The following is a 144179-nucleotide window of genomic DNA, read 5'->3' on the forward strand; positions in this document are numbered from 1 at the left end:
TTTGACACCAGCAAATTCTTATTGTTTTCTAAGAGTAGTTGTTAATTGTTTTGTTCATTGTCCCAGTAAGAAAACCCCAACATTTAATTATCTTAGTGCTTTTCATCAGAGAAATCCCCACCCCACACATCCAAGAAAGAAGGTGACATCTACAACCCATTTTCATTGATGAGGACAAGGATTCAGAAGTGAGGGAAAGTAAAAGTATCTAGGGTCAAAACCACAGGTCACTATCAGAGCTGGAACCAGATCTCCGGACTCAATATAGTGTTCTGTCAAAAAATGAGCTGGGGCAGATTGTTACTGCTTTATAGTGAGTGGTGTGTATTAGATGTGGTTGGTAAGGTTCAGTTATAGGTCATTTATCCCTTTGCCCAAGATTAATGCTGAGACCAAACTGATATTGTCAAAATCTTAACAGTTTTCCTCTACTCATTTTATGCATTTAGGGTCCACTCCTGTTCTTGCATGCAACCCACAAAGGTCTGCGTATTCTTACCTCTTGAATGTTTGAGTCAAGTCTTTTAGGATTCACTCCACAAATTAAAAGACAAAATTTATAATCAGTTTAAAAGACGTTGAAGGAAAAGGGAAGAACCAGAATGGAAATCCTGGGTTATGTTGGTGGTTGTATGGTTGTCTTGGAACATGATTTTGGACAATTACTTGGGACTTAAATTCCAGAAGAGGCTATTTCATTTGGGAAATCCAAACTGAGACAAAGGATATAGTATCAGTTCTTCTGGAGAGATGACTAGATATTCTCTAGATCAAAAATGAGCATACTTAAGGAAAGGTCACTTGAAAATTTGACCTCCCTGAGCACATCTCTGCTCTAGTGTCAGGGTCATTCAGTGGCTGCCCTCAGGAGTAAGCCTACTGTAGTACATTGCATTGTGTGAACCTCAACATGGTGTTTTACACACTCACAGGCATACCAGCTTGTTGTGCATATCCAGACAGCCTTTCCAGATAGTCTATTCACAAGACAACCATGTATCTGGAGGCAGACAATCTGTCACACAATCCAATCATATATCCGCTCTTGTCCCCTCCATCAGCTGCAAAATAAATATAGTACCTGTGATCTGAGTTATACCGATTTCTTATGGATTAAGGTATCCCTTCCACTCCCTAATGCTATGGAGCTTAATTAGTTACTATCTGGTAGCCCTGGACTACAGACACTGTGAACCTAACAGTTATTTTTCCAATGTTTAAACTGACGTCATCACAAAACCCCCAAAGCAATCAAATATTAGATCATGCAATAAAGTTCCATGATACCTTCCACCCCATGGTCCCCCTTACTAACCTTCACAAAAAATGCTGGGGAAGTGATCATGGGCCATAACAGTAATAGTCAAGCTCTTTTAGACAAATACAGAAATAAAAGCAAATGAGTATCAGGACACAGCAATGTTTAAAAGAAATGGTAACTAAACAGTGTAACAATCTACCTGAAAGTATAGTAAATTTTCAAGATTAGTAGAATGTCTGTACGTTCAGAATTGGTGCTTATTTTCAAAGATATGCTTTAGCTGGAGCAGAAATTATTGCCATCGGTACAGGAATTACAGGTTAAATTTTTCTATTTGACAGGTTGATTAGACTAACTAATTAGAACAACTTCTTCTGGGCTTGAAACCTGTGTTCTGTAGGAAAAACAAACCCCAAGATCAGGAATCCTCAGCTGAGATCTCTCAGTCACTAGCTCCAAGTTATTTAACATTAGACACTGCTCTGAAGGTGTAGGCTGATTTCGAAACATGAAAAAAAAGTCATCTCCCAAAGACACTAGATCCTAGACCGTTTAGGATGCTACAGCTGACTCCAGCACCATCTATCATACCTATAAGCAGGGTGTCATCAGACCTCATGAAGCACCAGAAGCATTGTGTTTTGTGTCTTAACAGGGAGCTATTTATATGACAGATCATACTGTTTCACTCATGAGAAAGCTGTAAAATAATCTAGTCTCATTTTGCTGTCATCAATAATGCTAGTGAGTAACATACGTGGTGTGCGTTATTACGACTAAAGTTAGTGTTAAATGCTACAGTATTGCAGAAGATAAGAGCAAGAGAGCTGCCATTGGGGCTTTATACTGTTATCTTCAACACCACAAATAAAGCTATCTATTCAGCTTCATTCTGATTGTCACAGCCTTAGAGATAAAGTAAAGCAGCAGAAATGTGAAGGGTCCTCAAGACTTGTTTAGTGCAGAGTTAAGTAGCAGCGTGTATTAAGTAGCTTTGCCTCTGCCAGGCACCAGGAATGACAATTACTCAGAAGCAGCTACTGCTAAAGCCTTGCAGTTGAAATGATGACTGTACTTATAAATGTGGCAAAGTCATCTTATTCAGGCATAGATATCCAAGAGAAGAGATTGCATAATTCCTCATCAATCACTGACAATACTAATTAAAAAAACCCAAAACACCAAACCAAAAAACTCCACACCATCCCCCCTTAAAAAAAAAAAACCACCCCAAACCCAAACAAACTAACAAACCCAGCAACCAAGACAGGACCATGCATGCTATCTGTGAAATGCTAAAGGGATAACAAGCCCCTGTCTTTGGTGAGACTGAGATCAGGCTGCTGTAGAAAGTAGTGCCTGTACCAGAGTGTAAAATATGGAGCAAATTCTGCCGTGGTACTCAGATGGACCAAATATATTCACCTTTTCGGTACTTCCATTCATTCATATCTGGTTGTTCAAGGAGTAAAGGAGAAGGCAGTAGCAATGAATATAACAGAATACAACATGGACTCGTGATAAAATGTAAAACAGACAGGCCTAAATATACCTTTTATACTGAACTCATGAAAAATACAGAGAAAATTTTCATATGATTTTTGTATGTAGAGTAAGTTCATTTTTCTTTTGCCCTTTACTTTTTTTCCTGATAAATCATAGTTTTGGCAATTGATAATTCTCCTTTCATTCAACCTAAAGGGCCCCTTATGTCAGCCTACAGTTCAGGGGAATATAAATCAAAAGGAATGCAAAGTCAGATGAAAAAGGAACATTATGTGATTGGAAATGTGGAAAGAAGAGGTAAAGTCATAACTTTTAAAAATATTTGTTTTAAATTAGAATGACACCATACAGGGGAGCTTACATAATGTTTTACTACTCTGGTGCTGCAGTAAGTTATAAACTGTGTATTGGTCAATGGCTTTAAAAAAATTGATGGACCTTTTCATCAGTACCAGGTATTTAGCAACTTCATAGCTGACAAAAATATTCTGCAGTGTTTCACTAAGCCCAACATAATCTCTTACACATAGTCTATATACCCAGTACAAAAATATTAAAATAACAAACACAACCCACAACACTTTGTTAAAAGGGTACCTTTCTTGCTATGCCTCATACGCCACTCCTTGGCTACAGTCAATGCCTTTTACACTGACAGTGCTGTAATTTTGTAATCACACACTTAGTAGATCACACCACAATACTTAGTAGATCACATGGGCTACTTTTTCTGTAAGCATTGTACGTACACAGTAATATACTCTTCATAGAGTTCCAGGATATGTTCTCAAGATAAGGTAAAAATACTTTTTGACGAGTGTACACTTAGTATTAGACCCTCTTCCATGGAAGTAGATAGCAATATTTTACAGTTTATCTTTAAGTCACTGCAACAAGGACACCAGAAAAAGGTTAGTAATCACGCAGAGTGTGAGCGCATGTCATGCGACACAAACGTATTTGGGAAGACAAGTCTAGGAAATTTTATTAACTCACAGGGAGGCAATTCACTGGAAAACAGTCTAGAAGGCTGCAGAGCTGGATACCATTATGAAAGAGTCAGGTAATAAAGTTCACAAAAGGAAGTGGAATTTTAAAAAAGGATCTGAAGAAAAAGGAGGAGATCCAAACATATGAAAGCAGCATGAAGCTGAGAGAAGGAGGGGCAGAAGAATAAAAGATAAAACTATGTAGAAGATAGAGGATGACATCAGTACAGAGATCAATGAGAAAAGGATTCTACAGAGACTTGAAGATCAGGATATTTTTCCTAGTGCAAGAACTGAACAAATCTTAGAGGCAACGAATTTAAAACAATTGCAAGGAAGTACATTTTTATGTAATACATGAAACTCGTTGCCTCTGGATACTCTTGAAATCAAAAGCTTAATGGGAACCAGAAATGGATAAATTACAGTTACATTACACAGGATTCATTCAGAAGGAAAAAAAAAATTTTTTTGTGTTTCCTAGCAAAAGTTAGGTACTAAGTGATGAAAGGAATTAGAGAGAGATTTACCTAATCTGACATAATGAAATACTCATCCATTATGGGGCAGCTGTAGCTTCTGCTAAAACAAGACTATCCAATCGTAATGTAAAAAGCTCCAACAATTTTGGAATACATACAAAACCTCAGAGTGCCAGCTTACTCTTACCAATAACGTACTCAGAAGAAACTCTTCCTGAAAGCAAGCTCTTGATTCCTTTTTTTTTTTTACAAGGTAATTCCTTTGAAGCAATTGCTATTAGCCATTGATGGAGAGGGATATTAGATTAACTGTGTTTATAGGGTGACTCAACGTGCCATGTTGCTATGTTTTGACGGATGGAAGGGCAGAGTGAAAGTTGCAAAACCCAAGACAGAGATGACTAATCCAGTCCTGGCTTAGCAGCAATGAGGGGATGGATTGTCCTGTGCAACATAACTGTTGTCTCGAGTATGGCAAAATATGAAAATTGTGACTGTGTTTAAGGCAAAAGTAATTCATCAGTTTGCTGAGCAATGTAATGACAGGACAAAAATTAGAACACTCCAAACTATTGGCTTTCTTTCCTATTAACACAAGCAGTATTTGAAGTTGGGTGGAGATCAGGACTGAGAATAAGTTCCATCATTACTTAGATTTGCTTTGCCCAGCACTAATGTTCTGTTTAAATTTATATGCTCCTTTTTGGAAAAGGTTATCACCAGTAGCAACAAGCAAAATATTTACTACTGAATAGTCTGCATACTTGTCCTCTTGATCCAAACCTTTGGATATGGAAAATAATTTGGGGAAAAGAGAGATCAGCTCCTGTATCTGCTATGGTTCCAGACACATCCTGATTTTAGTCAGGCAGAAGAGAAGAACTGTCATAAAAAATAAATTCAATGGCTCCTTTATTTCCTTTTCCCACCTCCAATAGATACTAACTCCAGACGTCAGAAAAGTTACTCCACTTTATGGTAACTAGGACCCTATCCCTCGGCAGAAGTATCACTCTACCTGTGAATGGTGCCATTTGACTTTTATTCTGAAGCAAGAGTTGCTGCCCCTTCTGCATGCTATTCCCTTTAACTGCAGGTATTATTCTCATCAACTCACCTCTTGGGGTGAAATCTCTGTCCCACTGAAATCAAATGCAAAACAGCTAACTTCAAAGTGCTCATAATTTCTGCTATCTTCTTGTTCCACACATTAATTATGCTTTAGGTTTCAAGTATTTCCTTTTATTTGTTTGAACTCTCTTCATTTTACTGCATTCTTCTTTTCCTGTCCCTCGCATGAGAAGGCAGTAAAGAAACCCAGCTGATTTTCCTTATAGTACCTATTATTTCATAAACCTTTATCAATGCAGCTCCTTTCTGCAAAGGAGAGTCCACATAATTTCAATCTTTTAATACAAAATTCCAGCCTCTGATCAGTGTGTTCATTGCCCTTTTCCTGGTACAATACTTTTGAGCTAAGTAATGAAGATTGACCACAGTATTCAATATCAAAGCATACCATTAGTGCAACATGGCAGGCGCAGCAGAGGTTCTCTCTCCTTTTTCTTATGGCTTCTGAAAAACTGCTTTTCTGTGCACCAGTGGGCACTGAACAATTACTGTACAGAGAAGATGGAAAAAACTGCAAAAGGTTAGAGTAAAACAACACGAAAAAACAGCCCCTCCTTGTGATATTTATGTTTCTGCTGCTGGCCCTGGCAGAAGTCCAGATTCTGAATGAACAAAACTCCCAGTGGCTTAGGGACTACGGTATTCAGCCCATAGTCAGGAAATGCAATAGCATGTGACAATGGGAAGAAATAAAAAAACCTTTTCAATGCTTTTGAGCTTCCAGCTCAATCAGTTTGGATCAAAACTCAGGGGCTGTTGAGATTTGTGTGAATGAGTTCTCTATTGCTAAACAAAAACCTGTGTGTGTTACAGTGTAAGACAGTTAAGTGGTAAACAGTATGTGGCTTTGCTTCCTCATTAATATTTCATTTTTACAGTACTAGCCCTGTAAAACCCCATTTTATGTACAAGGCCACTGTCCTCTTTATTCAAGTACAGTGAGGAACTCTTTCCCAAAACACAAAGTCAGCTTCCTATTTCTCCTCCTTTCCAGAAAAGCTACTTGATAACTGTTGTTCACTACTCAGTGTCAAATCTCAGTTCTTCTACAAGATTAGAATTTAAAAGAGTTGGGTAGTGTTCCATGTTTATTGGCATCCAGTGATTCAGGTTAAAACTGTGTCCTTTACAACAGATTTCCTTTGGGGAACTAACATCCTGAAAACTTAATTGTTGGGAAAATGATGTCAAATTCTCTTCTTTTTGTAAACATTTAAAATATAAACTAGCCACAACTGTGTTTTCAGGGACAGAAATTTTCAGGGCTCCTGTAGACACTATATAGAGCAGAGATTTCATCTTCACTTTTTCTCCTAGTAAGTACATCATTCTCATGGGGCAGATACTTGCCTTCACAGTTTATAATTTCTCTCTCTCTCTTTTGCAAGTTTAGTGACAGACCAATAAAACCAGGACCTTCAAGCCACAGAATGCAGAGGGCAGCAGGTGTCTAAGCACTCTCTTGTTGACCATTTCCATGACCAGACAGGGCCAGGTGTAAAATTCAGGTTTCTGTTTACATTTTCCTGAAAAGTATAGGATTTATAGTTTGTGAGAACATTCCAAAGAGGCCTCACTATTTCAACAAACTAACATTAACTATTTCAGAGACAATTCTTTCTTTTATGGAACTTTTTTTTTAATTTTACAAACTCCCTACATATCTTATCACACAAATTCACTGAAGAAAGTAGGTTTCTGCAGCAAGATTGTTATTTGTCAGTGTGAGCAGAACTGAGGATTGACAGATGGGGCTGACAGATTGATCTGCGTGATCAGCTGCGTGAAAAACAGCTAAGCGTGCCTAGGGTTGTGGCAGAAAGGTGGCTGCCTGCTCCCACAACTGATGGTGGACACAACTCAAGCAGTGTTTCATGGGGTGAGTCGCCACAGTATTAGAATAGACCATGAACCGTTTACTTTGCAGCAAATGAAGGGTGTAATTGAGGCAATTAGGAATCCATGGCATAGTTCTCATGTCCCAGATGCTCTACAGGAAAAGCAACAATTTTCTGAGTCCTTGATCAGGTTGGATCACAAAGTTCCAGTCTAGCCCATAAAGGGGAGAGTATTTAAGAACTGGTAGGTTAAAGGGACCATGCCACTTCATGGTGAACAATATAAAGGCTTGGCATTCAAAAGTGGCTCCTATTATGTTTTGCTCCTGGAGCAGAAGGGGTCTATGAAATTCTTACTAGCTTAATGTTTAAAATATCTGCTAAAAATTATGAGAAACATGCTTGCCATCTCAGCCTCCAGCAGGAAATCCTGCACTTGATTAGCACGGATTCTGTCTGCTCCCCCCCACCTCCTCCCAAGTAGGTTTAACATGCCTGAACCCCATCAATCCTAGGACCAGAGCGCGATGGGTAAAAACAAATGACACAAACTCCTTAAATGGTCTTGCCTTCTCTGGGTAGCTGGGAGCCTGCTGGAAACAGTTTCCCCCATACTGCATCCCATTGCTTTTGTTTATCTATCCTTGCTGACATTTTCTTCAATTAGGAAACAATAGCTCCGTTCCAATGTACTGAGCAGAATTACTGAAACCAAGTCACGTGACACCATGAGAGTGTGTTTTCAATTATTCACTCTATCTTTTTTTGCCAGGCCTATGAAGAGGACCAGCCTTCTGCAGGAGTCAGGTTTGTCTGCCTCGCTGTTGTAAGTTCCTCCTTTTGAATTTTTATTTTACAATTAGGTATTTAATTTTTTTTTTAATTTTTAACAGTAAATTCAACTCTCCTGGAGTTTCTTAATCTTTATTAGAAAACTTCCAAATCTCTAGCTCTTCCTACTGCCTGGAAATCCTAGACAGCTGCAATAGTTCAGTGCTAATAGTACTGCTCAGTAATGAATCTGACAAAGATCACAAGATATAGATTAAAATGGGATGCAAGATATCATGTTGTTAGCACTTGGTAATGTAAAAGTCATCTTGTCCTTGCTAGTAAAGAAAAGTTTTATCTTTCCTACTGTCTGGTTAACAGCAGAGCATTCGCATTCAATCTGGGAGCTACACCAAATTATTTGCATCTTGTAAATGCTCGGTTTAATATCCAACCAAAAATTTGAACCAAATGGGCACAGCTCAAATCATGTATTTTGTTTGCAGAAGACAGACTGAGTTAGGGCTTTTTAGACTTAAAGCTGGAAAAATAAAGCTTGGGAAAAAAAAAGAAACAGAGAAGGAACATTTGGTTTGCATTACAAACCACAGACAACTTCCATCAGGCGTGCTGAGGTATAAGAATGGCAAGAGAAAATGACAAGCAGTGAGTGCACTGGAGGAAAAGACGAATGGTTTGGAGAATCGTCTTTGAAGTAATTGTCCATGCCACCAATACCTTGAATTAAATTTGGTGGAAGATGGCAATGAATCATAAAGCTTCTCTGGCACTTGTGATATTGTTTTCTGTGTAAAATAACATTTCTGGATATTTTTATTGGAAAACTTATAGACTATGTTTTTGGTACCTCCTATATTTCTGTCACTTATGCAACCCTGAATCAGCAGCTCTGGAAAGGATGATGCCTTAGTTAAGACTTGGGCTGTGATCTAATACTTAGAGCAAGAGCAAGTATTTAACTGGAACTCTTCAGGTCTGCTGGGTTTGTTTTCACCTCAGCCACTGGCTTGCTTTGAGATATTAGGTAAGTCATTCAGGGTTAAACTTGGTCTTTGAGCCAATGGAGCTCTGATGGGAGTGGGGGAGGAGGAAATAGCTGATGCAGCAGGGCAAAAGAGATGTTCTCTCTGCATAAGGTAAAATTCCTCAGGAGCATTGCAGGGGGGAGGGATGGCAGAATGCACTTAGAGCAATGTTTCCTTCACTGTTTCAACAGGTGCTTCTAAGTGTTCCCTGCATCCCAGATGCTTAGCATAGTCAGAGAGGTACCTCTTGGAGCATTTAGTACTGATGGCAGTGCTCCCTTCTTAAGCTCAGCAGCTTCAGGCAGAGTGAGAAAGGGCTTCTGCATCTCTCCATCCTTCATTCTAGCATGCCAGTCTCCAGAGATCTGTATTTTGACCATTAAGCTATCGAGTCCTCTGCTTACCCATGTGCTTAACAGCTCTTTTTAAATTCTTTCACTTTGGAGAAGTACAAGTGCAGTTAATGTTTGTACAACATTGAAATCCTTGAATGTAAAGTGCTATTTCTTCTAATTTTCCCCCATAGGCATGATTGTTTAGGTCTGAATGTGCAACCCAGGCTTATTTCTGACATTCTTATTGCTAGTGTCTAATAGCAATTGCCCGAATCACAGAAGGAGCACCAATCCCTGTTGCAGACTTTCAAGTGATGCGCATTCCACAGACCTTCAGCAAGTAGCTCTGTTGCTTCCTACCCAGGTGCTGAGGGGAGGTACTTGCAGAAGTTCCCCTCATCCTAGCCATCCTATTGCTTTTTCAACTCCACATTCTGGTCTAATGGGCCAGATTGCATTTTTACCTACCTTCAGACATACTGGAAAAGCAACATTAAGCTTTGCAAGATTAATTTCCTAATACACTGGGGATGCTAACAGGGATTTCCCAACTCAAAAATTGCAATTAGGTACATACATATTATGGTAGACTAAAGCTTTAGCCTTACCAAAACACTAAACCATGTCTTTTTTAAAAGAAACAAACAAAGAAAATCTCCAAACCTTGAAAGTCTTTACATATTAGTAGGGATAAGCATCAGTCAGCTTTTAACTAAAGTAATCAACAAAAAAGCACACAAAAAAATTGCAAACTTGTGATGCTGAATTACACCACCAACAACTACTTATTTCAGTTCTCAAAATTATTGTTCTGATATAATTCATGGCACTCTTCATCTCTGTACTTCAAAATAAATTACCACATAGAGACTCTGAAAAGTATGTTCTCTCAATAGCGCAGGAGGGGAGATTAATCCTAGAGAAATAAGACCCCATGTCAACTACAAAGCCCACGTGTTGAAGCTGAGCTCCATCTATGTCATACCTTTCCCCATCCCCTCTGGCCTCTGTGTCCTTACACATAGGCTTAGATGTCCTTTTATTCAGCGTGTGCTCTGTGTCACAGGAAGGAAGCATGGCTGTGCTGTTGGGCAGTCCTCCATCTACACCATGGCTGCATTCAGCCATGGTTGCAAATCTTGTTATTCATAAGAAGAGAGGCTACCCCGAAAAAGAAAAAAGTAGAACATTCTGTGTACTGAGGGGAATGGAGATTATGCTAGTTCAGTTTGACCCTGAAAACTTCCCTTATGCCAGTGTGGGGGAGGCTGGAAGCCTTCAGTTCCATTGTTCCTATCCAGGGGGGTCAGCCTGTCCCACAGGAGAAGAGAGGATCCCAAAGACACACAGAAGAGGGGCAGAAAACACACCAGCTTTATGGAACTTGACATGTTCTCTGCATACTTTCAGACTTAAACTTTGTCCTGGAATAGTGTCCTGCTAGGAAATTTGATGAGTTCCAATACTCAGGGCATGAGTTTCTGAAGTGTGGGAGATTTTATTTTGGAAAAGAGACATCAGGGAGCAGAGCAATATTAGGACTGGTATGACGGAAAATAAATTACGATGGAAGGCTGTAGGAGAGTTACCTATCATAAATGCCAGAAGGGACTGCACAAATAAATATCCTTCTCCCTCAGAGATGAAGGGATCCCTTTGCTGCTCCTGAAAAAGCTACATGCAAATTTTTTTTCTTTTACAAATCCAAACAAATTCAGATTCACGCTGAATTGTGTATTTCTCCAGCAATGCCATATAGCTCCTTTAGACAGGTATCCAAGGTCATAGTGTTTATCATCTGTTTTTGTTCTTCCTAGTTATTTGTATCAGATAGGGAAAAAAAAATATCCTGCAGATTTATTATAAGGCTGGCTTGGATTTATTATATGAATCTGTCTTGGTCAGAACTTGCAGGCCTGTGTTTATTGTTGTGGCTGTAAGGAGCCTTTAGAAAACCTGCTTTATTCTATTTCTATAGCACCAGTGGCATTTCAGGTACAAAGTGCATACATACCTACCTAATTCTGCATAGAAGCTGGGAAAAAAATACTTCAGACAAACACAACAACCCAGTTTAGAGCACAAGGTACAAACCTTTTCTCTCAATAGTATACTTAAAAAGTGCTTTTCAAATTACATTGATTTTCAATTTTGTGTATAACATCTACAGCATCTTTGATTTATGCAAATCCTTTACCTTTAATAGGTATTTTCTCTAGAACAGCAGCATACAGTATCAATTAAGTACTGTGAAGAGAATAGAAAAAAATGTGTAATAAAACTGATAATAAAAATCAAGTAAGAAAGTCAAAGTGATTAATTTAGACTTCCTCGTGTTGAATTTTCAGCACTGACACATACCTACCAAAATATTTCTAGAAAACTTTTTCTGAGAGAAAAAGGAAACAGTTTAACAAAGCTTCCCTTTTTTATCTTAACATGCTCATTACTCATTTTACAAAAGCTCCAACTTTTACCACATTTTGATTGTATAGCATTTCTTCCATTTTCTCTTAATTTTGTATGCTGAATCATACGCTGAAACAAACCATTTCTGTAATGGGACGCTTTTTGATTGATGTATTGGAGCTGTATTCCTTTATAGAGTTCAATCCCTAATCAGATATTCACATCTTAAGTGCTTCACTGGATCTCTCTGTTATTGTTAAATGCACGGTCTTAAGTGAGTTCTGGTCTGCAAAGGTAGGAGTTTTATAGCAGCCTGACATTCCTTACTCTCTCATGGCTAAGATCAACTCTTGCTAAACCACTTACAAATCAGATGTGCCAGGTGGAGAACTTAACCTCGACAATTTGATTAATCTTCTTTGAATTATAGTGGTTTCATGAATCAAACTTCAGAAGGAGCTTCCTCTTTCCAAATAACGTTAGGAGGACAGAATAATGCTTTTAAAGTATCTTCCTTTTCAATTTGGGATTTCAACATGCAAATTCAGCAGAAGCCCAAAGGAAGCAGCACAATGGAAACATCAAAAACATTTATTAAAAGCACTCCGTTGTGCTTGGGGAGCATGGGAAGAGAATGAAAAGGTGAAGGAGAATTTAGTAGAGCACTGCACAGAAACAGAATTAGCAAGTCATGAGATACCACGTGGCTGTTAGCAGACTGAAAGGCTCTGTTGATTCGATTTATTCATTAGGGCTTTTCAGTAGTGTAGGTTATTAAGTGGGAGAAAGTGGGGTATATTACAACTTACTTTTTATATTTCCTTTCCTGGAGAATATTTCACACCAGAGGAGCAGAGAAAGTTACTGAAAGTATCATGCCACATAAATGGGAGAATGATAGGAAAAAGAGCAGCACCACCAGCTCTCTGAAGATGGATCGAAAGAGCAATGCTGGGAACAGGAAGTCAAGAAAATTTCGTTCCATTTCGAGATCACTTATACTTTGCAATGCCAAGAACAGTGATGATGGGTCAAGTCCTGATGAGAGATGCCCTGATCCCTTTGAGATCTCTACCAGTTGGGGTCAAGAGGATTTTGACTGCTGTCCTAGAACACAACTGCCATGCTCATCAGAGACAGAAGACAGCCCATCTGATCCTCCCCGTGTAATTACCAGCATGGTCCAGTCCAAAGCTGCAGCAAATGAGAATTGCAACAATATGAGAAGACAGTTACTCACCAAGGTAGGCAACTCTGTGCAGTACATTGTAATCTTTCCCATTGCAGTAGTTCCTAAATGGATTAATTCATATTTCTCAGGAACACAGAATTCTACTTGACTTTTTCAGAGCCTATGAGCCTGCAGTGTTCCTGCTCTGTATAAACAGCATGAAAATGTATTAGCTTCCCTGCTGTGCTGTTGCACTCTGCTGATTGATGTTCTGCTGAAATCAGTGACTGCTAGGCCACTCTCAGTGTATTCAGACTAGCACAGCTGGTGCTTTCTACCTGTAATATAGTATTCAGCTCAAAATAGAAAACTGTCACAATAGTAAAGTGCATTTGTAAAGTGTGATACCATGAGATCTCACAAGCTGTGCAATTATGAATTATATTAATACTATGAAAGACACAGCAGGCAGATGTTCTTTCTCTCTGATTCAGGAAGGAGGTTGTGATGGCTCTAAAACCACCAGAGATGTAAAAAAATCTTAACAGCCTCATATTACAACATTATTCTTTAATCAAGAAGTAACTATGTTAACCATAATGATCTGAACAAGTTTTCAGTCTGAGCAATATATTTTAGATGCCTTTAGAAAGTTCCTTTTCAGTGACATATCCCAATTTTTCCACTTTCTCTCTACCTATTGGTGTGATGTGTGAAAGGGACCTCACTGCAAGTATGACATGTCTTTTAATACAGTTTGTGTCCTCCTGGCACCTCCCTTATTATATGCCTTTTACCTGTCCAAATAGTGGCTTATATGAAAGAACTGATTCTTTCACCTAAAATATTTCTTTCATATATATTCTATTTTATTTTACATACCTTCAATAGAAATTGGTGAAAACTAGACCTCTACATCTAAACACACAGTGGCACAGTGGTACTGAAAATCAGAATGTCCCCTTACTCCTTGAGTTTCTTGCTAATGATCAGAGCATGCAGCCCAATATTGCAAAGACTGCAGCAGGACAGTTCTGGATGTGAGGTGTTTCAGCCCCTGGCAAAGTCCCAGCATGAGGACAAAAACAAGCCAACTTTCTGTTACATTCTGACAGAAAACATAAATAGGTAACACTGACCCAGGTCCCAAAATACACTCAGTTACCTGCAAAACCATACCGTCTCCTCCCTTTTGGAAACAGTCCATATGCACTCTGCTGATTTCCTTCTGTGACTGAAGAAGGAGCAGGCCTCTGTGGAGTCTCCCTCTTCTCTTTTAACAAAGCTGAAGCACTTTCTTAGGTGTGTGTCAGCTGCCAGTCTACTTGCTTGCATACCTCAAAAATATGCAGGGCTCCAATAACTGTTGTGAGCCATACCCGTATGAAACGACTCAGTATCTTCTTGCAGACTGTAAGTTTAGATCATTTGCTTTTATAGCTAGCAAGCAGCTCAAATAGGGATCTGGGGAACAGAGTAAGTCTCATAACTAATGCCATCGCACAGATAAAATATAACTGCTAAGGGTATAAATCCACTCTTAGGCTGGAGTGCTCGTGTCACTGAACAGGATGGGTCAGGAGCCTGGATGGAGACATAAATTAGTCAGCAACCCAGTCCCTTACAGCAGTGTTTGGGTTGCTTAGTGCCATTGTAGACAATAGGTATGTTAAATTCCCTCTCCAAAGCTCTCATAGCAATATAAACCTTTTCAGATGCTGCTTGCTAATTTTCCAAACCTTTCAGAGTCATGGATCGATGAGTGATTCTAAAAAGTCTTATCTCAGCATGCTAAATAGGATGAACTTTGGTCACAGCTACACTGACTTTATCCTGTACTACTGTTGCTGAGGCTTTGCTCTATATTATGAAAGCAGTGATCTCTATCTTCCATATGGCACAAAAGCCTGTCAGAACAATCTTCCTGTACCACATGTCTTAGAAAGCTTAAAAGCTCTTTCTTTAAGAAAGGAGTCAACAAGCATTTTTCAGGTCCCAGCGTAATGCTCACTCTCTCCATCTCCATGTGACACTTCAGAAATCCATGATGTGTGACTCAGAGCTGAAGGATCCTTCTCTTTGTTCAAGAAAATTGATTCCATTCTTTCTGTGGTGTTGCTGAGGATATCCCACTATTCTGCTTTCCAGCGCCTGCAGCCCTAAGCATGACTCTGAAGGTGCTAATAACTCCCACAGAACTGAACAACTTAATTTTTCCTGTCACATTGGAAGGAGAGAAGAATGTTTAAAAGTGCTGCATGATTTAATGCTCCCTGTACATTTCTCCTCCAGAGCTAAGGGGGAACCTGGAACATCAGTATTCCAAATACTAGTTCCTCTCTTCAGTTCAAAAACTTAAGTATCTCTCTGAGCCATACTCTGCCGATTGCATGGGATTCACCATAAGCAATAAACCATGAGCAAATCAAACAGTGTTTTAGGACTTCTGCATATGTATTAGAGGCATGTTTTCCTGATTTCAAAGTCTTTAGGATCCCACAGAATAGTCCTATGTCCCATTACTAACAGTCTGAGAAACTAGGTGCTCCTTACAATAAGGAAATGAGAGGTAAGAGGAGGATTTTTGAAGAGAGGGCATCTATGCACCATGACATCAATTCCTTTCACTTCAGTCTTCAATAGAAAACGTTGCTGTAGCCGTTGAGGGAAGCACTGCAGCATGAGCACAACCTATACTAGACTACAGAGAATCCCCACAGAAACACAGTTCTTATTGCACTACCTGTAGAAAAGACTTTGAGCTGGAACTCAGGTCTTATACAATAGAGAATTTCAGAAGGCTGAAATTCTGATGATACGAGGTTTTGTTTCTTCTTCTTTCCAATAAAATATGCACAGGTTTTGGTGCCAATAGTACTATGCTGATTGCAGTGGGACTGCAAGTTATGTCACTGCTCCTCTATCATCTGACTCAGCACAGCGCTAGCATGTGTGTTTGAAGGGACCACAACCTCCTATCTTGAGTAAATTTGGCTCTTGTGAGGAGTGCTGCAAAGGCTGGACCCAGATGCAAAAAACTGACTTGTACCTGTGCAGGTATTTTTGGTTTTAACCAAAGCATCCAGAGTCTGCATTTACACCACTAGTGTGCACCAAAAGGGCAGAGGATGGACATTATTTAACCATGATGATGCCTACCACTTTTACTGTGATGATATGTGGGCGGCACCAGATGATAGGGGTTTCAGTTCATAACTGCATCTTCTAGGCAACTTCTTTAACCAACAGTATGTGGCATGGTGGCACACTCAGCTGCAGGGATTGACCTTTCATCTGTATAGAAGTTATAACAGGTGGAAGAAAATAAGGTTGAGACAAGGCTTAAATAGGAGCCCATCAACAACTCTTCAGTGGTTCATTACATTCAGGGCAAATAACCTCAGTCAGTGCTACATCCATGTGAACTATGCAGTTACCTCAGACATTTGGATGACCAGATGGTCATTCACATCCTGCCAAGACATGGCCACTATATGTCACATAGGGCCCTGTGTAACAGTCCTTAGTGGTTATGTCCTTCTTTGACCTCAGCCTACCCTACTGCCACAGATATCTCACTTTACTGCTGGAGTCCTATTTCCAGTCATTTTTTGTCACAGAAAAGCTGCTGCCATGACATACAGAGAATGGAATAAACCAGGAGATAATCTGGGAAAACAGAGAGGGAAGAGAGAGTGTGGAATTACAAAGACAGGAAAAGAGGAAACAGTTGACTATGGAATACTTTAAAGCAAGTGAACTGAGAGGAGGAGAAGCAACAGTCAGGAGCAGTGAAGGAATCGTATCTGCAGCAAAGTGCATCACCTGACTACTCTCCACTTCCTACCAAATGCCACTTTCTTTTCTCCTCTGTGTCCTCAGCACATTTTGTGCATTACAAGAGCAGCTTCATTCACCTACATGCTGCTCAGCAGAAAGGCAGGTAGAGATGTTCCCACTAAGGACTATCATTTCATAAACTTCCCAGCCATCTCCTTCTGCCTGGGTGATTGTACAGGAAAGAAGTAGAAGCAAATAATAAATCACCATGCACACCCAGGCAAAGAAAAGCTGTATCAAAATCTTATAGCACATAATAACTTATGTTTTGTGAGATAGTACCTGGGAAAGAATGTCTCAGTCTGATCCATTAATGTCTACATCCTCTTCAAAGTATCTCCCTTCATTATATATTCTAAATAGGAAAGATTTTTTTTTTCCCTTCTCTAATGTACTGTCAGGAACAGATAAAGAGTGTTTTAATTCATTTGGTTTCTGTGTTCCAATATTCACTCTTATTGACTGTTGATCATTGTGTCTAGAGCACCCAGGATTACCTGGGTGTCTGTCATCTGTTCAGCCAGCTCCCAGACCACTTAGGTTCCAAGATGAGGTGCACTTAGTCTGGTATGGACAGAGCTGGAAAGCCAGCTTGTCAGTACATAAACAAGCAGATATCCTTTACAATTTGCTTCTCACAAAATCAGCAATTTTCAGGTGGCCTGAAAGGAAAAGAAAACAAAAAAATTGTAAGCAGTATCTGATACGTTGTGCGCTGACACAGCAAACACTGTGGAAGATGGCCTTGCCTGCTCGTGTCATTACAAAGTCTGAAACTATGCCAGCTGTAGGGAGAACGGACAGGACTAGATAGTATCAACTCCTATTTTTCAGAGAACATCAGTCTCTGCTGAGTTTGAGACATGCTTCAAGAAGCATTCCATTACCTCCCTCCCTGTACCACCAACACCCTGGGAAGCACCAAGATTTACCAGCCAGAGGGGCTGGTAGCAGGGTTGAAATAGTATCTAGAATAAAACATAACAGGGAAGGGCTGACACTTTATGCAAACTTTATACAGATCCAAGATGATGTGACTGGCATGGCTCCACTTAGTTCTAGGAACTTCTCTGTCCTTGCTTCCTTTGGTCCCTGACCCTCTGCTTGAAGGAGGAAAAAAGCAAAAGGTCATTTTTCTCCCTTGGTCATCACCAGAATATATTTTTAACTCACCTTTATGCAAACACCAGTTAGCTGGCCCTTTGGTACCGGGACAAGTGTTATGACAACAGACTGTAATGTTTCAAACATTAGCCTATGGGCAGGATGGAAAAACAAAGCCAAGAGAGGAGACTGCATTTATTTAGACATTTATTTGTTCTCCTCCCTTTTCCTACTTGTTCTGTCTTTCTGTCTTTCTGGCCTTCTTGCATTTGTGACATCAGGGCCATGTCGTCTCCAGAGCAAGTTGGGAAAGAGGCTGTTATATTAAGACAGTGTGTGCTGCAAAAAGCAGGCCAGGGCAAAGGCTCCCAGAAAAACATACTGAAGGCCAGATGATGGGTGGAAATGTCCATCTGTAACATCTGATGTGCTGAATCGTCTATCTAGGGCAGAACCTTAATCCCATGCCCTGCTTCTTGCATCATCCAAAGGCTTTCTAGCTTCTGCCATTTTATTAATTGCAAAGGGAATATGCTGCTGGGAAAATGAATTACATCTAGTATAAATATTTTGAAAAGACCAAGGCATCGGCTAGGGTACGTCAGAATCAGTGGAGTCGTGTCAGTTTATGCCAGAGAGACTCTGGCCCTTTCTCTGTTAGAACTGATGCAGAAAAAAATGCTTCTTGAAGAAAATCCCCAAAGACTATATTCTCTTAATCTTCCACTTGGAAATCCCAGCCATTTCATAGTCAGGAGACCAGAAAAGCAAAATATTTAAATTCATTGTTGTCCTGTTGTTAGATTTTTTTTTAAATTATTTTTTTGCTTTTTTTGAAACAGCAGTCAATCAGCTCATTGTCATATACTTGGTTAACTGAGTCAAAGACCTTACTTGAACTACCCTTGTATAACATTTCATTTCAGACAATCTAACTACTGTGTCTTACTTAAGAGTGCACAAAAGTTTTTCAGTTTTCCACAGATGCCATGGTTACCCTTATTTCTAAACAACATCTGGAATTAGATGTTTTGAGATGGGACTCTGAGCTAGAAACATCTAATGAGAGCATGAAGGAAAAAGAAATCTTTTAAATAGCAGATAGAAAAGCATCCTCAGAAGCTTTGCATTTCGCATGACAAAAAAAGGGGAGCAGGAAGAGAGAGGTGACCTAGACGTGCAAGTTACTTCTCCAGAACTAAACACATGAAAAATTAATCTACTCTCACCTGTGACAAAAATGCATTCAAGAAGGCTCTTGAACTCCACCTTTGATTTTTATCTTTCAGCCAAGCAGATTCAGCTTAAAGACAAATTTTGCTTATAATGCACTCCCACAGACTTCATTTTGTTTTCACAGCAATGAGTGGATATTATAATGCAGATACAAGTTCTCCCAGAGTCTTGAAGTGCTCGGTGGCAAAGCCCCTTATGAGAAGAGAGACTTTATTCACTAGCAGCAAATATGCATTTAAACATATGTTCTAATAATGAGTAGGCAAGGTTGACCTAGAATCCACCTGCCCACACACCAAACCTGCCAACCTTATTTTAGCAAATTTTCAGCATTCACTACATTCAGAGCTATAAATCACCTTTCAAAATGAGCAGCACACTTTAAAAAGGAGGAGGATGCAAAATAAATACTGTCTTTACTCTTGGAAACATCAGCAGTATTTCTATGCATAAAATAATAAGTGAGACAGGAAATAAAAGATATTAAAGAACAAAACCCAAAGCAAATTAACTGCTGGCACATGAATTGGTCAAATGTTTATTTTTCTAAAGAACAGCTTTTATTAATTTTCTGTCATGTTGCAATAACTTGGATGTGAATATAGCGATCTATATCCAGAACCCAAAAAAGTGCAGATGCTGACAACATACAGATATTTGCCACATGTCCCTACAGCCCAACAGAAACTTTTTTTAAAAGTAATTCACATAAATGAATCGCAGAAACGATTGACACACAGAGCTTATTTGAAATGTAGCCCAACTTGGATTTAAACAAAAATTGTTCCCAAGATTTTTCTGTGGTGTACAATGGATTTAACCTCTACTTTCCTTCTGACTAAGTGCATGCACCTTACTGCTCTTGGAAAGAATATTCATATCAGTTTTTATTTGGTGTCATTTCACATATATGTCTCAATACAACCCAGAATTTCCAGCCTGGCATGTGTCCCATTGTACAAAATACAATGTCTTCCCCAAAGGATTTACATGGTGCTGCAATGAAAAACCTCAGAGCCAAACCCACTGCACTCTGTGATGTCCTGTGAAACTGATGAGAGCCAAATAACTTTTGGACAATTAATTGTGAGGATTTTTATAAACACCATGAAGGCAGCAGCTACACACTGTGAACAAGTTATAGGAAAGGCATAAGCATGACTGTGCTCTTAACAGAGATGAGTTTGGGACAGTCTGAAAAGGCCCACTATCAAGTTAAAATCAAGAACAAAATGAAGTGTGGAGAACAGCTATGCAAAGTTCCGTGTGTGTGTGTCCTGGTTAAACTACGACAGTGTGCCTGACCAGTATCTGTGAGAGGATACATAGATATTTCAAGGGAGCAGTACACAAGAGTAAGGAATCCTAAGAAGAGAAGTTGGCAAGTCCAAACATGAATTCTGACTACAGAAAAAAAGGGAAACAACTTTTTTTAAACACTGACTCTGTAATACAATTCTTTCACAACAGCCCCAGTCCATGATCAGCTGAGATGTCAAAATACTGAGCCAACTGTCAGAATAATTTCCTACCTTTAATATCTATCTTACATTTCTCATGTTTTAGAACAAGCACACTACCCTGTTGAAAACCCTGTGAGTTTAATGGATGCTTCGTGTATATAGAATCTGGCCTGTAATTTCCTACTGATAACTGACAATGTCCTGCACAACATCCTTGTCTCTAAATTGGAGAGACATGGATTTGACCGATGGACCACGGTGTGGATAAGGAATTGGCTGGATGGCCGCACTCCAAGAGTTGCAGTCAACAGCTGGATGTCCAAGTGGAGAGCAGTGATGAGTGGCATTCCTCAGGGGTCGGTACTGGGACTGGTGCTGTTTAACATCTTTGTCGGCAATACAGACAGTGGGACTGAGTGCACCCTCAGGAATTTTGCCTACGACACCAAGCTGTGTGGTGCAATCGACACGCTGGAGGGAAGGGATGTCATCCAGAGGGACCTTGACAGGCTTGAGAGGTGGGCCCACGCGAACCTCATGAAGTTCAACAAGGCCAAGTGCAAGGTCCTGCACATTGGTCGGGGCAATCCCAAGCACAAATACAGGCTAGGTGATGAGTGGATTGAGAGCAGCCCTGAGGAGAGGGACTTGGGGGTATTAGTGGATGAAAAACTGAAAGAGGGTAGATTTAGATTAGGTAATAGGAAAAAATTCTTTACTATGAGGGTGGTGACACACTGGAACAGGTTGCCCAGAAAGGCTGTGGATGCCCCATCCCTGGAAGAGTTCAAGGCCAGGTTGGATGGGGCTTTGAGCAACACAGTCTAGTGAAAGGTGTCCCTGCCCATTGTGGGGGGGTGGAACTAGATGATCTTTAAGGTCCCTTCCAACCCAAACTATTCTATGATTCTAAAACAAAGGACCAATGCAAACAAACTGAAAAGGTACCTCACATTTTTGGCTACTCAAGATCTGAAATTTTAAGGCATCAGAATTCTAATCTTTATTTTGTTTCCGTGCTGAAGACTTCAAAGCACTGCTATAAGATAAAAAAGAACACAATGTAGTCCCAATTTCAAGTATGTATTTCCCAAGATATTTACCTTGGGTGAAAAGTAATTATAGAAGCTCCAAAACAAATATTAGAGTTCAAAAAAACTGGTTTAAAATAGAATTCTGTCTATGCTTATACGCTTACCTGTTACTCACTAGAAGCACTATTCATGAACAAAAGAGGCTTCGTAAAATTCAGACGCTCCTCGTTAATAGCAGACAATCTGGAATGCAAGCAAACCCACAGAGTTAACTAGGCAGTCAATACAAATATAGCCCTTACCCTTTACTTACTGAATTCAGCCTGCAGTGAGCCTAGGGCTCCAAGTTAAATACTTCATTCACAGACTTAGATTTACTCTGGCAGGTTTCAAAATGGGAGCTAGGCTTCAACAGTCAGCCTGGAAGATTATGACCTTTGTTGACATTACTGTAAATTTGAAGTTTGTGTTTGCTGTCAGTCAGGTATGATGTGATCCCTATTGATTTGTGGTGAAAGGGCGTAATGATTCTAACCCTCAGGGCTGGATGAACTCTGCTTAGGGCAGAAATTAAGCCCTACTGATGGTGAAGAAGATGGTTACACAGCTTTCCTTGTGCTGTCAGGCTACAGATGACTAGAAATAGTTCATGCCACTCTCACCAGGGGACCCAGGAACAATACAGACAGTTGACCACTGCTATATTTTGTGGCCTGTCCTAACATATGAAATTTGCCTCCCCTTCAGAAATCTATACCTCAGTCATACAAATCTTTTGGGAACAAGCCTGGATCCAGGATAGCTCTGATCCACTGAGAGCTCTCTTCACTTTATGGAGTATGGAGAGGCTGGCAAGGGCAGAGGAGGTGGGTTCAGCTGGGAGTAGAACGAGTGGATACTTAAAGTAGAGGATTTACTAAGCAAATGGAAAAGAAATTGTGTGCTAACTTTCCAGCTTTCCTTGTCTCTTTAGAATTTTTACGTGTTCATGCATTTGTGCTGCAGGAGTATATTTCCTAGACAAATGTGTTGTCCTTCATGTGCTTAGTCAATCCATTGTTTGCTTTACTTACTCATACGACTTAAGACACTATTTCTCTTTCTGTATGGCCATATGTTAATGATTCATAACAGTGTTAAAAATGTGCTTACAATTAGTCCTCCAGATGCAACACATAGACTACAGCAACCTCAAACAGTCTGGAGTGGACAAAGAATCTTCCGCTGTTGCAGTCCTCGCCGCTCCCCTGCCCCCACTTAACAAGTCAGCAGCAGGGGTGGAGCTTCTAGTGTTTTGTATACACTTATTTTCCATTCAGATTCTGTTTTCCAGAGTATTTCCTTTTCTGGCATATGTTTATTTTCCTCCCTGTCTTTTCTTATAATAGTTAGCATAGGCAAAATTTATCCAGTTACTATGAAAAGCCTATTACCTGTTGTCTTCCACTCTATGCAAAGGGGCCATCTATTCTAATACTTCTTGTAGCCAAAAGCCACTGAAGTCCTAAGGAAAACAACTTTTTTGTAAACACTGACTCTATAATACAATTATTCTTTCACAACTGCAGTGTTAAAGGCCTGTTCCTGTTCTACTTGGAGGCAATCTAGTTTTAAGAACAAGAACATTTTCTGTATTTCTTAAAAAGGCTCAGGATAACTGTAAATAACCTTTAACATCCTTGGTACGTTTTATTTCATGCAACCTTTCATCTTCTGAATCAGGACAGCTGCATCTGCAGGCTGTGTACAACCACAGGGAACAGCAGCTCAGGAATCAAGCTCTCTAGGAATCCAAAATGTGCATCTCTCTGGAAAGGGTTCACAGGCAGCCACGTGCCTGCTGGAGACGCAGCAAACAGGTACAGTACATGTGGAGTCAACAAGCTTATTAGGGAGCCATTTGTCTGCATGGATTTTGCATGACCTGCTTTCTGTGACAAGCTATGCCTTGAAGCTCAGTTTCAGAGAAAGGCAGTGATGTTTGGGAATCATTTCTTACAACACTTCCAGTTGGAGAGACAGGTCAAGACTAGAAAAATAAAACTGTGACCATTCAGTGATCTAATGCTTCTCAATTACACTAAGAAATAAAACCTGGAAGAATGAAAGATTGTACATAACATCAAGTTTTCAAATGGTGTTTTCCTAGTTGCCCTATTAAAGGGCAATGTAGGATGTCACCAGCCTAGCAAGGCCACTGGAAAGCAATGTGAGCCAAAGTTCCTCAAAGGGAGTAAAGCGTATAGTCTGATCAATTTGCATATCCAAGATGGTGAGAGAGGAGAAATATTTTGCCTGGATGTAAGCTATATGTGGAAAGGCAGCCTTTGATCACCAGGACTGAGCAGAAGAGAGCAGTAACAGGAGAAAAATCTAGCAGGGGATGGGGTGCATCACACATCAAGACATCTCATGGCAGCTCTTTTCAAGGCAAAGGGAGGATTGCAGCCAATTCCTCAGTTAGTGAAACACTTAGCACAATAGTGCCGTATTGTTCTTTGTAAAATGATATACAAGCACGTTCCGTTTTTCTTTTTTTTAAGGGATGGTCATCTGAGCCCAAGGGATGAACTGTTAACACTAAATGATCTGTCCACCAAGGAGGCCGAATCTCTCATTCACCCAGCAACACAGCTGATGAACATCATGATGGCTTGTAAAGTAAGCATGAAAGTTGTGGTCCCCTCCCACAACGGTGGGGTGATTTGACAACATTTACTTGAGAGAAAAGGGGAATTTATGCATCAGACATTTGAAGAATGTGGTTTTGCTCTTCCTGACAAAACCCCAAACCTCTTGTGGTCAGACTCTGGTGACTTTCAGCATAGCTTTTCCCCAGATAAACAGAGGCTATGGGGAGGCCAAGGCCCTGGGAAATTCTAGCATGGACTGTACAACCCCTCCTTTTAGAAACACATAGCTTGCCAATGTTAATTTTTCATTTGGAAGTTGAGCAAAGACAGAGGTGGATTTAAGGGACGATCCATGAATCGAGAAGCCAGAGAGCAGGCCCTGTACTGAAGTAGTTCTGTGGACCTAGGATCTACAGCTAGGAAATTCCCATGGTGAATCTTGCTGGAGCCTGCTACAGAGAGAGGGGAACAGGAGGCAGTATTAACAGGTCAGCAACCCAGGATTATCACCAAATCTTTCAGTGGAAAATCCTTTTGAACTTTCTTTCAGAGTCCATTTCATTGGATTAGACACATTTCATTTCAGGCTTCTTGTCCTCTTAACCCCACCCCAAACTAGATGGCACCAAAGGCTTTTCACTTGCAAATTCTGGAGGAAACCCAAGGATGATGAATGGACTGAGTTAGTCCCCTACCATACATTTACCACTTTGAAGACAATAGAGCTCAGCCAGAGATTTGTTGCAGGCTTCAGATCTTGATACTCAAGGAAAAAAGGCACTTTCTGCTTGTTACCTGCAATAAGGTCACACAGAAAGCTCTGATATGATCCTAGACTGAGAAAACACCCCTGACTGGAGGCTGCTATCAGTTCTGAGTGTGCTTCTTTCTAGGACAGCAGTGAACTGTCTCACCCAGATGTCTGCTGGATTCTGCCAAGATTTTTGTTTATTTTCTCTCCTTTAAATGCCTAAGTGGCCAGAGATGAACTATATTAAACTTTTGTAGCATAGTACCACTCAAGAGGCAGCCAGGTGAACTGTGCGTTTCAAGACAAGCCTCCACCAAATTAATTAAGGGTTAATAGCAAAGGCTTTTCAAGCTAGCTAGCTTGGTAAGAGAAACACTGCAGAATCATTTTCAAAATGCCTCTTTGAGTATCTTCTCTGCGTTTCTTATTCTGAAGATTTCCCTAGGGGAATGGGACTAGAAAGCCCTAGCAGGATTTTGCTACTTGGCAATGCCTCCACCTGCTGTCGAAACGGAAAATTATCATTCATTAGTTCTTGTATCTCCAAACAGCACTACTAAAATCAGGCTTCTGGAAGAAAGCGTTTGTCTTAGCTGGCTCCAGACAGATTAGAACATATAGATCCTGCTGTAATGCTGCTCTTGTGGCCTGCAGCCGCTGCAGAATATCACAGAACAAAACCCTTTTATATTTGGAGGTTTGCTATATTTCAATCAATTTCCATATGCTGTCTATATTTAGTAATGTTCTTCCTTTAACTATGATTCCCTCAGGATTAATAGCATTCCCCATGTCATAACAGGAGGAGGACTTTCAGGAACCATACACATCCAGAAATGATGCATAACATCAACTGTTCTTCAGATGTGATCACTTATTTATTTTCAAACTGTTCTAATAACATGCCTGTTTTATCTACCAGTTTTTAAATGCTAGAATTAGTGGCCATATTTTCAAAAGCAACTAAAAGTTTCCAAGTAGAAGGGGCTGAATTTTTGGAAAACACTAAAGCCTAGTCCTCAAAGGTTTTTAAACACCTGGATCATATTTTGACTAAAACCCATCCCTCTGAAATCAGCAGAAGACACCTATCCACCACTGCAAAGCTGGGCCTAAGAATTTTCCTTTTGAAAATAAGGCCTTTCTAAGGTGATGGAAACCGAGTACCCAACACCACCAGTTATCTCCAGAAATTAGAAAAGCACGGCTACAATTTACCCATACATCAAAATATTAGTCTGTCTGAACCAACTGGGGGTGTCCAATTAATTTTCTGTCCATTTTGACTAAAGACCAGAATCTATTTCTATCTTATTACTTTGGCAAGTTATAATCATGTTTATAGCAAAGTTTTGAGCTGTATTCTCCTTTATCATCCTAGTCATTTTAAATAATTCATTTTTCTCCATGTATTTTGATTCAGGCTGAAATTTGTGCAAGCCAAATTAGGAAAAATTCTATTTTTAAGTTTAGATCACTTTCAAGAATTTCTTGCATAGCAATAGATTTTTTTTTTTTTTTTTTTTTTTTAGGAGACACCAACCTGTAAGGAAAGGCCTTTGGAAATACAAAATGGTTTTCTGCACAGTAAAGCTGCATGTCAACGGACTCGCAGTAACTCAACCAGTAAGCTGCTAAGAAGTAATCTTTTCTCTTGTAATATTCAGGGAGCACACAGTACAGCACTTCATCATGTGACGGTACTGCAGTGTTGAAAGAAATTGCAGCTGTTGTCCAAATTTAGTCTGGGATCCTCAGCTAAGAATTGCTGATGCATAAAAGCATCAGCTTTTATATTCACAATATCCTACAGTCATGAGTTTTGTGCATAAGCATTCCATTTTATGTTTTTTAAGGTGTATTCTAAATAGGCCAATGCTTTTTTGGCAGGGAATGTTTGCTTTTTACTATGTTTAACATTAATGGCTACACCCACAGGGAGGATTGAAAAGATCACTCCCTTCACAGAGAGATTTACAAGAGGAAAAACATTTCTAAGTAACATTTACCTGATAAAATGAATGTGCAGAAGTGTCCAGTGCTCAAGAAATAACCCAGCCTCTCTCTCCACATCTGACAGGTGTAAACCCATACTGGATTGGGGAGATGGACTGCACAGTGCCCCAGAAAGCTGTGCCCTTCAGAGACCGGCAGCCCCACGCTCTCCACACCAGCCGCAAATCTCTTTCCCAACAGCTGGACTGCTCTGGAGGGAGAACCCCAGTAAGTGCTACAGGAAATCACCTGAAAAACAGACGAAACCGTCTCCAGTAAGAATCTCTCAATGACCTTGGCAGTCGTGTTTCCTGCCAAAACCTACCTTCCTTGCAGGCCCTGTCAGGGAAGATGGCACACGCCTGCTTCCTCCACTTTTTAACCCCATCCCTCCTCTGCGAGGACTAGGAGAGCAGGAAAGGCTCTGTGCCAGCAAACTCCCATTTCTTCAGCAGCTTCTCCCTCCCGTTGCCCCAGCAGGTTTTACAGTGTGTGTAAATCCCCCTGTGTGGTTCGCACCACCTTGGTAGCCACCCGAAGCCGCCTCAGAGCTCACCGCTGAAGAGGCCCTTCCCAGGCGTCTCCCCGCCGCTGGCCGTGGAGATGCTCTGTGCACATGGCTGATAAAACCTCGGCCTGAGCTTTGGGCCCCGCCGCCGCGAGCCTCCCGAGTCACCTCCGTTGGCCCAGCCATGGCCACAAGCAGGTATGGACTCGCCTCATGGCTGGTAATTGCTGCCCTCAGCTGCGCTGGCTGCGCGAGGCATCCCCCTTTCTGCCCCACAGTGAATCAGACATATTTGAACAACCTTGTTAATGAAGGCTAGAGACGGACAGTCTCTTGCTCTCCAGATGGATGCCAAGTGATTCACCACAGGCTAGGAGAGCGGAGGCTGGGCAAGGTGGAAAGGGTGGGGGTATTTATGGCCAAAGGTCCCCAGGCTCAAGCCTGGAGTGGGAAGATGGAGGTGAAGCTCCTCACACACAGCTGCCAGCTCCCACCCTGCCTGAGGCCTGGCTGGGGGACTTGCTCCTCCTCCCCTGTCTTTTCCTGGCCAGTCCCTCTCCCTGGAGGCACCACAGCCTGATCTAGGGCTTCAATGGGGGTGAGGAGGTGGCAAAGCGGAGCACAAACCCCAACCAAACACCACCTCTGCAGAGTGACAGACCGACCCTCAGGGATATGCCCTGCAGTCCTGCATGGGCAGACGCTGCTCGTTGGCAAGGGCTCTTCGGTGGCATCCCTGTTTTGGGTATCGTTACCCACCACACACAGAAATACAAAAGATACCCCCTCACACAGAAGCAAAAGAAATTTGAAAACTTCTGATTTCAGATTCAGAAGACCCACAACAGACTAAGCAATCACCCTGATCTGGTAGAGGTATACTTCCTGGAGAGCACATTTTTGGTATTGCACAGACATTTCCTGCTTAGTCGTGTTCCCAATCCCATGTTGAATAAATAATCTTGTTTTCATGTCAAAATTGAGACATATTTTCTCATATATGCAGAAGCTCAAATCTTGGCTGATGTTCCACACACTTCAACACCTGTTAGTTTCACTTTGCTGTATTAAAAAAAAGTGTTGAACTCTCTTGTACTTGTAATGAGTGCAATTAACTCTGGCCCTGCTGAACTTCATGCAGAGTTAGCTTTAGGTAATGACTTTTGCCAGTGCTTAAATTAGTTTGTGATACCCAATTCCATGTTCAAATAGAAGGTTTTCATTAAGTATTTCATTAAAGGTTCATTAAAATGGGTCAAATCTCAGGGGCTGGAGTTAAGAAATCCACCATCTGTGGAATGGAGGGAGGAAAAGCACTGAGAAATTGCTTAGCTTGGTTATCAAGCAGTAGAAAGAAGCCTATGTGGTGGCTTAACAGAGGCAGCACAGGGTAGTTCACAGTCTGAAGAACTTTTGTGAGCACTAATTCATATCTTGGGGGAAATGCTGAAAACAGGTTCTATTTGTCCCAAGATAAAGTTATTTAGTTGCAAGATGAGGGAAGGAGTTAGAATTTCTTGTTTCTTAGTTCAGTTCATAGAGGCAAATATGATAATACTTGTTTAGGACCCCTAATGGCCACAAATGGGATTTTGGCATGGAGAACCAAGTAAGAGCACAAATATATCTTTCTACACCATCACACCACTTTAAGGGCCAACATTCTAGTTTAGTCACTGTGGGACAATTTCAGTGAGTAGTGATTGTCTGAGCAACAAGTGGCTTCTGAAAATTAGAGAGAATTGATTTTTTTTTTAAATCTTTAGTACCAACAGTTGTAAGGAGGAAAATTTGAAATAAACGAGTTGTCCTAATGTATGTCCAAGAATTTCTGGTTCTGCATTAAAATGGTTTTTTGTGTGTGTGTGTGTGTTCACAGGCAATTTCAAGGCCATCTAGATCACTAAGTACAGCACAGCTAGTGCACACATCCTGTGGCTCACAGGCTTCAGTAATCTCAAACATCGTACTGATGAAAGGACAAGGGAAGGTAAGACTGGCTCTGTTGATTTACCATAGAGTTTTACTTCATTTCAGAAACGTAATCTGCGAAGTGCAGGGAAGTGACTTCAGGTATTAAGGTTGCTACTTCTGGGTTGCCAATTCATATCCAGGCTTTGCCAGGAGTGATTAGTTGCTTCTTAACCTTCTGAAGTATCTCTTTGCTGAGGCACAGTTTTCAGGTTCTAGTAACACATCCACATCAAGCTCTGACATTCACTCTTACCTTTATGGGAGAGGAAATTAAGGAGAAGAACAGATAAATACATCTCTCAAGACTGCTTATTGGTTTAAGGACAAAAAAAAAAAAAAAAAATTTAGACACCTTCCTGTGTGTTTATAACAGTGAATTAATTGCTTGCAACAGACAAAAAGTAAATCATGAGGGTATTCCACTGAAATTTTAATTTGCTCTTACTACTAGCACGTAGTTGACTATTTTTTCATGGATTATACCACTCCATTGACTAGTACTGCCCATGTAGGTAACGCAGAAGAAACTGCAAATGAACTATTATGAGAACTGAACATGGGCTCTCACACACTGGTTTTCTTCCATAAATTAGGGTTTGGGCTTCAGTATTGTTGGAGGGAAAGACAGCATTTATGGACCAATAGGCATCTATGTCAAAACCATCTTTCCTGGTGGAGCTGCTGCTGCTGATGGAAGGCTACAAGAAGGTGGGAAATCCCTCTTCTCTCCCTTTTCCCACTCCAGATTCCCAAATAATAATACCTAAAGGCAGATTAAAGTGAAGCTGAAATGAGCCGTGACTCTTACATCTGCAACCATTACTGCATTTGCAAGACTCCTTTTGAGTACATGTATCTATCATGTAACTTATTGCACCATCAGTAATAGTAACATAGTACAATTTTTCTCTTTAAAAACAGGTGATGAAATCCTGGAACTGAATGGAGAATCCATGCATGGATTAACACATTATGATGCTTTACAAAAATTCAAGGTTATGTACTCTCCTTCCAGAATAATTTCTGTCTTTACACACAACGTGCATGTGAACTCAACCCATTCATTCATTAACTTTTCTTTCTAGCAGGCCAAAAAGGGTCTTCTGACACTTACAGTCAGGACAAGCTTCAGCACGCCTCATTCTGCTTCCAGCTGTCTGTCACCCCACTTGTGTCAGTCACTGAGCTCTAGTACATGCATAACCAAAGAAAACAGCTCTTTCAGTTCGGAAAGTGCAGCATTTTCATTAAATGCTGCAAAGCCCAACGACAGGGTCATAATGGAAGTCACCCTAAACAAAGGTAAGTGCTAAAATTAACTGAGCACTGGCAAACAAGGCACTGATTGACAAAACACTGGTCATTTGCTCTCTGAATGTCTTTCCTCACTAACTGATTCTTTTCCCGAACTAAGTTTTTTTAATATACTACATTAGATCTTGGTTTCTGTCAGTGCTAACAACTATCTATCAACAGCAGGATTTTGAACACCATCTGTCCTCAAGTGCCAATCATTCATTTTTTTTCATTCAAGCATTAGAGTCACATTCATATCCTTAATGTGAAAAAGTAAGCCCCTTGGCAACAACTACCAATTATTAAGCAGATTATGCAACTCTTACCCATAATTATGGAAGCAGTTCATTTAATTCTTGAAAAGGCTTAAAAACAAATAAAATATATATCTATATCTTCTTGTAGTTCTTTCACCTCCCTTCCAACTGTCATCATCTTCTATTTATAAACAACCACTTGCAAAATGAAATAAACTTTTAAATATGGGAACATGAAAGAAATGAAAAAAGCAAAGTCTCTATGAGGTAACAGTATGACTCACCAAACACACGGTATGGGATCTGACATCAGAGTGACTGTCCAGAGCAGAGGGTAAATTCACAAAAATCTTAAACTGTATTATATAAAACAGAAAGGGGATTGAGATGATACAGCCAACAATAGCCACATATCTTTAATTTTTGTTCTTTTTTTTTTTCTATTCAGTCTCCTTGTAAAATCATTTGAATTCTTCTGTAATGACAGATATTTTGCAAAATAAACCTGCATTGTATTGTGTCTGTGACACCGATAATAAATTGCAAACCAGATCTTGGAACCCCAGAAGAAATATTGGTCTGCACTCACTTTAATCATGGCGGGGGGGGGGGGGGGGGGAGAACAGAAAGGGGAAAAAAAAAAAGAAAAAAGCATTAGGAGCAGCAGCTAATATTGAATGTGAAACATTTGTGAACACAAGACTGGTTCTGGTTTGTATAGAAAAAAATAATTAAATTGAAGACAGCTTTAAAAAAGATAATTCCAATGGTTTGTTTTGACTGCTTATGTCTTTTAAAATTATTATTAATTCTTTCAGAGCCAGGTGTTGGCCTTGGAATCGGGTTATGTAGCATCCCTTACTTCCAGTGTATTTCAGGGATTTTTATTCACACCCTCTCACCAGGCTCAGTGGCACATATGGATGGGAGACTCAGGTAGGATGAGAAAGACTGTCTGTCTTATGCCACAAGTTTTTCATTGCTCTGTTTTATGGGTTTATTTTTGAGTTGTTTGGGCAGGAATTCTTAGTGCTTTCTCGGAGTTTTGGGTTTAAAGCATATGTGCTATTTTGAGGGTCTGAGCATGTGTATTTAGGATATGTGGGATTTACAGATATATAGCAACCAAGTGAAATTACTGTCTCCTGTCCAGGCTGGGCTAGCTTTAAGGTCTTAGACAAGCATATAGCATTCCTCCTGGAGGAGATTTCCAAATGAGGAAGTATCTGGAAAAACCCAAACATACAGCATAATCTGGCTTGTTTGACCACTAGTTTTTCCTGATACAAGCCCCTCAATTTCTATCCCTTCTTGCCCAATAGAAATACAGATTTGCTGAAATGAGCTTTGGTGGGAGTGTAGAAATTCACTTTGTAAGATTTATGACCAATTAGTAGTGTTGAACATATTTAGAATTGAACAGAACACAGCATTACCAGTGAAGGCTTTTTGTTTAACTTTAGCTGCTGTGTAACACTCCTCTCTACATGGCTAAGACTTTAGCTGAAAGAACCATGGTCTTAGACTTTGAAAGTTTGTGTAATAATGAATCAGTGCCTTCAGTCAGCCTCTTAACATATGTGGGTATTTGCAGTAGAGCAGAGAAAGGCAGTCTCAGTTTCCACATGGACCAAATTTGGATTTCACCTAGAAAGATTCAGTCTAGCAGTCAGCAGGATTACAATAGTTTGTCATTAGAATTTTTCTATTAACGAGTTATTCATACGTAGCAGAAACACAACATCCTTTCTGACCTTAAATAACACTAGCAGACCATAAAGATGTGAAAAGTGTTAACCTGAAGAAAGGAAGATGTAGGTGGAAGCAGCAGCTGAGCTGCATTCAGCAGAAAGATCACAGACACAAAGTGTGCATAGCTGAACACGAAGAAAGCTCAAAGGTCGCATGCAACAAGGGAGTTAGATCAAAAAAACCCTTAATGTCCAACTCATTCCCATTCCGTTTTCTGTAACAGGAACGGAGAGACATAATGATTTAATCTGTGATTAAATTAGAGGTCAACCACATGAATTTGCTTTTTGTATACTTTCACGTGGGTGAGACAAGTTTGGGAGAAAATCTGTTTTGTTTACATCCTCACTCTTTTTTTAATACCTCTGTAGGTGTGGAGACGAAATCATTGAAATCAATGAAGCTTCAGTACAAAATACAACTCTTAATGAAGTTTATGCTGTGCTAAGCCATTGTGATCCTGGTGCAGTGCAGATTATTATTAGCAGACACCCTGAACCACAGGTAGCATGCTGTATTCTTTCTGACTTTCAATAAAGGACATGCTGATAACTAAGTGAGGGAGCAGGTGCTAACCTAAAACAGGTGGAAAAAAGTTGATAACAAAGATGTTCATCTCTTTATAAGCATCACTGCACACAAACAAACCTGAGATATCCACTATCTTAAATATAATCATGTAAGATTTAAAGATCACCGGAGACAGTCTTGCATGAGTTTCTGTGCTGTGAACAAGGAAACTACAAAAATAACACTTAAGGAATAAACCAAAATGTATTTCTTATGCAAGAAAGAATTCCCAGTAATAAGAAAATAATTTGAAAGAGGGAACATACCCTCAAAATAAAGAAATGTTTATACACCTGTCTTTCAATAATTAAAATTCAGGTCTTGCCCAGCCAATATTTATAATTAAATTAATATTAAAGTAAAATATTTTATTCTTGCAAGGTTTTTCTACAGAATCATTCCTAACACCAAATACTGTATAAATGATTATCAGGTTTAAATTGTTGCATTAATTATCATAAACCCATGGTATTAAATTATCTTATACTAGTAAACCCAGAACTCCACTTCTAGTGAAATATGCAAAAGAACATTTATCTTTGAAAGATCCCATTTTATCTAAACAACCAATATAAACAGGACATACATAGATATACTTCACCTATACTGGAATATATACAAATATAATAGTGTGCCCTTACTTAGCTTTAAAATTAACTGATGTGTGATATAACTAGGTCTATTCATTTCCATTAGAGGACTTGCAGGACTTGGAAATCTTTGTGAAAGGAATAAATGTTTAAATGTTACTCATCACCCCACAGCAATCTCATGAGAGTATAATGGCATGATATTTCCTAGGTGTCTGAGCAACAGCTGAAAGAAGCTGTTGCACAAGCTGTGGAAAGCAACAGACTTGGAAAGGAGAGACACCAATGGAGTACTGAAGGTAAGGGAGTAAGTGCATTCACTGAGACATGGTAATTTTGACTTAAAAGATACATAGGATGGGTATACACTGTATTAGAATCCTTGGTAACAGTCAAGTAACCCAGAGCAAAAAGGAAGAGGAGGAAACCTCACAGGACAGTGCTCCTAACATACCTCCTAAGATATGTTACCAGAGTGATGAGAAAAGACCACATCTGTCTGATTGCCAGCAAAAATTTTTGTGCAAACTTCCTCCCGCTGTTGCTCATCCTTTCCAATTCATAACCTCTGCTCAAAGCTTTTCAAACACCTGTCAGTAGCAGACAGGACTATGATAGCAAGGAACTGCACAATGCAGGTGATGTCCTGCGGACAAATAGCTTGTAAATCCCCCTTGGAAAGGCATATGCAATCACGGTTAGAGCTATTTGCCCAGTTCAGGTAACATATTGCAATGATACTCCTTTTAGTGTCCTCATTTCTCCTAAAGGGCCAAAGGTAACAGAATCATCATCAGAAAAACTATACTGCTGAGATATATATATATATAGGGAAAACGTAATGTTATTTTACTGTCCAAGAATGTTAACTGTTGACTCGTCAATCTACAAGCCTTTAATGCATAAGTCATACCTTTGCATCAACCAACGATGGTATTTAGCTGCAAATTCAATTGGCTGAATCTTAGAAATGAGCACTTTGCATGTAACTGAAAAGACATTTTGAACATGTTCCTGATACAGGTGTTAAAAAACTAGAAACAAGCTGGCACGGAAGACACCCATGTGAAAAGCATATTGAAAGGAATGCTGCTCATTGCAGCCGCAGGACACAGAAGCTAATGACCCGCTCCAGCAGTGACAGCAGCTACAACCCTAGGTCCTCATGTAGTAATGGTGCTGCATACCAACTGGCTGACTTGAAAGCAAGAGTACATAGCATCGATGTACCAATTACCAGACAACCTGGCCTGCTGTACTCATTGTCTGGTAATAACTCAGAGAGAAGTTCCCCTCCTACTTGTAGTGAGGGAGGTCGACCCTTGCAAAACACTAAGAAATCCTCAGAGATCCTCGTTAGAAAACCTAAATCATCAAAGCCCAAACCTCCACCAAGGAAATATTTTAAGCAGGACTGTACATGTAATGACCAGTGTAATGCAGACAGAAGAGAAAAGCTTGTATCAGAAGTGGCTGTATCACCTCCTGCAAGCATTCAGGTAAAGCAAAATTTGCAAAGTTTTTCTTGTGTTTGCATATTTGTGAGGCAGGGGAAGGAGAAAGGCAAAGTGACTTTGTATGATGGCAGGAAGAAGGGCAGGGAAGAATGAGAAAGTGTGAATACATATGTGAGGACGGGGGAAGGGGATGAGGCTCTTCTGTTTTCAAAATAATGTATGTATCTTAGTGAAGCCAGTTTTGTTCAAAATGTGATGTTCAAACTACGGTCAGAAGGCAGAGAAGTGTCTAAAGGAAATTTTCTTCCATATCAAGGAAACTGAGTTAAAATCCCAGTGAGAGCAGCAGTGAGAATAAATTTGAGTCCCTCACTGTCATTCCTTGTGAACCTGTGCCACTGGTGGTATCGAGCACTCTCTGGTTCCGGTACAACTGGAACAGCAATGTGCTCTGGGCTGGGACTACAGGAGTTTTCACAGCCTCTGATCTCAGCTTGGTACGGTTGACCCTAACCTCAACACTCAGAGTCAAATCATTTATGAAGTCAAGAAGTCGTGAAACAATTTCCTTGTTTCAGTAGTGGATTTTTAGTGGAAGAGAGCACTAACATTATGTACAGCAGGTAATCTTGGGCTCATATACATTTCTTGAGACCGGGAGGTACTAGAATCATTTAGATTGCGAGGCACATATATATTTGTTGATGAGCTACAGTATTTGAAAACTGACTATATATTTGTACATTACTACATTTCAGTTCCCTCTCTCATCTAAGATAGAACAGAAAGACAGTATTTTACGTCTGCATGAGTGTGAGAGATTGAGAGAGCTCCATGTTGAAACAAAGTTGTGGTTTGTTTAAAAATGAAACCTCTTTCCCCTGGGTTTAGTAATATGCCAGTAGAAACAAACAGATCTCAATGCAATGCAAAAAAAAACCCACCAAAAAACCCAAACCAGTTCCCAAGCTGCAGAGATCGAAATAGAATGATACAGCTCAGACTGAAGTCCAACTATAATGTTAATATCCAAGACAGTTTCAATTCAGCACCTCGTGTAAGATCGCTCTTACCATCCCCTAAGAAGAGAGCGGTAGAAACATATTCATCAACAGCTACTAGAAAATCACCTTTCAGAATTAAAATTCAGGGAAGTAAGTACTTGTTGAACTTATCACTCTATGCAACTTACTATTCTTCAGTACTCAGTTATTCTAAATGATAAGGAGAAAAAAAAAAATCAAGATCAATAAAGTCCATGAAAAGTCAAGCTGTGTTAATGAAGATAACTTCCTCTAGTAACACAGTCTATATATCTCAGGGCAATAGCTCCTTTAAGTCCCCAGGAGAGAGGGTTTCTTGTCAGCATGTGTTTCAGATCATTAAGAGAAGGCTTTATTATTGCTTTTTAAAATTATTTGTGTTTAACCTGTACTCCCCAAACATTTTGTATTAGTCAGTTTGAGGCCTGTGTACCACAGTTTTATATGGGGATTCTGTAGACTGTAAGGTTGCTTTTTCATAACCAAGAATGCTTAACTGATATTTTCAACTGTGCTTTAAGCTGCATCAGTCAAAACGTAGGTGTAACTGGATCAGTAAAGAGTCAGATCAAACTGTGTGTTCCTAGTGCTTCCAGATTGGCTACTTCACTTACCTAACATCTGATGCCCACGTCTAACAGCAACAGAACGCAAGTGCAACTTTCAAGAAGGACCTTAGTTAGCAGGGGATGGAGAAAGGCTTTCCTAGAATAAGAAAGTTGCATAACAAACACGAGCCCATTACAGAAAAGCTAAGAAATTGTTCAATTACTGATTTTGTCAGGACAATCTCATTTGTTTCTAGACCTTCACTTTTTGTCCTGCTTGGTTTTGGTTCCTATTAGTAAACCTAAAGCTTAACTACATAGCAGAGAGCACTTCTGGTGTCACAGCAGAGCAGAGGGTAACTTGGTATCATTGGCTACAAAGGAATCAAGTAATTCCAGAGCATGTGTTAATGATGTTGAGTGTGCCATTTACCACAACCTCAAACTAATACTCTCACCCTATGTTTCCAGCCAAAACCAAAAAAGGGAGAGCTCTGAAACTGCAAAGACGATTTAGCTTGTCTAGCTTGTGCTTAAGGGCAAAAGGCTTCAACAGGAAAGAGACTTTAATATGAAGTTAGAGGAAATTTGCTTGACTGGTTTGCAAAAGTCTACTGAAAGGCTGATTTTACAAAAAGTTAAAATTATAGTAGGCAGTCTTTTAGTTTATTATAAAGTTTATTAGTAAATTTTTGAGATGTTAATTGCAGATTTTCACAGTCTGTTTACAAGCGTAACCATAAAATATCATGCCAGCACTCTTGAAATATAGAATAAATTAAGTCCTATGAAGATTATATCCCAAGCAGAAGTGAAAGCTTGATTTCTATTCAATATTTCTTTTCAGATTAAAAACAAATGAAAATATGGTGGGAGGTTTTTTCAGATTCATATATAGTGTGGTTTGTATACTTACATTCTGACACATTTCTATTTCCTGTTTGTTCAGCAGGAAGTTGGAGAACCAATGCTAGAGGGACATCAAACTGATGTAACCCACAGTGTCTTTACCACTTCTCCTACAGCATATGATACTGAACACATAACTGCTGTTCCAGTGGGCAGAGATCAAGAAAGAAAAGCAAACTTAGGTATGTTTAATTCCATGGACTTTTTTTTGCAGCTAAACCTAGCATTTAGTTTGGATTCCAAAATAGGTATCAAGCTGACTTCACCTTTCTCTTTAAATGTAGACTTCAACTCATATCTGTAAATTTTGGGGTGACAGGTGAAATTTCAAATTATTGATTAATCTTTGAAAAAAAGGGAAACTATATCAAAAGAAGCATAATAGATGATTTATTGTGAAAAAAGTGTTAATGGACAGGTACGCACTACTGCTGTATTTCTTCAGATGAAACTGTTTATTTGTATTGAAGATTTGATATTAAAGGTTAGTTTTAGCATTTCTAAAGGACATTTTTATGCATCTTTTCAAGGCTCAAGTGTTGCAATGGTACAAACTACTGATAATAAGTTAGTATTTTGTTGTGCTAGTTAGAATTAAGGAAACTTAGTGTTAAGGGAACTAGACAATCTCAAGAGGTCTCTTACAACCTAAACAGTTACATAATTCTGTAACTTCTGGCTCAGATCAATAAAAAAATAATGATGCCTAAAAAAAAAAAATTATTTACACCGAAGCTGATAACAGTAACTGTGCAACTGCACAAACAAAAGTTTGCTGCCATTCAGCTCTATGTCTAACATTAAAATGCTTAATCAGTCTGTGATGTAAAAAATATTCCTATATTAGAATTAAGTTTTATTTACTAGAAAAATACAACTGGAAATGCCTACACAAATTTAAGGAAGCATAAATATTAATCAAAAATCTTCATGGGAGAGTCTTTTTACAGTGGGATATACTTATAAATGTAGGAAAGAAAAATGATTTTTTTTTTAAAGAATTTACTGTAACATCAGTTTTTTCACAAGTCTGCAAACAACATTGCAGTTTTGGCCTTCTATTTTAGCTGTTATAGCCTATATTATTACTTCAGCACCCCAGAATTTCAGGTTACCTTTAGAAGTTGCATGCCCTTTAGACAAGGGATATTGTACATAAGCATGGAAGAGCCTTGTTTTTCAGTTAATTTCAGTGTCAGGAGTCGGAACTTGTAGATCAAGAGTTGTGCATTTTTAAAAAGTTTAAACTTTTTAGAAACTTAAAAAAATACCTATTGGAGGCTTGAATGAAATTCAAATGTAATTAATTGAGAATAATGCTTAGATAAGGGATGGAGAAGTAGAAGGAGGCTTGTTTATAATCAATGTTTCTCTAATACAGGGAATCCACTTTCATCAACACAAAGACCTATACTTAAAAGACAAGCACGGGTAGATTATAGTCTTGATACAACAACAGAAGACCCTTGGGTTAAAATTTCCGACTGCATAAAAAGCTTATTTAATCCTACCATGACAGAAGACAGCGTCCACTTAGACTTGCAACCTGACATCAGTACAGACAAAGAGAATCAAAATCGAAGCAGCTCAGAGACAGTTCTGAAGAAATCAGAATCGGAAATAGGTGGTTCAAAAGTGCTAAAATCAGATGGAAATGACAGTGTGAAAAAGGGTCCTCCCGTTGCACCTAAGCCAGCCTGGTTTCGCCAAAGTCTGAAAGGATTGAGGAAAGCAAATTCAGATCTAAAAACGCAGGCAGATCGAAGCCCTCCTGACCTTGAGAGTATTTCCAGGAAAGAACTGCAATCCAGCTTATCCCGTGTCTCTCCTAGGGGATCATCAATAAAACAAAGAATAAGCTCATTTGAATCCTTCAGTGCTCCGCAGTCACCTGAAAAAATATGCCGAAGATTTAGCCTGAAACCATCAGTCCAGAAAGAACACTCTGCCACTGCAACAGGGTCAGAAGCGGCTCCAGCCCATTTAAACCAAGCCTTTCTCCAACTCTGTGAAACTAGCCAACAACAGTCACCTGTGGTCATGGGTACAAAGAGCCTAGATAGATCTTCCTCTCCCAGGGAGGTCCTTGTGGCTAGCTCAGAGAAAAGCAACATCACCAACACTGAAAATTCCTCGGGTCTCTTAACTACAGAAGACATTGCAACTTCCCATCTTGTATCAGTAGCAAAAGCACACAGCCTAAGATCACGAAGCTTCCCACTTACTGCCACCCAGTCTTGTGAGATGATGAAACCATATGATGAAAAGTGTAGCAAAATCTATTCCATCAGTAGCCAGGTGTCATCTGCTTTAATGAAATCTTTGCTTTGCCTTCCTCAGTCTCCAGCCTCTTCTGGAAACAGTGCATGGGAAACTCTAGACACATTGTCTCAGTCCTCTGTGGAGGAGGATGGGACTTCTCTTTCACCTGCAAGTGAGAATCATCACCTGGACACTGGGTTTTCACTAAAGTAAGATACCATATTTAAAAACCAGATTTACAGATCAGCATTGGTGAGCACCTGTGCTGATCCACTGACAGATTAACATTCTAAGGTAGTAGCACACAATAGTAAAGTACACACCAAGTTAAGAACTTTTTAGAGCAAAGGTCAAATGACTCACATGCCTGTTACACTTGTTTTTAATTTGTACTATATAAGCTTATGTACATTTCAAACTCCTTCTTGCTTAAGGAGGAATATTTCTAGCACCTCCATGATAAAGGAGATTTAAATCTGTTTTTGCCTGGGGCCAAGAGATTATTCCTATTCTTTTATGTAATGGCTCCTACTTCTGTTAGGCTAACATGATTAATTTACATTTGTATGTATTTATAATACTTATTATTATAGGAGGTACCACCCCAATTAAATGCTAATAAGATCAGAAGATGACTGCTCAAAAATTGTCTGTGCTATGCTTTTGTGGGTATGTTCTTTCATAACTCGATGTTTCTTTTTTATTCTTGTCACAATGGGACAGCCTCTCAGAGTTGAGAGAATATACTGTGGGCCTAGCAGACAATGAGAAAGAGGAAGAGAAACAGGAACACGGCTCACCTCAAGCATCTGGTGTGTCAGGGCAGTCTGTCATCTCTCTGCTTTCCCCTGAAGAGTTAGCAAAGCTTATAGAGGAAGTAAAATCGCTAGACGAAGCGACCTTAAAGGTAAATTGGCTTTTTCTTTTTGTGCATGATTTTCAGAAAGCTGTAGAGTGAATTCATCTGGTTAAATCCTTTCAACTTGATATTATAACAAATAAAACAGTCATCTTGATATTTAACAGTAGCAATGTTTAGCTCTTTTGATCAAAAATCTTGAAGAAGTCTTCAAAGATAACTAAGCAAGAGTAATACCCATTTAACTAATGGGATAACAGTTATTCAGCAGGTAAGGTTAGTGTATTTAGAAGTATGCACTGAAATTTTGGAGGCCTTTCTTTTTATTTGGGTTGCCAGTCTGAGACACCCAATGCCTCATTTTTGGGATATTGAGCAACCTTTAGTGTTGCTGGATTAATCTAGAATTGCAATAAAGCTCAGAATAAGTCAAAATCAAGGTTAAACGTGTGCAATTCAGACCTATAAAGACTTTTGAAGACTGCTCACACTCGGAAAAAGCAGATAACATCCAGAGCTCTGCATTGAAAATAGTTCAGCTTCTGCTGGCAGCTACGTGCTTGCTGTGTTAAAGACACTCCAAGCTGTGCAAAAGCAGCATAACTGCATTAACACATCAGAGAGGCTAAGCTAATACAGTTTTTGCCTCTTAGCTAACTGCAGTGGCATGTCTCCCAGGTTAGTCCTGGTTTGTGTCTGTACTGCATAGAGCATAGGTAGTGAATTCATGTCTGCCTATCAGAATACTAGGTAGACATATCCTCATGTCAGAGACAAATTCTTACTGACTACATCAAACTTTGCTAGTGTGTTGCAAACAAAAAGCAGTTTGACAGGCAGAATTTATGAAAGCCAAATTTTGTATAAATTTATGTTTCTCGTCAACATCCCATGTTGATATTTTTGGTCTGATTAGCAGTAAAAGCTATGTTGCACCGTTGCCCTCAATGGGACATTAGCCTCTCACATCAAGTTGTCTATTTTCATGGAATTTTCAGGACAACCTCTGAGGAGCACATACCCTCTGCCTGGTTGCAGCTGGCTGGTGGATTCAATTGTGGAAGGAAACAAGACACAGTATCAAAAGATGCAACTACAATTGCTCACATACTGAACGTAATTGTGAAATTGTGGTCAAGAAAGCTGTGTTTCCTAGGAAACTAAGTTAAACAGGAGTTGTTGCCCTATACAAACTCATCTTTGGGATAACACAGTCAGAGACAGCTTACTCTACCTGTTAGTAGAACATTGTTAAAAAATAAAAATAGAATGAGAAGCAATTTTTAAGCTGTGACACTTGTATCCATGCAAGTTGCATGCCAAATTATTGTTCCACTTTTTCAATGAAAAGGTCCTCTAACACGATTCAGCAATATTTTCTTTTTCTACAGTAATCTATACTCTTAAATATAATTCAATTTATGGTCCAGATCCAACTGATAACCTGTTTACCAAAACAGAACAACTTTAGACACAGAATAGCATTTTATAAAATAGGTAATTGATAGGTAAATTTGATCAAAACCAAATACTAAACACATCTCTGTATTATGCTTATGCCACTAAGTCTCATTATAAAATGCACAATGGACAAAAAGAAAACATGCTGATTTTCCAATCATCTTGACATATCTATTGGGAAGTTCTTGACTTCATTTCTTTCTCTGCCTAGGAATTTGATGATATTCATGTTACAATTTTGCATAAAGAAGAAGATACTGGGCTTGGATTCAGCCTGGCAGGGGGCATTGATCTAGAAAACAAAGTGATAACAGTAAGTAGCATTTTTCTTAAAAACTACTCCAAAAACAACTACTCTTTCTAAAAATATATAACTTACTGGTTTTCTACTACAGAGGTTGGCTTTTGGCATATTCAAAGTAGGCAGCTGTACTGATAGAGTCAGAAGAATCATGGTCTTAATGGGTGAAAACAGGATCCTTCTGCATAGAGATGCCCTCTCCAGGTGGTGGGCAGTCCTCTTTCCTTGGGCACCGTACTCCCCAGCAGCTCTGAAAGCCAAGGCAGAACAACACACAGCCCTCAGCAGGAAGTAACCAATACTTATTCACGTGCTTAGAGAAGACCATACAGGGTGGTCAGGAGGAATGAGGTGAGCATGTAGACACGTAAGGGGTCTGGAAGCTAGAGACTGGCCTCACGCCTTCTTCCTCCCACTAGCAGACCAGTGAGAGGGTCAGGAAGTAGCACAGGCAAGGTATGTACCATGGGTAGCAAGGCTTTGGCCATCTGATACTGGCGCTAAACAGATTGCCTAGCTGCTTGAGGGGGGCTGTGCACAGGAGAACTTCTCTGTACAAATTTATTCAGCCCTCAGTCCTGAAACATGCTAGAAGCAAGTTGTTCCTGGCAAAGAATGGAAAACGCACATAGTGAAAAGTATTAACTGAGTGATATAGTGATTTGTCATTTTTTTCCTCTTTCCTTGTGTGTGTGGTGACTGGGCTCTTCAATAGGTTCACAAAGTGTTTCCCAATGGACTAGCATCTCAGGAAGGAACTATTCAGAAAGGAGATGAAGTACTATCCATTAATGGAAAGTCTCTTAAAGGTGCAACTCACAACGATGCCTCAGCAATCATGCGACAGGCTCGACAACCCAGACAAGCTGTCGTTGTCACTAGAAAAGCTAAAGATGCAGAAAAAAACCTCAATGTTTCAACTGGCTCTAGTACATCTTCAGTAGCAAGTGATGTCTCACAAGAGTCTGGTGAGTAAATTCAGTGACATTACCTTGCAGCCCCCACCTGCTAAGTCTTTACTCATCACCTGAAATCCATGTGTTCATAAAGCAGCTCAGCATTGGCTGTGTAAATCTGAGAACCATGATTAAAGAGAGCATGGTTAATAAAATATTCCTGAAACATACATTTGGAATAACTTTGTTGGAAAGAGAAAGAATTAATGGATTTCTAAAATAAAGGAACCCTCTGAAAAAAATGAATGTGATCATCTGTATGAATTTCTGTGGACATACAAAGATTATTATTGTAATAACACATCTAATTGAAGGTATAAATAATGACAACTCAGTGAACAGTGATTCTTTATTCTAATATTATTAGATTCTAGTTTACAAGACTTTTCCTCTGTGAAAGAGAATTTCAGTTTGAACAAACAATGTGCTATTGTTTGATATAGCAGGTGGCTACATCTGAAACATAGCAATGTCAGATTTTTGCAGAACCTTAAGATATTTTCGTGGTTTTTTTTTCTAAAGCATGATCTGGAGATATGTAGCTTTATTTATATACTGCAAATAAACATTAGCAGCTTTGTAGATGATAATTTCATAACTAACATAAAGTCAAATATGTTTACCTTAAATTTTGTTCATTGAACAGATTTTTCTAATTCTAGTAAATGTCACCAGCTTTCATCCTTATATTTCCATTCTGCCATGAACTCAAACACAACTTTCTCTCCCCGGCTTCCCAGAGGGCCTTACAATGACAAAAAGAGGAATTAGAAGTCATAGTTTTCTCTTTCATTTGGCAGTTTATGGTGCCTTTGCAAACAAAACAGAAGTTCATTTTTTGTAACAGATGTTTTAGCTTTTCAGACTATGTGGTGCCCATCTGCTAACTTTCTGTTTGTTTCCAGCAACTGAAGATACAATCTGCACTGTAACTCTAGAAAAAACACCTGCCGGTTTAGGATTCAGTTTGGAAGGAGGGAAGGGCTCTATTCATGGAGATAAACCCATCATCATCAACAGGATATTTAAAGGTAAACACAATTAAATGCATACACAGTGGGTCCTTAGCTGATGCAAACTTGTGCAGTTCATAACTGGCTGCTGATTTATACCCATGAAAATGGTATTTTTTGTAAATGCAGCATTCTCCTTTGCAGTGCCAGTAATTTGTTGTTTGCTGTAACCAGGTGGTTTATACCAAACATGCTAGTGATCCTCAATAAGTGAAAGATATGTTAAAGTCTCCTCCACACAAAGAATTAAAGGAAATTAATTTTCTTTCTTTCTCCAGGGACTGCATTAGAACAAAGCAGCCCTGTTCAGCCTGGTGATGAGCTATTACAAGTGCACACAACTGCCATGCAAGGACTGACTCGTTTTGAAGCATGGAATATAATCAAGGCATTACCTGAGGGGCCCATCAAAGCTATCATCAAGAGAAAGAATCCGAGCTCTGTTACCACCAAGTCATCTGAAACTTTGTAAGAGGAGGAATTAGACTACTGTCAATATTACAAACAAAAAAGGATTTTATTACTTGCAGCCATTTGGCTAGCACAGCAAGATACTCAGAAAGTGCATATGAAAAGTACATACACATGATCTTACTGCCACTTACAGAGCAAGCTGTCTATGATAAAATAAGATGTGCATAAAATGTGCATGACTTATTTCAACATTCAGAAACAGATGTTACAAAGTGTAGAATTATAAAATGACTTTATTAATAATATACTGGTTGTAATAAAATACGTCACAGCTATAGTACTCTCCTATTTTAAGCCATTAACTTAACAAGTATCAGAAGCACATTCTGTGCTAAGTTTTCAGTCCTACTCTTCAAGTCTTGCTCCCTACCTTACCTTCCCAGGAAGAAATGTGTCTACAAGCCTACAGCTAAACACTGCCTTAAAGAATGTGTAAAGCCTTAGAGAATGTGTAAGGAGCAGAGAAAGGGGGATGCAACTTTGCGTGTCAAAACAACAACGTGCCCTGGAAAACTCCAGCTTTTCTGTTCAAACCACACAGCATCCAGAACAGCCCAAACCTTTCAATGTAACTTTCTACTAGCAGTTGACAGAGCCATCTCAACTCCAGCAGGCAAACACAGGGTGCGGCAGCAAGGAGTGTCTCATGGTATTGCAAGGGTGAGGCAGGAAGCTGAGGGTAAGACAGCAGAGGTTTCACTAACCTTCCTCTGGCCAGAGGTCTCAAGAGGACTACAGCAGGAGAGTAACAAGGGCATTCAGAACCAGGTCACCACATGTATTTTTTGAAATGTCTTTGTGTTAATTTTGTAAGGGAAAGTACCAGTGAGAGTATTTGGGAATGAGAAGTTCTGAATCCAAATGTTTATTCTGGAAACACTAAATAACTTGGAGACAAACCTATGCTTCAAATGCTGCTATCAGCATTCTGGCAGTGCTCTCTAAGCATTGTATGGAATTCTACCAGCAGCAGCATGTGTATCTATGGTAAGATGGTCTTGTGCACCCATTTGGTCTTCTCTGACCTACTTTGCTAAAGGGAGAGAGGCAACATCAGGATGGAAGTAGCGACTCACCAGTTGAAAGCCAGATGGCTGCACTGATTACTGTCCTTAGCTGCTCACCTTCCCATAGGTGGGACTTTGCTGCACCCTTCTTTGGTCACTTAATGTCACCAAACCATAAACTGCAGGAGTTCAGAAGTTATTTTCCATGCACTTAATGCATTGTCACAGAAATAGCAATTGAGAGAAAGTGAAGTAGGACAGACAGCAGAAGGTATTAGTTGCATACAGGCACATAGCTTGCTTTAGCCTTTCCTCACAAGTCAACTCTATGTTAATCCTTGAAAGAACGTTCTTGACAAGCCATCTGCCCCCATGCTTCCAAACCCCTTCCCAACTGAGTTGCCTTTTCCAAAAACAAACCAAACAATCCTCAAAACAAAGTTTCTACGAATCGGGTAGGAACCAAAATAGGAGAAAAATGTGAGAGGGAATCTTTTTGTACATTTTTTTAACTGGTACCTACATGAAACACTCTGAATATTTCAGCGTTTTTTTGTAGAATTTCCTGTATTTAACTTAATCCGCATTATTGGCTTAGGCTTAACAAATCTCAGTAGAGGCCTGGTGCATATAAAAGATTCTAAGATTTTTCAACCACTTGCCCATACCACCAATATAGGAAAAATATTAATGATTTCTGTACAGAAAAGCAGGCCTGAACTCTTTAGTACTGTTAAAGCTATTTCCTGTAAAAGACAGATCACACTTTTTGGTCAGCTGTGTAACAACAGAGACTGGACTAGCTACAGCCATGGCACAGAATGCCTTAATTACTTCAATGCCATCTGCTGAAGGTGTCCTCACCTGAAACAGCTATTTAATTTCATCAACTTAAGAACTGATATAGAACCACCAAGACAGGTTTGATCTCGTTCTTTTCCACAGGTGCTCTTCTCACTTCAACTCCAAAGTTTCTCAGTTTTTGTATGCCTCTGCATTTCCTGGCATTTGCCAAGATCAAAAGTAGTCAAAACATGCTGTGTGACAGGCAGCACATCTCACTGGGGAGTCCTCCAAGACCTTACACGATGATCTTTGCCAAGACATTTCCATCTCCAATTTGGCAGCGCATAAAGCTGAATGTTAAGGGCTTTTAATTCCTGCTGCATAGAATGTGTTGAGCACTCAGAAAAAGGATCCTTCAATTATTTCAAAGAAGACCTTTCTTGCTCAGAGCAATTAAAAAAAATTAAATATATAATAAATAGCTAATAAAAAGCCCCATTGTCTGCAAAAGTTTTACCTGCAGGAATAATGAGTGGTGACTTGAGCTCTGCTCCTTGACCTTTCTGCTAATTAAATTAATCATAATCCTGCAAAGTCTTGCCAAGATATTTAACTTCACGCCTAACAACTTTAGTACATTTAGATAAGTTATGTATGAGCCTCTGTAATTATCAGGGCCCAAATCTCTCCTCAGTGAATTTGCTACTCTTCTTATGTACAGAAAGCAGCAATCTAAATTGAAAATAAGGACCAGCCAAGGGCAAAGAAGTTGGGAGAGTGAGTGCTCTCACCAAAACACGCTTATCCTGTTAGTAGGGAGTGTAAATGGGAGAGAAGGCTTTTCCCTGCCTTGTTGCTTGGAATTCAGAGAGATGCTGGAGATCCAAGTGGCTCTTACATTTCCTTGCTGGCAAAGCAGGTGCATGAGGAACTATTTTAAAGGATGATCCAGGAAAACCAGCAAGATGTAGCACAAATATATTTATTACATCACACTCATACAAGTTTTTACATCTTTGTAGACACAGGAGACTAGATTAAAAACTGATTCCTTGAAAGTTCTGTTCCATAGGGTAAGATTTACAGTAGGAAACTTTGTGTTCAAGTCCATGCCCTATACTAAATATAAAACAAATACAGCAACAGAAAGCAGAGCATATTAACCTTGTTAAATAATTGAGCTACAGCATTAAAATCACAACCTGCATTTAAATTCCTAATTCAGCAATTAGTTTTCCTTCTGTAATTATATGTAATCCATAGTAATGTCTGACATTCCTGCAGTAACCAGCACCATTAAGTATTTTCTAAACCTGGACGCATCATTGCACACAAGATCAGAAGCTGGTTTCCCAAGATAGTGCTGTGAGGCAAACCAGTCTTAGAGAAAAAACCAATGTCCTTATGGACCGTCAAGTCAAGATTAAGCTACAGAAAAGATTATTTACCCGTTAAAACCTCTCACCACAGGAGACCAAAAAACATACAAGTGCAGTTAAAAATGGTCATTTCAAGTGCAGTTTAAAAAATGGCAAGTAAAGTGCTTAATCCTCTTTATTGCCACTATGACAGTGCAGTTTGTTTCACAACATTGTGGAAATCACTGGTTTTGGTACAGAGGGGAGAAAGGAAGAGTGCCTGTTTGCCAACCCACAGACCTACGAATTGATTTGCACTGCTAGACCTTGATTTAGAAAAAAAGCACGTAAGGCATATTTACCATCAGTACTGAAGTCTGCTGGAACAAACAAGTGGGATCCTCCACACATCCCAATTTGTTCTGTCTTTTACCATTTGCTGGTTTGGACCCACTGAAGCATCTCAGCAGCTCTACAAGTGCTGGCAGCACAACAGCTACCTCTTCTTTTGGGGAAGCAATGCCTGTTCCACAGGCGTCTACAGGGAGCTTCATAGACAAACCAGGGCTGGCCTGCACCTGGCTAATGCTGTAGAGCTAAGCAGATTTTACCAATGCTCCTCCTCACAGACACTGACACAGTGTGGCTGAGAACAGATCCAGTACGTGCGCCTTCTCCCCACAGACAGCCACCAGTGCTGCCTTCAGGATTCTTCCAGCCTCTGGTGTGGTATTTTTCGAATTATGAAAATGTAGGATATCGTATTAGAAAAGAATGCATTGCTTTGCATAGAGACAGGTAGAAAGTGCTGTTTTAAACATTTGCTTTACTCAATTCATTGTTCCCCTTTCACCTTTCCTGAGTATCTTTGCTGGTAGAAAAGTCCTGTAGGCCAACTTCCTACTTCTACCCTCAAGCTGCCAGGTTTTTTCCTACCCTCAGCTGGTGATGTCAGCAATTGGTCTTGTCACGCTTTTAGTGCCTTAACAGCTTTGGTCAGGTTACTGTAAAATCCAGCTATACTAGCTGGAAAGAAGGAATCCACCACCGTCTGGGGAAGATAGCCACCAAGATCAGTCTGAAAGAAACTGAGGAGTTGAGTCCTGTCTGGCTCCCTGCAAAGACAATGCAAGTGATTTTATAGCCAGGGGTTTAAAAGCATTAAGAACTTTACAATGACTCTTATATGTATTGTCCGATGATAGATATTTCCAAGTACTTTTTTTTTCTTTAAACAAACAACAGACACTAATTCCAAATGTCAATGAATGTAGCTATCCCCACAGGTCAAATTACAGTTAAACTAGGCCCTAATTAGGTACACGACTCTGTTCATGAATTATGGCAACGTAATAAACAACCGGATACTCATTTACCAAAAATTAAGACCATACTTGTATGTTCTGCTAAATCTCTGCTTAAGAGGTCAGCGAGATTCCTACCATGATGATGGTTCCTGTAACATTAAAGACTTCCCTCAAGGAAATGAAGGGAGACTAATTCGTTGCTCAAAAAAGAGAACAAAAGGGGCACTCAGTCATAATGATGACCAGTCAAAGGAAGACAGAAACATGCCATTGCCAAGAGGCTACAGATCACATGTGGTCATATACACATAAACACCCACACAGTGGATGCAAAGGCCTTTAGAACACATAACATTCAAACAGATTGCTTCTTACCCTGGAAGAGGTATACAGAAACAGCCACAGGGGTAATTAAAACCTCTCACAAAATTTGGTTGAGGAGGACACAGCGGGTGTTCCACATTGGTGGCTAGAAGAAAAAGCATTCAAGAAAAGCGTCATTTTCACAGAAGATGGGAAAGAGTCCTTGGTAGTCAAAGCACCATCTGGGAAGCAAACTCATTGTATGAGAATATATTTAAGAAGAATGGCAGTATAACTTTTTCAATGTGGGGCTGTGCCATACAAGTGGTCAGAAAAGACCATTAAAAGGAACCACTCTGGCCATGGAATGGGGAAATCAAAGAAGTGTTGAATTTAGAAGCAACTGTTACTTCAAGCAAGACACTTTGAGGGAGTTGTGTGAGGGCATTGCTTTTCTGGAGAGATCATTCAAGTTACTTCCTTACTTCCAACAAATCCATGCCCCAGAGGTACACGCCACTTGACCACTGAGAAGCTGCACTCTAGCAACTATATAATTTCCTGGCAAGGCACTCCTGAACAGGATGTGAAAATGGGACAGCTGAACAGTGGGGCAATAAAAGCACTGACTTGTAACAGGTAAACAACAGGATGAGTGAAAAAACAAAGAAACATCCTTCCACATGGCGGCAGCACCTTAAAAATCAGCACTATTTGGTTTCATAAGAACAATTATTTCCACATACAGGAGTAGTACATTTATTCAGTGGCTTCATCAAAATCTAGAGGCAGTCCAAAAAACCGTTAAAACAGGATTTACCCTAAATAGGACTCATTTTAGAAAGTTCTGTAAATTCTTAAAAAAACCAACAACAAAACCCCCAGAACTTAATAGTAAATTAAATAGTTATTTGATCTCAGAAGTATAGCAAGGGAAGAAACCACAGGCCAACAATAACATCATTACCTGAATGTTAAGATGACACGCATACTCCGAGAACAACAATGTAGAGAGACCACTAATATTTTATCTTCTGATCAAGATCAGATCAACAACTACTGAATAGCATGTTACCTATTTTTTATTTTATATTTATTTCCAGTAGCTGCTGGTTATCTCCTAACATAACGTGAACACACTGAGAACACAAGCATCTTACCAGCAGACAGCATCGTCCCATCTTCAAATTGCTTCATTAGTACCACATCCACAAATTCTCTTGGTGAAATAATCCTCATGAAAGCTGAAGGAGTTGTGGTTCTGCATACAGAGACAGTCTGGAAATCACAAAACAGAGTTATGTCAGTTGATGCTTTCAAAAGTACAGCAGAAAAATCCCTGTACTTTCTGATACTCTTTCAGTTACACTTTCTAAACTATATCAAGGAGTTCTATTACACCCTTTGTTGAACTAAATGCAAATCAGCACTGTCAAAAGGCACTATAGTGTGTTGATGAAGGACAATTTAATGGAGAAAACCAGAGTGCTAATGCATTGCTTCCAGGCTGTTTAAGGACAGATACCACAAGGGATGCTGAAAAGCATATCTGGCACATCTGTGCTCATAGGACAGTTAAAATGCTTCTCCTTTCCAGGAAGCTAAAGATAAAGATAACTTCTTTATATCGTATCACATGGGATACAACTTGATAACCAGATTTGTTACACTGCAGAAACCTTAACACTACCATCCCCTCTGTGGAGGCTCTTGTGGTGATAGGCTCCCCAAAACAGAGTTTTCTACCACACTGGTAAGTGCTGGCAAGTTTGATAAAGTCTATGAATTTCAAGTGGCAGGTTGCAGCATTCCTAAAGTTGAAGTTTATAATTAATACTAAACACCTGTAAAGTTCCCCCAAGAAAAAGAATCTTCCCAGGACTTCCACGAACATTCCTGGGACTGGCTGTGTTTGCACCCTGGCTGTCTCTGAGCACCTACATCCACTTCAGATTTGGGGATCTAAATCCAATGCCTTTTTAAGGTTCTGACACACTTAAAAATAAAAGGAAATTGGACCGTATAACCACAGCAGCAGAAACTACTGCTCACATGTAACCCTTTTCATCTGTAATGCTCCAAGTTGCAGCACCTCTATTTTAACGACAGAGACAGCGGGGCAAAGCGCTGGGTCCCAAGGTCGGTCAGCCAGTTAAAGGCAGTGTGTGACACGCACAGTGCAGTGTCTTGAGCTGCCACGGTGAAAGATGGGGCCTGAATTAACGGCTGATGATAGGAAAGCTTCACTGCTTAGCTAAGTCTATGTATTCTCTAAACCTCCTCTTCCCTCACAAATAGCTTGTTAAAAATAACCATGCTTAGCTCGATTCGCAGCATTAACAACAATATAGTGCAGGAATCTTTAACGTTATACGTTTACATGTTTTAAGTACGCAGTATTTAGCCAAGAATGTATTAGTAGGTCCTTTCAGAAAGATAAGCTATTATTAAGAGAACATAAGCAATTTACGGAAAAGAAAAGAAAAAAAAAAAAAGATTCCTAATCCCAGCGTTGTCAGACTGATCCAGGCAGAGAGGCTGTCCCTGCCCATAACATAGCCCGTCTCATGAGGCACTACAACTTTGTGGGGCCCAAAGCTTCTAAAACACAACACTGCGTTAATCACACCAGAACGGTTTTTAAGGAACTTACATCGCTGACGGCTTCGACGACCTCGAAGTCCTTCACGTTTTGGTCCCACTTGGTCCTGGGCCCGCCGGCCACCGGCTTTATGAATTCCCAGACATCGTGGGGGCTGGCAGGCAGGATCCCCTCTCCCCTGTACCTGCGGCCGGACGAAACGAAACCAAAACCCGGTGCTATATCCTGCCCGGCCCCAAGCACCCCGCGGCAGCACCGCGGGGTGGGGCGATCCCTCACCCCGGCACCTCGGGAAACGAACGCGGGGCGCCGGGGGTACTCACACGTTGCCAGCAAACTCCGCGGAGGGTCTCCAAGAAACCGAAACCTCGCTCTGCGGGGAGGGGAAGCTTTCAGCCGCCACGCCGGGCCAGCCCTCCGCCCCTCCTCAGCCGCTCCTGCCGCAGCCCCTGCACCGCCCCCGCTCCCCCCAACCCCCGCTCACCGTGCGCCGGCAGCCCCGCCAGCCGCCGGGGTCCCGCCGGTAAAGCCCCATCTTCTCGGCCGCCGCCTCGGCGAGCCCCGCGTAGTCCATGGCCGGGCAGGGCAGAGCCACCGCTCGGCCGCCGCCTAGGAGGGCGCCGCTCGGCCCCGCCCCCATGGGCCGATGGCGGCGCCGCCCCCTCACCTGAGGGGCCGCGGCCTCCCGCCCGGCAGGGCGGCCGCCACCGCGGAGGAGGCGGCTCGCCTCGCTTCTCCTCACGGCGGGGAGGGAGAGAGGGCGGCGGGGCTGGGCTCGGCCACCGAGGCCAGCCCGGGGCCGCGGGCGGCCGTGGCGTGGCTGGTAACAGCGGGCCTCCCCGCCGCGGCAGCCTCCGGGCAGCAGCCCGAGGGGAAAAGAGCCACCAGGCGACTGGCAGCTGTGAGGAGTCGCCTCGGCGGGGAGCCGAGGGCAGAGGCTTTGCTGTTCTCTCACCTAAAGATGGGGCCACCCCGCTCACCCGCTTGCAGTCCGGCTGCGGTGCAGCCATGCCGGCTGACGGCCGGTCAGAGGCACCCCCGCAAGGCCTGGGGCTGCGGGGCGGCCGGCGGCAGGGAGGCGGCGTCCTCCGTCCGGCCTTGGGCGGCACAGCATGGCTTGGCCGAACTGACTGGAAGGGGACGGCGCGGTTCTGGCTAAAGGCCAACGTTCTTTATGCCGCTGTAATCCAAATGACATGAAAATAATTAAAAAAAGCAATCTTCGGCATCTAAAGAAGGTGTAAAATTGCAATGGTGTGTGAAAAACAGGATAGAATTAAAGTGGGAATAATGAAGCAAGTTTTTTAAAGGCCACGGATAGAAAGTTTTCCACAGTGAAGCTTATCGGGCTGGGCCGAGGAGTCTCGCCAGAAAATTTCTAGTGGTTTCATCTCGAAGGCTGGCATGCGTTGCTATGATCAAGGAACTCCGCTGCCCATGCAAGTGCGCTCTAAAGAAACTCACTATTCTCTGTAATTAACCTATTGCTGATTTGCTTGAGCTACACGATATTCAAACTAGGCACATCAAGAGGTCGTAAATTATACTGCAAATAGCGACTCTATTTGTAGGAAGCTGATTACCTGCTGAATTTATTCAGTGGAAGCATCTTTAGCTGTGACTGCGTCAAAGAGAGCCTCATCTGACATATTTTTGTACCGGTTTAATTAAAGTGCCCCAAGTACATTGCTTTTGATTTACCAGTAGGTGGGGTTTTTGGTTTTTAACAGCCTGACAGTAAGTAATAAGCAAGAATAATTTTCTCTTCCAAATTTTGCAGTGTATCAGTTTTGATATTAAAGCAAGGTACAGTTAACAGCAAAACACAAGGCTAACTATGCTTTTCCCACCTTGAGTGGCTGCATACACTGTTGTCGCAAAGACTATGTCGTAGTTATTCTGATAGACCTCAAACAGCAAGTACAACAAATGCACGTACACCAGTTGAAAACACAAAAAGGTTGGGGTGCTTTCTCAGACATTTGAGCATACCAGTTCATTAGACTCAGACATATTTAGATCAACACTGTTTTTTGATTTCTTTTTGGTGAGTTTTGTCCCAGGTTTTGGATACTTTTCCTTGCTATGAATGACCTGGATATACTGGTCATTGCTGCTGTTCTGTGGATCACTGCTGGATTCAACGGAAATAGAATCGGATTCTGTTAGAGATTGCTCCAGCTTTTGCTTTGATTTTGGTTTCACACGTGGCTCAGGATAGTTCAGGTGCACTTTCTTGTAAGCATATGGAGGCCTGTCCATGTCTAGCTCAAAACCATCGTCCCAGGATTTGTAATGCACTCTGGCTAGATCCTTGCTCATAAGAATGTGGCCATCAGCACGTTCCCCAATGTAAAATCGTGGTGCTGGGCGAAGATCAGACAGTGAGCGAGGGCGATGGGATCTGGTAATGAATTCTCTCCCAAGTTCCTCGTCATCCTCCTCATCTTCACTGGGATGAGGGGAATACATCTGGTGTGGTGTTCGAACCACGTATCTTCTGACATTGCGTGGGTACAACTCAATAATGTCTCCCGATTCGCCTTTTCTGAAGTGCCTTTGCAGTCGGGAGGTAGAATGGATTGATTTTTTGCGGGACTCATTTTCATTAACAAGAAAATACCTGGTAGCATATGGTCTACGTCCCACAAAAACAGGAGCCCCTGCCCCAAGGGCATCCGGATTTACCTGTCGAATCCCTTTTCTGAAGAGAGGCTCAGAATGAACATCTTCAGTGTGCTTTTTGAAAGTCACTTGCATGTAGGGCTTTGTTTTACAGAGCTCACTTGCACTCCCATGCACAACACTTGGGTACCTTTAGGAAGGAAAAAAAGTAAGGAAATATTGACATACACACTTATCTATTAATGTAGTTAAAACGTATAAAAGATTCATTGCTCTGGAAAGTCAAAGACTAGATTGTAAGGGTGGAGATTACAGAATCTCCATTGATCCAAGTATTTAGGAACAGTTTGAGAAACATACCCTAGAAATTAGGAGATATATTTGTTCTTCCCTGGGAAAAGGCAGCAGACAATTGACCTCTCAAGTTACGTTCCCGTTCTGTTTTCTTATTATTCTGAGAACTGTTTAAAAATGCTCTTTATCTGATCACTCGGAAAAAAACCAACAGGTAGCTTAAAGCATCAGTCTGCTGATGTCCAAAACTGGTTGTCCTACAAGGCATTCTGCATAGAGTTCCTTCACTCTTACTGTGTTTGTCTTGTTCATGTAAACAGTATCCTGCACAAACTATTTTAGTTATATGCTTGAGGGAAAGCTTAGTGTTTACCGTTGCTTGAGGTGTGTGTAAACTCCATCAGCTACATGATTTCAAAAGTTTTATAAACTCAATTAAGGGAAAGTTAAGGAGGTGGTGTCACCAGCAATCTGAATAGTACCCATAATTGAATCTGCTTTTAAAAAATTCCTCAGCTGTTCTACTGCTCTAGGCAGTCTGAATACACATCTATTTTGTAAATAAACACAGGTATGTCATGGAGCTGCTAGAAGAAATGCCATTTCAAAACCAAAGCAGTCTTACCTGTTTGTGATATTATCATTTCTTGGTTTCTGTACACTTGATACTGAGGGAGCTGGCGTTAAAGAGGCTGAAGTCGTGGGAGTTGCATTGACAGGTCTTGCAACATCAATTGAGGGCACGGTTTGGGGCACAGACTGGGAAATGGTTTGTATTCTGGTGCCTTTGCTCACAGGAGATTCAAAGTTCAAGACACTGCCATTCTTTCGGGGAGTTGAGGACCGAACAGAAGACTCCTGGCTGATAATATCACTTTCTTGCTCTGGTCTCTTGTCATTCCCATCCGGATTTTGGATTCGGGCTAGAAAACAGAAATTATTACAGGAACTGTCCAGGTTTCTAAATTTAGAAGCTGCTGTGTAAATGCAGTGGCTCAAATTCACCCTTCAGTCAGGACATCCAATGCCAACAGAACCCCACTGTGTTCAGAAAAGAGAAACGGGTGTCACACAGGGAGACATGGTGATAAAGGGGTGGATCGGCATACTATGGTACATGGCAGGTGTGGTGTTGGGGAACATAGCAAAAACACTAGACATTGCACTGTAGGATTCCAAAATGAACAACAAGCCAATGCCTCTTCAAGAGTCCCGTTTCAGTTCACAATGTACACCACTTCCAATATGAAGGTGGCCCCATTCAGCAAACTGGCTCCAGTGACTGTGCTGGTCCAACTAGGACACATACCTTATTACCCTTATTAGTCAATCCTGATCACTATATTGCTATATATCAGGTATTTCACCATTTACATGTCCACTGGAGAGCTCTAAGGGGGTCACAGTAGCATTAAGATCTAGCCATAAGGCTACTGAATCCTGTCTTCCCTTTGGCTTGGCAAATTTTTACTTGTTCCTTTCACTGGGAGGTATTAGAAGGATGGCATCCTTTCTATGGTTTCTCGTTGCTAAAATCTGAGAAGTGGAAGGTGCAGGTTCAAAATCCCTCAGGCACAGTAGACAAGTCTGAAATCTTTTCATTGCTGATTAAATATTCAACCATCGCAGGTCAAAGAATAGGGACCATTCCCTTCCTCCTTTCTGCCTACTAGCCTCTGAATTTTATGCAAGGTCTGACATGATTTGAATCATCAGAGATGCCTCCCAGGTTCTGCCCTGTTAGTGGTAAAAGCAGGAACATACCCAGTCCAAAGATCCCAGCAGAAATTAGGTATAAACTACACACCTTGTCTTTCAGTGCTGCCAAGATTAAGTCAGGCTGAGCTTAAAAACAGGAAATACAGGTTTTTTAAATGTAGTTGAACTTCCCTATGTGTATGAGAAATCAAAATGGCTTTGCATCCAAATGCTTTATGAATAGTGGCATTTCTAAAGCTCACCAACTTACCTACTGCCATCTGAACTACCTTTTTCTTATCTTCAGTTCTTTCCTAAAATACATTCAGAAGAATGAGAAGCAGTAAATTACTATGGATTAGAGAGTAAATATACTGCTGTGTAAGGATGAAAAATACAGGATTGGTTTTAAACTGTGAAACACTGAAAGTGACTTCAGAGATTTAATTGGGCTAGTACTTTACTGAAGACCCACCAAATTGCATGTAAAAGCGCTTTGTGCTGTACTTACTGTTTGGATCTTCATTCTCAGTTGATTGTTGGTGAATTTTAATGATCTTGCAATACTTTGTAGGTAATAGATTAACATGCTAGAAGTGAAACAGGTGATTACAAGTCATTTCAAACATTCTTGACAGTTTTTTCTTTGAGGGTTTATAGGTCATCAAAATGATGTACAGGTTCAGTTGCTGCTTTGTAGCATTTCCTTTATAACTGATAATGGAACACAGCCTTCTTTCAAGCAAACATACATGAAAGAAAGAAATGACACTGAAACCAGAATTAACAGCAGTTCCAATTGTGCCTGTGCTTTTTGCAGGTCTTTCCATTGTGCATGTAACCCTGGGTGCATTTCTAGCTTTTTTTTGTTTACATTCTGGACATGCTTATAACGAAAATTTTGATAAATATTTTCTTGTCTTTTTTTTTTCCCAGTCCAAGGTTATGGCAGAGAGACACCAGAACTACAGCTGAGTTTGCACACTCATACCAATGTAATTTTGTTGACTGACTGGATAAGGCCTTGTTTACACTGGCACAGCTGAGATCAGATCTGGCTTGACATAATGGATTACACTAGCTTTCAGATGAAGTAAAGTCTTATAGCTAGGCTTCATACCACAAACATCTGCACATGTGCTTAGCCATCAGTTTGAAGCAGTCAATAGATCTACTTATATTTGTAAATATAGAATCATAGAATCATAGAACCATTTCGGTTGGAAAAGACCTTCAAGATATGTTCATATTTACATGGCTGGGACCTTTGAGGAAAAAGTTACAAATAGGAAGCATTGCTTCGGACTTTTTGATTTGCCTGAAAAGCCCACTGCTGGGCCAAACTGCATTCATCTGTAGTTTATATGGAAAAAAATGATGCAAAGGTACATGCAAGACAAATGATACTTCATAGAAGTAAAGTGAATTTCAAACAGCTCAAAATAAATATTAATTCCCAGCTGTGAACAATTATTTAGAAACCAGAGTAAGAAAGGACTTCCACTGGAAAGTCTGCAGCAAATTATATTACATTAACACTTAAGAGCAGACCTTCATAATTGATTTATCTTGTCAGAAATCAGGATGACTGAGTAGCTTCTTTAAATGATAGACTGAGCCCTGTTCACAATCATAAACTGAATGAATGACCCTGAGGAAATGGAAAATTAATTTCTGAGGAGCTCTTGAGAGGGAAGAAGGATCTTAAAACTTCCTGGAACCAGAAGCGCTGCAAGCCTTGACACAATATAGTGAACTTGCTCTAACACAGTATCCCAGAACAAGAAATTCCTTTTGAAAACGTGATGACAGTCTGTTTAACATACTCTCATTCCTGTCTGATCCATATACCGCATATTCAATAAGGTGGGTTTTTTTCAGATATGCTTAATAAAATTACAATAATGCAGTGTTTGTTCCTCAGCATCAACATTTGACTCTCCAGAGATAAGGCCAGTATTAATACAATCAATTTAACCTGCCTGTGAAAACCAAAGTACTTACAATAAAAGTAGTAGTGCAGGGAGGACAACCACAGGACTGCTGATGTAAGTAATCACTGTGTTGAACCATGTGGGAAAATCATTTTGAATCGTTTCAGAAACAATATCATATATTTTTTCTTGTCCACTGCAAGAGGAAAAAAAAAAAAAAAGGTAAAATTAAGTCATAAGAAATCCTAGGTACATCAATTTGTTAAGCAGTGTTGCACTGAATAAACAAGGACTTTCATCCAAAAGTGCTTTGGAACAGTATAGTGAAAGGGAAAAAAAAAAAAATATAAAAGCAACTCATTCATTATTTGCTTTTTGACAATTTTTCCAAAGCACAAAAGCATTGGCCAGGCTTGGAGGGTGCTTAAGTTGAGACACAAGACGATGATGTGTGCCAGATTGCTCAGTGGCATATTACAGTATGTAAACATAAAATAACAGAGCCATGTATATAAAGCAAAATGTCAAGCCTCACTCAGAACATTGACATATTTGCCTAATTAAATCTTAACTGAAAAATATTGGCAGCAGAAAAACATTGTCCTGTCTATCAATTATTTTTTTTAATTGATAATTTGGGTATTATTGACCCTGATGAATTTATCACGAGAGGGTGAAATAAAATCTTTGCAATTTTCATTAGTCCGTTGTAACTTACCTGAAGGGACCACAGCTTAAAGATGGCTTATATCGGGCAATAGCAAAAATTGTTGGTAACATGCATAAGAACAACATGAACAGCAACATGGCCAAGTAGAAATTATTGGATCTGCAAGAAGGCATAACATGTTTCAGATTATACTAATCAGAGAGAAAAACAGAGGCAACATAAAAGGTGCAAGTTCTCTGTCTACCTAACAAGTTCAAGATCTAAATTTCTGAAAGATCAAAATCATTCTGCCATGATTAGAAAGTATGAACAGAGCCAGTTTAAACAGACTTAATTATCAAAATCTTATTTGCACTGCTTTCCAGATACCACTGCTGCAGCGAGGGAACTGTTTATAGCACCCTTCTGTAAAAACTGACCTTACTGCCCGGTTGTGTTGGCAGAGGAAAAGAACAGTGGCAGAAGCTGATTCATCTTCAAAACATGTTAGAAATAACTGACTCTTAAGAATTAATGATGCCCTAAATTATTTCCATTTTGAGTAAACAAGATATTCATCATGATAGAAGAAAAATGGGGAAATCTGTTGTGCAACGCAACAGACAAAAGCAGGTACTTCATAGCTTTCAAAAAAAGAAACATCAAGAAATAGAACTTGCAACAGTTAACACCTGTAGGTTATTGTGCTCAATCAGATTTGTAGGGAAATAAAGCATTTATGTTAGGCCACATATTCCCTGACATATTTTTCAGTTCTTGCATATCTTTACAAACCCTCCAGTTTCTCAGTAATTATGGTTTTTTCACAGACCTTTGCTATCAGTATTACTCTCAAATTTGACTGTTAACTTTCAGAGCTAATATCTCCTGTCATTGTGTTCCTATACACAGAAGACATTTCCATTGTCTGCATTTGATTTATTCTTTTTCTTTTGTTCTTATTTTGACTAACCGAGATGCTCTGAAAACCTGCTGATGTGGTACATTACACGTTAGCACAGCCCAGCTCCTCAGGTACATGAGTCCAATCAACTTGAGAACATTGAATGCTGGTAAGCAAGGTGAAAAGAAAGCTCCCATCCTGGAAGAATAATATCATGTCAGTGCTCAGTGTTGCCAGAAGCAAAAGAACATATGAAGAAAAAACCAGGTAAAAACCAACTCACTATCAGCAGACAATCTCTTATTATAATAAAGTATAAAAGACTGCATTACCAGTATCCTACCTGAATAAGTTTAATTGGAAATCATTAGATTGCCTTAGTAATCAGCCAACAAAGGACAAGAAAAATCTCTTATGGACTACATACCAGATCATTCCTTGGTTGTAGACCAAATGCAATACATTCTCTGCAATTTTGAATTCTCCATATTCTGGCTACAAGAAACACAGTGTAGGATGAATACTTTGTCTTAATCTTTTTTTCAGATCATTTATTAGAAGCATTTGACTGAATCAGTTTGCAGACAGCACACAGCCTGAAACATCCAGATCAAATACCAGCTTTTGGCAGGCAGTGGGAACACAGTAAAACCTACTCTGCAGCAGGGGATTAAATAAACTAATTCCTCTCTAGTTCACTTCACTTCTTTAGTTAAGGACAAAGAACAGTCCTCAGCCTTTCATGCCAACAGCTTCTTCCTAACCAAATATTACTCACCGTAATTTTCTTAAAGGGCTATATGCTTTTGATTGTTGTTTCTTGGACCACTGTCTACATTATGGATAGATGTTACAGCTACAGAAAAGAGGATGTGGGGAGAAACTCCATGCCCTCTGTCTCATCTTCGACTCTGGGATTGCTCCATGATCTCATTTTGGGAAAGACAAAGATTGTTGCACCCCAGCCATGGGAGTAGGCTTGAGAAAAACATCCAATCTCAGCATTTACCCTGTGCCCTCCAATTTAAACTCAGTTTGAGCTGTGCCTTTATAGATGTGTGCTACCAAGAAATTATTTATCTGTTGAAAGGCTTTAAGGACATTCAGTACTAAGGGAAGGAGCCTACCCATCTTCAGCATCTTAGTTTGATAAAATAAAGACTATACTTACAAACTTGCTTTCTAGATCCCAGCACCAGCAATCACTTAAATATCGAACACACAGTCCACGGAAAAAATCAATTAACAGGATGCTTGCGACTGTGAAAATCATGTCGATAATTGAAAGCTTTAGCATCTCCTGAAATACATATTGTTCACACATACTGAGTAATTCTGGAAGCAAATAGACTGCATTTGGCTCTTTTGCATTTGTGCTTGTATTTTGGTTCAAGCTTAGTATCCTTATAAAATATGATTTGCATATATAAATTATTTCCTTTTTCCTGTTTGACTTTTCCCTTACTTGTCTTTATTCTAGCAAAGAGAACAAATATAATCAAGCTTCCAGTGTGCCTTCTGTTGCTTGCAGCAATAAAACTCTGGTCATGATGGCTTCAAGCTTTCTTTTTAATGACTGTTTTGAAAATTTATCTAGATAAACTTAAATGGGTTGGTTTTTCTATTGTATCCAATCCTTTATTATACTGACTGTTGTAATACATACTTGCTAAGTGCTTCACAATGAGAAATGCTTATTATTCATACAAAACCAAACCCCAATGGCAGTAGGATCATCAAGCCATAAAAGAAACTTGTTTAGTGCTTACAAATGAATGGGGTTATCCTATATTTAATTGCGCTTTAAAAATGTACAATTAATAGAAAAGATTCAATTCTAAACATTTCTAGCCCCTTTTGGGGAAAAAATAAAACAATCAAAAAACCCCATGAACACCGAGTCTAAAAATTTCCTGATGACTGTGCAATAGGGTGAAGGGCATACAAGAATGGAAGTCAGGCTAATAAACCTAGGAGGGGTCTTTTGCTCCAGATGATCAAACAAGACCTTTCATATTGCTCACTCTGGAACAAGGAGCTCAGCAAGTCCGGAGCACGCTAGCATCATTCTCAATCTAGCGGCCTAGACAAAAAGTGCAACACTGACAGAGACCAAAGTACGTTGGGATCAAATGGCATCTTTTGAATTTTGCGTGATTAAAATTTCTCTCTGTGTGTGTTAGTGCCACTGCTAGTCACTCAAAGTAAAGACCACAAATGATGTATGCTTCCCACGTAGGGAAACAAAAAGTGTCATGTTAAGTCTGCAGATTTTCTGCAACCTAGCTGTGGGAACATGCAGACATGGTGCTACCACCCAAGTGGCTTTGTTCTTACGAGCTGACAGTATTTTGAAACCTTTTGTTGTTGTCCTCTTTCTCTCTGAAGAAGTGGAGAATACTTGATTCTCTAGTGATATACTGAGGCAGAATGAATAGAGACTTCAGAGATATTATACAGATGACCATGCACACAGTCCCATGCTTGGCTCGGGTCTGCATCCCCATCTATCCAGGCAGCAATCTGAATCTGCAGAGGGTGCATGTTACTGCTTATATATTTTTATAGTCTTGTTTCTCTGTATGAGTTTAATAGGATGTATCCTATTAAAACAGGATCTGTATCACACATCTGTAGAGATCTGCCTGTGCAGAGCTGAAGACAGAGACCGAAGCCTGGCAAAAGAACATTTGTACAACACTGAACACATTGTAGATACTGAACAAAAAACAAAGCTTGTATCTGTGGCCATATCACTTCGTGTAGTCTTTACTTTTTCTACACAATCCTTAGCTAAATTCTGGAATTTATACAAAGAAAAGCTCTAAAATTGAATACAGTGCAATATTATTTTAATTTTTTGTCAAATAAACATAAGAACAATTACAAGAACAACATAAGAACAATTACGTACTTGACCAACATATGTCTCCCAGCACTGATCCTGTGGGTTCCGGGCGTTAAAGGGAGCTGTTTTGTTAACCAGTGAGTCAGAGACTGTCAAGCCTTGAGTGCGACTCCCTTCCAATGTGACAATGCTGTTTCTCTTAATTTGTACATTAGGAATAGTTGTAGATAAATTGTCTTCTTTAGAAAGAGTTTTGGTTGCTAAGGCAGCGGTAGAATTACTTGCATTGGTATTAACATCAGAGTCCTGAAATAATAAATGTCCCGAAAGCTACTTTTTCAACTGTACATACATGCAGATGTTTGTGCCTTCTACAGTGTACAAACAGAGAGACATATCTTCATGTATTTTCCAGCAGCAGTTAGGTGACTTAAGTAGGTGTCAATGTACGGAGTCAGATGGAATTTGTAAGGACAGTAATGAAAGCTGATTTTAGGTACTTGGAAATATTTGGCCTAAAGTGATGGCTTTTTTTTTTTTTTTTAAATAGTTTAGCAATGCACAGAAATCTATTCATCGTATTGCATCAGCAGTCAAATAGATCCAGTTACCCTAAAAAACTACACATAGTTGTAAATCAGCATTACAAACTAAACTTAACTTTACAATCCTATCAAACTGTAATGTGTTTTAATCAATTTCAAACAAATTTTCATCTGACTTCATATATGATCACAATAAATGGAATCCTATCTATAAAGTCTACTAGCTTTACACATCAGAAAACATCAAGTTAAACTTACAGTGACGCTCATACTGTCCACTTTATCCAGGAGAGCAATGATTAAACTGTAGAGGTTTCCCAGGTATAGAACAAGAACCCTGAAAACAAGAAGAATAAGGTACAGGTAATTGGCATTGTTATCCCATCAGCTTCTCATACATTCTCTGGTTTGGCTCGACTAAAACACATGACCAGAACACATCTCTTCCTCCCTTTCTTCCCACATATTTTCTACACTGCATAATGCCCATACCTGGCAAGCTGGAAGCGAAGAGTAGTCCTTGGGTGATACATCTCCAGAGCTGCCACAAGTTCAAAAGCAGAGGGTGCAATCATTGTAATCAGTGACACAACTACGCTTACCTACAGAACAGAAAGACACAGCATTTGTGTGGCTTTTCACATAGACCTTCTGTGGTACCTTGAGTGCTGATTGAAATACTGCTGATGCACATGCTTTGGTGATTGCTTTTCTTGGAGGAGATGCTTTAAAAAGTTATTATTGACATTAGTAATAACAGTAGTTATGATCCAAAATTACAGATCTGGAAGACCACTCAGGAATCTTAGTCTGGACATTATAGCTTTAAAGTTACTACTGTATTAATTAAAATAAAAACTCAACATGTGGGAAATATGAAGCCAGCATCTTCCCCTGAAATGGATGAGTAGCTTCTCCGTACCTATTCACTTCCTACCTTCAGTATCCACTCATTCCTGTGAATGCAAATATTCACAGAACATTCAGTATCCCCCAGCTGAAATCAATAGCTATTGTCAAAGCTGATTCCTTTCTAGTCCATTGGCCCAGTGTTCACTCAGCTCAATCATGGGTGCAAAAGTATATTTGTAAGTGACAGGAGACTTTATGCTTTGTCCTCACAAAATAGGGGCCAGCTAGAACTGCAGTCTGTGAAATGAGGACCTGCAACATCCCCCTGCCCACTTCAGCTGTGCTAACACCTTGTTGTAGAGCAGAGGGAGCAAGTGTGAGAAGACAGATCCAGGTAACCACCGCTCTGCCCTCTCATTCCTCCTGGCTAATCTCTTCTAATTTACGCCTCAGTGCACACCGTTGCTACAGAGAGCCCTGAGACAATAATCCTGCTTCTAGCACAGAGGTGGCATAAAGACAGTGTACCTCATTTTTTTCCCAAAGAGTCAATTCCTTTTTGGTGCGCTCTAACCTTTGGGATCGATCCACAACAAAGTATATGATGTAAATACTTCCAGCAAGCGAGAGAAGCACAAGGATGTTTGCAATAATTCTTAAGCTTATAGTCACTGCTCTGGGGGAAAAAGAAAAAAAAAAGACACAGCCAATACAGTAGGTTGTCTTATGACACCAGGGGTCTTTTCTAACGTGGTTTTTAGAAGTATGAGACAAGCAGATTAGTACTGCTATCTGCATTGAAACAATGCTTTGAAAAGTGTATCTGATCTTATATACATACAAGTTTTTGCTTTTCTTCTTTTCCTGCTCTTCCAGTATAGCTTCCTTGAAAGAAACACAGCATTATCATTTTAATAGTGTTCAGCAAAAATAATAATAATGCACATATCTTTCACAGAAGGTATCAAGTGTACTAATAAAAAACTTCACATCCTGGAAGTGCAAGTAGATAAATACCTCTCTGCTATGCACAGAGATTTAGGAGTGATAAGTGAGCTTAAATAGTGAAGGACATTTCTGAGAAACAAATGCACAGTAATCAAATACTTGTTCACTTTCAGTCATGCATGTTTAATGGGATGCAACCAGAGGTTTACACTAACAGATGTTTTTGCAGGATGTGCCTATAGAACCTATGTGTCAGTAATATAATACAGAACTGTCAAAAGTTATCTTCATAATAACTAAATATCATAGCTTATTAATTTATCCTTGATACAATTTGAAGTAATTTTATTCAATAACTTAATGAGTATACACCAAATTGGGGAAAGAAATTACTTCTGATGAAAATCACATCTGTTCTTAAATTCTAAATGGAAAACATCTGTATTTAAAGCAATTTTCTAATATTGAGAGCGCTGTAGGATGTCCCTGGACCATTTGTTATGGAGAGTTGAAATAAATGAGTGTTTTCACACCGTTAACATGAATTTGATTCTATTACTCAATGAAATTGCATCACAAGCAAATTTGTTTCTAGTTATCTAACTTCTTGTCACATATACAGTGGCATTAAATAAAACACTTCTGAAGAAGAACACAATAGCCTTGCTGGGACAGAATGACAGTGTCAGCAAGTATGATGTGGCTGCAATACCACACAGAGATATGATACCAGCCCTCCCCTAGGCAAACAGATCTGTAAATGAATACCAAAACCCAATAGGAAATGCAAGGGAATGAGAACAAAGACTTACAGAATAACAAACAAATCAACTCCAAATAATTTGAAGGTCAGTTGCTCACCCTAATGCTATTAACAATGGCAGCAGCTTTGCTCTCTGCAGCCTCGGGGTTTCCTATTAAATAGTCCCAAGCACAGAACAGTCTCCAACAGAAAGTGTAATTTTCATCAGAGGCACTTGCTAAACTCATTCTTGAGTTCTTTGCCATTCTGTAAAAAAGTAACAAATATTCAACTGTTGTTAATGTGTGAAGATGAATATGAAGGAAATCACTGGTTTGCTTCATAGTTTTTAGATGTCTACGCCTTTAGAACTACCAAAAGTTTGCAGCAGTTAGTGTCATTGTTGGCAGCTTTCTGAAGAAAATAAAACAGGGTGAGGTTCAGAGCATGAACTTCACTTCTGTTCTAGTGCAGAAGTGACTCACTGCGGAAGGGCATTTTAATATTTACATTCTTTATAGCTGACGAATACAGCAAATAAATGTCACTAGAGCTGTGGACTTAAATGTATTTCAGTTTTACAATCTCCAGGTAGGATCCAGCTGGAAGATACCATCACTAAGATCACTATTACTGTGATTACAAGCTAGTTTGGCAAAACTAGTGATCATGCACAAGATCTGTTTGTTTTCTGTATGTTTTCACCCTCAAAATATACATTATTGTCAAATAGAAACCCAGTGCCATTTTACAGACCTTGGAAAAAGAAAGAAAACCCCACCTACTCATCTCAGATAGGCAAGACGGCAAATATTGCAAAGTGTAAGAAATGAAAAGAAGATTAATAGCTTATGAAAGAAAGGGTATCCAAAAGGACAATGTTAAAAGGGGAACTGTAAGCAACTAAGCAAAGAGTCAGTGAGCTAAATCAGGAGAAGAGCTAATCGTATCCAGAAACTGCAGATGCGTAGATCAGTGTCAAACATATCAGTGACCCTTGGCACAAACCAGCAGGTAGAATAAAAATAAATGAAAAGGGAAGGTTCGGCTTCAAAACAGAGTTATTATAGGCAGTGGTAAAAATGTCCCTGGACTGTACTGTGCTGGATAAATAGGTATCCAGAAGGGAAGGGAAAGCAAATCAGGAGAGGACAGAGTGACCTTGTCCCTCTCCAAGCATTGCATGTTCCTGGATTTATGGTCAGCGCTAGCAGTCTTGCTCTCTCTGCTGAGTAACTCCTACTCCTGGCCCTTGAACAGCAAAGAAATTAAGCTTACATTCAAACGGGATGCCACATACTGGCTGAAACAATGCAAATGATATTACATCTAGGATGGTATTTTAATATCTGTATTTCAATAGATGGGAAAAATAATGCTGAAAGCATTACACTTAAAATATAAATTTCTGTCATAGCAATATTTATACCAGAAAAGAGGAAAACAGAAAGGATTTCCATGAGTGTCGGCCCTTACACTACACAAACACAATGCACACAGATCATCTTCTCTGCTGCCCTCCTTTTATAGACTGGGAAACTGAAGAAAGAGAGAAGATAAATGATAGCAAGATAAAGAGCAAGCTAGAATTAAACTCAGTCTGCCTCCCTGATATTAGCAGACTTGAACAAATTAATAGAACTATTGTCATGGTTTAACCCCAGCCAGCAATTAAGCACAACGCAGCTGCTCGCTCACTCCCCCCTTGCCCAGTGTGATGGGGAAGAGAATTGGGAAAAAAAGTAAAACTCGTGGGTTGAGATAAAGACAGTTTAATAGGACAGAAAGAAAGAAAATCATAATAATATGACAATAATAAAAGAATTGGAATATACAAAACAAGTGATACACAATGCAGTTGCTCACCACTCGCCGACTGATGCCCAGTTAGTTCCTGAGGAGCAATCCACCCCCCAGGCCAACTGCCCCCAGTTTATGTGCTGGGCATGACATCATATGGTATGGAATACCCCTTTGGCCAGTTTGGGTCAGCCGTCCTGGCTGTGTCCCCTCCCAACTTCTTGTGCCCCTCCAGCCTCCTCGCTGGCTGAGCATGAGAAGCTGAAAAATCCTTGACTTAGTGTAAACACTGCTTAGCAACAACTGCAAACATCAGTGTGTTATCAATGTTCTTCTCAGACTAAATCTAAAACATAACACTATACCAGCTATCAGAAAGAAAATTTACTCTACCCGAGCTGAAACCAGGACAACTATGCAAAATAAATACAGAGGAAATGCGATAAATACACCATTAACGATTGCCTGAACACACAAGCTTATGAACAGCAATAAATGGGTAGTCTTACTTTTTTAAGAGAATGATGAAGCTGTAAGCAAACACTGCCATTCCAACAAGGAAGTAGGCAAGAGGCAGCCGATATCCAGCTTTCCCAATCTTCCTGTCATGACCGTAGTAGCCATAAAACAAAACAGAGTACTGGAGGTAGCCCTGCAAAGACCAGAGCCCGTAAGTAAGAACAGTAACTAATGATTACAACAGAACAGCAATAGGGAAAACAATAAAGAGTGGTTTTAGTCTTGCCCCTAGTGACCAGATGGTGTCCAGGTCTTGAGCAGATGCAATATGCTCCTTGGGAATGGTCTTGCTGACCGTGCTGCCGAAAGGTGCTCCGGCCAGTAGCTGGGAAAGAGAGAAAAGGTCTCAGAAGCTGTGTGAGCCCATCTGACCTGGGGCTGCACAGCAGAACCCACCAAGAGCTGCCCGCACGGATGATACTATCAGGATAGCAAGCATTAGGTCATTCCTCGTCCTAAACTAGAAACTCCATGAGAAATCCTGCATTCGTTTTCCACTAAACATCTTCAAAATGACTGAGAAATGAAAAGAGAGATCAACTGAAACCATTAACAAAATAGCTTTAAAAGTTATGTTTGTTTTAATTTAAGAATTTTTAAATTACATATGACAGTGTTTGATCTCAAAATGGTATTTCAAGACTAAATCTACTTTTCCTTAAAAAAGTAAAAAATGAAAGTGAATACCTTTTTTATTTCATGGTTTACTTTTTTGTTTGTTTGGGGTGTATTTACTTTTTCTTTTTTAGTTTAGCCAATGAGAAGAAAAAATCAGATATTCCCATGTTTTCTGATAATGTTATTAAAGCACAGGTTAGATGAGGCAAAATAATATTTATGAATAATTTAACAAAGTTAACAAAAAGCCTTACTTGCATGCAAGAACTAAACATAGTTGTGGCTGTTCAGAACTTCTAGAAAATATTTTCTAATGGACAATAATCCAGAGTCTGGAGAGGGATGTTATGTTTTTCTGCCTGTAAACGACACTAACAGGACTTGAGCATACTCAACACCAACTACAGCTTTTAGGATTTGGTTCTCCATTTTAGTAATTGGATACAAACACATTCTATAAAAGCATTAGTACCATGTTGACAAAATATCATCTCTAACACTAATAGCAAAAATCTCTTATCCTTTGGCAGTAAAAAAACTCTTAATAGGGGAATTTATTTTAAATAATTCATTTTAAATTGTGCATTTCAAATTGATGTATGCCTTTAAGCATGGCATTTGTTTAATTCAGAAAGGAAAGTGCAACAGTAAGCGTTTTTCTGTAAATATTAACAACATGTTCTTACCTCTGGTAAGACTACAAATGCTCCTGTCATTATGGTAAGTACAATATTGATTCCAAATAGCCATCTCAGGAAGATGAAGTAAGAGGCAACTCCGGACCCAAAATGACCTTAAACCACAGAAAATAGTTATCTGAGCTACACAGTCTATAAAAGCTCACATCATTTATTCATGAAGTATTATTTGAATAATAAAACAAAAGAAAAGCCTTTCTTATTCATGCAGGGTATAGAGCAAAATAGAGAAAATGTTAACATGTCATTGAGAAAGATGTAATTCCAACACAAACTCCGTTGGGGAAGTCTCATGATTACCAGCAGCATTTACTCCAGAAGCTGCTAAGCTGGGTGGCATCACGCATCCCTTTTCCTTTACCACTGAAGCACAGAGGCATGACCTGACTGCTGAGGTAATGTTAAGGGCTGCTTTAATTCAATTCAAAGACTCAAGGGCTGGTGACATAGGTTACAACCACGCTTAACCCTGGGCAGATCTGGGGATGTTGGCCTGAGGCTGCTGCCCTACGGACTGTGATAAACTGTAACCAAATCTTGCTGCGTTTTCAGAACCACAATGGGACAAATTTGACTTTTTAAAAGTTACCCCCCACTAAGACCATAAATCAGAACTGCACAGTGTCTAAGGCACCAGGAAAAGAAGAAAAAGCAAAATTTTAAATGATAATGCCACTGCTGAAAGTTTGCATTTAAGTCTCCCCCAAATATTATTTAATTCAGTAAATTCAAAAATAAACCCTAAGACTCAGCATTTTAGCAAGTGCTTTACTGTTCAATACCATTAAATCTTTATACTTACTCTCAATTTTCTTTATTCTCATTTCCCAAGGAATAAAGATTACCACAAAATTATATGCAAGTCGAATAAACTTCCTCCATAGCTGAGAAAAAAGCAGAGACATGAGAAATACGACACTTCTGCATGTAAAAAAATAAAAATAGAAATGCAGAGTATTTTGCTCATGTTTCTTTCATCTTGTGATACAAGAAATATTACAAACATTAACTACTAAGATCTTAGAGCATGTCTGTGGGTAAAGCAAACCACGGTGGGTTTTAGAAACACACAAAACGTGGGGGGCACTGGAGTCCTTGACTCTGCTTACCAGCCAAAAGGCAACAAAGACGAGACAGAGAGCCCTTTATACACCTCTGAGGGTACAGTCAGGAGCCACCAATCTACATCTTTTACACAGAAAGACCCTGAAGAACCAACAGAAGGAAGCCAACGGGCACCGTTCCTGGTCGCCTTCTCCATGGCTGGGGGTTGCGGAGGGGAGGAACTGCAGCGAAGGGCCAGGCAGCAGCTCCGGGCAGCAGAAGTCATCCAAGTTGGGTACTGCTGGGACGCCTAGCCTCTGTGTAATTTATGAGGCAATCCCGCTGCACTACACGTAATAAATTTGATTTCAAGGACAAACAAATGAACAGACAACTAACTTCAAATTTAAGAGAAGCATAATGCCTTAGAAGAAATTTTCTTAGAGGAAAAATAAGCTTTTGTATTCAACAGCAGAAAATTCAACTACTATATTCTCAGCTCTGTGTGTTACAGCTGACACCTGGAGAAAACCTGTGGTTATATTTTGTAGAGTCTTTATTCAACCTCCATTTTTTACCTGGCCAGAGGAAAGCATCTTGCTGCACACAGTGGGGTGTGCATACGCATGTGGGAGAAGAAAAAAAGTCTGCATGTGCAAAACTGAGTGCAGTTTTTGATTTGTTGAATTAGACCTATAACTTTACAGTATCGACAGAAAAATAATATTTGTATATCATGCACTATAAAGTATTTTTAGTACAACTAGATATTAAAAAACCCCTATATTTTAGGCAGTAGCAGGGTCAATATTGTATCACGTAATCTAATCTTCCAAAACCGAAGAGGAGTAAATAACATTTTAATTACTGAATATATCATCAATGTCTTTGGCCAAAGTTAATTAATTTTTATGGTGGTATTGGTATTTTATTGCATGAATGGGAAATATTTTAATTAAACAAAGAAATTGTAGATGCTGGGAATTGGATGGGAATTGCTGGGGCTGCTACTTTCATTTCAAAACAGGGTTCACAAGGCTGAGAAAGGAAGCAAGCAGCTTGTGCCAGTTGTTCTGCAGATTTATAAAGTATACAAAGCTGTCCATGTGGGAGCAGTATTTGTTAAAATTATAATTAGACAGCTATCGCCTCTTTTCCTGCCTACTGCATACCTGAACAGATAATTTATACTCTTAGAATCCAGGGTATGGGCATCTGGCATTAACTACAAATGTAAAAAATACAATGCAAATCTAAAATAATTGAACTGAAAAGGAAAAATGCTTTCAGTGTCAAAACAATAAAAGGTATTTTAACTTCAATTTTCATAAATAATAACATGAACGGATTGCCCAGTTATGAACAGTGGGTATTTTGCCAATTTTAAAAACTTATTTAAAAATGTATACACTTACAGCTGCATTTTGTTCTTAGCACATTTCAACCATTGAGTTCTTCATTTTGATGATGTAGTGCTTGTTTTGCTGTGCTACAATTTTTGTCTCCTTGGTTGCCATGCTATTTTCTGAGAAAATATGTGAAAATGAAGCCGTTCCAATTAAAAAAAAAAGCAGCTCATTCTGTTGCATTTGCTGAATTTAGCCCTGATGTAAAGGCTATATTCCCTAATTTGTGGTAGGAAAAAAGACAACGGTTCCCCTACACATAATGAGTGGTGCTAATTGACTGCCGAATTATATCCCTGTGAATATCTTCAGGCAAATACACACAATAAAGGCAATTAGATTAGATACAAACTTTTATTCGTTGTGAACTCTAAGATGAAAGCCTCCCTCTTTTTTATAGGAAGGGGAATATGAACAAGTAATGAACCCAATCTCTGATTTACTGACACGTATTGCAGACCCTTAGCACTTCTCTTTCTAGGCAACGTCCTAGTTCCACTCAAGTCAAAGGCAAAACCCAGTATTTTAACAGCATTTGTTACTTTCACTGCATTTGCCACACACACAAAGCAGAACAAGGAAAAATTACTCTTTCCTACCTTGGAAAGTAGTAGTTTTAACCTTTGCTGTGGGCCAACATAACAGAAGGAGAGATACGCGTATGCAGTCTTTAATTTGTTCACATAAATAAAATGCATAGCGTTCTATTTTAGTGTTACAACCCTGCCTTTTTGAATTAAGATAAGTTACTCATTAAAACTCTACTCATTATGACAAAAATATTCTTGACTGCTTAGATGACTGAAGATCTCTTCTCTGTTGTTTGCATATTAGGGACAATTTCCTATATGTTATTATTTTCCAGAAATTAGGGCCAGGGTCTATTTTCAGTGGTGTAAGTAGATTTGCTAAGATTAGATTCAAATTCTTTGAGTATTATGCAAGCAAAACCTTTCTTTAACAATGTATTTACCATAAGCTATTGTAGGATTGTATTCCAAACTAAAAGCTAGACGCATTTTTCATACTAAACTATTGAACTGTGGCCCCAGAGTCTGGTGAAATAGCTCTTCAGAGAATACTGGCATCGTGTTGTTGGTATCCCATTCCCATCATCCCCTGTAGCAGGCAACAGTATTTGTAGACTATTTGAGAAGGAAGCTTATACTGCGTTAATAGAAGAACATCCATCCCTCAACACATCAAATTAGTCTGCAAAATTGTAATAACTAAATTCACAATAGAAAAGGAAAAAAAAAAAAAAAGCAGCTCTTAACTGCTTTTACCTCCCTCTACAGAGTTCCTGAGTTGGAGATCAGGACTGCATAGCAAACACGCTCTTCTGTGAATGAAAACTGCAGAAGACTATTGGTATAGAAAAAGCTGTAATTTAAGAAAAAGCAGCCCTACCTCTGCACCAGCAGCTTGGTAACCTCTTGTTCTAGTGAGCCTCCCTTCATACTTCAGCACAATCTCCTTCGCCTGTCTGCACAAGAAGGTGGAAGTTCATTCTACATTGATCCTGTTACTCAGAACCCCTTATTCTACACAAGCAGCAACTAGCAAGGTTGTCAAATGCTCTGAAATACAATTGTGGACTGTCTCACCATAAAATCCTTATCTGGGCAAAGCTGCCTCTTTTCCTATTGAGGTTTTTACTGACACTTTAAAACCACTGAGAATTTTGCCTGAGAAAACTCAGCATTCAAAACTTTGACTGCAGGGAGAGTTTTCTATTCCACTATTTTTTTTCTCTGTCCTTTTGATTCAAAGTCTTTCTTTTAAAATGGCGCAACCCAAATGACTAAGATAAAAAGATCCACGTTACAGTCTGGCTAATCTCATGTGGATACTAACACGTCTTCTGCAAATATGGCGTAGCGCTCCTGTAATATGCAAAGAAGTGCATATTCATCTGGTCATGTGCAGAGGTCTTTGACCTCAGCAGAAGGTGGATGGGGACCACCAAAATCTCATCAACAGGAACAGGAAGGCAGCAAGTCACAAACTCTGCCTAAGAGAGAAAAATATCTCTTTGCTTCCAAGATTACACAAGGGGTCTACTACTGGTAGGGATTCCTCGTGACTAAAATGCCATCCTAGCATCATACAGGGTTTTAAGAGAAAGTTGCCAGGTGAAAAGGTAAAATAAAGGAACCCCCAAACAGATCATGCTGTGAAAGACCTGACACAATTTAGAGAGGTAGCCCAAAGGGTTAGGCACCCACTCTTTCATTGTAAATTTGGAATTCTTAATATAATAATTGCAGTCTTGAGATGTGAAATGCTATTACTACACTGAACGTACCTTTTAAACCTACAAGCATCCAGTATTTACTGCCATTTACAATATATTACACGAAGATTATGACCAGCTTCTGTTCTCATACCATGCAATCGTCACATACAATTACCTTGAAAATGGCAAACCGTTTTTCCTTTTTGGGACAGAGTGAAACAATTTAGCTTAAAAATGTATTACTGAGCATTACCAAGAGCCTTTCCTTAGATGACTGAACAGCTGACACACTGTTTTAATAGTTAATAGCCAAAGCGTGATTTCTTGCTCTCTTCTGTACAGTGACTGTCTAAAGGGAGCCACAGGCATACACAGGAGACGACTTCACCTACAGACTTTCCACCCCGAGGCTGCTGCCTTCAGCTGGCTCTCCGATCTCATCAGAGCATCCTCATGACATGCTTTCTTAGCAGCTCTTAATCATTTCCGTGCATAATCCCTTCCAGCTTACACTGAGAAACTTCTGAGGCTGGAAGCACTGTCACAGTCAGTAAGCCCGAAAGCTTTCATGCAAACACCCTTACCTGAGCGCCCTCAGCTTCTGCCTCATAGGCCACGGCCGGCAGCGGATGTTGGACATAATCTCCTTCTGGTACTGGATGTTCTGAAAGATCTGCTCTGGGTCATGGCTCTCAGCCTTTTCTTCACCGATGTCATCGTCCGAGTTGCTGGCAGCCCAGCACACACCCCACAAGAGGAAAAACAAGACAAATTATTCCCATTCCAATCATAGAATCATAGAATCATAGAATCATTTTGGTTGGAAAAGACCTTCAAGATCATCAAGTCCAACCATTAACCACGCCCCCTAAACCATGCCCTGGAGTACCCTATCCACTCGCTTTTTGAATACCTCCAGGGATGGTGACTCAACCGCTTCCCTGGGCAGCCCATTCCAATGTTTGACAACCCTCTCAGTAAAAAAATTTTTCCTAATATCTAACCTAAATCTCCCTTGCCTCAACTTGAGGCCATTTCCTCTTGTCCTATCTCCAGACACCTGACAGAAGAGACCAACACCCTCCTCACTACAACTCCCTTTCAGGTAGTTGTAGAGAGCGATAAGGTCTCCCCTCAGCCTCCTCTTTTCTAGACTGAACAACCCCAGATCCCTCAGCCGCTCCTCATAAGACTTGTGCTCAAGGCCCCTCACCAACTTGGTTGCCCTTCTCTGGACACGCTCCAGCACCTCAGTGTCTTTCCTGTAGTGAGGGGCCCAAAACTGAACACAGTACTCGAGGTGCGGCCTCACCAGTGCCGAGTACAGGGGAACAGCCACCTCCCTGTTCCTGCTGGCCACACTGTTCCTGATGCAGGCCAGGATGCGATTGGCCTTCTTGGCCACCTGGGCACACTGCTGGCTCATATTCAGCCGGCTGTCAACCAGCACGCCCAGGTCTTTCTCTGCCGGGCAGCTTTCCAGCCACTCTTCCCCAAGCCTGTAGCGCTGCATGGGGTTGCCGTGACCGAAGTGCAGGACCCGGCACTTGGCCGTGTTAAACTTCATACAATTGGCCTCAGCCCATCGATCCAGCCTGTCCAGATCTCTTTGTAGAGCCTCCCTACCCTCAAGCAGATCGACCCTGCCTCCCAACTTGGTGTCGTCTGCAAACTTGCTGAGGGTGCACTCAATCCCCTCATCCAAATCATCGGTAAAGATATTAAACAGAACAGGGCCCAACACTGAGCCCTGGGGAACACCGCTCGTGACCCGCCGCCAACTGGATTTCACCCCATTCACCACGACCCTCTGGGCTCGGCCATCCAGCCAGTTTTTCACCCAGTGAATAGTGCACTTATCCAGGCCACAAGACACCAGCTTCTCCAGGAGTATGCCATGAGAGACAGTATCAAAGGCCTTGCTGAAGTCTAGGAAAATAACATCGACAGCCTTTCCCTCATCCACTAGGCGGGTCACCCAGTCATAGAAGGAGATCAGGTTGGTCAAGCAGGACCTGCCTTTCGTAAACCCATGCTGACTGGGCCTGATCCCCCTCTTATCCTGGAGCTGCCGTGTGAGTGCTCTCAAGACAAACCGTTCCATAATCTTTCCCGGTACCGAGGTCAGGCTGACAGGCCTGTAGTTCCCCGGATCCTCCCTCTGACCCTTCTTATAAATGGGAGTCACATTGGCAAGCCTCCAGTCCTCTGGGACCTCCCCTGTTGACCAGGAACGCTGATAGATGATAGAGAGTGGCTTGGCAAGGACCTCAGCCAGTTCCCTCAGTACTCTTAGATGGATCCCATCAGGTCCCATAGATTTGTGAGTGTCCAGATGGCGTAACAGGTCCCTAACTAATTCCTCCTGGATTAAGGGGGGTATGTTATGCTCTTCATCCTTACCTTCCAGCTCATGAGGTGGAGTACCCTGAGGATGACTGGACTCACTATTAAAGACTGAGGCAAAGAAGGCATTAAGTACCTCGGCCTTTTCCTCATCACTGGTTGCTACATTCCCTTCTGTATCCATTAAAGGATAGATATTCTCCTTGGGATTCTTTTTACTGTTAACATATTTGTAAAAACATTTTTTGTTGTCCCTTACACTAGTGGCCAGATTTAGTTCTAGCTGAGCTTTCGCCTTTCTAATTTTCTCTCTGTATAATCTAACAAGATCCATGTACTCCTCCCAAGTTGCCTGCCCTTTCCTCCAGAGATGATAAACTCTCCTTTTTTTCTTAAGTCCTAGCAAAAGCTCCCCATTCAGCCAGGCCGGTCGTTTTCCTCGGCGGTTTGACTTGCGGCACATGGGAATAGCCTGGTCCTGAGCCATTAATATTTCCTTTTTAAAGAATGTCCATCCCTCCTGGACCCCTTTGCCCTTCAGGACCGTCTCCCAAGGGACTCTCTCAACCAGTGCCTTGAAGAGGCCAAAGTTAGCCCTCCGGAAGTCCATAGTGGTGGTTTTGCTGACCACCTTCTTTGCCTCACCAAGAATTGAAAATTCTATCATTTCATGGTCACTAAGCCCAAGACGGCCTCCAACCATCACACCTCCCACCAGTCCTTCCCTGTTCGTAAACAACAGGTCTAGCAAGGCTCCTCCCCTGGTTGGCTCACCCACCAGCTGTGTCAAGAAGTTATCTTCCACACACTCCAGGAACCTCCTAGATTGTTTACTCACTGCTGTGTTGTATTTCCAGCAGATGTCTGGAAAGTTAAAGTCCCCCACAAGGACAAGGGCACACGATTCTGAGACTACTGCCAGCCGCTTGTAGAATGATTCATCCGTCTCTTCAACCTGGTCAGGTGGTCTATAACAGACTCCCAGCACAATATCTGTCTTATTGGCTTTCCCTCTCATCCTCACCCGTAAGCACTCCACCTTGTCATCAGAATCGTGTAGCTCTGAACAGTCAAAACATTCCCTAACATAGAGAGCCACCCCACCACCTCTTCTACCTTGCCTGTCCCTTCTGAAGAGCTTGTAGCCATCCATTGCAGCACTCCAGTCATGGGAGTCATCCCACCATGTTTCCGTGATGGCGACTAAGTCATATCTATCCTGCTGCACAATGGCTTCCAGCTCCTCCTGTTTATTGCCCATGCTGCGTGCGTTGGCGTAGATGCATTTGAGCTGGGTCATCGAATCCACCCCTAACATCGGCATGCTGCTCCCAGGCTCATCTCTGGTGCACCTAGTTTTATCCCTTGCCCCCTTCGAACCTAGTTTAAAGCCCTTTCTATGAGCCCTGCCATCTCATGAGCAAGGATTCTCTTACCCCTATGAGACAGCTGGACACCATCTGTCGCTAGCAAGCCCGGTGCTGTGTAAGTCTCCCCATGATCAAAAAACCCAAAATTCCACCGATGGCACCAGCCTCTGAGCCACGTATTGACCAGGTGTGTTTTCCTGTTCCTTTCAGTGTATTTCCCTGCCACTGAAGGGATTGAGGAAAACACTACCTGTGCTCCCGATCTTTCTACTAATCGTCCCAGTGCCCTGAAATCCCTTTTGATTGCCTTTGGATTCCTCTCTGCAATCTCATCACTGCCAACCTGCACAACTAGCAATGGGTAATAATCAGAGGTCCGAACCAGACCAGGGAGTTTCCTGGTAATGTCTTTTACCCAGGCCCCAGCAAACTGTTGATTGTACAGCATCCAACCTATTAGAGCAACGTAACAGCAGTGAATTAGGGAACTAGCGTGACCTTATTATTTTAAAGTTGATGAATCATTAGGATGATTTCCCCATCTCCAGGATGTGCCTCTTTTCCTCCCCACCGCTTGCTGCTCAGTCATAAATTATCCCTGCTCCCCACCACGCATCCCAGTCTGTCCTCTCCGAGCATTTCCAGCCATACAGCTTGTACATCATACTAGCAAGACACTGTATATTTTTCTAGAACAAAGTGCTGTCTGAACATTTCCAGCAAGAGCACTTAACATTCATTTATTCACCACGTGGTGTTGGCCTTTTATTTTGATTGTAATAATGATAAAATATTTTCTTGTTAGAATGGGGAGAGCAGATGCTTAGATCGAGGTCGCCCTTTGTTCCCTGCTGAGGGGAACGGGAGCGTGGGACCCCGCACACCAAGAATTACTCGTCTGTGTGTAAAAAGATTCATGTGCTTTGATGCAGATTTCTGTGGATGATTATTAAATCATCTTTTCTGATGCTGTCACCACGTTTGCTAAGCTACGGCTCTTGCAATTACCCCTTTGAAACAGAGTTGTATATGAAACGGCAAGAATATTCAGTCTTGCAGAGGCTTAGGTCTAAAAACCCGTGGTGAACCATTTCCCCCGAATAAAATGAAGAGATCTGAAGTACTGCAACAACCACCAGCCAGGAATTTTTCTAATTGTATTGCTATGTACTTGTTGGGAAAGTTCCCTGCAGTTTTGCTGAAAAAGCAACACCTTTTAATCACTTAGAAATAAACGGTAACCTAAACCATGCCTTGTAAGAACATTCAAAGGACGTACGTCATCGGACCACTGATCCATCGGTCCACAGTCCTGTCCCCTCGCTCACAGGGGCCATTCAAGGGAAACGTATAATTACACAGGGGAAGTATAGAGAGATTTCTTACCCTGCTATACACTGAACTCATGGGAGCGACACTGTTTACGTACAGTGTTTATGCTGCAGTATGAAACATGACTTTTGTGAAAAGAAAAACCCAAAGAGGTTGGAAATACTTCTAAACATAGAGAGAAGGGTGGTTTTTCTCACGCTCCTTTCCACGTTAGCGTGTTACTTTGTCTAAACTGAAGTGAGAAGACAAGGTTCCCGCGTCTGCGCTAGATACGGCAGATTTGCACTTGAGGAGAGAGGAGGGTCTCTTACCTGTGGGGCGGCTCCTGGTAGGTGTAGATGCCAGCGTGCCGCTTCACCGTTCGGTACTTTTTGCAGGACTTGCCAGTTTTTCCCGCAGCGGAGCCCGCTGCCGCTGCCATGGTGGCATCTGCCGCCCGCACCGGGTGAAAGCCTGCGACGGCAGAAGGAAGCCTTTGGCTCGCCGGCGCGCTGTCGCCGAAGCAGCCAAACGTTCTGGAGCGGAGACAGCGAGCGCCGCTGCGCCCCGCCGGGCAGGGCAGGGCAGGGGCTGGCTCCCGGGCAGGGGCTGGCTCCCGGGCAGGGGCTGGCTCCCGGGCAGGGGCTGGCTCCCGGCGCTCCAGCGGCCCGCAGGAGCCGCCGGCCGGCGGTGCCCGCCCGCCTTAAAGCGGCAGCGCACGGCAGCCCCTGCCAGGGCGACTTCAGGCGAGGTGCCCCGAAGCCAGCTAGGGAGCAGAGCCTAAGGGTGGGCCAGCTGCCGGCCTTAATTCAGAGCCACGTTTCTCTTGTCACGGATGAGGTATTCCCTCGAAGCGCCATCCCACCGCACCACGCCGGCCTGCTCCGGGTGAAGTTTCCGATGAATGCACTGGACGGGCTGTTGATCTTTGCTTGAGAGGACGTTCTTGCTCGGGTAAAGCAAGACAGTTCGCATCTGGGCCCTTACTGACAGAGAAAAATTTGATGTCATTCTTCTGCAGGACTTCCAGATCCTCTCACGTAGGACAGCCCCGGCAGAACGTGCTGCTGCTGCTGCTGCTGCTGCTTTCCTGGGTCCGGCCCCAACCTCTCAGTATGACCTCCAGTCCTTACACCTAAATTGATGGCTTTTCTCTTGGAGGTATCAAAGTACCTGCTATTCAGACGAGTACGGATTACCAAGCAATTAACTTTTTCTTGATAGTTGTGGTGTCTTAATTATGTTCAATTCCACTCATTACCGTATCATCTTTAACATTTACGATAATCATTGACTAGATTATAGATAACAATAATGGTTAGTCCTAGAGCTAAAATGCTGGAAAACATCACCATCTGATGCTCATTTCCCATTTCTTTAGCTCTACTACTTAAGGAATTTTATTACAAAATTAATTTAATAGATACTAAAAGTATATTTAACACAGAGAATCACTCTACAAGACAATAAATGGACTGGTGCTGTGAACTTGAGGACCCTGTATTAAATAACTATTATCTCTCACTTTCTGTATGTCCTGGGGCAAATTCTTGCACATTTATGCCTGATTTGCCATCCTTAAATAGGGATAGCATTTCTGCATTTCACAGGAGTGACGCACTCAGTGCCTATTGTATGATGCTTACTTATTATCACGTCATTAACTAGCATCATATGGGCATGAACTTCCTAACTCACTCAAAGTATTCATGTGCATGAGGTGAGAATCACCTCAAGGGAGGTGCTTCTGCCCCTCTACTCCACTCTCCTGAGACCCCATCCGGAGTACTGCATTCAGCTCTGGGACTCCCAACATAAGAAGGACAGGGACCTGTTGGAGTGAGTCAAGAGGAGGGCCACGAAGATGATCAGAGGGTTGGAGCACCTCTGCTATGAAGACAGGCTGAGAGAGCTGGGCTTGTTCAGCCTGGAGAAGAGAAAGCTCCAGGGAGACCTTAGAGCAGCCTTCCAGTACCTAAAGGGGGCCTGCAGCAAAGCCAGAGAGGGACTTTTTACAAGGGCAGGCGGTCATAGGACAAGGGGTAATGGCTTTAAACTGAAAGAGGGTAGATTTAGATTAGATGTAAGGAAGAAGCTCTTCACTGTGAGGGTGGTGGGGCACTGGAACAGGTTGCCCAGAAAGGCTGTGGATGCCCCATCCCTGGAAGTGTTCAAGGCCAGGTTGGATGGGGCTTTGAGCAACCTGGTCTAGTGGAAGGTGTCCCTGCCCATGGCAGGGGGGTTGGAACTAGATGATCTTCCAACACAAACCATTCTGTGATAAAACTGATAACAAAACGCCACTTTTCAGTTTTGAATGTCTCAACCAAAATACAGTAGCAATAGCTTTGACTCAGTTTACATCTTCTCAAAAAGTAATCCATCCATTTAATCCAAGATTAACTACTGGGCAACTGACATACTCTACTTGCCAGCAGTCATATTTCCATGGTGGAGGGTCCCCTGACACCATTCCCATAGTCAGCACCACCTCTCCATCAGCATCTCTGCAATACTGGTGCTGGGTTGTCAGGACGGAATAGACTGCTCCAAGCTTTGCTGGGACCAGGGCATCTGAAGAACTTGACACACGGTTAAGTGAATTTCCAGTGCCTTTCTCCATCATAGAAGTTGTATTCTGGGTCACATTATTAAAAGAGAGCAAAACAGACCAAGAAAACTTGATATGAATAGTTTCTATGGCCATAATTCGATGCTCAGAATGTGGGAGAGAAAGGAAGAGTTCACTTGTTCCTAACTTGGTAGTTTGTCTCCTTAATAGCTCTGTGCACAATGCAGCAAGGGTTTCAGTTACATAAATCAATGATCTGTTGTAGTTAACTTTTATTTGCAGCCTCTGACAAGAAAGAACATTAAGTTCTCTCACTAAATTTCCTGTAGAGAGTAGCACAGGCTGCTTTTTCCCTCTGCCCTGAGTTAATCTAAAATTTTGCCATTTCCTGAGAAATTTTACTTTTCCATGACCATGGTTCTGTCCATTGTACTGTACTTATTTAGTTAAATAACTAAAGAGCTAAGTAGTCACAAGCCTCATTATTTGTAGTCCGAGAGTTACTTGCATGGTTTTACTGTTTTGAAAGAGTAAGTCTATTTGGTGTAATTCACTCCACACTCTTTAGATGACAAGGACCAGATAAAGACAAGACTGCATTTCCAAAATGTAGCCAACAGTAGAGCCCAGAGGCCATTTAGTGTATCTTGTTTGAAGCTTTCCCAGAAATCTGGGAATTCCACAAAGCAGAAGAGCCCCAGAATTGTAAAGAAATGCCCCTATTCAGAGTTCAGTAAAATCAGGCAGCTGTATTCTGCACCACCCATTTCACTCCCCCTTTTGTCACATATGCATGGCTTTTAAACCTGGTAAAAACCATTGGTTGAAACACCACTTAGCCATGTCCTACTTACTACACAGGTTTTTCTGTGAACCGAACTGGCTAGTCCCAGCTCCATTCTGAGCATCTCTTGTGCACACCTCCTTCAGCCACAATAGAGACTAGAGGCTGTGGACTCCAGTTTCCAGCTTCCCAAGGATGGACCACAATAATTTTACTTTTTCTGTGCTGCGTTTTATTATTTTTCATAGTGAATTCTGTAAAATAGAGGCTGTCAGAGCTTTGACATATCAAACTATCTGTACCACACTTAAATCTACCAGCCTTTGAATAGCTTTCCTATTTGGCTTCTAGTTCATAGGACAGAAGCAGCATCCTACTGTCCTCTGTGTGTGTCAGACCATTCATCAAGTGAAAGCAAACAGCCAGAAGGAATGGGTATCAGCCCAGAAACACATCTCCATTAAAAGGCTTATCACCTTGTTCCAGCTGGGAGAAAAGAGGAACGATTCTGAATGCCAGCAACGCCCTTTAAAGCTTTGATGCTCAGAGTACTGCAAACACACCCACATCACACTTTTTTTGACCTGCTACAAGATATTCTTTCAATTTTGTAATTTAAAAGCAATAATATGTCAGTTCAAATGTATTTCCTTGGTTGTAGTTAGTTATTTTCCTTTGCATCTTAGCCAGTGGCACAGCACTGGAGGCTGGATTCTGCTGCCTTAGCTCATGAGAATAAGTGCCTCTCTAGTCAGGCCAGTCTACTAAAATCCATTAGCTGCCTGCTTAGTCCAGTTACGTGCGGAAACATTAAACTCATGTTGCAGATAGACATCTCACTAAGGAAAATTCCCCTACACCCAGAAAGTAGGTTTTGACACAGTAACATCCTGAATCCCCCAGAGAACATAAGCTAGATCACCAAAAACTACAGGAGAAAACCACAGCTGTTTCTCCCTCTGTATTACCATTCTTACTTCATGCTTTTCCATGAGCTTTTGGATGCCCTAGTTTTCATTTGAAGGAACCACAGTGGAGAGATTAAGCCTTAACATCATTGGTAGTTCCCGGGGATTACTACATTTCACAGATAAAGCAGTATCCTTTAATATGATGGTGGTATAGCACTACCAAAAACATTAAAATACTAACATTAATGACTTACACAGACTTAATTAGCTAGTATATCTTATCATGTCAGCAAGGAAGATAAATTTTGTTTCCCTTTGTTAGAAGGGAGCCTAAAGTCTAAAAAACAAAGGGACAATTTAAGCCTGACATTTATATAGCTCTAATACTGCCAGTGCTGAAGTCACATACGTAATATGAAGTTACTACCAAACAGTAAAAGCACAACGAGCAGCAAGAGACTCATGAATTCAGAGCCCATCTGACAGAAGGATGCAGAGTGCTTTATAAGAGAAAATAGAAAGCAGGCTTCAATAGCTTATCACTGAAGTTGGTGGCATCCTCCGTCACCCATGATCCCTGCAATGGCCTCTTTAAAGAACTCAAACATTAACTCAGATCACAAAGAGGGTTGTGGTTTTGCTTTTCAACTCAGCAAGCAGTTTAGCAACCAGAACACCCAGCTGCCCATTTCAATATGCTCTATTGAATCCAGAAACCTACTGGGGTTTGTTTTACTCTGAATGAATACTACAGGGGTTATAGATTCGATTTCAATTGCCATTAACTGGATGTAAAACAGGACATTAACCTTTTACTGCAAAACTTATAGTGGCAGCTCTCTGTGCGTAATAGGAAGGCTCACATTTGATCCATAGGATCATTTTGCATTTTCAAACACTTATCCAGGAAAAAGCTGGGTTAGTGAACTCTGCTTATTGAAAATTCAGGCAAACAGTAGGCTATACTCTGCATGCTTGTCCATTCCCATGGAGTTTCAGTTTAAATTTTACCCATCTTTCCAGCACTGCAGTTAAACTCTGGGACCTTTTCAAAATCTCCCTGCTTGGGAGGTTCACAACATTGCTGAACCCAGTTCCACGGTAAAAATTCAGAAAGTACTGAGTTTTTCAGTCATCTCTGTAAAAAAAAAGTATTACCCCTCCAGATCCTTAGGTACATAAAACAGGTGGGGGAAAAAAGTATTTGGAAACACTGAAAAAAGGAGACTTGTGCATATTTAAGTGAACTAATTATTAGTGCTAAAAACATTCAACCGCATAGAAACCAGTGATAGGTGATTATGCTGTATGGCATCCAAGTTTGCGTGAAAATACTGAAACTCCTTTTAGTTTGAGGACCTTTACTTTTAGAGCTGAAAGAACTAAGATCAAAGGGCAACCCAGCTGCACTTCAAAGAAAGGCATCCATTCTCAGATTACAATCTCAGTTCACCTGTTTAGTCCCCAGACATATTATAGATGTGCAGCTGGACATAAGAGCAGTTATGGGATTTCCAGGGTAACAATGCCAAAGCCATTGTCTTCACTGACTGAGAGTAAAATTGATCTACTGAACTCTGTTAAATCCTTGTCTCCCCATAAGACTGTTTGGACAGTTTAATTTCATGCAGTAGGTTTTGCTCTTCAATTTCAGCACGTTCATAACTCTTGCTGACATTTATCAGACTTGGATCAAGGGGAATACTCCCATCGTGGTTCACTTTTGTTTGTGAACTCACATCCCCCACAAAAAATATTCCATTTAAAAAGCTCCTCCTGTGCAGTTAACTGATCTTACATCATGGTGACTATTTTTATTCTTGGATGAGTATCATGACTATTAAAATATACATTTACGTGACAGTACAATCCACAACAGAATATATCGAATTCAGAAAATTGTCAAGAGCGTTTTAGAGCCTAATGCTAAGACAGTGGCTAAGGACAAACAGAAGAGGAGCAGAGAGGGGCTAAGGACAAACAGATGTAGCCACAAGCCAAGCACCCATGGTGGGGCAGAACAAGCCCCAAGAGCTTTTACAGCCCATTCAACTGAGGCACACGGCTTGCAGCACTGCCCTGGTTTGCAAGACACACTGCCCCTGTGACTTGCAGGGCTCTGCTTTCGGGTGGCAAGAAAGTAATTAGGCACCGTAAAAAAACCCTTATTTTTCAAGTGTCATAGGCTGTCACTGCTTCTGCTGAGAGGGAATCTGTATTATGTACAGCTTTGTCTATCCAGCAGTATGACGTGCATCCTACGGACATATGCATTTCACCAGAGACCTTTTTGAAAGCACTGTAACCAAATTATTTTCCAGACTTACGTAAGTCATTAAAAGCCAGACCTGAGAATCAGTGAAAATGAAGAAGATAATTTTAGAACATTTAAAAAAAATAAAGGAAGAAATTTCACATTTTCAAAGAAAAGAGGAAGAGTTCAAGGGATTGACAATGCCAGAAAGTAACTGAATAGTCAGGGCTTGGGGTTGTTTTTTCATTTTTGACTGAGATGAAAACCTTGAATTTGCACAAGTGCTTTTAAGGGTCTTTGGGAACACATTCTTCCATAAGATTGTCTCATTTTGTCCCAGGGTGAGGAATCAAGGAACTGTCAACATTTGAAACACAGAAAGTTTGGGTCTGGTTCAATTCAAGTTGGTTGTCATTATCCTCTAAATATTAGAATGTTGTTTTGCGCCATTTCTAATATTCACCAAAACCACACCTTCAGTCAGAGCTTAGCGTCACTTTGAAATGCATATGATGAAGTTCTTCAGCTAAGGATAACTGAAACAGAGCAGTCAGCAGTTTTTTCAGCCAAGGCAGGGGCTTCTGAGCACCAATAGTCAAGCCTCTAAACACCCTCCTGATCTCTGAGAGCTTGATTTTACATTGGTCAAGTTCTTCAGACAGTCCCTGTTCCTCCCCACATTTTCTACCATCTGTGAGAGTTGAGGTGCTACATGTTTATGCCATGCCTAAGCCCCTGCAGATTTTTATCCCATATGCCTAGCATGGAACAACATGACTGAGCTCCTCACACAGAGTTACCACAACCACCTTCATTTAAAAGAATATGAAAAAGATTATGATAATTTTGTCCAGGATCCTAATGTTGAAAGCATGCACTGAGGAAATACAAGACCTGAATTCTGTCTGTGTCTCAAACTAAAGGGATTCAGAAAATCATACTTTTCCCCTTCTAAAAGAACGCTTAGGCTATATCAACTGGTTAAAGGTAGAGAGTCAGAAGAAAGAAGTGACACTATCACTTAATGTAAAGTGTATTAAAAATACAAGAAACAGTTCTGATTGACTAAGAATTTCTAGAGTGATGATACTTGGGAAAGTCTCACAAAGCAAAAGCCTGGGAGACGTGGGGTGTGGCTGGAGCAGACATCCATAAAAATCTGTGTTCTAGTTTCCTTGCTTTTTGTAACAGCCACTCAATTTTACAGCCTAAAATTGCACCCCAATTTTAGAGGGCCTTTGGCATTGAAAAAGTATAGTTCTCTGGCATTTGTTGTCTAACCTCTTCACAAACCCAATGTTCACAAAACATGGGAGGAAATCCAGACCAGCTTAATTCATTGCATGAGGAATGTTATTAATTCTATTACTGCATCACCTAGGAAGTTGTTTAGATACACAGCAGTTAACTCATTAGCAAAAAACAATCATCATTTGTCCAAGGAAAAAACCCCAAACACAGCCGTTCAAATTATTGTCTGCAAAGAGATGCGCTTGTTCCACTTGCTCTCCAGGATACTGCATCAACACAGTACTTAGAAAAGCTAGGTGTATGAGGCTGTGATTGCATGATCACTTGAATTCAGCACGTCTGCATAATACTTCTGACAATATTCTGCCTTTCCCCACTTTCCAGATTAGTTTTCAGCAGATCAGTTCTTTGATTCAGCTACCATTCAGCAGCATAATCCTTACTGTGAACGCAAGAGAGGTGGTGGGAATGAACCAGGGGAATGCAGGGAGTCGGGTGGGCTCATCCCTTTCAACTGTAGCATGGATTTATGGTACCATGTGACAACTGCCTGAGAGCCTCAAGGCCACACGATCCCCCTGCAGTAGTTCATTCACAGCCTGTGCCTTTTACAGGATGTTTCCTTCAAGCTCTGGCTGGTCCCCTCCTCATTTCCTTGGAAATGTACCTGCTTCCTCTGTTAAACTTGTCTCCTCATTTCCTTATTCAGTCCCAAAACTCCTTTAGTCTTCCCAAGATCAGACTTTAAAGGCTTCACCAAAATCCATCCATCTGTTCTCTGGGGAAAGCTGCTCCCGGTAGTTTTCCCACAGGAAATTTGGAGCAAACTTTCTCTCTCTTTACTCCAAGGAGGCAAAGCGAACCAAATGTTGCTTTCAGTGGCCAACATGCTCATTAGCATTTGTCTTGTGGCCCATTTCTGTTCGTTAGCACATGAAATATATGGTAAGAATGCAGTGAAAGGCACCCAAGTGTATACAGTGTTTGCAGTATTAAAACAGGATTCAGAAGTTCTACCTAGACAAAGTCCACAAACCCTCAGAGTCACCAGTGCATAATGAAGATACACAGTATCCTTAGCCTGGAAAACAAATCCAGCTGATTACCTCTAGATGTAACGTAGACCAGGCTGGTGATGAGAGGAACTGGCGGCATAATGATTTAGCTACAAGAGTTTTCTAAAGGAGAAAAAAAAATTGGCATTAAAAAACACATTAGTTAAAAAAGTACATCTAGTGCCATCAAGAAACTGCCAAGGGGGAAACTTTGAAAGTGTAACAAAACAAAACAGCAAAGCTTTTGAGACTTCAAAACATTATGTCCTGGCACAAAACTGTTCTTAGTATTCTTCACACAAAGACAGTGTGCTAGTGGCCAAATGCCACAGCAATTCAACACAATAAGATTTGGCATTTCTTCTTACTCTACCCATAAGACACACCTCTATTTCTAGGAATAATGATGTTAAGACTGATGTTTATTGAAAGCAGCAAAACGTTTTTATTTTATACAGTCTCAGAAGTGCTATGCTGCCTGAGCTCGCTACATATTGGGTGACCTTGAAAGCGCCTGAGTCATTGGCAGTCCGAGCTGCAATCTAAACAACCATCTTAAATCTTGTACATTGTCATGTTCTCATTATCTGGACTTTGTGCCTTCCTACCATAGAAGGATTTTCACATAAATTATACAGGAAATGAAGCAAAATGTAATTACAGTGTCTAACAGCTCCAAGGCAGATAGATAGCACAAGGAATGGAACACAGTTCAAGAGTCAGCTTTCAATAAATGTCACCTATTAGGAAGAATCTAAATGAAACATATATATCACTAAGCCACCCACTTTTAAATTATATCATTATCTCATCACTGGAATAAGGACTTATAAGATTACAGAAATTTCAAATAATCAGCTTTCAAGCAGATTTCTCAAAGGGACTTTCATTCTTTGCTTTTACACATCACCATTTAGACTTTAACATATACTAGAAAATTCTATTATACTGTATTAAATTGAGTTATCCCAATGAAAACATCTCTAGTAAGGTTAACCCAAATATTTAATAATCCATTAGCACCGTCACTTTTTTAACATAACAAATTTTCTCATAATAGCTTTTAGTCTCAAAAGACACAGCTATGGAGCTTTTGAGTATTCTGAATTGATGTGATTCAGCTGAACAGAAGGAGCACTACAATGATGAATGAAATCCCATTTTTGCCCCTGACTTCAGTGGATGGTAAGTCAGACCCATAGCCTTTGCATTAAAAGTTCATAGCCTAGTTTTTAGAAGAGAGTGCATCTTCAAGGGAAGATCCTTTCTTAACCCATTTTTGCAGAGTAAGGATCTTGGATTTTTTGCTTGTTTGGATTTGGGGGGCTTTTGTGCATGCTATCCTCAGTGCAAAAGGATTATAAAAACAATGCAAAAAGTACAAAATATAGTTTACAAACATTAAGTAAATACTAACAAAATTGTAATATATATTTCAAATAGTCCTTTCCTCCAAGGACCTCATGATGCAAATACATAAGCCTTATTCTGCTGCTGAACTAAATGTTATCATCAAGGTTATGGAGGTCGAGTGTTTGAGCCCAAAAGTTAGAAGAAAACCCTCAAATTATGTAAGCAGTGTAGAGACTTTCTCGGATATGGTGGTAATGATCTTCTTACTGCCAGCACATGTTAAACACATGTTGTTTTTTGTAAGTTTGTCTGTTGTGTTCACTGGTCTCATGGTATTTTTTTATATGCAAGGTAGGTGCAATGTTTTGAGAAACCCTATAATAGGCAGCATGGGCTTGGCTAAATTAACTCATCTAAGATTTGAGAGGTGCTATGAAGTTGCATACGGACAGTCTTTAAGGCTCAGCTCCTGCAAAGCACTTTTAAATCTTGATGAAAGGGCTGTGGCTCACAACCTATCATTAACGTTTAGATCTTCATTAAGATTGCACAACAAAATTATTCTGATCAGCTTTGTTTTGCTCCCCTTTCTTGTCTTTTCCTGCTTACAGAGTAATCATGAAGTTCTCTTCTAGTCACAAAATTTAATCTTCACACATTTTTTAAAAACATACATTCTTCTCAAAGTTCTAAGCTATATGGTTCTTTTCACAATTTAAAAATGTTTCAAGGTGACACCTAAATGCAGAAATTATATCGATGGAATTAAATCAACTTCTGTAGGTTTAATTAAATGAGTGCAATCTCTTTGTACACTTGTAAATCATCTTAGCTGTAACTAATACTGATTTGTTTAATTGGGTAACTGGTTTAAATGCCTAAAGAATTAAACTGAACTGACTCCAAGTTAGGAAGTTATTTAATTCAGCCTGTGCAATTTGTATGTATAGACAGACCTTTAAATTTGTATTCTAATTCAAAGCACACAAAAGTGAGTGGGAAAACAGAACCACTGAAAATATTGTTATATGATCTAATTAGTTCTTGCAAGATGAGCGCTCATTTCTAAAGGGATAACACATCTACCAATGGGTAAGAAAAGATCACAAAAATAAATCTGGGAAAAAAAAAAAAAAGAACAGAACATCAGTGAAAGTTAGTTCTTATAAAAAGTCTTACTTTTATCAGCAAAAGGATTTTCCTTTGAGGCTTCATTTCTATTATCACACAATGAATCTTTGGCCATCACAAACACAGATGTTCCCTCAAGTCTGCACAAATGCCAAAAGCTCTTTGTCTTAATATCCACTCTGGAAGGACTTCTCTGTTAATGAGGATGGATTAGCAATTTATTAAGTAGTGTTCCTGCATCTTCTGCTGATCCTTAGCCTCTCCCTTCAATGTGATCCAAGTACTATACAAGATGAGCCTGGAGGAAGGTAAAGCATATAATAAGCTTCTTGTAGGCAGAAGTCCAGTGCGGAAACAGGGCAAGGATAGTATACTGCATTTATTTGTAAAATAAATGTATATGTACGATGAATTTGATGCATCTAGGATCATGAATAGGCTGGGGACCCCTTCATCTGCATCTGACAGTAGGCTAAAAGTGCAACCATAATGCCAGAAGTAAACTGGAATTTGCCGGTCTGAATTAAATGCATTGGTAGTTAATTTCACCATTAGATGCAGTTTCCAGACTTGGAGGGAAAAAAAAAAAAAAAAGCCATCCACACCCCTCATTACACATATAAGCATAAATCACCATAAAGAACGGTATTTCTAGGAGAACTTACAGGACTTAGTATCTCCCTCTTTGCTGGAGGATGCTGGCAGTCAGCTCTTCTGGCCGTTTTTCCCGCAGAGAGAGCAGAAAGCTCCACCATGTGGCCAAGTTGCTTCCCTGTGTATTGCTTGCTAGCAGGTTTAACGGGTTCCTTTGGTAAATGTGTTTTATCTTTAATAAAATTTAGATCAGCTCTTGGGAAAGTAAGGAAAACATTGAAAGGAAGATGTTTTCAGCTGAACAAGAAAAAACATAGACAGTTTATTAGGACATATTCTGACCTGAATATTTCTTTTCAACTATCACAATTTCATTTGGAAGACTTGAAATGTTTTCCTTGGCCATTTGACTAGCAACTCTGCCACAATTACAGTTCTTGAACTAGTAACTGGTATAATTTGCGACTTCAGATGTATGATCCATTCAAATAACTATAACTTTGACTCATACAATTTTTTTTTTTTATTATTCCCCCTTCCTGTTCTTTCCACTAACTTACTTGCAGTACACTTGTGACAAGACACTTCTAGCTGAAAAAGAACTTCAGATACAGTTGTGTGTATCTAGTTTAATTGCACAGCATAAGGTGGCACTGGGAAGCTGAGATAAGCCCAAGAATACTAAAGTCACAGGAAATAGATGTGAAAGTCTAGAAACAATTAAATCCCCATTTGAAATCCAGACCAGCATTTAAAACTCAAAGACCATTCTTCAGACTTGTTAATAAGAAATAGTGAGCAATTAATTAGAAATAAAAAAGAGAACCTATGTAACATGCAAGATACTTGTATTATCTTTCTTTCTTCCTCTCTCAGATACATGGGCTGCATTACTTTTTCAGCTAAGGTTGTGTTTTTTTCTTTACTTTAATATCAGAATAATTAAGAATAGAATGTTTTTTATTTTATCCTTTTTGCTTAAGTCTTCAGTGAACTTTTTAAGCACTACTTCAGCATAGCATAAACATTCAATGCCACATTAAATGCTTAATATCTGCAGATGACTAGAAATGAGTATTATTAACATTTATCAACAGGAAAACTAAATGAAGGGAAGTTTAGGCTCTGATTCAAAGCCTACTTGAAGGTTTTCAGTAGCTTTTCCTGTGCTTTCTAAGGGCTTTGAAAATGCTCTAATGGAACTGAGGATTCCAGCCATAAAGACCTTGAAAATATCGTTTCTATAGGATGAGGACTCCACCTCCAATTAATTGCCCATCATGGAGCAGCTGAAAACGTGGCAATGCAATATAGCTTTCTTCAAAGTCTGGTCCCACACCCTCTGACCCAGAAAAAATTCATACATTTACAGAAACAACATCTTCTGCTGAAAGGTGAAGCCCTCATAAGTAATTAGATGTTTTTGATATAAAAGAGAGACATCTGATTCAGATGAGTAATGTGTTTCCTAGAAATGTGACTCCATTGTCTAACTGTCATAGAACAAATCTCTTCTCATAATAATGAATAGTAAAGTCAATACATTGTAAGTGCCAGATCATAAAACAAGCCTGGAGTGCAGACCACATGATATGTTGTGTTCATAGGAATTTTTGAAGACGGTAAATGAAACTTTTGGTGGGAAGAGCAGCGACATTTCAACTGCCAGAGCATTCTTCTGAAAACTACTTTCTCAGGCTATTAGTTTAATCCACTGTTTACTTACTATGGAAAGTCTCCTTGAAATAAAATTAAGGTGGTGATACATCCAATACTGAGTGCTCTGCTCCTCCTGCACACCCAAAGTAGACAGATTCTGTAAAAAAAATTTTTAAGTACCAGGTCCAGACATTTAAGCTGTTCTGTTTAAGAACAAGAAACTAATCTGATTTTGTTGTAACCTGATTTGGAATTTGTAACATGACCTAATATGAAGAAACCAGATCAATGAGATTAGGAACCTGCACTTCTCTGAGGAAAAAAGCCAAGAGAATAAATCCACAGACATACACAGAGACAAAACAACTGGAATCTGAGATGAATGTAGCTAAACCAGATTCTATCATTTGAGATGACATACACTGATTTCCTGGAACATTTAACATTAATGTTATTTGATATAGATCAATTAGGAACCAAGAATACCTGAAAGGGAAGTGTTCAAGTCATGGGATCACAAATCTCCATTTCAGAAGGTGAAATTCTCATGCACCCATTCCTGATGGTAATATTCTCACTCTGGCCAGCACAGCACCTAGCAGGAATTTCTGTAATGGAAAGAAAAGGCATAAAAGCAATGCCTAAAGCATTTGTCTCCTGATTAGGGGAAGTGTCCGCAAGATACAATTTTATAAAAGTGGGAAATGTAGCAATGCATCAGCTACCAGACAACAACAGGAAGAACTGGAGGGGAACAGGTTGCATAAGACCTGATGCTGGAGCTCAGTTATTCAGGATGCTATGACTCATACCATATCCAAACCAATCTGAAAGGAATTTCTCTGTGAGACTGTTATGATAAACAGCACGTTGTCATCTCTAAATGTGCCGCAAAGTCCAGATCTCAGAATATCTAAAAGATCAATTAGCAATGAGTTTCACTGATAGTTCATGAACTGTCCATGTTTCAGCTAATAATATGAGTGACATATGATGATGAATTATCAGGTTAGGACAAATTCTTGAGAGATTCCTAGGAACAGAAATTACAGGGGAAACGTTGAGATGTCTGAAGATTTTCTTTTAGTAACAAACATCTTTCAAAACCTGGATAGCCATGTCAATAATTATTACACTTTTGGTAATTACACTTCAATTTAGCTCTCACATCTCATATCCGGTTGACAACTGCTTAATCAATTTATGTTGCTTCTTTACCCAAACATAGGTGGTTCAGCTGTTTAATCCTTTTCATTGCAAGATCACCTGTTGGGGATAATAGTTTCTGAGCATTTATATGAGTGCTACAATAAACTGCAATTCCCTGATTAAACAGCAAAAAAAATATTTTTTTTTTATCCTTTTCTGCTTATGTATTTCTGAAGCACAGTTCACAGAGCTACCTTCAGTGGTGGACCAAAGCCAGAGGAACCTTAGGAGGAAGCAGAGGCCACAGCCTCTCCAACCACTCAGCTCTTCACAAAGCTTTGGACATGAACTTCTCATGGCAGCCTTTTGCCACAGCCTCCCAAAATGGTGCACAGATAATCTTGGTTTTCAGTTCAGCAATTTACCCATGATAAACTAGGTATATATTTAGAACAAAGGCACAAGCCATCACCAAGAAACCATTTCCACACTGCCCACCGTATCAAGGAAACAGGGTCACTAGGAGACAAACCTGAGGACTGGAGCCCTCCCGTTGGCAAGTGGATGGTTGCGCATGGCCAGCTCACATGGGGAGGGGATGGTGGTGGTAGGCCAGCTCGCTAGAGATCTCCAGGAAGTTCTCCATAGGAATTCAAAGAAAAATGATGTTCAGCATTATGAACATATTTCTACCTGGCTGGGTTAACAGCTCTGACTACCTTTCTGACCTGAATTGCCAATGAAGCACTAGAAGCAGAAAGGGAAGCTTTGACTGGAATACATAACGGCACGTGCTGTGGGAAAAGGCTGACTGCTGGCAGCAGTATGGTAGCAGGACACCGGGATAAGCATCGTCAAAAGGCATTAAGAGTCCTTAGAGAAGAATTAGTGAACTGAATGGCCTGTACCTCCATCACTTGATCCTGTCAGGACAAGTCTGTTTCTGAAGGAAGCTTGCTTGGTCTCTGTCTGAATCCACAAAACCCCCAGGAAAATGATTGCTATTTCTAGTGAAGTGAGCATCCTTCGTTTCACTGATTTGCAGAGCAAAGAACAGGCAATAAGACATAGTGAGGAAGACAGTAAAGCAGTTATGAAAAGAAAGAAAATAACTGTCCCCAAGTCGAATTTGGCTGGTTGAGTTGGCAGGATGGGAACAGTAAGGGTATAATCAGAGAGAACAGGAAAACAGAAGGCATCTAAGTTGACAGAAGGAGGAAACAGAAATGGACTGTTCAGCCTTTCAGTACTGCTGTCGAACACAGCTAACCCTTCCAAGGCTCCTGAGGGAAGTCAACAGCAGCTCTGATGATTGCTGTGCCATAACACGATAGACTTAGCTTCAGCATGAAAGGGACCTTCAGCTGCTCTGCAGCCAGTGCCCCAAACTCTGCATACTTACTAAGTAAGTCTATGGTGACTGGGGCGGGGGGAGGGGGGGAACCAGGATTTAAATGTAAAGGAGAAATTGTCTACCACTATCTACAGACACTATTGACATATGCCATAGGACTCTGCTCACCCTGACCCAGTAAAAATTCACTGGGACAAGGACATAAAGCTTAGAGTTTAGACTTTACCAGCAAGAAGACTATGTGCTGCTACCCGCATGTCCCTCCGTGGCTCTGTGGCCGTGAACATGCACAGACTCCCCGCGAGATGGCTGCAGAGACTGCGGCATTAGAGCTGGAGGTGTGGGGTCTCAGTCAAAGGGCTCAAAGTACTTCAAATCCACATAGGCGCTCCAAAAAGTTGCTTCTTTCAAAAATGCAAATACTTGTGAGATTTGTCAAAACCTCATTAAAAAGGATGAAGAAAAATAAACAATTCCTCCTTTTTTTGAGATTGTTTTTTTCCTTAATGTTTTTAATTTTATTTTTCTCGTTCTGTTTTTGGTTATATGCTGCACATGATTCAAATCATCAGCATCAAATTATCTTTTCTTTCTGCTTTTTTGAAATAAATTTGGGGGGGGGGAAGAACTTTTGAAGCCACTACATTTCTGTCTTCTGCAATTGGGCTTTTGTGTTGATTACACTGATTGTCAAACCTTTCATCTTTCCTGTGTTTGGCTGTCATTCAGCTGTTTTTATTACTGTTCATGGTGCCCGGTCACTATACCACCTATCCCTTTTCATTTTGTATTTTTTGATAATTGGCCATTCCATGCCCTAGCTTGACAACACTGGCTGTGGGTCTTAAGCTCTAATTAAGCCAAGGAACAGATGCATAAATCTAAACATAAGCTTGGCCAGTCACCTAGCCCTGGAAACCTTGCCCTGACAAAGAAGACCACCACCACCTAAACAGAAATCTAAGCCAAGGACTCCTACTCACTCCGTCTTACTGTGAACTGCTGCAATTCAAAATTTACCTCATTCTACCTGAAACAGTTTTAGCATGGGTAACGCAAAAACTTTAGTCCAGGGAGATCTATATGCCCTAATATTACCCTAATTATAATTTTCTGAGGTCTGGACATAACATTGATTTTAGCCTGGGAACCTCTTCTGTGACAGATATTAAATGTCAACACAGCCCAGGATCCCTTTTTTTGCCTGTATCTAATTACAGCCTTAGTTTGGAAAGTCCCACAGAGAAAACCTGCAGAAGACTTCTCCAAAATGCATCTCTATCCTTCTCTTGGTTGAAATCTAGCTCTTGCCAGGTTTCTCTGCCATTCAGAATTCTTACACTTATTCAAATCCATTTGATATGCCTATATTGGAGCAAACTTTTGGCTAAACAGTAAACCAAAGCCTACCTATTTCCACCCAGTCAGGCTTTAGGCATGATTACTTACAGATTTACATCCCCTTCTTACCATGCATACATTTTTCAGACTGATTATTCTAAAGTTTAGTCAAAGTATTGATGCCAGCCTCAGCCACAACCTTAGCATGAAAGCCAGCTACTGTTGCTGGCTTTGATTTTCACCTAGGTCTAACGAGAAACCCTATTGTTATCCTTTAAACGTGCCCAACCATCAGCCAAAAAAAGCTACCTTCACACGCATACTTAGTACCTTCGTTTTTTTTATATCCCTCTTCCTGCCCCAGCAGTGAACAAAATGAATCAGTGTCAGACTTCCATGGACCTCGTTCATCAGAAAAAAACCAACCCAAAACAAACAACAACCCACCCTGATCCAGCTTTCCAATATGAATCAAACCTCATGGCCTCATCTAAACCCAGTCCCTTAATTTTCATGATTACAGTGTATGCAAAGTAATGTGAGTCACACAGATATCCATTTGGATAAGGCCATAAAGACTTTGTTCTCTAAGCCCTGAATGTGCACATTTAACCTTCTGAAATCAATTTATACAGCCATTACTAGCTGTTGTTTCATGCTTGTGGATTTGAGGCTTGGCTCTTATTGAAGAGTTGATTGATTAATTTCAGCATTGCAGAAACCTCATTTAGCTAGGGGGACATTTCTGGGGTTTAATTTTCTAACTGAAAACCAACCATAAGAGTACATTAAAATGATCTAATTTTGAAACTCTGAACCTTTTCATGAGAATTTGCATTTGGACATATTTCTCATTTGTTTTTTAAAAATAATTCCAGTCATTGTGTCACTGAAATTAGATACGTGTATAACTTTTTCCCTATTTCTTATTATAGACTCTGAAGGAGATTATCTTGTAGCCTGCTTGTAATTTACAACCTCTAAAAAATGCGAGAATTGAGAGTTAAGACACCCCAAAACAAGGTCCAGAACATACCATATATAGGTTGAGGTCCTAGAACTGTGCATAAATATGTAAGAGAGAAGTGCTAAACCAGGCAAAACTATTTATTTTAGAAATATCTCATTACTAAAGCAGAAAGGACAGTCAATCACTTTGTTTCTGTTTCCCTGGGAAACTGTTCCGTTAATGGAATTTCCCACCAAGAAAAATTAATACTTTATTAATATTTTATTTGAAATTAAACCATATTATGATCATTTGAAGAAAGTAATATAATTGCAATTTAATTTCTTTTCCATTTTCTCTTCTAATTTAATTCAATATGTGATAAAGAATGTGAAAATGGGAGGGGGCATCTTTTTTGTATCTACACTTCATAGTTGTGAGAAAAGAGTGGGTAGTAGTAAATATTTGGGGAAGCTTTAAATCTTCAAAAAACAACATGAAAACATGGAACGCTTTCATGTACAATTCATAAACCAGCCTTTGAGGTGAAATAAAGCACACTGCAATATTCTAAGATTTTTAAAAGAAGTGATTTCTTTTATCCAGGCTTGGAAACAAAGTAAGTTGCAAAAGAAAGATTCCTCAATGAACACACACAGATGAAGAAATTGTATCATCAGATGAAGTATGAGAAGAGAGTTACTTTCCCTGCTCAACAAATTATTATTTTCCCCCTTTCACAGAAGTCCTGTAATGGCTCACTGCAGATCTTAAAAAATCCTGGTAAGAAACACTTTTACAATATATATCAATTAATACATAACAAGCATTGTCAATCAGAGGTGAACTCTAATTTTTTGAATGTTTTACATTCTGAAGTAGGATTAAAATTAATCCAACATAATTTGGAAAAAAAAAGTTAGTGTTAAATTATTATTAAACTATATTCTGAATATAAACATTACCTTTATATCCATTTGTTTTATATTATAATCTATCCTGCATGTATTTCATTTTTCTATAAGTGATACATACAAATGAATATATATGTATGTCTTATAAAATTATGGAAACAAATGGAACATTAAAATTACTATGAAATTATATATGTTCAGACCACTTACATCTGCTGTCTGAAAAGGCCATATCAGATGTATTCGGTGGACTATCAAGTGCTGTAAGCATTTTAATTATGCAGCAAAACAAGTGACACAAAGAACAGTACACTTTAAATGGTTTTATGATATCTAATATTGATGTTTTTGTTGATCCCACCTACTCCTCTCCAGACCCTGTTTGCTTTTTTACTCTGCTGATTCAACAGTTAATCAATAACATACAGTTTTTTCTCAGTTGAGAGGCTCACCTTTTCTTTACTTCAAATGCCCTTCTGTATGGTCTTATGATTCTGCGTGTTTAAACAACCTCAATGCGTGTTTGACTTAATCTCACCTTTCAGGAGGCACAAAAATGCTGAAGAACTCTTACAGATGCCCATGAAAAATATTCCATACAGAAAGGTCAATTCAAGTCCAGCAGAGACAGACTTATTTGTCCATCCATACCCCTGAGACTATAGACAAAATACTGAGATCTCTTGGGAGAAGCCTAGTTGCTTAAAAGAAAGCTAAGCAGTGAACAAAAGACACAACAGTTTGACTGGAAACAAATCTTGTCTAACTGGGAAAATGTACCCATTGAGAGTAATTTCTTTGCAGGATAGAAACCTAAACTAACATCGAGACAACAAGCTGTCTCAGGAATCCCAATCTTGGGGCAATTCTGGTAGGGTAGCTGTGTTGTGGGTGAGGAGTATGGGATATGGTCTACAGCAATTATCTCCTATTAATGTTGTTTAAGAAACCAACATCTAGCTCTTCCTCTTACATGGACAGAAGTGCCCTAGAGGTGGCCAACTCATTCTTATTTGATCCAAGAAATATCTGTATATGAAAGACAAGCACAGTCCATCCCTTATTTGGCTAATTAAGCAGAAAACCAGTATTAGCAGCTTTAAGAAAATCCAAGACAAATTTAAGCATCTGGTATTTTCCACTCATCTCTTAACTTGGGCTTTCTTGGCATATGAGCTGTCTTTTGGCTGAATTCCACTACAAGCAGAGAGCTTGCATTATAGGAGAAGTCAAGAAGAGTCCTCACTTTCCCACCATCCATCCTCACTCTTTTCCAAAAAAACAGTGATAAGGCCAAAGTAATCTCTTTGGGCATCCCAGGCATAGAGGGACGTGATTCTTTTCTAAAAAATTTGTAGTAAATACAGTTGCAATATTTTTGACATATTTTCCCTACACATCAGATTACTTGGGGATTCTTGATAGCCCTTTTGGCAACTGCTTTTCTTCGTGCCTCATCTGCTACAAAAGGCTGTTTTCCTTGTCAATCCCAGTTGCGTTTGTGCAAAAAAATAGCCAAGACAAGATTGCCAACAAATCAGCAAGAGAAGAAAAAAACTTATAACTCGTTTCCTCCTCAAATATTTTCACCTGTCTACATTCTGAAAAAACTATATATTCCCACATTAACCAGGGGTTGTAATCATTACTGAAAAAGGAAAATTTCATGTTACTAATCTTCAAAATGATGGTGCTTGAAAAACATTCAGTCTCTTAACTGGGTTTATTTGACTTCACTTTATCAAGAACACAAGTTTGCAATAGCTGATGCCCAAAATGTTTAAAACCTCTTTCTTGCACATGATGGATACAGGTCTTGCACACATTCCCTCTACACAGTTCCAGCTTCGGTTCAAGCAAGACTACAGTGAAATGTAGTTTGGGGTCTCATGTATAACACCAGAAAAAGAAATCACAGCAATATAAATTACAATTTGATCTCCAACATAAACAGTTTAATAGGCTGTGATTTAGCAAAGCATTTAAGCAAATGTTTAAATCCCATTGATTTAAGTGGGATTTAAGTACATATTAAGTACTTAGTTGAATTGGGGCCATACTGTGAAGGGATTCTTAGAACAAGGAAAGCACAGTAGGCTTTGGGGATCTTTATTTACAGCTTAGATGTTTAACTTAACAAATTTGGCTTAGGAACCTGTATAATGCAAAAGGAGCCAAGGACAGACTGCAAGACCATTTGGCTACCCAGGGTCACTTCAGGATAATGCAACATACCAATATGGGATGGATTTAGTTTCTAAAACACTTTTATCTTGTAATTTACCACACGTAATTTATAATTAAGGTGGTTCACCTTAATGCGTCATTCAGCACTTCATTGTACATACAGATTTCTGATGCTGCCAAATTTCTTGTGCTCTCATTTATTCCTATTCCATTCTTCCCTCCCACTGTTAACCCCACCCTTCTGGTTACAGGGTGAGGAGGAGGCATATGACATTTGTTGTTTGTCAGTCACTCTCACTGCATAACTAGAAGCATAAAAAGCTAAGAGCAACAAGTGCATCATTCTGGAATAGGAAGACGTGGGCCTTCAAGAGGGCATCAAACCAGGCATTTCATCGCAGTTAAAGGAGTTCTGTTAAAATTATTCTATAGTTTCTCTCACAGGTGTCCCAGAGTGATACCAAAACTATGCTTAGTCTATATGTACTTTCCTAAATGTTGTAGCTGTCACAAAGTATTATATTGCCTATAGTGTGACTTTTAATTACTTCCTTATCTTTTCTTCTTGACCCCAGATATTATATAAGTTATCTAACTCTACTAACACTACTGCAGATGGTTGAAATATTTCTATTTATCTTGCAGTGTAGGAGGTAGCTTTTGGGGACATTAATAATTCTTGTTGTCAGCTTTTCTTTTTGAGAATAAGCCTATTTCTGGGGAGGTCTGGGAAGCTTGGTTTTCTTGGTCTAATAATAGCCCAACAGGAAACAGAACATTATATATCACGTCCAAGCACTGCCATTTGTAGTGAAAATAAGACTCAGGGTTTTATGAAATCACCTAATCATATTTTAAAATAGATTACTTTTGAGACAAGTTCTTATTTAGCAGTATGCTCTGAGACTTATTAGAAGCCTTTTTCTTGGTACTATCGTCACGGCAAGTCCAAATTAAACCATGACCAAATTTTAGACATCTAAAAAACCATCCCCTTAATTTCATTGCTCAGGCTTATTTCTAATAAACATTTAGTAGGTAATCCTGTAGAAATCAATAATATCCATAATTCCATAAATAAATAATAAGAATTATTTTCTGTTAGATAAGAAAGATGAGCAATGTTTTTCAGGCATTTAATTTGGTGTGGGGAAAGGATTCTAACAAAACTAATCCCGGGTTTATAGAAAACGTTTTCAGATTTGTGCTGAATAAATTTGTAATAGTGCTAGAAGTTAATCTCACCTTTCCTGACACCTGCCAGGTGGTAAATTTTCAGAAAACCATGTTTCATTGCAGGGAAGATACATGAATCCATTTAAAGTACAGCCACCACAATGAAAGTACATACAATTATTCACCCAGCAAAAAACCATCTACCTGAAACAGTGCAAGACCAATTTAATTACATGAGAAACTAACTTTTCTGTCATTGCATGCTCTTTTATTTCTGGCAATTAAACCCTGCTAAGGAAGTTGCATTAACCAGTGAAAATCCTGACCTTTATGGGTGTAGGTGGAGATAAGTACACACAACCCTAAGCATACAAACAATCAGCCCTACTTGTTCTCACCTGAGCATGTGCAAAATACTCTAATTCCATTACACAGACTTGTTTTGGATTTCTTAGTACTGTGTTAATCCCAGCTTGAAATTAGGACACAACAGACTCTGAACTGAGGCCAAATGTGTTTCTAGTGATTAGCAGACAAATTAGGAAAATACTTAGCCTATTAAAATGAGCATACTCAGAAATGTAATTGGATAGTGAATGAAATCATTCCTTTCACACTGATTAAAACAATAAAGTGGGATGACAGTTCAAGCTCTGAAAGTGTATTACCTGACATTTCATACAGTCTGTCAGAAAACAAAGAAGAAAGAGTAACTAAGTTTTAGCAACAACATTCAGAATGTTATGACTACTTAAAGAACAGTGTTTCTACTGTAAACACTTATCCCAAAGCAAATTTTTGCACTACCCAACGTGTAAGTATTTACAGTGGAAAGGGGCTTAATTTTTCTTCATTCTCAATCATGACAAAACACATTGGTCTCATTTACCTCCTCAGTTGAATCAAATCTTTTTGATAGTAGTATAGCATGGCTACAAAAATCTGCTGTGGGAAAAGATTTAAATGAACAACTAAATAAGAGCAATATTTTTTTTAAGAAATACAGTAGAAGTGTCCAATACTTTTTGTTTTCACTTGCAGGCTCTCCAAACAGTCTAAATTCCCAAGCAGTATAAAGCAAATAGCTTACATTACACAGTAACACAGTGGGTTTGTGCTGGAGGGGGGGGAAATTAAAGATTTTTCAGTAAACTTCCTGTTCAGTATATTACTACATTAAGCTGATGTCAGTTCTATTCAGAATTTATGTTGCACGTTGTCTATCTTAACAAAATAAATGCTGAAGAGGGGTTGTTCTCATTCAGAAAATACAAATCCATATCCCATTTCAATTAACCATGAAGTAGGAAACGAAGGAATTACAGTGGGTCTGAGAATCTCATGCCTGTCAAGCTAAAATGTACACAGTAGTCACACCCCAAGTGTTTTCTGGGGGTTTTGGGGTCACTTTTTGTTGTTGGGGGTTTTGATTTTTTTTTAAATCATCGTGAAAGTGCTTAATGATTTAGAACAACTGTTAGTGTCTCTGTTCTAGAGAGGGTAAAGTCTGGGGCTGATAAGCTATAACCAGGGAAACTGCACTTGGTTTGAGTCCTTCTGAAAGTCTCAGTAAATGCAACCACCGAGGTCTGTCGCTATGTTCTGTCCTCTACCTCATTACAGAGCTACCAATGCCATGAATGAAGAACTAAAGCAGCATTTATGGGATATGCCTTTTTTCAGACCACAGGAATCCTGAAGTACTCGAGCTAATGCTACACAGGCCTGCTTGAGTCTTGGAAGCCATCCAGCAGTCGCAATGGAGAGATCAGGAGAGATTAATTTCATCTACTGCTTGAGTAAAATATCCTGCTTTAGGGTAAAATGGCACTTTTTGACCTCATCCTGGTAAGGTTAGACTGTTCCTGGTACCAGAGTTATTTTAACACAGCGAAGGACTTCATTGCAGGTTTCAGAGAAGGCAGGCTGCTCTTTTCATTTCCTTGGGTTTGTGACTCTCAGTTTAATACTGTATTCATACCTTCTACAGTAACATATATGGGGAATGCCCAAGGTAGGAGCATCACAGAAGGCTCCCAGCAAGCCACTGTCGACAGCATGGCGCAAGTGAAGAGACGTCACTTTGCCTGCCAGGCAAGGATGCACAGCTTCACCACCTCAGTGCTTTGCTAGACTAAGACATCTATTGGGACTCATCCAGTGATGAGACTTTAAAGGAATGTGGTGAAAACCTGACTTGGCCTGGAGAATTTATTGAGGAATCATCCCGGATGAGGAAGGAATTTACTGAAGGAATTATCCAAATGAGGCTGGAAGGCTCTAAAAAATGTAATAGGTCTTGCTTATTGCTAGCATCTAGGGGATAAATTATCCCTCAGATGGAAACTAAACCCGTAAGAGGGGAAAGTTACACGGTAAATTCACCACAATAAACCAGAAAAAGTCAACATATCTTCAAAAGCAAAGCTATTTTCAGGCCAACAAAGAGATAAGGATTTTGAATTCTCAGCTATAAATATTCAAAATCTTCTAAGCAGCACTTTGAGATCCCCTTAGATGTGGCCAAAAGCACAAACCTTCCAGCTGTTCCTGTTTCTGTGATGTTGGCATTGGGTGATTTTTCTATAATTTTCCACTGAAATCTTTGTCTCGTCCTCCACAGCTCATGACCTCTGTAAGGCTACTGAGGAACAATGCCACTGACAACAGTTTTTCCTGTAGCTTTCCTCCATTTTTATAGGTTATCCTTTATGGTTTGAATGTACTGAGGTAGACTTAAAAGGCAATTACTTATTGCATGTCCTACAAATTTTATATCAGAGCTATGATTCTACAATATAAACATTTCTGCAGTGTCTCAATGCAAGCTGTAACTTACTTGCAGATAACACAGTGTTTCCATGTGAATTCCTGCTAATAATTACTTAGGAATGTAAAGCAACTAAATTAAACAACTATCCCTATAATCAAAGCCACAATAATCTCTATAATTAGTTCTTTGTCTCTTTTTCCCTTTTTCTTCCATAATAAAACAGCAAAAGGTCAGGGCTTCTAGCACACAAACAAGAATCAAGAACAGAGAATGAGATCAAATATCTTTGTTTTACCAACAATTTTTAGGCTCGGAGACTAGCAAGTCTGTGGAAGAGTCAATACACAGAACTTGTGGGTACTATTATATAATTTCCTGTTGTTTTTCCAAGAATCCACTGATCATTTCATGTGGCGCTTGCAGGAAATACGTAAAAAGGAGCATTGAAGGCAGCACTACAGCAGTGTGGTGACATCAATACAAATGCAAATACACACCATCCGAAGATTATTCCCAAGAATGTAGTTAAAAATAATCAGCTCTATGAATTCTGAAAGCCCAAGATAGGTGTGCCTAAGTACCTTTCTGGAAGGCCATTGCCACCAGTCAGATTACAAAAGGCAGAATCCAATAAATTAGGCCATTCTTTTGGAGAAATGCTAAGGTTGGTACATAACCAGTGTCTGAAGAACGACCCAAATCCTAGGAAGGCAATACACGTACTGAAATGAGTACAAAACCATGAAAAAGTAGGGAATTTATGTTTCCAGAGGACTGGGAGACACCTATTTGTTCAGCTGCGGCGGGCACAAAACACACATTTTTCCTTTGTCCCAGTTATTTTATAGAGTAATAATCTTGAGGCCTAACACCTTCAAAGTTTTACTTGCATTTGGGCATTAATGAATGGTACCTCTGTATCTCACCACAGCATATCCCCTGCACCAGTCAGGAGAGGCTAGAAGCTGGGTGTACTGGCTTGGCACATACTGCAGAAACTCCCAGGTCAACAAGCTAAGAGAGAGGACCAATATTTGCTGCAGTAGAGCAGCAGCAGAAAGCAGGGTGGAAAACCATTTTCATCAGGGTTTAATTTAACCCTCTGCTAGCACAGTTTAAACTGTGTTAGTGTCAGCTACTACTATGAGATTTATTAGAAAGGAGTGTAAATGGTGCTTTAAACCAGTATCCTCTGTTTGGAAGTGGAAAGTACTTGAGATTGCTAATACTATGCCCAAATACACTCAAGATTCTAAAATAGGCTATGGGCAGTAGATTTTATTAGAATCAAATTTTAGCAACTTATTTTTAGTATATGTCAAGCACTCAGTGGAGGGGAAGAGATCCCCCACCAAGTATTCAACTAATAACAATGATTTCACAATCATATTCCTGCTGCCTAGGACACCGATTACTCATAAAATACTGAGTTCTGAATACTGGCTGAAAATACTGTAACCAAGTGTAATATAAGGCAATGGGAAAGAATAGGGAATAATAAGAAAAAAGACTTTTAAAAGTTATAAACCTATAAAAAGAAGTCTGAAGATTACAAAGTAGAAAGCAGGAGGTGTTGGAGAAATGCCCAGGTAGGAAGGCCTCAGGCTTCTACTTTTTATGCCATTTATCTCAAGGGACTTGGAAATCTGTAGATTTTCTTTAGTATGCAGTTAGGATCACTGGAACCACAATACCTGATCTGTCCTGTTGTATTGATTTTCAGAGGAAGGTGAAAAATTTGTGAAGGGCAATTACGGGACAAAGAGAATGGTATCAAAACATCTGCATAACAGGTAGCATAGCACTTTCAGTATTTGTCTATCACCCTGCAAATGTACTCTAAACTCTTATTAGCTGCTCTGACAGCCGCTGCCAGTGGTGTCTGCGTGATGCACGTATCCAAGAATTCCACATTGGGCCTAAGCTCAGCTGCTTTCCAAGAACCTTATTCTGCCACCCCTTACAACAAATTTCCACTAGCATCACACTGCCCTGGCACTCCATTTCAACTCCTGCTATACTTTGTCACGATGTGTATAATCTCAACTAAACTAAATAATGTCATTTCTCTTACACTTGGTGACTTGCACCTGATGACTGGAGAGGGCTCTAGTCACTAGGGCTGGAAATCTATTTTCCCTTTGTCTCTATATGTGTTACGCCCCAGCTTGGATTTGCTGTTGAAGGCGGCAAGAGGCTCAAGATGGCAATAGAGAGCTGGAAAAAGCATATTCCAGGAAAGTACTATAAATATCCCTTTTGTTGCTTAATGTGTTGATAAATCTCTTGCTTGAGAGGCCTCTAGTGTTAATCTGCCCATCAGTGTCTCAACAATTCCCATCTAAAAATATCAACAAATAGTTTTGTCAGTAGAGAATGTTTATTTGCAGTTGCACAACTCTCAGTTTGCAGAATATTAGCTGCTTAAAGCATAAGCAAACAGCCACAGTCTAGAAAAGCCAGTACCATGACAATTAATTCATAACCTTATTTTGCAGTAAATTTAGCGTTAGAAGATTTAGCAACATTTAGCAGACTTTGGACATATCAAGTGCCTTCAGGGCAAACATTTTATAAGAATTTTTTTAGATGGTGATCAGTAAAAAACATGATTTTAAGATGATTTTAGAAGACAAACATACATTTTTATAAAGAAGAGGTTTCTACTTCCCTCTGTGTGGAATCACCCTACAATGCAGAGTTTCTGAATATGCCTTGAGACTGCTGTGTGCTCCTTGACAGCTGCTGCCTTCCATCCCAGAGGTAGCAGCCTATAAATGATGAATGAACTTATTCATACAGTCTGTAGCTATCTGAGTGTAAGAGATATACCTAATATGCATTACATACATCTGTCTACAGATATGTACACACAAACTAAATTTGGTTTAGTAGCATTGAAAAGCCTTCCAAAAGTAAGGAATTGTAGAATTATCACTTTACCAGAATTTCCCATGTTAAACATGTCCAAAAAGGTAACATTTTCTACCAGATTATCCTTAATTAGTATTTGTCCCTTGAAGACCTTGTAATAGTACGCCTCTTTCAGCCTAAGCGACTCTACTGGCCAAAGAACTCGCTGTGTTAAGGGCTGGGCCAGAGCTGATAAGGGTTTATCCCTTTACTTCTGTGGACTTCAGAGCAAGCCTACAGCTCCTGCCAGGGGAGAAAAAAAAAATGTTTCTTTATACATAGGAAAGAGCCTGAGCTCCTGTTTCCGATCAGAGTAAATGTTGAAGGCTTTAAAGCTGATTACAAATTAAAATATCTGTGTCCCCAAATGCTTGCCTAACTTCAAACAATTGTTTGACACTGCTGAGCTGGAGCTGCAGGGACAGGTGTGCCGAGAGCTGACACCTATTTCAAGATCAGAAGAGGGCACTAAGGTTTAAGCTATGTTCAGAATAATCCCAAACAAAAACACCCAGTGAAATGTGTTAGAAATAGTCTTTTGTTATTCTGCTGGTTCTCTCATATGAAGCGAGAAAACACAGGCAGGGCTGGAGGCCTGTGGGACCAGGTGCCACGGCAGCTCCAGCGCTGCTTAAGGGGCACGTTCAGTCACCAGCATTTACACCAGTGCCTCCAAACTGCAGTAGCCTCACCCCACCTACCACAGCCCTCCCCTTTGTCCCACCCTGCAGGGGCAAATCTTTGCACGTTGTTTCTCTGCTGGGCTCTCCGCTTGTGACTGTGCTGGCAGCAAACGGGTACGCCACCAGAATGACAGCTATTCACGGAGACGCTGAGCTGCCCAATCCACCGTGCTGAGCAGCAGTCAGAAGGGTCAAGAGATGTCCCTTGGGGGCTTCAGAGATACAGTGAATTTTACACTGCAGCTTAATAGTGATAAAAAGCCACACGCACCCAACAAAAAGCCCCATTGTGTCTTGTTCTCCTTGTAGCTATGAAATACAGTAATTGCATTATGATTGTTATTCTCTGTTAAATCTGATATGGTATTTTGATACAGCACAACGCAAATTTTCATTACACAGGACTTGCCACAGATTGTGCGTGTTCTGTGTTAAGGGGGTACATTCAGTGGTGATGGACAGGCTGGGGTCAGGAGAAACCACTTAACGCTATGCAGCTTGTATCAGCCAGCTCAGATGTTTTATCTCCCTCTGCTATCAGTGGATGGAGGATTACCTGGAGAAAGAGAACCCAAACTAGGCTTTTTCTCTGAAACGCCTTCGGCAGGAACGTTTTGCTCCCCATTGACTCTACAGGGGATTTAGGAAGAACTATACCACATACTAGCTAAAATGGACATGTAAATACCCACTGTGTATCAATAAATCCATATAAATCTGAGTGCAAGACATAAGAACAGCTGTACTAGGTTAAGCCAAATTATCCTGTGTGATAGAAGATAAATGCAGAAGACTGTAATAGAAGAGTAAGCGATACTTTCCCAGGTATCCTCTCCCAGCTTCCAGCAATTTCTGGCTCAGTGACTTCAAGTCAGGTGTTATCTTTTTGTTAAATATCCCTTGGTGAATTTTTCCTGCATGGATTTCCTCCATCTTCCTCCAGAGATGAAACAAAGACCTAGAAGACAATATAGTGAATTAATTTTCCTGACATTCATTTATGTTGTCACCAAAGACCAGCCCCAAGAGTCATCCTTTCTCCACATAGAAGTCAGTCCTGTGCAAGGCTGCTAAAGAAGTACCTGTTGGCTACAACTGGCTTAGAGGCATAAGCTAAACATTTTGTCTATAAACACCTCTCATTATGTCCATTCCTTACTGCTGAAGATGAAATACATGTGAACGTACCTCCTGAAAGTCCACATTTGCCTAAGCCAGCCTAATAGAACCATTTAGCTTTGAGTTTCCAGGACTTGGAGAAATCAGAGGCCAGAAAGCCCTCTAAGAGAAGAGAAAACCCTTTGAAGAAGCATCTCAAATGCAATCGTTGTTTAAAAATACATTTACATCTTATTAAAATGGAAAAGCCAGGTACAGCACCAATGTTGGGAAACACTATTTGTACAAACACCAGGATAGATATGTATGTATAGCAGCTTACACATCACAGACATCAGCTATCCTACAATCGATGTGGGATCACTACATTGTACCCTTCCTATTGGCATTAACTGTATAATATATTGAAATATTGGAGGATGCATTTGCTAGGAAAGTTGCATCCTAAGAACTTTTTCTGTCGATTTTAAATTGTAAAAGAGTTATTTAATTCTATGTACTAAAATACCTGAATAATCTACATGACTGTCCAGTATAGATTGTATAACAATTTCTTACTATAGCTTGCAATATGTGTACATGTATACAATGGGTATATTTAAGAGGCATCTCACAGTGAGCAAGAAATTATGCAAAGTATTATATTATCTAGTGTATATTTCTCTGTAAGCTAGAGGGGGAAAAAAATTGGGCTTATGCCTAGAAAAAAGATGTTCCAAACCAACTGAGTAATTCAAATTGCATTTTATAACAAATGATTTTGGGTACAACAGGCCATCAGTCGTTATTTTTTTAAATGTTGCCTGTCAAAACGCAAAATCCTTAGCATGGGTTTATTTTCTACTTAAAAAAATAATTATTATTGTGTTCTACTGAAAAGTAAGTGAGGAAAAACTGAATTTCTCACGCTGCTTCTAAGATAGACAGGAACAGAAGGGGACTGGCACATTTATGTGTAAATTAGGGAGTAACTTTAGCAAAGGAGTTAATACATTGGGTAGAATGCAAAAAAAAAAAAAATTAAAAAAAGTCAGGGAACAAAACATTTGGGTTTCTGAGGCAGCCTATGTTCAGAGAGAGACTCTACCATCCTATAGAGTACAGCACCTCCCCACAGACTGACCCTATAAAAGCTTATTAATATGCAGTTTTCCAACATATTTGAGTCTAGCATGTCTTTTTGTAGCAGAAGTCAAATATTCTGGGATGACTTGATACTGCTCTAGCCTCTCCCTTGGACCAAGACTCTTAAATTGCATTCTGCAGCTTTTAGATCATCTTCCCAACCTGCTGTTACCCAGACAGATATCTCCTCTGTTCCAGTGAGAAGATGCTAATACTAGTCTTCTAATACCTTAGAAAAAGAGCCCATGTTGGAGCAGGTTTTCTGGCAGGACTTGTGAGCCCACGGGGACTCACGCTGGAGCAGTCTGTGCCTGAAGGACTGCAGCTTGCAGAAGGGACCCACACTGGAGCAGTTTGTGAAGAACTGCAGCCCGTGGAAAGGACTCACATTGGACAAGTTCATGGAAGACTGTCTCCCATGTTAGGGACCCCACGCTGGAGCAGGGGAAGAGTGTGAGAAGTCCTCCCCATGAGGAGGAAGGAGCAGCAGAGACAGCATGTGATGAACTGACCACAACCCCCATTCCCCATTACCCCTGCACAGCTGAGGGGGAGGAGGTAGAGAAAATTGGAGTAAAGTTAAGCCCAGGAAGAAGGGAGGGGTGAGGGGAAGGTGTTTTTAAGATTTGGTTTTATTTCTCATTATCCTACTCTGATTTGATTGGTAATAGATTAATTTTCCCCAAGTCAAGTCTGTTTTGCCCATGACGGTAATTGGAGAGTGATCTCTCCCTGTCCTTATCTCGACCCACAAGCCTCTTGTTATATTTTCTCTCCCCTGTCCAGCTGAGGAGGGGAGTGAGAGTGGCTTTGGTGGGCACCTGGCATCCAGCCAGGGTCAACCCACCACAAAGATACACATCATTAGCACAAATATCAGCACACAAGGAATCCATGTGAACTTGAGAGGAAAGGAATGAAAAGGCTCAGCTACGGTGAGGTAAAGCTGTGGTACGTGCCGTACAAATGGGCTTTGCCAGGAGGCCTAAACAACCTGTGTTGTTCACCTGGTAAAAACGTGTGCATATATGTATAATATCAATTACAAATCAACAACAGAATATATAGAATTCCTAAAATATAAACTTTGTTAACAGGGAAGACCTTGTCAGAATTTTTTTGACTCCTTACAATTGACTCATGACACCACTGAAGTGTTCTTGACTAATATCACAGATTGGCTACCACTTCTCTCCAAAACTATCTCCTTTTGGTTTTGTCTTTGCTTTTCAAACTCAGTTGATTGAATAAGCTAAAACCACAGATTATCAGACAAACACAAACAGTATCATCTTTCATATAGTCCATCACATGCTTACAGAAGGCATGCCATTTTTTTCTAAGGACCAAAATAAGAACCTGTATCTTGCCAGATTCTTCTTGTAGTCAGTAATCACACCTCAAAATTAGCAAAGTCACAAGTATACATCACTGAAATGTATTATGTTACTGGGCAGCTAATCTTTTCATGCACACAGACATGACAACAGAGGAGAGTCTGACTGCATGGCTTAAAGATATGATCTGTCGCAAGGAACTAAAAAGGCAGTAACACCTACAAAAATCTACTACAGTTACGATTCAGGATCATGCCACCATTGTCTTGGAATGTCTGGATATTTTAGCACAGACAGTGCAGGGGGCATACACTATCAGAAATATCCAAAGGATTTCCACTAGCCAAGAAAGAGTAAGAAAATACTTAAGGAGGAGATATTCTTGACTATAAAAAGATTATACTGAGGTTCAGCTCTTAAAACATCAAAACTGGTCTCCCTGTTCCTCTGGTGTAAGGCTGGCTAGGAGAGAAGGATTCTTGACATTACCTTAGGAGAACTGGGACCTGAAATTGAGCTGAAGTAGTTAATTTATGGCTGATGCCGGCTAATGAAAGCAGCAATAGTGCAGGTTTATCACAAATGTTAAAAACTTCAAGGGCAAACATTCACAAAGGTGAGGGTCAATAATGCCTTAATAAAGCTGGAAGGTAAAGGGACATAAATGAGTATTAATATTATTTTTAAAAGGGAGAAGACCAAAGTTATATTAATGCAGATGTGGAATAAGAAACGCTCACAGCAAATGGAAAAATAATTAGGATAAAAAGTGTGGCAGCTTAGTGGGATTGATTTGCTCTTTGAAAGTTAATAATGAAAGACACTGCCTTGAAAAGGAAAACAGGTACACTTAAAGGCAAACACTCAATACTTTTATTTATAGAAACCTGCAAAATAACATGGAAAAGTTGAAAGCTAGTGGTCTATTTTGGGGCAATATAGCATGCCCTAGAAGTTAAATGGGAATGAAGACCAAACAGGAGCAAAAAGTGATTTCAAACTAAGACTTTTGGAGAGATGAGATATATATTATAGGAATTACCCCTTTCTCTTGGAAAGGGGACAATGATTTTACAGATCTTCCTTTAAATTTAGACCTTTGGTATTTTCAAGTATTGAATATACCATCAGGAAGGGTTAGGAGCAATATGCCAGCTTCACTGATATAATCCATTTCCGTCTGATCAAGCCAGTAACAGATTGGACACAGATTGATCAGGATAAATTTGTGTGGAGATCAGCTCTCCCTGGAAGAAAGCGCTACATGAAGTTAAACATGGTTTCATGGTATTATGAAAAAATGATGAAAACAGCACAGAAAAGCAGAGAAATACTTCGAGACATTCGGAGTTTGTAAAATGAAGGGACTTTTAAAGGAAGCAATAAAAATTATGCAGGAATTGCCCTAACACCTAACATTGAGCCTTTTGAACATACTCTGCCACCTAATGGGAGGGCACTTCTATATTGATTGCTGTAGGATAGCTGAACATGCACATATTATTATTCCCTATTAAATCCTTCCAGCTCTTATTAAGGCAAGGAAAGGAGACAGGAGAACGAGTCATGCTCCTTTTTGTATTATCTTCGTCTTAGAGCACAGTGGGGATTTGCACTGAGGGTTTAGTTTAGTTCCAGCTTGTGCACAGCTCTCCCTAATAACCATCCAAGTGACCAGCGCATTCCACGACTGTGCCCTTCTGATTATAAAAGATATTTTCTCTGAAGACAAGAGAACAACTACCCCCAAATCCAAAGCAGACTAAAACCGTGGAGAATTTACAAATTTACAATAAAATAAAACCATAGCTAATTTCTAACAGATCAGTGCTCTATCTTTTCAAGCTTTGTCTAGCAACACATCATTCACTTTACTTTAATGTCACCATTACATTATAGTTTGCACCACTGCAATTACCTCTGAAGAGATATCCCAAAAGGATTCAGAAAGGTGTCCAATTATTGTGGCCATTTACATAATGTGTTGACTGTGCTTATTTATGTAATTAGAGTGGTAGAATCATTTGCATGCCAGCTATTAAGATATTCTACAGCCAATTTATAATCTTATATTTTCATGGCATTTATAATGAACATCTTAATGAAAGAAGGCTGACTGACTTCATTGCGTGGATTTTTAGTTTGGGGGATGACATTGCTTTTTAAAATCTCAGATGAAGACATCTGAAGACCTCAAAAGATTCTTCATCATAGAGCTGCATCATCTATATTCCAACATGTAATGGAGCTGTACATAAAAGCTGGAAATGTGAAAACGCTTAAGGAAACAAAGTGCTTTCCCTGGGTGTGTATCACATTAAGCATCTACCACGACCACATGCACAAGGCCTCCATGCACAGCTGAACGTGCAAAGTGCAAAAATGCTGATACCCAGTGACCGCATGGGAGTTGCTCAGATGTAACTAATGACAGCATCTGTTCTTATCTCTTCTGCATTTGTATTTTTGGAGAGAAAAACCCTCCCAACTTCTGCTTCTCTGTGGTAGACATTGAGAAATATAACATTTACACTGCAACAGTCACAAGTGCACAGACCTCATGCCCAGCATACACAGAATAGCATTTTACGCAATTGAACTGAAGAGTGCGCAGTCTTGCTCAATATGCTTCTTCCTTTAACCACAGAATTTACTGCATGTTAAAACAGCTAACAAAATTTTAAATTGTGGTTTTACTGAAATGTACAGCTAACCAACAATTCTCATGTAAGAAAAACTGATTACATAAAGCCATAAAGCATTGCAGCATAACAATGCACACATTTAAGATCCACAATTTTTCAGAAAAATAAGTAATTAGGAAATCTCACAAAGACCTTGGTGGACTTCAGAAAATTTGTGCAAACTGAGGAGTCAGCCCTGAGACAGGAACAGAGTTTCTGCAGAGGGAAGGCAGTAGGTAGGATTGGCTTTGTAAAGGCAATTCTCTTCCATAGCTCAGGCAGTTGTTTTGGTGAGCCTCATGGGGCAGGGACAGCTCCTTCCACCCTACAGGCTAAAATTCTTAAGTTTCACACAGAGCTCCCAATAACCATAAAGGACACTGTTAAAAAAAAAAAAAAAAAAAAAAAAAAAAAAAAGCTGTATTCTCTCACCCCATAGATTCCTGCAGTAACATCCACAGTTCTGAATGCATGGAAGAAGTGGTACTTTCCTACAGGAGGAAAGCAGTTACAGTAACATTACGGGCTAAATTAATGTAATATGAATAATGAGAACTTACTCCTTAACTGAATGCTAATGTTACCCTGCAGCCCCATGAGATGTTGGCAACACCTGTGCAAGTTAAACCTCAAAACTTAAAGTCTCCATATGCTTGTTCCGTAGAAGGAAGAGTCACCTTTAAAAAAATATAACTGTTCTTTCTTCACTGTGGTATTTTCCTTTGATACTGGTAAACAGAACATGAAAACTACTCCAGCAACGTAAATCTCCTGAAGGTGAAAACCATACTACATTGCTACACTAAACCTCATATTGTCTGCATGGCACTTTGTTTTATGTTTGTAATGAGACACTGTGAAAATTCAAGCGAACTTGGCCTTATCCTCATCTTTGGACTTGCAAAATTCTCTCTGCTTGAAACTTCCTCACATTTTCTTTCATGTGCCAGATCAAGACTGAGACCAATCAGATAAAGCAGCGTGTCTTGAAGGCTTGACTCACAGCTGTCCAGACAGTTAACCTTAGCTATGGAGGAAAAAAAATAATCAAACAATCTGTTTTCTTTGCAGACTTACAACCACTGTATCACATGATGTGACACTAATTTCCCAACAGTGTATACTTTGAAGCTGGCAAGTGCTAAGCCATGATTAAAAATTCCAAATGAATGTAAGTACCTGTCACTCAGATGGGTCCCTCAGATGCATTGGTGACCACAGGAAAACAATCAGGAATCCATCTGCCCATTTATGTATGAGGAAGGTGATGCAGAGACCTAATTATAGGGTGAATCAGTCAACTTTCTCAGCAGCTGTAGATTAGAGTTGACTTACAATCAGCCTAAATTAAATGCAGTTAGTTTTTATTTTACCATTAGGATCAAGGATGATACAGTAGACCAAAAAAAACCCCAAAACCAAACCCTCAAAAAACACTATGGGAAATTTTGCATACTTGCTTCCAAAAACTCACAGGTCTGTTGTGATCAGTTTTACTAACCGGTTCAGAAAAATAGTTGGTTTATCAATTAATTAAAACGTGTCCATGAAACAGCTGTACCAAGAATGCACTAATTGTAATAAATAAATAAGTGTATAACTTCAGTACCTGCAAGGGGAAATTGAGACTTTTGAAATAACCTCACATCAGACAAAAATGACAGCTTTTTACAGACAGTATCTCTTTGATAAGTATATTACAGCTTATTGTATATGCTTTGAATATGCATTTACAATTAAACAAATATGCAGTGCCTTGTTAGCAGGACAGAGAGTTTCAGGTATTTTTGCTTCTTTGCTAAATCACTCATTCCAGAACCCTTTTAGACTAATAAATTAGCTTTAAGTAAAATGCAGCTAACTGTAGAGGTTGTTAAATTGTAATAAACAGAAATTATAAATGTTAAATACCAAGTGAACACACTAAGTAGGAACACTACAGATGATTTAAATCAAGAACTAAAGCTAGGAAATGAATAGAAAAATTCAAAACATTTTCAATAATTAATAGTTACAGCAAATATTCAAAACAGTTGTTTAGTCTAGATTAAATCCTTATTTGGGACATGTTAGACTAAAAATGCCTTCTGATGTTCATGTGCTGGCTTTCTTTCATGGAGGAACAGGAGGAATGTGGGAGAGCACCACTGACTTTTTGCTCTCAAACACTTACTTGTATGAGTAATTTTACCGCATGAAGAGTCCTGTTGAGTTTACCAGGACTATTTGTGTAAGGACTTCCTCATGGGCATGATTGTTCACAGAATTTAAGCCATTAAAGGCTATTAACTCTCCTCCCTGGTAATAACATTATTTACATATTTCTTCTCAATGAACAGGGCCACTCATTAAGAGGAAATAAGGAAAAGATTTCACTGGACAATACATTTCTCAAAAGTACAGTTATTTAAATTATAGATGGTCAAAGATGCTATCAAGCAAGGAGTTAACTAAAAGCAAATCAGAAGTTTGGAAATCAGTTTAGACTTATGAAGCACCTTTTTTTTTTTTTTTTAACACTTATTCTTTAAAAAAATTGTCCCAAAAGAGAGAGGGAAAAAAAATCCTTGACACAGTAAACATCTGTAGCTTGTGAACACCCTCCTCTGACTACAGTGCAGAAGCTTCCAGGGCAAAACAGTTCCTTCTGCATTACCCACACCGGGAAAAGTGACGCTCAGAAAAATATTACAAAACAGACTCCTCTCCCTTGTTTTGGCTTACAAATGTCCACATTAATTTTGATAAAAGCAGGAGCTAAAGAGTACAGCAGTTTGCCCTTAAATTTTTGGAAAATAGCAGCCCCTTTCACTGTCATAATAATTTTCTCAAGTCACTCAATATCCATGATAGTGTGGGCATATATTTCTCTATTGAGGACCTCTGTGTTGTGTGTGTGCAGTGCCCCAGTAAATTCCAGGACTCATACAGCAGCAGAGAAAATGGTGATTTAAAACCCTTTAAACACACTGCCTTAGGGCTCTCTATGTATTATACACATCAGATGTCCTCTTCTGAAAAATCTTCACTTCCCCCACCCCTTTTCATTTAAGTTGGGAGAAGTCAATGTTAGGATTGGATGCCTCCTTGGATTCTAGTTTCCCTGTGCAATCACAACTGTTTTCAAAAAAGGGATAGCGATGGCATGGCACTCCAGTATTTAGGTCTATACAGACTCACAGTTACCTGATTTGCACATCCACGTACAGTAAATTCTCTTTCCTTTACAAATCTTTTTTTGCCACTGAAAATTATGTTTGTCTCCCCCAAGAGCAATGGGCTTTAAGATACACAGCTATACCAATTCAAAAACTACTCGCAACAAGAAATTAATATCTTGTTAGAAACATGACACTGAAATGATGGCATTATAATCACTGAAAGATTTAAGCGGACATGATTACAGTAATTTATATCTCGATGTGATTACAGTAATTTGTATCTATTAACACACATTTTAAATCCCTTGCCATGTTAACTTTTTTAAGGAAATGATATGCTTCAACTTAAATGACATGAAATTCACCCCAAATATGTTACTTCTTTTCAATTTTGTTGCACAACCATAACGCAGTCACAAAACAAAAAGTACCAGCTACCGAAGTATGAAGTTACCTATATATGATCAGAATGAAGTTGTGGGTATTTCTAGCAGTGCCAGTGAAGACTTTTTTTTGAAGGGTCTTCTGCATAAGTGACATAACTGTTCTCTTCTCTTGACTTCACCTGTCATGTAAATATAGCATTAAAGAAACATATCAATGTATCTTCTATTCATATCAGTATATCCCAAGTCAGATTTTGCTTGTATGTCATTCAGATCCATCTGCATTTCCAAACTACAGGGGAGAGATGATTTCTGAAGAAATATATAGAGCAATTAAAATGAATGCCTAGAGTGGAATCTTGCTAGGATAATAATAGATAAGTAATAACAGATAAGTAATAACACCTCATACTTTGTGTTGAATGGAATTTGAAAATACGAATCACTCACCTGAGCAGCAGCTAGGCAGACATGCTATTGCTATTTTACAGCTGAGGAACGTGAGAGGCAGCAACAGAAACATTTGGAAGAAAAATGAAATCAACGCAGGGAAAGAATAAGAGTAAGCAAGGTTTTTCAGATGGTGAAGTGAAACTCTCAACAGGCTTCTCTTCTGTCTCCCTGTGACATGAGGGCTCTCTAACCATGTTAAAAAACTGGAAAAAAGCTGGTGTTGACCAACTCTTCAGTCTACCTACTTTTAACCCACTAGCTGATGTTTAGCTCTTAATGCTGGCCAAGCATTTTCTCCAGAATTTGGATGATGATCCCTACCTTTGGAGAAGGATGTGTAAGCAGTGGCAAGCACTCAGGTTAGATGATGAGGATAATGAAGAAAAATAACTAACAAACCCCAGAAGCAAGTTAGATAAAAAGGTCACAGATCAAACAGTGCCAAAGTGAATTTGGCATATAGGAAAAGAGAGGGGAGGAAAACCAGCACCAAAACCAAATTACCACTCGTTAGCACCACCTAGAGCAATCCCTTCCTTCCTAGGGCACACAATCAAATGCTATTGATCTTCCCCAAGTTCTAGCAGAATTCAGGCAGAGAGGAATCAAGTTTCAAGACAAAAAATCAGGCCCCAGAGCCATGATACATATTTCTGCCTCCTTTCCCTGTTAGGTCTTTGAATTTCCTGGGCAGGATTGAATTCCATCCATTTCTCATTAATCATCATTTTAATGTTTTACATTTACAGTAGCAAGCCAGAGCCAGCAGCACTTTTGCTTGTATCTTAAGCTGGCATAATTTCAAAATGTTGTGCCATAATTTCACAAAACAGGCTGGGGACACACTTGATTTGTATTTACTCTTGGCAGCAGTTTATAGCAAAGAAACAGTGTGTCAGGATACTAAAATAGTTTTTAAAAGTCCAGGAAAGTGCTCTATACAGAATACCTTTTTGTAGTTAATTTCAAGCAGCCCATGCATAATGCTGTTACACTGCTGTCTCGTAAGAACTGAACAGCAAAGCTGAGCTTTGTTTTATAGGCTGACTTGAGCATGAGTCATGAACATGTGTATTTTTAACTTAAAAGCTAAATCAGAAGGAGTATTTGACTCCAGATACAGCATTTAAATAAATCTACATAGCTGCTAAAACCAATTCCAGAAATTATGTGAGGACATGCAAGGAGGAAAGTGCAAAAGTTAGTTTATATTAAAATTCATGACAAATTGGCTGTTGTGTTAATTTAAAAAAAATACAAAGTTCTCCAGTTGTTAATTTGATAAAATACATGTTTAAAAAGGCCCAGTCCTCCCAGATATTGTTTTTATATGGCTTACTTTGTACAGTTCACATAAAACACATACATGGTTTATATAATTATTTTTGGAATCTTTCAAGGATTTCAGAAAATCCTTTAACAAATTGTCAAAAAATATAAGTTAGCCCCTTTAGAAAAAAGAGCAGATAACACACTTATTCATTAATTACCAGACGTTGGTTCAATACCCAACATCTCCCAGCTTTCATTGCAAAAGTGGCCGTGTTATTTAGCTGTGTTCCCAGGTGCCCAACTTCTCCCTAATTCACCCTAGAATTTCTTGCTACCTCTGCCTACATTATTTATGAAGGTATACCTTCCCTGAAGCAGAGACTTTGATTTCTTATAAATGTATACAGTAACTAGAACAAAGGGGACCTAAACTAATAACGGAAGATTTAATCACAGTAAATCAAGTAAATATTATGGAACACATTTTACAACTAGGTAAACTGAACTGAATTGACCAAGGTGATGGAACAAAGTAACAGCAGACTTAGAAATCAAAGCAAGAAATCTTATCTTGCTATTTATTTTAACTAAGCCCACCGGATATAAGCAACACACATATGACACACTCTCCATTGCATGCCTTCCCTATGCAGCAGATGTTTCTTAGAGAGAGGCTTATTACTGTCCAGAGCACTACTTCTTGCTTTATGTCAACCGCCAACACAAAAGTTACCTCCCTTGTTGGAAATTATGAATATGCGACAGAAGAGGGGCCATATATACTATAGACTTCCCTCCCGCCTCCCTTCTTTTTCAAGAAAATGTTACATTACCTTTGAAATTTAGATGGAAGAACATGCCTATATGGTGAGATAACCCTACCAAGGAGACTGTGCTTTGACTGTTTTTCTGTTTTGTCATCTGTTTAGTTATTAAATGGCCATACTATAGTTATGTCTCAGAATTTTAATCTTCAAAACAAAAAAGTACAAGAAGCCTGTAATACTGGGATAAGTATTTTCTTTCCTTTTTTTTTTCTTTTTAAAAACTAACTGACCACTTCTAACTCTAGAAATAGCAGTATGTCACATAAGACAAGAAATTACCTTTAGCTTCATATTTTTCAAGATGTCTCCCTTTCCCAGCTCTCTCATCTGTGCTGCATCACTTAAAAATTCCTTATAAAGGTAATACTGAGACCCTTTTCTTCTCCCACTTACTCACACCATGAGACTAATCAATACCAATAGACTTATCATGCTAATGACTGTAAAAGGTTCACAGTCTGTCCCTAATAGAATAATTGAATAAACAATGACAAAGACAGAAAAAAATTCTGTGGTGTTACCCTCACTTTCCCCCAAAAAGCCACATCAGAAGGAAGGAGGGAAGGAAGAATGCTTGACTTGATACACTAAGGAATGCATTTAAATTAAAACCGATTATTGTCATAATGCATTTGTACTTAGGAAACCCAATGATTAACTGAAGAGAAAATCAAAAGAAATGAAGTGTGGCTTACAATGGACTTGTGCAGGCAGCATTCTTTAGTTGACTAAAAATGCAGATATCTTTATGTAAAACTGCTAGCAGGTTTTGTTTGATTGGGTTTTTTGTTGGGTTGGGTTTATGTTTTTGATTTTTCAAAAGGCTTAACTTCATGAACTCTGTATGAAATCTAGTTTCAGTACCAATTAATTTCTGTAGCTTAATGAAAAAATATATTCATCGTAATGCAGATTTCATGTCTTTAATTTTCATTTGAATATCTAATGAGGAAAATGCAGACAAAAAAAATTATTGTGCTTCTCCAGGTTGAATGGAAATCAGCTAATGTTACTGTAACAGAATTTCTTGCTGGACAGATTTCATAGACATTTCTAATCTATCTGCAACTTCCTGAGCAGGTGGAACGTGTTTGAAATAGGAGCAGTCCTAGCTTTGCAGTGCTAATTCTATAAATGTGTAACGTGGGCATTTTCTCTGGTAATTTGCAGGTGTCTGTACTGCCACCACTGACGCCACTAACTTTTTGACTAACACAATCATATATTGGTCAGTGTTGTGTTAATATTATCTTTTATTTAAATAGAATCATTCATTCATTATTCGTTGTTCATTTGGGAATGTTTCTTTTAATTTTCTGTATTTTTATCTTTTTAAAAACAGCCTATGCTTGGACATTTATATAATAAATTCCTCTTCCAGTTGAGGCTGACTAATATTTCTCACTGTCACTGCAAGTGAGAAAGAGCAACTCAAATCAGAACTGAGTCTCTAAAAAGATGAAATGACCAAAACAGAAGTACTAAAATTCTGGAGGTGAAAAATAAGTGGTAGGACAACTTCTCGGCCATATATAAAATGTACTGAAAGAGTTAAATGATATAGGAAATTCTAGTTGCTGTGATAACACACAACCATCATGACACACTTTGCACTCCAAAAAGGGTTTCCTTTGATGGAATCACGAACAGTCATTATGGTTTTCTTACTTCCTACCTTTAGACTAATGGACATATTACAATACACTAACATATCTACATTTTATTATACATTATAAACCCCCAAGATTTTGTTGGAAAAGGCTGAGAAAAAATGTCACATAAGAAAGAACAAAGAGGACTGGAAAAAGATCCCACCCTTGTCCCAAGTAACAAAAGTGTTTCGTGAGCCAAGGACATCATTCATGTGGAGACAGACCACGCCCCTCTCACCTAAAAACTTGCAATGTTGGTGGTGATTTAATACTTCTAGCCTTGACGGAGCTAGCCTGGCTCAGCAATGTGCTACTTGAAAAGAAAACCACAGCCCAGATTGGAGAGGTTTCATGGAAGTCTCATGAAACCCCCACAGCAGCCAAGACTCCAAGAAAGCTTCCTTCACTACTGTCCTCATGGGACTACTCATATGGGTTTGAAGGCTTGGGTAGATGGGGTCACTGTGTCTTAACGATTACAATCTGGAAAGGAGGGGAAAAAAGAAAGATACTCTAAACATCAAGATTCATGAGGTGGAAAAGCAACAACTCAATGTTCCTTAAACATTAGCACAAAATTCTTGACTTCAGGTGTGACGATAGCTGCATTGGAGTCAGACAGAAAAAGCACTAAGCTAGAGCTGCAATTGACACTACGATGATAGCAGTCAAATATCACCCCTGTCATTTCTTATGATGCAAGCTGTCAGACACAGTTTTCTCTGAAATCATGCAATACTACATACCTTAGCTATATTTTTTTACTACACATTCTTCTCAATATATAAGAAAAGAATCAAGGCTTAGTATATTTTTGAATCAAACATTCTGGTGTTTTAAACCAGCAGTCAGTAGTCTACGTGATGAATACTAGCATTTTAACATAAATTAAAAGACCTTGATTTATTAGTATTTTATCATTAAATAAAGAGGGGCTACAGGAGCTTGCTTAAAAAAAACCCAAACAACTAATAAAGCAGTGGCAAAACAAAATGGAGCATCAATGTACTTCAGAATTTGGAAAGTCTAAAAAAGTTAGTAAACACCCTTATTCCTGTACTTGCTGCTAAGGGTTGCTCCAGACATTTGCCCCTTGTAGAGAAAAGACCCTCTTTCAGTGGGTCAGTGCTGACTTCCACATGCTCTTCTAGATTCTCTCTCTCCACATTTTCGTATTTTCTTTCACTAACTTGAAAAGTGCAGCCTCAGTCTACCCTGAAAAATGAAGAAAACAAAGGGACCTTGGTTCACACATCATGTCTCAGCAACTCCCACGGCTACTGTGGTTTGGACTTCCATGGTGAAACCAGCAACATTGTGTGGGCAGAGTTTGATTTCCTTGTCTGTATATTGAAAAAAATTGCTCTTCTCTGCAACAACGCACAGGACTGGTATATTTTTAATGTGAACAAGCTACCCTAGGAACCTCAGACAACCTGGGAAGCCTAGTAACATCTCTGTGAAATCCTATGATGATAAAAATTAAATCCAGCAGCCTCTACAGTGAAGATAGAGGGGGGAAACTAAGCAATAAAGCCCTAATTTTTTCCTTTATTGTCAATGTCTTTTAGGGCATTTTGTCCACCTGCTTGAAAAAAATTCTCCAATATCAATGAATGTGTTACAGTTCAAGAATAGTTATTTTTCAGTTAAAGTCTCATTAATATTGCCTATAACTACAATACAATTGTCCAATTTCCATTGCTCGCACAAAAAGGACAGTAAAAAGTATGTAGCAAGGTAATAAACTTATCTTATAAAAAAAGTAGAGATTCACATGTTTAATACTGTTATTTCCTCCTTAGAACGACTGTCCTCTGCCTTTTTAATAAAAAGCAGAAGTGTTATAAAATATATATGAAAAAAAATCATCACTACCAGATGAAAAGGATCCCGGGTAAGTAGCACTCCCAATTTTGCAAGTTATTAAGGCATAGAGCTGTTTGAAGTTGGAGACCCACACAAACGATGAGCTGCTTTCAAGTGCCAGCATTAGCCCATGTCTTCACTCCCCGGCTGCCCTTTGTGGGACTATTCCTATAAATGTGACAAGATGTTAGATTGCCAAGATCACCGATTAGAACACTGCAGGTCCTGCCATCTACTAGGAGAAGCATTTGGCCACAGACTTTCATAATTTTAGATATTTTGACCATTAAGTCATGGGTAGCATCATGCTGGGAGTCCTATTTATAGCTCTTATGCTTCATTGTAAGGTCTCAAATTAAAGGTAAAAGATTACTTCAGTTCTTTTATACACAGAAGAAAACCTGTTGAAATAAAGGCAGTTCAGTTGAATTTTTAGAGCAAAAGGAAACCAAGCATTCACGGTGCTGCCTTTGAACAGTGAAAGGAGCTTTTATTCTTTTTATAAAGATCATATTTTATATGAGGTTTATAAATATACTTGGCAAAGAAGTTTCATCCAAATGTTAGCAATTTCATATCTTTCATTTACAGGATATTGACCCAGTTGATTTGTAATTAACTGCAGACCTTTTTCTCATTAGCTTATCGACTGAGGAGTCTGCAATGCATTCTTGACTGTATTATAAATTACAGCCTTGGTTCCAGGGTACATTTGGTTGCAGTTAATTCCGGTTGTCTACATTTTTCACATCGTAAGAGTTACCTGCTGTACATCTTGCCAAACTGTATCCTTTACAGTAGAGAACTACAGGTCCTTTGTTATTGCAGATCCACTTCTATGACTAATAAATCCGATTTTCTACTTATTCAGATTTAAGAATGCAACAGTGAAAACCAAGAAAGCCTTCATTCTCATGCTCTCAGAAAAGGCCTTAGCCAAAGCTCATGAAACCTGCTGGAGGTTTTCCATTGATTTCAGAGAGCTTTGGATCAGTCTCCCAAGTGAGTAGGTTGTTGCAAAAGCAGGCTTGAAGATCATACTTTTTAAAAATAACTAAAACTATAACATGAGGAAAAAACCCGCACACCTTCAAATCATTATTTTTTTTAAAAAATCCTTTACTGGAAGCCCAGTAAACCTAGCAACATTGTAAACCTTAAAACCTTACATAAAATAAAAGCAAAAAAAGTCCATGAAAGGAGTAAATTCCAGATTCATTCAAATAGATGCAGGCATTAGGCAATAGCATTTGTAAATGCTTGTTTTTCAGTAAAGGTAAGTTCTCCTATTAAAAATCCCAAACAAACAAACCCTGTGCTTAAAGAGCACTTACCTGATTTCACAATAGTCGAGTTCAGTAATATGCATTAAATTAGCATGTAATCAACATTCTGGACCACCTTTAGTGCCTATACAAAAAAACCCAAACACAGTAAGAAATGAATCTGAAGGAAAACTAATTTAGTCTAGATTGTGGCAGGAGAGAGCAATGTCACACACAAAATTTCATTTAAAATAAGCAAGCCGAGAGAGCTCTCACTGCAAAAATTAGAGCCATTTCTTTTTCTGTTCCGGAAGGTGCAGTTCTGAGTATCGGTTCTAGCCACAGATGTGCATCCTGACCAGTTCCACAGTCAAGTACAGTCTCAGCAGCCCATAATTCCATTTCAGTGTTTTAGGGTTTAAGCTGGAGGCTGCTTTCCCCAAAATGCATCTCCTTGGCACTACAAACACAACGTCCTGAAAATGAAAGGACTTCTCCTTTTCTTAAGTACCTAAATTACTGACATACTCAAATCATTACCAAGAGGAAACATTGCTTAGAACAGTGGAATTAGGATCCATTCTGGCAAACGCTGCAGTGCTGCATTTCCACCAAAAATGGAAAGGTCTCCGAGGCCAGTCACATTTTAGAGGTCCATCTCCTCTCTCTTGATCTTCACAGCAGGATTTCTACTGCCTAAAACCCCAACTATGGGGGAGAAACTAATGTCTTGCTTTTATATAAAGGTTTTCCAACAAATGAGATAGGATTAAACTATAGAGGATAAACCCATTCCAGCTGAACCCCCCCCCGCCTCAGCAAGAGTTTCTGTGCCAGTGTAGGCTAAACCAGTTGCTAAAACAGAAGATAGTTCAACACCAGAGAGTTATTTTACCACATTTCTTTCAGGGTCTTTGCCAATAGAGCTATATCACTTTTAGGCTCAGTTGCTTTGCTTCCTGTGCAGCTCAGCTACATTGGTGAAAACCTTCAAGCATGGGCTGAGGCCGTGCTAGCAAGGCACTGCAGGCAGGTCAGTGCCACTGCAGTCGGAGGGTCAAGGTCTCCTATGTGCAAATGCCTTTCAAACTGATAAAACTCCACTTGCACCACCGAGTGTACTTACGCCCATTTCTTGCTCGTTCCTGCCAAGCAAGTACATATAGCATAGCCAGAAAAATTGCATCTGCTCTGAGGGCTTCTCCTTACACAAATCTGCCTGACAGGGATCAAACTCCTCATCAAAATGGGCTTGACATAGCCCTGCCAGCAAACATCTGTAGCATAGGCATGGCCTAAAAGCCACTGCTTTAAAGAGAAAGGCCACCAGCTGAGTTTTACTTTCTCTTTGATCTTTTTGAATGCTTTTATCAAAGCAATCCAAAGGGCCTCTGGTGAAGTGATTGTTACTGAACTGAAAAGGCAAAAATGGAGAAACAAGAGGAGGAGAGGGATGCTGTATACATAAAAAAACCTGCCTCCACCCCCCCCCCAAAAAAAACCCCTTCAAAATGGGGTCTTGGCAATATTAACTTTATTGTGGAGGCCTGTAACTGGATATCTGAAGACCTGCCATGCTGCTTATATAAAATAATAATGTCTGAATGCATCTGGCCAGGGATGACATGTCCATATGTGCAACCAAACCATTAATTAAATAACTTATTTCTCTTCTGCCACTCATCAAAGTTCTTTCAGAATGGTATCAGTTATAATGTTTGAACAGATGGAGGTTTCCACCAGCAAAGACTAAATTTCATATACTCAAGACATGCAATGTAAAACTACCATGGCAGTGCATTATTTTAATCTGTGCACACAATTGTTTCAAGCTCTTGAAAAAGGTTACTATTTAAACTATAATTTATGAATGGTCTTAGAGTAATCAGTGACTGCAGCCAGCACGAAGTCATTGATCAGCCTGAATCCATTCGCCTGGTTTTGACAGAGGCTAACGTGCTACGTGATGGGCTGGTGTGCAGCTTCCCCCTCCCCAGCTGGAAATTCCAGACCTGCTCAAGTGTCTGCTCATTTTCCAGTGTACTAGCTGAGATCGGACAAAGATATGTTGCGACATGTTCTCACACAGCCTAAAGCAATTTGAAATAAGGACTCTGAATATGTGCGAATGTCAGCTCACTATTACACAGGGATTTTTGTTTACCTAAAGAGCCTTGCCCCTTTCTCTAAGGCAAGCCAGCCAGCTAGCCCAAGGGATGGTGACCTTAACTCACATTAATTTACAGAGCTACCATCCCTGCTGTTACTTCCTGGAGGAAGCAGATAGTACTGACCGCAGTTCCTCAGGGGATGATGGGTGTCTCAGTAGTGCCCTTGGAAAGCAAAAAATTGCCAAAATAGCAAAAAAAGGTCTTTCAGAAAGCCAAAGAGCCGACTGATTGAGTAATTTCTCTTCCCCTCCACAACACACTGGAAGACGAGGCAAACTCCAACTGTCTCACTGGGGGAGGGTAGAAATTCATGATCCTTTAAAGCAAATAGAAAAACAGAAATCCCCAAAGGAGTTCTCTTATACACATTTATTAGCAAGACTAATCATGGCCTCTTAGCTCCCTGATTATGCTTTTGACGACTAAGGAAGAGGGTTTTAGCTTTCGTGGCAGCCTGTTGTGGTTTAACCCCAGCCAGCAACTAAACACCACGCAGCCGCTCACTCACTCCCCCCCACCCAGTGGGATGGGGGAGAAAATCGGGAAAAGAAGCAAAACCCGTGGGTTGAGATAAGAACGGTTTAATAGAACAGAAAAGAAGAAACTAATAATGATAATGATAACACTAATAAAATGACAACAGCAATAATGAAAGGATTGGAATGTACAAATGATGCGCAGTGCAATTGCTCACCACCCGCCGACCGACACCCAGCCAGTCCCCGAGCGGCGAATCCCTGCCCCCACTTCCCCGTTCCTATACTGGATGGGACGTCACATGGTATGGAATACCGCGTTGGCCAGTTTGGGTCAGGTGCCCTGGCTGTGTCCTGTGCCAACTTCTTGTGCCCCTCCAGCTTTCTCACTGGCTGGGCATGAGAAGCTGAAAAATCCTTGACATTAGTCTAAACACTACTGAGCAACAACTGAAGACATCAGTGTTATCAACATTCTTCGCATACTGAACTCAAAACATAGCACTGTACCAGCTACTAGGAAGACAATTAACTCTATCCCAGCTGAAACCAGGACACAGCCCCACTGAAAACTGCCAAGATAAGGAACAACTAAGAGAGGCCATTTTAACACCTAAAGTAGGTGACAGAGGCAGACTTCCGGAAAGTAAGACAGAGATGATGCAAAATGAAACGTGCTGGAGAGAGCTAATTCCCCAGTAAACTACAAAAGGAAGCTGGTCCAGATATAGCTCTGAGTCTTTTTACTTCTGATGTGTCCCATGTTGCCTTCCATCTTTGTTCCTCACCAATCTAGTATTGTGTCTGTCCCTGTTCTTGGCCATTCCCATTTAGCCACACCTGCCTCTGAGGCATAGATACATACATTCATATGTATAGACACAAACACCTCTCAGAAAATAGAGCTGAAGGTCTCCTCTGCACTGCCAACCACCCACCTTGTATTGACTCTTGCTTGCCCCAAAAACCACTTCCTTCAAATTGACTTTGTGATGTGGCCTCATGCACATCATAGAAACCAAATGAGGCTTACACAGTCCTAGACATCCCAGCTTTGATGAATTATGAGATGCTAACTTAACTCATGCTTGAGAATGAAATGTCCTTAGATACCTCATAAATGGTTATTTTTGTAACGAGCTTTTTATTTACAGTATCCCTACTGAAATCCTCAATGTTGCACTCCCGTGCACAAACAGCAAATTATTTTTCTTCACTTATTGTTTCTATGCAGACAAGCTGGCTACCGATTAGCAACATTAAGCCAGACTTCTCAGTCATGTAACATGCATTAAGATGAAATCACAGTTGCATGGGTTTTGGTTTACAATTATCCTGCACTGGGTGAGGGGAAGGAGGAATTAGACTTAGTTTCAAGTGACATTAATTGAAAGGATTGCAGACGTAGTGCATTAGGTCAAATATACAATTACTAACTGGAAAGTAAGTGCTCATACCTTTTGCGTGTTCACAAAATCAGTCTAATGGACTGCTTCAGCAGCAATAATCTTATTTATGCACGGAGTACACCACAAAGGATACTGTTATATTGCCTGATTTTGCCTCCAAAAGTGGCTGGAGGTGCAGACTGTGTTTACAGATGGCTTACAGCGATGTAGCTTGTGCTGGTCGATCACAAAAGCATAAACTACAGTAAAACTTCCTTTAGCAATTTACCTTAATCTAGTAACTGCATGATTTGTCCTAAAATATTTATCAGCTGGGTTTACTGCATCTACAAGAACAAACATTTAAACAGGTTGCATTGGCTTAGGTGAACGGATTTTATGCAAAATTTTAGAGAAATTCATGCTTCTGTTTGCGGCTGTGACCCAAAGACAGTATGAGTCAGCATTTCCTAATAAAGTGATTTAACTGGCTTCCATTCTGATTGATCATTTTACCAGAGGCAGAGAGAAATAAAACAACAGGGTGGAAAGAAAGAAAAAGGGAAGGAGGGGGGATAAAAGGAAACAGCTTCAAGAGAATGGAGCACAGTTTATGTTTTGGTTTTATTAATGTAGACATGCGATTAAGCTACATCCAGTAGAGCTGGAAAGTCAACACACAGCATTCATATCACCAGTGATATGTGCCTCACTTCTCCAAAGGATGATTAAATGGGTGTAAATATCCATTGGGCAATTTTTCAGTGTGACGTTTCTGCCATGACTTTATCCAAAACACAGAGCATCAGCTATCAGGAAACATGCTGCTTTCTAACACAAAGGCTTCAAAAAGACTCCATGGCATTCCAGATAGAGCAGGAATTTCAGTGATAGTTTGAGCATGTAGCTTGCTCCATAGGGTGTTCATTCCCTAGAACCGTGTCATCAGAGAACGGTGTCAAAGTTGAACATGCTACGACAGATAGAGCTAGTCTGCAAACATAGACTGATTTGTGCTTTTTCTTGCATGTGCCCTGCACGGTTAACCATCTGTATATTCAATGAGAGGAAAAGGTAAGTGGCTGAACATAGTCAGATCCTTCTCACTGCAGAAGGGGGGGAAACCCAAAAATATTACCAAGGTAGCTGAAGCCAAGGCATTTCAGTTCATTAGATTTGTACTATTATATTCTTAAGCGATTCCCAGAGAAGTGGAAAACCAGGCAAAATTATGACAGGCAAAGCCTGACTGCCATGCGCAGAAATCTAAGAGCCAGTTTAACTGCACCTGACCTATCTGGCATGTTTTTTGTGGCAACAGGTATCAATAAGTCACCTTAATGCCAGGAGTGGGTGTTTTTTCAGATGAGTGGATTAATTGCTTGAATCAGATGATGCTTCTGCTGAGAAAACCTGTAGTTTATAAAATGATTAATTAATGTGACTAATGTCAGCAAGCTTGAGCGTCTATGTGTCAAAGGCAAAATGATTATAACTTCCTTCGTCCCATAATGTATTTATGGTCTTGTGCAGAGGAGGAAAACATTTCGTAAAGGAGAAAACTATAAATGCTAATGGACAAGCAACCATAGCAATTTCTTTTTTACCATGGTAAAATACAAGTTTTAGCAGTTAATGCTGGAATCGGCCCATATACTTTAAAAGAAAGAAAAAAAAAAAAGAGAGGAGGAGGGGGGAAAAAAAAAAGCTTCTCAGCCCCCAACGTTATCGTGAGCAAAGCTGACCTTTGGGGAGAAAACACTGGTTCTCTGAGAGAGGACCAGTCCAGAATTTTATCAAACGATTGGCAGTGGTGTTTTTTATGGTAAACCATTGGGATTTTAAAAACAAAATCTTGCTCTTCCATCACAACAGCCCTTCTTAGTCAGATACTTTTTAAATTACTTTCCACATTAGAAGGCCTTGCTGATGAATGGTATAAGAATGATCATGATTTGCTGTGCTACCAAATTCAGTCCTATTGGGATCAGACCAAAGTACATTTTGCAAACATATTTCTGCAGCAAAATAATCTAACGGCATAAAATTGATACCCCAAGCACATTGTTTGACCCTCCTTGCAAAGCAAAATGATGGTCTTGTTTCTTAATGGCAGGCCTTTGCCAAAATCCTGTAAAAACACAGGACATAGCCAGAACTTGAACCCAGCAGTGCTTAGATTTTTGAAGGATTAGAACTCTTAATGTTGGTTGTGTAGCAGCAACCTATTAGTTGTGCAATGCTCTTTTCGCAATCCCTGCCTCGTCACACTATATGTTCCTGAAAAAAAGAAAATGGCACAAGAATTTGGAAGCCTAGAAAACAAAACACTACAGCAAAACATTCACGCACACTGCTTAGTCAGGAACAGTGCAGAAAATTTAAATAAGCAGCATTCTGGTATGGTGGTGACTGCAGCTGAAAACCTTATCTAAAACTCAGCAAAGAAGTGTTTTGTGCACTGCCCAGGGCTAAAAATGTATAATGGCATCTACCTTTAGAGCAGGATTTTTCCACAGAGAGATTTGAAAACACTATCCCAAAAGAGGCTCTCTTCTGAGTCCTGACATCTAAGAAATCTCACCACTACTTGAGGACATCTTGTAGTTGGAACGACCATGCCTTTACAAGAAGCTATTAAAATAGACAGTACTGTACTGGGTTTTGCTGAAAAGCAAGTAAATTTGATCACAAATTTAAATGTGTATCCACAATTGCTATTTGATATTTACATAGAAGCTTTCACCAATTCAAAAAAATTATTCCTACATAGAACAAAGAGCTTTTATATCAGCTTCACAGAAGCATATGACATGTTCTCATCATGCACATGAACAAACAGGAAAGAACGGATTTATTGTGAACTGGGATTTTTGCTATAAATTAAAAGGCCATTCCCTTTTATATGTCATGTGTATTTAATTTCACTCCATAGGGTAATCCACTGAGAATTCAGAGAGTGCCAAGATCTACTTTCCCCATTCCTTTTATTTCCTTAGGCAAATACCTAGAATTAGAGACAGAGAAAAGATGAAAAAAGGGAAGGCCAAGGGAAATACAGAGGTCCAAGAAAGAAAGAAAGCCCAGTCTAAACAAGGATTTTTCCTGGTCTATGCAAGCAGCACTGATTATTTAAAACAGGCAAAGGCATCTGTCTTTGATTATGATTTCATGTATACTGTGGATGGTGGTGAGCTTACTGTGTGCCAGAGAAGACTGTCATCCTGCAGTATGAAATTCCAGTGAGAAAAACTAATATCTCTCTCAGGGAGAGACTTCTACCTTTGACTAACTGAAGGACAGACAGAAAGAGTTTTTATGCCAGGAAAAATAAAATTGCAAGCTATTACAGAATGTAAGGAAATCAGATTTAATTTACAAGCAAGAGAGAGAGTCAAAGCACATACATTTTAAATAAGTATACTTGAAAGTGCAACTGTTCAAAGGCTTTTCAACCAGTTTAAATTTTGCAAAATTTAAGAATCCATATGATGGAAAAGATCAACTTTCTTTTCTACAAGCCTTTAGTTGGTAGGCTACAAATAGCCTTTAGTTTTGTGTTATTTGAGAAGCATAGGCACAGTGGCCTTAGGGAAAAAAAGCGGCTTATGGGCCCAGAAAGGCACTTGGTAAGTACAGCACCAGAATGCACAAAAGACACACATAAATCTGCAGAGTTAACCGAGAAAGGCACTCTACCATCTCTCAACTCATGACAAGATGCTTCAGTCTAACAATCTATTAAGCTGGCATGTAAAACATTAAACCTGCTCAATCTGTGTATTATAGTCCCTTTCAATGAAAACTAGAAACAGCTGAACATCTCCAGCCAAGCCAATTCACAAGAAGTGGTGATAATAGCAACCAGAAGTACCTCACAAGCAGAGGATTTTCTCTGGAAAATGGGTGCTATTTCAGTGCTGTCCCTCTTCAAACAGTAGAAAATTACATACTACAACGACAGCAGTAAGAATCATCAAGACATGTGATGCTTTGCAGTCAGAACAAGTGCTCTAAGTGTTTATTTCCTTTTCTAGGGCTGAGGGAAGCAGCTTCCAATTAGCCATTCTTGTCATTCAGGACACCCCATCCCTACCTGAAATCAAATGAGCAAAGCGTGGAAGTCTTCAGGGCTTACTTCTTCTCATTGCCAGATACATCAGAAGGAAGCTTCACTTGCCCATCTCTACTCCATTAAGACCAGATCTTAGGCCTCAGTTACAACCAAAATCTCTCTCCTGCCTTTTAAAAAGGCCACCAACCGACCTAACTGCACTACCAATAGTGCCAAAAAGGACATCTGCTGGTTTGATGGACACGCTACGGTTCAGAGTAGTCTGAAATCTGTACAGCTTGTCAAGAGGCAAGGAGCTGACAGCATTTTGTTGACACATTTCCTCAAAGTAACGTGCAGACATACAGATTTGATTTTGAAATATTCTGCATTTGAACATTGCCAAGTGATAACAACGTCACAGGCGCTGAAACTCCATCTTATCAGTTTCTCATCAGCTTGAACAAACTAGAAGGAAGGAGTCTAGATATTTTTTAATTGTGGTGGCAGGGTAATTATGGAAGTTTATCCACTGGAGCAGAACGCTGTCCAAGAAAAGCTGTTTTACTGATTGAGTGGCTACATCTGGTAACATATCAAAACTCTAAAATCACATTAAACTATTTTTCTCATAGTAGCTACTATTTTACAGCTCCTCATTTAACACACTCCATTAAAAACCAGAACATAAATCCCAGGTACAATAACAGAACTACAGCCACTAATCACCACTGGATTTCTTTAAATAATAGAGCTTCAGGCCTGAGCCTATACTGTTGATGTGACTGGGATTTTTGCCATTTCAGTGCCACTGGAGTGGGATCAGACTTGGAGTTGGTTAGTTATAATAATAATGATAATGAATGATAATTTCTAGTAGGCAGCCTGGGTTAGCAGGGAAGGCTGTCACATTTCTTTATGTACCTGACATTGTGCTGAGAAATTACTACCGCTGCACGAGCTGACTGAGGGCAAGTATTATAAAAGAAAATGTCAAATTGAATCCAAACTATTTTCTTATTCTCCCACTTCACCTCCCTCTTTAAGAACTTACTTAACCCCTCTGATTTTATTTTCAGACCACAGCGTTTCCTAGCCCCAACACCCCTGCCATTTTCCAAACCACTCCCAACATTTCTGTCTTAATTCTGAAAATGGAGAAGTAAACTGCTTAGAAGATTCATAAGGGATAGGGCATAAATACTGAAGCCAATGTTTATTTATTTATTACTATCACTGATTTCTATGAAGGATGAGACACACCCAGAAACCCCAGTTTGTCAAGAAAGGCTGTTCAGTATTTTAAGACTATTGGGCCCTGCAAAATGCCCCAAATGGGGCACTTTAAAACTAGGGCCACAAAATTCCTAATGGCATTTAAGTATTTTAAAGAATGCCCAGTGTAATTGCATTGAGATTGCTTTGCACATTTTCAAAATCTTGACTTTATATTACTTTCTTCATTGATTTCTGTGTGAGAGGAGAAACCAAATGAAGCATCTGTTTCCTCCTTCAACACAAAGTCCCAGCAGGAGGAATACAGCATTCGTTTTTTGGAAGGCCTGAGCTGAAAGGTTTTTATCCTTCTGAGTATATAAAAAGATCCTGTCTCAAAGGACGCAGATAAAATTTCAAAAGCAGCAGCATTGGCTTCTCGGACAATAATGAACATCCCCAGCTACCCCAGGAATTCATAGTCTGCTACAGACTTGCTGTGTGTGGCAAAGCCAAGTACAAATACAGCTTCCAGATCTAAAACCTGTGGCTGAACACCTCAGAGGTTAAATGTCGGTCTCTAGAGAAGGCAAAAGGCTTAAGAGTGGTGGAGTAGCTTACACAATGCCAAAGTACAATGATAAGGCTGCTGAAAAAAGTAGAAATACTAAGCAACGTTATCAATAGCACCCCCATTTAACAAAGAGCAGGCAGGGAAAGTTTCTCACACTTGTACTTTTACCTTGCTAATTCTTTTATTTATTTGTTCCTTTATAATCTCTGATACTCAGAAATGCTTAGGACTCAATAATGTGGTGAGGCAAACATGACAAAAACTAGGAATTTAAAAGCTGATATTTGGGAAGATGGGTTAAATGCCCTAGCCTTTCAGCCAAGTCCAAGAATCAGCCCTGGCCTAGGTCTCTAGGGAAAACGTATTTGCAGTCTCTGTGAATACAAACACATTTCAGGGTACCACGTCACATGGCAACAGTAGTAGTCCTGGGGGAACAAGAGCTCAAGGAATGGAGTGCCAAGGGCATTGTGGGTCAGGATGGTGGCAAGAGCAAAGAAAACATGTTGAGAGTTGTAGAGGACATCCCCAGCCACAGGCTCAGCTGCCCGCTGCTGCCCAGGCGCCACGAACAGAGGCTTTTCTAGTACAGCCAAACTCCACTGCTCTGCTTTCTGCTTGCCCACAACTGCCACTCCTTCAGCGATATACCAAGTGATTTGTTACCTGATGGGGCTACAAAAGCCAACACCTGGGCCCCGGAGAAGCTGAAGTTCACTCCTTGCTGACCCTGTGTGTTTAGTTCCCTGGGGGGGGGGGGAGTAACAGGAACTGCAGTCTCTGCTCCCCTTCTGCCACTGCCTCCAGGTTGCCCCTGTGGACATCAGTGCTCATCACCACTGACCATGAGGCAAATTTTGTGACCTGGAATAAAAACCAGAGCAAAACCCAACCTCAGAGACCACGCTAGGAGATAAAAGTGTCTCCAGTCACCACCAGCCTAATCTGGATCAGAAGCTGTGACACTGCATTTGCTTTCTATGCTACCCTCTTCCTGCAGGTTTCTCTGTGCTATGCTGCATTAATGAAGAGTCTGGTGCCCATCCACTTCTTATGACTGGTGGTCCCACTCATGGGAATTTGTGCCTGCCAAGAGAGATATGGCTGTCTCTCAATTAGAGAAATTTAATTTTGTCAGATTAGATGCCTCCCCCTGCCAGTTTTTTCTCTCTCAAGTAGAGTTGCTTAAGTGAAATCCCTCACTGAAATACTACATATTTTCTTAAATGCAAAAGTTTGGAGATACTCCATGGGCAAATATGAAATAAATATGAACTCAGATTCAAAACTAATATTCATTGTTACTCATAAGAACTTAAAAAATCCTACATCTTTATGTGATCATCTATTTTTATATATTTACATGAGCAGGAATGTCACCAGACTCAACTAGAGTTAACTAGTTGATCTGAAGTGATGCTTTTGATCGCTGTAGCTTTAAGGAGTGTGTTTGCATTTCTGCTCGACTGAACACTTAAGAAAAACTATTTTAAAAAACGTTGCTTGCTATACCAGTCTCACTAGAATGGGAGCTACTGCAATAAAATTTCCATTATGCTTAGAGGCATCAGCAATCAGTCAATGGGACAGAAGAACTGGGAACTGCATTTTTAAGCAACATATCTTAGTTATGTCTCATTGTCTTTAATGCAGACTTTGTGTAAGAAAGGACATGTGGTTTCAGCATCACAGACAAACCTGGCTTGGAGTTACAGAAATACAAAATAAAGATCTAGTCATTCAATCAATTTTTAAACTAAACAACCCCATGTCTTTTAAAAATGACTGACTGCATTTAGTAAAATATCTTTCAAGTTTGACTATACCATAACATTCCAAATCAGGTGAATTTTTATAGAATTGGGTGAATATGCATGACTCATAAACCCCCTACAAATCAAAGCTAGCTACGGAAACAGTGACATAGCTACACCAGCATTTCAGTTTCACCACTACCATAATGAGCTTTAATTATGTAATTATTTCACACTTCAGCTGATTTGCACATGTTGTTCATGATCCTAGCAGCCATAAGAGGTAACACATGGGGAGTGATAAGGCTCTGTCCTCAAAGCTAGACGTCTGCAGGTAGGAGGAACAACAGAAAATCCTTAGGAATCTTATGAGAGTTGAAACATCATTTTCCTGCAAGATCATAACAACTCTTTACCAGGTTCAATCTTGCACTTTCTGGATATCCTCTTTTAACAGGATGCACCTCTGCTGAGGCCCGAGCTAGATTAGTTCTCCACATGAAGATTTACTGAACTCTTAGGATTAAAATTGGTGTTACTGAAAGCTAGAAGCGCATAGACAGCGGAACCCAATTTGAGATTTAACAATGAATAGAAAACAAGAAGGAGATGCTTTTCATTGCATTAGGCATATTGAAGACTGAAGATTTACTGCATACACATACTCTCTGGAAATGATCAGTTATTCTACTTAGGTTTAAAAAATTGCAATTGTCTTTGCAAACCAAATCATTAGATTTGCATACAATCATACTGTGTAGCCACGCGAAAATAAATTATATTTTCTGCTTGCATTTCTGTTGCAGATTTAATTGATGTAACAGTGCAGAAAACTGAGACAAAATTTTATTTCTTCTGCCTTTTAATTACCATCTGCTAACATAAGATTACATTTCTTAAAGTGACTGTGTCTACCTGCCAGCTGAATTTTTCGCCTGATTTCCTCAAGCTCTGGCAGCTGCCTTCATTATTGGTGAAAATGGCATGGCAAAGCTAGCATGAAAAATGAGGCTAAGCACCTGTCACTTCATTTTTCTGCAAAGAAACAAAGAAAACACATGAAAGTCTATGCTCTGCACCATCTATACTCAGCAACAATTTGCTGCAAAAAGAATAAAGCATCAGTTTGTTCTTGCAGAGTAAGAAGCATGACATATAAAGCACTTCTAGCAACCTACGTATTTATGATAATCAGAAAAGATAAATCTCCAAATAAACAATACAAAGAAATAAAACAAAGAAAGTGTGCATAAAAATTTCCCCCATAATCACTGAATTTCTTCTATAAATAAAATCATCCCCTAAATACAGGCTGTTTGGGGAGAAGAGCGCTACTAGTGAACTTCACCTAACAAGCGTAACAAGGTAGAGTCAAGCCTCTTATTAATTTCCTCTACAGCACAAAGAGCCTCTTATTAAAGCATGAATCAGCCAGGTACTAAGCACATTAAGCCCATGAGTAATCTCACTGCAGTCACAAGTGTTTGGATGCTTTAATGTTTTCTAGAATTGAGCCCTTGATCCCTATGGAAGATAGCTAAGATTTGCTGCATTTCAAGCCAATGCCTGCTGGAAAAGGTAACCATCTCATCAGAACCAACTGTTTGAGCATCCTTTGAAACCTGTCAGCTTTCATGAGTGGGAGAACTCACCTGAAGAGAACCCAAGAATGGAAACTATGGAGGAGGGCAAAGGAAAAGGCATAAAAAGCATATTATAACAGCTTGTTTCTACTGAATTTTCTGCTTCATCACAAAATAAAAATGGTTATATCAGCTGCTCTTTTCCCAAAGCAAAATAACCAGTTCAGGATGCCTGAAACAGTGCTGATGTAGTTAAGCTAAAAAACAGGGCTGGGTTAGAACCTAAATCGCTATTTACCCAGGACCACCAAGCTTGGGGCGAACATTTTGGTGAATTTGCACCACGGTCTCCTCTGCACCCTTCTCCAAGTACGGAGCTACAGCAGTGGCTCTGATTACCTGGGAGGAACAAGAGTGGATCCATGAGATGATTCCTTTAAATAAATGCAAAAATAAGGTGAAGAAATATGGGTAGATTCTGTTATGGCCAAGTCATAACCTGCTTTGTCCAACATGTGGAATATCTAGAACCACCTGCCACCTAAAATAACTTTCAGCTTTACTTCAAGTACACCAATTGCAAACTGTGATGGCTCTTAAAAAATACACTGCACAATAAAAGGGAACATATAACTACTGAAGTAGTGAGAATTTTCTGGGCAAGAGTTTCCAGTATTGCTAGACTACAGTGGTAACTAAACTGTGACACAAGATCTTGCTGATTTTCCTTGGAGATAATTTTCTGTCAGGGTGGATGCATAAAGCAGCACTGCCTACTTTGCACAGTAACAGTTAAATCCTGCCAATGTAAAAAAAAAAAAAAAAAGCAGAATATAGATTTGCTGCTTCTGCAATTGTTTTTTCTACATGTTCTTCCTCCACCCCCTTTCATGCCCATTATCTTGTTTTCTGCCAAATTTTGAGGGAGCATCTGCAGAAGATTTTGCTGAAGTGTGACAGGAACTATGAACAATCTTAATTTTACAAATGGTCCAGCAGCTGCCTAAAGGAAAGGCCTCAAGTTGTCAGATGCAGAAGTTTGTTTATATAAGGTCACAAAAGGACTGTGGTCTAAATCTAAGCAAATACTTTTGAAGAATTCTCAAAGTATTTTTTCCAATCAGAAAGACCCTCATTGCTCCTATTTTAATCTTATTTTCAGTATCTCTTCTTTCTAACAGAGGCACGTAAAACATAAAGCCTTATATTCTGGAGATACTTGGGTTAGTTCCATGAAGTTACTGTAGTCATCCTCTAATCCAAATAATCCATGAGAAGCCAAATTACCAACTTTGAACAAAAGTTTGAAGTTCTATCTGAAAGGCATCCAAAATACTCATTCTGTGAGATTCAGTTTTTGTACAAAACTGAAGTTGTCCTATTTTCCTTTGGAAATGAACACGCACGTGTCCAAAGATGGAATTTTTTCCCTCTGCTTTGCCAAAAGAAAGATTTTAGAAGGAAAAAGCATAGCGAGATCTGCAATTTCAGTCATGCTGGAATGAACAGAAGAGTTTATGGGATAAATATATACTTTATTTCATCCATATTTATGGAAGGATAATTGAAATTTTTTGCATGAGACACTGATGAAATGCACTTGAGCATCTAGTGGGAAGCATGAGGAGTCTTATTGGTTTCTTTTTAAAGACATTTCTAATTTTTATGAAACTAAGACTGAAATATCACATCAATTATTAGCGTATTTCCAAAGAAATCATTAACAGTATATTTTAGCACTTATAGCAGTAAAGAGTTCAAATCAGGGTCAGGTAATAGTAATGCTGTGTGGGCTGTTGTTAACTTCACTTTTATTGCAATCTATTATAATTAACATGTTAAAATACAAGTTCCAATGCCCACAATGAAAAAAATAATTAAAATAAATCTGTTAGCAAGTGCCATGCTGCAGTAATCTCATCCAGGTTTACAACATTGTATATGGCTGTGTCATACAAAGGCCTTGATCCTCACACATTTCCTACAACAAGCAAGACAGGATTTGGTCACTATTTTGGGTGAGAAACTGGCAAATACAGATGTTGCAGGAAATAAAATCGGTAGTTCAGTAGGTGGCACTCTTCCCTTGGAGTTGGTACAGAACCAAAGCACCAGCATGTTACTAAGTGCCAGAGATGTTATATGATGAAGTAGATACTAAAGAGAGAACTTTAATCGCACAAGGTCAAAGATCCCAAAGTACCTTTTCCAGAATATCAGTGGTAATCATAGCGTCCTGTTCAAGCTTCCCTTTTGGTAGTTGCAGCCCACCAGATTTCCTCTTGACGCTTCTGTAGGGTAAGGAATGGTGTGGTTTGTGCAGCCCAATGCTGCAAATAACAAAAGGGTTGAGTTTCCTGAGCAGGAGACATCTGCAGTTCAGGTTGTGCAAACCAGGGCAGTACTAGCACATGCCTCCTGGAGTTTGTAACCACTTCCAAAGCTTCAAGGTTTACTAGATTTAACCCTTAGTGTAAAGAAAGCTTTGTCACAAATATTCTTTATGACTGAATACATCCTTGAGAGGATTCTTTAACTTATCCCTTATGGCATTACTTATTAGTTTTCAATTATGAAAGGAAAAGAAAATCAATACAGTTTTCCAAAAAAACCCACCCCAATCTCTGAAAAGACAGTCCACATTATTTTAAAGCTGTAGTAAGTAAATAACTCGCTTTTCAGAAAGAAATATGAAAACATTTGAACTTCCGTCACCACATATAAGGCAGAAGCATGCAGTTGGAAATGCACATGGTTGTTTATCCTAATGTACAAGGTGGTCATATGCATTCAAAAAGTTATATACTATGGACCAAGTCACCACCTATAGGCTTCTGCCAATCTTTAAGCCAATTATCTGGAGGCTCTGCTACATCTGAGTTTGAGCAAGGAAACCCCAGATCATTTTTGCATTGCGGATTTGTGATAAATATACAGTCAATGCAACTACAGTGAAAAAAAGTCAGATGAGGTTAATACTAGAATATTAGCAAGAAAAACTCTGGTTCCACTAGAATGATTTTCTGGATGAGAAATGTAGCTTTTATTTATTTATGTATTTATTTTTTCACAGTGGCTTCCCAACCGTGAAAAAAGGCCTAGATATTTGTTTTGTTTCATTTTTAGTTGCTTTGATTTGACATTTTGCAAGTCTTTTTCAGTTTAAGAATTTGATGTCAGAAGACTCCAAAAACATGGCTATTTACAAGACAAAGAAAAAAAAAAATTACCAGAGTTCTTCAGCTTATGAAGCAGATCCTTTAAGAAATGAGTAGTCATATTTTTGAAGCCAGAAGGGACAATTCCTATCATCTAATCTAACTGCTGTATAGCATAAGCCAGGTATCCTCTTTCAATTATTTCTGGATCAGGCCCATAATTTCAGACTGTGCTATGGTAGCTTCTTCATAAGGGTGCTCAGGCTTTATTAAGGGAAGTTATTCAGCCCACTATTTACAAAATTCTATTGCTACCCCTGATGCCAACGTTCATTCCAGTCTTAACTATAGCGCCCTATAACCCGCATGCCACAGAGCAAATCTCCAACCTCTTGCTTAGATTTCCATCCAGTTACTACTGCTAGGCTTTTCATTATCCACTGGTAAACCATTTCTTTTATATGACCACTTTGCCCTGATACTGGCTGAGGCATACTGCAAAATTATAAAGCTCTAAAAATAGGAGGAACTATACTCTTCTTAGTTATGTAAAACTTTATTCCATACAGCATACTTAAAACCTCAATAAAGAGATAGTATTAACAAAGGTAGATTGCTTATAGTTGGTCCTTGACTAGATCTGTGGTTTAATATACAAAAGAGCTTAAGACAAGTTCGGTACCAATGAATACTGAAGGACTGACTTGCCACACTCTGGTAGTTGATATAGCTCTTCTGACCTCACTTTTTCAACCCTAGCATTAACCAAAGTTTTGGCATTCCCTGATATTTTCCTATGTTCGCGTTTTTGCAGAGGTACAGCTCAGATTCTGGGCTAGCAATGCAAGGGAACAGAAAGTGAAGGGTTTGCTTTCACCAGAGGATGGCCTGAGCGTTCTTTAACTCTCTTTCTGGAAGATAACAAAGTCAAGACTTATTTTGAGGTATATTAGAGGCCTTCCTTGTTTGAATATTAGAGGGTATATCACCACTTTCTCTATCCAAGCCCCTGGTTTGCAAACCACTTGCAAACACTGACATAAACCATTTCACTGAGACACCAAGAGAAAGCTGACCAACCTTCTGACAAGTATCAGGTCTAGTCATTTTGGTTACATAGGAAATGTTCAGATATATTTGCAGAACATGCTGAAAGTGCAGTGTGAATATCAAAAAGCTGAGGAGGTCTTTTAAGTCATTTGCTGTCCATATGCAACATCATTATCTAATATCAATCCAGTCTTTCCAGAGAAATCAATATTAGACTGTGTGATAAGTTCATATTTTATTAACAACCCCATAGGGCAGAAAGTGCATGTGTTCAGCTAAGCTCAACCATTTAATGTAGTTTAAAGGTGATGAAATCTTTTAGATCCAAAACCTTTCTCAGCATGCTGCAATTTTACACCAACTATGGGAAAGTTATTGATAAAAAGGATAGAGGGAAGATGCAAGATTGCCCAGGTAATCTGCGAGGATACTATTTCAAACATATTTTCTGCTTTCATAACATATGTGGCATCATGAGAAGAAGCAGAAAGCAGGACTTATTTATGCACTGTTACACTGATAATGTGTGTTACAGCCCAGTACTGTATGTAAAAGAATAGTCTGTCTCAAGCAACACAGCTATAAAACTTTGAGTGGCAAACTGCATTTAGTAGACTGCTGGGAG

At 39.7% G+C, this 144179-nt stretch overlaps 3 protein-coding genes and 2 long non-coding RNA genes across 8 annotated transcripts; 1 reads left to right on the top strand and 4 right to left on the bottom strand.

Moving 5' to 3' along the window:
* The first annotated feature begins 11944 nt into the window (after nucleotides 1–11944).
* Nucleotides 11945–45487, top strand: IL16 (interleukin 16). Of its 3 annotated transcripts, none has more exons than XM_052807503.1 (20): nucleotides 11945–13012; nucleotides 23339–23475; nucleotides 24160–24277; nucleotides 26533–26626; nucleotides 27081–27223; nucleotides 29383–29493; nucleotides 30071–30185; nucleotides 30399–30472; nucleotides 30566–30779; nucleotides 31849–31966; nucleotides 33154–33286; nucleotides 34154–34241; nucleotides 34966–35441; nucleotides 37943–38081; nucleotides 39281–40370; nucleotides 40885–41068; nucleotides 42693–42794; nucleotides 43498–43750; nucleotides 44644–44769; nucleotides 45030–45487. In XM_052807503.1, exons 1-20 carry the CDS (start codon nucleotides 12644–12646, stop codon nucleotides 45221–45223), a joined length of 4278 nt encoding a protein of 1425 aa, XP_052663463.1. In that variant the 5' UTR covers nucleotides 11945–12643; the 3' UTR covers nucleotides 45224–45487. The 3 variants fall into 3 exon arrangements, with proteins under 3 accessions (XP_052663463.1, XP_052663461.1, XP_052663464.1); XM_052807501.1 differs by having other exon boundaries at nucleotides 11946–13012; nucleotides 37940–38081; XM_052807504.1 differs by lacking the exons at nucleotides 11945–13012; nucleotides 23339–23475; nucleotides 24160–24277; nucleotides 26533–26626; nucleotides 27081–27223 and adding an exon at nucleotides 27580–27701 and having other exon boundaries at nucleotides 37940–38081.
* Nucleotides 17818–27118, bottom strand: LOC128150836 (uncharacterized). Its single transcript, XR_008238207.1, has 4 exons — nucleotides 27010–27118; nucleotides 21781–21859; nucleotides 19113–19311; nucleotides 17818–17879 (listed from the first exon to the last, which is right to left on the bottom strand). It is a non-coding gene; the product is annotated as an uncharacterized LOC128150836 (long non-coding RNA).
* A 2497-nt stretch (nucleotides 45488–47984) lies between the features above and the next one.
* On the bottom strand, nucleotides 47985–53243 carry STARD5 (StAR related lipid transfer domain containing 5). Its single transcript, XM_052807507.1, has 6 exons — nucleotides 53073–53243; nucleotides 52912–52961; nucleotides 52640–52772; nucleotides 51147–51264; nucleotides 50059–50152; nucleotides 47985–49491 (listed from the first exon to the last, which is right to left on the bottom strand). The coding sequence occupies exons 1-6, from the start codon at nucleotides 53226–53228 to the stop codon at nucleotides 49344–49346; spliced, it is 699 nt and encodes a 232-aa protein (XP_052663467.1). The 5' UTR covers nucleotides 53229–53243; the 3' UTR covers nucleotides 47985–49343.
* A 993-nt stretch (nucleotides 53244–54236) lies between these two features.
* Nucleotides 54237–80542, bottom strand: TMC3 (transmembrane channel like 3). Of its 2 annotated transcripts, XM_052808736.1 has the most exons (22): nucleotides 80311–80542; nucleotides 75536–75679; nucleotides 74123–74198; nucleotides 71065–71146; nucleotides 70251–70357; nucleotides 69173–69271; nucleotides 68937–69079; nucleotides 66747–66894; nucleotides 65779–65822; nucleotides 65466–65613; nucleotides 64578–64687; nucleotides 64344–64422; nucleotides 63607–63846; nucleotides 61864–61992; nucleotides 61120–61187; nucleotides 60762–60890; nucleotides 59858–59968; nucleotides 59210–59335; nucleotides 57717–57795; nucleotides 57477–57519; nucleotides 56133–56430; nucleotides 54237–55403 (listed from the first exon to the last, which is right to left on the bottom strand). In XM_052808736.1, the coding sequence occupies exons 1-22, from the start codon at nucleotides 80418–80420 to the stop codon at nucleotides 54563–54565; spliced, it is 3354 nt and encodes a 1117-aa protein (XP_052664696.1). In that variant the 5' UTR covers nucleotides 80421–80542; the 3' UTR covers nucleotides 54237–54562. The 2 variants fall into 2 exon arrangements, with proteins under 2 accessions (XP_052664696.1, XP_052664697.1); XM_052808737.1 differs by lacking the exons at nucleotides 74123–74198; nucleotides 80311–80542 and having other exon boundaries at nucleotides 75536–75652.
* A 3001-nt stretch (nucleotides 80543–83543) lies between these two features.
* On the bottom strand, nucleotides 83544–94219 carry LOC128151511 (uncharacterized). The gene is made up of 5 exons (XR_008238395.1): nucleotides 94029–94219; nucleotides 93610–93699; nucleotides 91955–92180; nucleotides 91338–91482; nucleotides 83544–88928 (listed from the first exon to the last, which is right to left on the bottom strand). It is a non-coding gene; the product is annotated as an uncharacterized LOC128151511 (long non-coding RNA).
* Nucleotides 94220–144179: the final 49960 nt, after the last annotated feature.

The sequence above is a fragment of the Harpia harpyja genome, chromosome 14 (assembly GCF_026419915.1).
Source record: "Harpia harpyja isolate bHarHar1 chromosome 14, bHarHar1 primary haplotype, whole genome shotgun sequence".
Classification (NCBI taxonomy): Eukaryota; Metazoa; Chordata; class Aves; order Accipitriformes; family Accipitridae; genus Harpia; species Harpia harpyja.

Coding starts and splice junctions, on each gene's coding strand:
- TMC3 (XM_052808736.1), bottom strand. CDS start 80,420: ATGGCAGCGGCAGCGGGCTCCGCTGCGGGAAAAACTGGCAAGTCCTGC. Junction 69,272..70,250: donor CATTTGTAGTCTTACCAGAG/GTAAGAACATGT, acceptor TCTCTTTCCCAG/CTACTGGCCGGAGCACCTTT. Junction 57,796..59,209: donor CCTGCACTACTACTTTTATT/GTAAGTACTTTG, acceptor TTTCACTTCTAG/CATGTTAATCTATTACCTAC.
- STARD5 (XM_052807507.1), bottom strand. CDS start 53,228: ATGGGGGCGGGGCCGAGCGGCGCCCTCCTAGGCGGCGGCCGAGCGGTG. Junction 52,773..52,911: donor GCGGAGTTTGCTGGCAACGT/GTGAGTACCCCC, acceptor GTCCGGCCGCAG/GTACAGGGGAGAGGGGATCC. Junction 49,492..50,058: donor TTCTGTATACCTCTTCCAGG/GTAAGAAGCAAT, acceptor TTGTCTTTGCAG/GGAGCCAGACAGGACTCAAC.
- IL16 (XM_052807501.1), top strand. CDS start 12,644: ATGCCACATAAATGGGAGAATGATAGGAAAAAGAGCAGCACCACCAGC. Junction 30,186..30,398: donor TGATGGAAGGCTACAAGAAG/GTGGGAAATCCC, acceptor CTTTAAAAACAG/GTGATGAAATCCTGGAACTG. Junction 30,780..31,848: donor GGAAGTCACCCTAAACAAAG/GTAAGTGCTAAA, acceptor TAATTCTTTCAG/AGCCAGGTGTTGGCCTTGGA.